At 38.5% G+C, this 144,179-nt stretch overlaps 8 protein-coding genes and 1 non-coding gene across 12 annotated transcripts; 2 read left to right on the top strand and 7 right to left on the bottom strand.

Annotated features, from left to right (window-relative positions):
- Positions 1 to 3,146: 3,146 nt before the first annotated feature.
- LOC118480742 lies at positions 3,147 to 3,252 on the bottom strand. The gene has a single exon (XR_004863719.1). It is a non-coding gene; the product is annotated as a small nucleolar RNA R71 (small nucleolar RNA).
- Positions 3,253 to 43,393: 40,141 nt separating this feature from the next.
- LOC110883850 lies at positions 43,394 to 47,486 on the top strand. The gene is made up of 4 exons (XM_022131502.2): positions 43,394 to 43,548; positions 43,665 to 43,921; positions 45,195 to 45,316; positions 47,135 to 47,486. The coding sequence occupies exons 2-4, from the start codon at positions 43,675 to 43,677 to the stop codon at positions 47,303 to 47,305; spliced, it is 540 nt and encodes a 179-aa protein (XP_021987194.1). The 5' UTR covers positions 43,394 to 43,548; positions 43,665 to 43,674; the 3' UTR covers positions 47,306 to 47,486.
- A 22,614-nt stretch (positions 47,487 to 70,100) lies between these two features.
- LOC110883849 lies at positions 70,101 to 79,385 on the top strand. 4 transcript variants are annotated; one of them, XR_002560734.2, is made up of 22 exons: positions 70,101 to 70,276; positions 70,362 to 70,571; positions 71,813 to 71,875; positions 72,964 to 73,181; positions 73,293 to 73,362; positions 73,476 to 73,550; positions 73,715 to 73,774; positions 73,857 to 73,961; positions 74,074 to 74,184; positions 74,398 to 74,439; positions 74,852 to 74,944; positions 75,034 to 75,200; positions 75,280 to 75,575; positions 75,891 to 76,012; positions 76,460 to 76,502; positions 76,578 to 76,669; positions 76,832 to 76,873; positions 77,071 to 77,141; positions 77,476 to 77,586; positions 77,732 to 77,838; positions 78,711 to 78,756; positions 79,000 to 79,381. XR_002560734.2 is itself a non-coding variant. In XM_022131500.2 (22 exons), the coding sequence occupies exons 2-22, from the start codon at positions 70,386 to 70,388 to the stop codon at positions 79,042 to 79,044; spliced, it is 2,148 nt and encodes a 715-aa protein (XP_021987192.1). In that variant the 5' UTR covers positions 70,102 to 70,276; positions 70,362 to 70,385; the 3' UTR covers positions 79,045 to 79,385. The 4 variants fall into 4 exon arrangements, 3 of the variants coding, with proteins under 3 accessions (XP_021987192.1, XP_021987191.1, XP_021987193.1); XM_022131500.2 differs by having other exon boundaries at positions 70,102 to 70,276; positions 73,500 to 73,550; positions 76,832 to 76,880; positions 79,000 to 79,385; XM_022131499.2 differs by having other exon boundaries at positions 70,103 to 70,276; positions 76,832 to 76,880; positions 79,000 to 79,385.
- A 1,131-nt stretch (positions 79,386 to 80,516) lies between these two features.
- LOC110883848 (hydrophobic protein RCI2B) lies at positions 80,517 to 83,699 on the bottom strand. Its single transcript, XM_022131498.2, has 3 exons — positions 83,464 to 83,699; positions 81,613 to 81,723; positions 80,517 to 80,688 (listed from the first exon to the last, which is right to left on the bottom strand). Exons 1-2 carry the CDS (start codon positions 83,542 to 83,544, stop codon positions 81,640 to 81,642), a joined length of 165 nt encoding a protein of 54 aa, XP_021987190.1. The 5' UTR covers positions 83,545 to 83,699; the 3' UTR covers positions 80,517 to 80,688; positions 81,613 to 81,639.
- Positions 83,700 to 92,616: 8,917 nt separating this feature from the next.
- On the bottom strand, positions 92,617 to 93,768 carry LOC110880448 (linamarin synthase 2). Its single transcript, XM_022128971.2, has one exon. The coding sequence runs from the start codon at positions 93,741 to 93,743 to the stop codon at positions 92,787 to 92,789; it is 957 nt and encodes a 318-aa protein (XP_021984663.1). The 5' UTR covers positions 93,744 to 93,768; the 3' UTR covers positions 92,617 to 92,786.
- Positions 93,769 to 95,393: 1,625 nt separating this feature from the next.
- LOC110880447 (linamarin synthase 2) lies at positions 95,394 to 96,755 on the bottom strand. The gene has a single exon (XM_022128970.2). The coding sequence runs from the start codon at positions 96,518 to 96,520 to the stop codon at positions 95,564 to 95,566; it is 957 nt and encodes a 318-aa protein (XP_021984662.1). The 5' UTR covers positions 96,521 to 96,755; the 3' UTR covers positions 95,394 to 95,563.
- A 1,425-nt stretch (positions 96,756 to 98,180) lies between these two features.
- LOC110880446 (linamarin synthase 2-like) lies at positions 98,181 to 100,365 on the bottom strand. The gene is made up of 2 exons (XM_022128969.2): positions 99,593 to 100,365; positions 98,181 to 99,291 (listed from the first exon to the last, which is right to left on the bottom strand). Exons 1-2 carry the CDS (start codon positions 100,122 to 100,124, stop codon positions 98,351 to 98,353), a joined length of 1,473 nt encoding a protein of 490 aa, XP_021984661.2. The 5' UTR covers positions 100,125 to 100,365; the 3' UTR covers positions 98,181 to 98,350.
- Positions 100,366 to 100,961: 596 nt separating this feature from the next.
- On the bottom strand, positions 100,962 to 103,211 carry LOC118480554 (linamarin synthase 2-like). Its single transcript, XM_035975555.1, has 2 exons — positions 102,374 to 103,211; positions 100,962 to 102,072 (listed from the first exon to the last, which is right to left on the bottom strand). The coding sequence occupies exons 1-2, from the start codon at positions 102,903 to 102,905 to the stop codon at positions 101,132 to 101,134; spliced, it is 1,473 nt and encodes a 490-aa protein (XP_035831448.1). The 5' UTR covers positions 102,906 to 103,211; the 3' UTR covers positions 100,962 to 101,131.
- A 501-nt stretch (positions 103,212 to 103,712) lies between these two features.
- On the bottom strand, positions 103,713 to 107,896 carry LOC110880445 (linamarin synthase 2). Its single transcript, XM_022128968.2, has 2 exons — positions 107,349 to 107,896; positions 103,713 to 104,861 (listed from the first exon to the last, which is right to left on the bottom strand). Exons 1-2 carry the CDS (start codon positions 107,848 to 107,850, stop codon positions 103,921 to 103,923), a joined length of 1,443 nt encoding a protein of 480 aa, XP_021984660.2. The 5' UTR covers positions 107,851 to 107,896; the 3' UTR covers positions 103,713 to 103,920.
- Positions 107,897 to 144,179: the final 36,283 nt, after the last annotated feature.

The following is a 144,179-nucleotide window of genomic DNA, read 5'->3' on the forward strand; positions in this document are numbered from 1 at the left end:
GGAGGTGGTAATGGTCGAGGACCGGGCTGTTTTAATTGTGGAGAAGTTGGGCACTTCAAGAGGGAATGCCCAAAGCTGAATCAAGCCCGTGGAAGAGTGTTTAACATTGGAGCAAGGGAAGCGCGCCACGATCCCAACGTTGTCACTGGTACGTTCCCTATAAATCAACGCTTTGCATTTGTTCTGTTTGATACTGGTGCCGACTATAGCTTTGTATCGTTAGAATTTAAGAATATGCTTGGGTTAACTGCTAGTAAGTTAGATGTACCGTACTCAATTGAGCTGGCCAATGGAAAGCTAGTTGAAGCAAATGAAGTTGTCCGAGGTTGTGTAATTGAGCTGGGAGAACGCGAGTTCACTTTGGATCTACTACCAGTTGAGTTGGGAAGCTTCGACGTGGTAGTAGGGATGGATTGGTTGTCAAGCAACAAGGCCGAGATTGTTTGTCACGAAAAGACCATTCGCATTCCAATAGAAGATGGAGAAACGATCGTGGTTCCCGGAGAGAAGCGCGATACGCCTCTGAGAATCATCAGTTGTCTGAAAACTTGAAAGTATTTTAAGGAAGGGATGTGTTGCCTTCTTGGCACACATCGTGGATAAAGAAGCCGCTGAGCCTGTGACGGGTGGTCCTTTGGACAACCCTTAAGCATGTTAAAAGACGAAATAATCCTCCACTTAATCGTGTAATTATCTTGAATTAGATAACTACGGTGCTTATGTTTCAGGTGCAGTTTAGGAGCTAAAAGATGGAGTAAACGCAGCTTTGGAGGCGTTGGTGAATAACGGGTCAAGCGTAGAACACGAGACACAACAAAGAAGTCAAGGAAGCTCACCACCGTAAATTACGGTCCTACCGTAATTTACGGTGGACCTGGATTTTGTATTCTTCTCCACCGTAACACAGGTTGTTTGAGCCGTAAAAGAACCATGACCACCGTAAATTACGATGGAGCCGTAATTTACGGTGGAGTCTGCGAGCAAAATGTGTAACTGCCACTTTTAAGTTGGTTTTGGGGTGTCTTTTCGATATCTTTCATCATTGGACGGTTCTAGGACATCATTGGGGCGATTTTTGGCTTGTGGCTGGGTTTGTGAACAATTTCTAACATTCGGTTTGTAATTTCGATTCGTATGAACAATAGTTTGATTATGATGATGATTCACCGAGCCATGTCCGGCTAAACTTTTCGGTGATCATCTTAGGTGAATGTTTCTTGAACTTTTGTGTGTTTAATTTCTGAATTTCTAGAATGATATCTTGCGTTGCTTGAATGTCATGGTGTATGTTTGATTGTTTGTAGTTTGTTAATCAATATTGCAATTTCTAGTCTTAATCATACGTTCTTGGTGCCGTTGGCAATCGAGATATCACGGGAAGGGTTAGGGTTGGTTATTGATTAATTGGTCATCGGGAAACAACCTCGCGTTTATATAATCCGAGTACTTTGTTCCCTTTTATCACTTCAATCATCTATACACGAGTTATGTCTATGTAACTCTTTCTAGTGGAATTACACACAACTGTTTAAAGAAACTGAAACCTAAGGTGATCATTGTTCTCTCCTAATTTTTTTTACAACCAACTTTGATTTGAATTAGTTTTTAATTTAGTTTTCTAAAACAACAATCCAAACTCTTGAATTTTAATTTTCTGCAATTTAGTCTAATAATTAGTTTAAGTACAAAGCTATACATTCAACACATCTTCCACATACTCCCTGAGTTCGATACCCTACTACCACTATCTATAGTTGTTTGGGGATTAAATTTGCATGACCCACGACAATCACGTCAAATTTTGGCGCCGTTGCCGGGGAGTAGTGCGCAACGTGTGTTAGTTTAATAGTTTTGTTTGTTATTTTCGGATTTACGTTGGTTGTGTTTAGTGTGCAGGTACTTCAGGTGTATGCATACTAGAGGCTCTCACAGGTCATCACCGCTATCGTTTGATCCGGAAATTGAAAGAACGCTAAGACAAAACCGAGTTTTAGTGCGAGAAAACAAAATCATTGGTTCACCCACTTCACCCATTACACCGAGAAACATCATGGCTGATTCTCAGATTCCACCTACAACCAGTCAATCATCCTCATCTTTTATACCTACTTCCACCCAACCATCACCAAACACTACATTACCTAATACCACCGCTGAATTTACACCATCCAATGTCACCCAACCAATCACCATTCAAACTGAGCCTACCATCACCTACAATCCATCCACCACAATCCCACCATTATCACACTTCTTTCCCCCAACTACGGGTCAATCATCATCCACCTTCACAATTGCACCCAATTCAACTATCGTGCATACTACTTCATCTTTTAGACCACAACAACAACAATCGGGCTTTCAGTATTTGACCATCCCATTTGGGCAGACCTCGGGAATTCAAGGAGATGGTTATGATGAGGGATTTGAAGATTATGAGGGTTATGAAGATGATGGGTACGGTTATGGAGGTTATGGTGATCAAGGGGAGTTTGGGTATTTGCAAAGTCAATCTCAAGGGATGGCAAGTGTTGGTGGAATGCCACAACAACAAATTATACCACAACACATTCGGCCAAGACCACAAGGGCCACCAATACAACAACCTATTCCATTGCAACAAGTTCGGCCACAACATGTACAACCACAATTTCAAAGGCCGATTCAATACCCACCGATGCCCCAACAACCAATTGCACCACAAGGGCCTATACCAAGACCAATGGGTCCTATTCGTCCAAGGGGTCGATTGGGTGTTCCAAGAAGGCATCTTAGGGAACAAGCAAGGGGAATAGAGGCACATTTCAGGCCAATCATTACTCAAAACCCTTCACCGGTGGTTATCCCTCACAACAACCAAGGGAGAACTTTTGAAGTAAGAACAAACTCGTTGCAAAGTTTACCGAAGTACAAAGGGTTAGCAACGGAGGAGCCGTATTTCCATTTAGAGGCCTATGACTCAATTTGCAACACTTTTGGGAGTCAAGGTTTTTCGGCCGATGAAGTCAAGTTGGTCTTATTTCAGTTTTCTTTGGAGGATAAGGCAAAGAAGTGGTTTTACACTTTGCCTTCGGCATCTATTTACACTTGGGGGGAAATGCAACAAACTTTTTTAGACGAGTTCTATATCGCCCAAAAGACCAATGATGCTAGAAAGGGGTTGAGGAGCTTCCAACAACAACATGGTGAGATGTTCCATGAAGCGTTTAAACGATTCAATATGATGATAAAGAATTGCCCTCACCATGGAATCGAATTGTGGGAGTTAATGAATGCTTTTCACGAGGGGTTGAGTGCCGAAAATGCTCGCGATTTGATGTCCATTACTGGTGGGACTTTTGGAACAAACTATGAGAATGAAGATTGGGAGTTCTTGGAAAGCATGGCAACTACATCAAAGAGGAAAGCTCAAGCCTCAAGAAGAGCTCGACCGACCACTAACCGACCGCAAGTGCACGCCATAGATGACGGTAATGTACAAACCACTAACCAAATTTATGATGTTTGTGCTTTGTGTAATGAGATAGGTCATGCGGCTGAAAATTGCCAAGGGATGTTGGAAGGGCAATATGAGGAAGTCCATGCGGTTCAAGGTCAAGGTCAAGGAGGAGGTGGTAGGAACTACAACAACATGAATTCTAATACCTACCACCCCGGATTGAGGAACCAACCGAACTTTAGATATGGGAACCCTTCAAATCAAGCGAACCCAAATTTTCAAGGTAGCCAAGGTAATTTTGGTTTACGGCCATCTTACAATAACCAAGGTGGGTACCGAGGCGGAAATAACCAAGGTTATCAAAAGCAATACCAAACGGGTCAAGAACAAGGGGGGCCTTCGGGTGGAAACGAGGTGATGGAGATGTTGAAGAGCATGCAAATGGAGATGCAAAAACGGAACCAACTTGACGAAGTGCGAATGCAAAAAGATGAGGTTCGTGATAAAAGCATCCAATCACTAACAACCCAAATGGGTCAATTAGCAACCGATGTGGCGGAATTGAAGAAAGGAAAGGGTCAACTTCCAAGCGACACTAAGGTAAACCCTTCACATGGTTCGTCATGAGGTAATGTTAATATTAATCATGTTAGTGTTTTAAGAAGTGGGAAAGAATTTAAAGCCAATTTGTCATCCGAATTGGTTGAGGGGGTGGTTGAGGATATCACGGGAATTGAAAGTGATGATGAACTTTCACCGGTTAAACCAAAAGAAACAAGTGTTAAAAAACCGGGTTTGGGTGAAAGTGAAAAGAATGAAAAAGTTGAGGGTGAACCGAGTCAAGTTCCATTTCCATCGGCCCTACTTGACCCGGGAAAGAAAAATTTTATTGTGTCGAGAGGTCCTCAAAAAGAGGAGATGTGGGATATGTTCAAACAAGTAAAAATAAATCTCCCACTCCTCGATGCAATAAAACAAGTCCCCGCTTATGCAAAATTCTTAAAAGAATTATGTACACAAAAAAGGCAAAACAAAAAGAAAATGCCTAAGCGGGTGGATTTGACCGGGCAAGTAAGTGCGGTGTTGAATGGGGAGCTTCCTCCTAAGCTCCAAGATCCGGGCACGCCATTGATTAATGTACAAGTTGGTAATTTTCAAATGGCTAAGGCGTTGCTAGATCTCGGAGCCGGAGTTAGCATTTTACCGGGGGGCTTATACGACCAATATGACTTTGGTCCATTAGCAAGGGTGGAGACGACGGTTGTTTTGGCCGATTTGTCTCATAAGTTGCCTCGGGGTATGGTTCAAAACGTAATTGTAAAAATTGATGAGTTTTATTACCCGGTGGACTTCTTAGTTTTGGATTACTCATCGGCGGACCCTAAACAACAACAAAATATAATTTTGGGTCGGCCATTTTTAAGCACCGCACATGCTATTATTGATTGTAGATTTGGTACAGTTGATATGGCGTTTGGAAATCGAAAAATGCGTTTGAATGTTTTTACTAACAATTCTAATGCTAACGGTGTTGATGAGTGTTTCATGGCAGACATAGTAGATGGATGCAACCCGCATGAGTATGAGGAGGATGGTTTGGATATTTGCCTGTGTGACTTTTCTGAACAGGTACATGCTTATGCACTACGGGTTGAAGAGGAAGCACAAGATGCTATGGCAATGAAGGAAGGTAGACCACCATGGACCCACCAATTCGAGGGTCTACCGGTGGAGATCGATTCGGGTACTAAACCATCATTGGAGGAACCACCAAAGTTGGAGCTCAAGGACTTGCCTAGCCATTTGAAGTACGTATTTTTAGGGGATAATGACACTTTACCGGTCATTATTGCTTCTAATTTAGAGTTGGCACAAGAGCAAGCATTAATGGAAGTTTTAAAAGCGAACAAGGGTGCTATTGGATGGACGATTGCCGACCTCAAAGGAATTAGTCCATCCATCTTCATGCATAAAATTATCACGACCGAAGATGCCAAACCGACACGAGAAGCTCAAAGGCGGTTGAACCCGAACCTAAGGGAGGTAGTTAAAAAGGAGGTAATTAAATGGTTGGATGCGGGAATCATCTATCCGATTTCGGATAGCGCTTGGGTGAGTCCCACCCAAGTTGTGCCTAAGAAGGCCGGCATTCAAGTAGTCAAGGATGAAAGTGGTGAACAAATTGCCACCCGACCGGTTACCGGGTGGCGGGTGTGTATTGACTACCGAAAACTGAATGCCGCCACTTCTAAGGACCATTTCCCGCTACCTTTCATTGACCAAATTATTGAAAAATTGTCGGGTCAAAAATATTATTGCTTCTTAGATGGGTATTCGGGTTATAATCAAATAGCCATACACCCGGATGACCAACACAAGACCACCTTCACATGTCCATATGGCACCTTTGCCTTTAGGCGAATGCCATTTGGTTTGTGTAATGCTCCGGCAACTTTCCAACGATGTATGATGAGTATTTTCTCGGACATGGTTGGAGAGTCGCTCGAAGTATTCATGGATGATTTCTCCATTTTTGGCACTACTTTTGATAATTGTCTCAATGAATTGCAAAAGGTTTTGAAAAGGTGCGTTGAGAAAAATTTAGTGCTAAGTTGGGAGAAAAGTCATTTCATGGTGCAAGAGGGCATTGTGTTGGGGCATGTGATTTCGGAAAGGGGGATGGAGGTGGATAAAGCAAAGATACGGGTAATATCATCTTTGCCACCTCCTAAAAATGTTAAGGGTGTAAGGTCATTCTTGGGACACGCGGGTTTTATCGACGTTTCATTAAGGGTTTTAGTGTTATCACCAAACCCTTATGCAATTTGTTATTAAAAGATGTCCCGTTTGATTTTACTAACGAGTGTATGCAAGCTTTCACTGTTTTGAAGGAACACTTGGTCAAGGCGCCTATCTTGCAACCACCCGATTGGTCAAAGCCGTTCGAGATAATGTGTGATGCAAGCGACACCACTATTGGTGCAGTTTTGGGTCAACGGGTTGACAAGAAACCGGTGGTTATTTACTATGCAAGCAAAACTTTATCCGAAGCGCAACTTAACTACACCACAACCGAGAAGGAATTACTAGCGGTGGTGTATGCTTTGGATAAGTTTCGCTCGTATATTTGGGGAAGCAAGGTAGTGGTTTATTCGGATCATAGTGCGGTTCGGTACTTGATGGAGAAAAAGGATGCGAAGCCGCGTTTGATTCGGTGGGTCTTATTATTACAAGAGTTCGATTTAGAGATCCGAGACAAGAAGGGAAGTGAGAATGTAGTAGCGGATCATTTGTCTCGGATTCCGGTGGAAGGGACCGACGATGTAAGTGAGATTAATGAAAGTTTCCCCGATGAGCAGTTGCTAGCCATTTCCACTTTCGTTGCACCGTGGTACGCTCATTACGTCAACTATTTAGCCACGGGTGCCATTCCAACTCATTGGACCAAAAAGCGTCGACAACAATTCATGGTCCAAGTGAGGCAATACATTTGGGATGAGCCAGATCTCTTCAAGATCGGACCGAATCAAGTTATACGGAGGTGTGTGCCCGAGACGGAAGTGTTAGAAATCTTAACTCATGCCCATTCGTCCGCTTGCGGGGGTCATTTTAGTGGGCATAAAACAGGCTATCGGGTACTTTCTTGTGGGTTTTATTGGCCCACTATTTTTAAGGATGCAATTGAGTTCGCCCGGAATTGTATAAACTGCCAAAAGATGGGTAGCATATCGAAGAGGGATGAGATGCCACTACAACCAATCTTGGTTGTAGAGATATTTGATGTTTGGGGAATAGATTTTATGGGTCCGTTTCCGAATTCGAATGGCTTTCTTTATATTCTTGTGGCGGTGGATTATGTCTCGAAGTGGATTGAGACTATTGCAACACGAACGAACGACCATTCGGTTGTTTGTAAATTTGTTCAATCCAATATCTTCTCTCGCTTTGGAATCCCGCGGGTTATTATCAGTGATGGTGGTTCACATTTCAAGAACTTCAACTTCGGAAAATTATTGAAGAGGTATAGCGTGAACCACCGAGTCGCCACACCTTACCATCCGCAAACGAGTGGACAAGTCGAAGTGTCCAACCGTCAAATCAAGGAGATCCTCATGAAGACGGTAAGAACGGATAGAAAGGATTGGTCGAGCAAGTTGGATGATGCTTTGTGGGCGTACCGTACGGCCTACAAGACTCCGATTGGCACAACACCTTACCGGATGGTGTATGGTAAGGGTTGTCATTTGCCAATGGAGTTGGCGCATCGGGCGCATTGGGCGATCAAGACAGTCAACGCGGATTACGATGAGGCGGGTAAGTTGAGGAAGTTGCAATTGAGCGAGATAGAAGAGATTCGAGATGAGGCGTACGAATGTGCATCGGCTTATAAGGATAAACTAAAGAAAGTGCATGATGCGAAATTGCGCAAGAAAACGTTCGAAGTGGGGCAGAAAGTGTGGTTGTACAACTCACGATTGAAGATGTTCGCGGGCAAGCTTAAAAGCAAATGGATGGGTCCGTATGTTATTCGAAGAGTTGGGCGATTTGGTGATGTGGACATCCAAGATGAGCAAACGTTGAAACAACAAACGGTGAACGGTCACCGCTTGAAGCCGTACTTGGAAGGAAATGACATCAACAACTTGGAGCTTGACAAAGCGGGCTATATCTTACGCCCGGTCGATGAGGAACAACCATGAGAGGCCCAGGTTTGGTGGTAGTGTACATAGTAGTTTTGTTTTGTTTGTTTTGTATATTTGCACAATTGCCATAGTTCCTCGAAGTCCGTGTTCGAAACAAGTGTGGGGATGTTCGGGTCACGAATTGCTCTTACATTGTGTTGAGGACAACACGGGATTTTTGAGGGGGTAGGGTAATTTTTACAAGTTTTTGAAAAAATTAAAAAGAAAAAAAAATAGAAAAAAATTAAAAATAAAAAAAAAAAAATGTTTCACATAAAACCTCAATTTTTATCAAAGAAGAGATGCCCAGTGAGCACCGTAAATTACGGTACAGCCGTAATTTACGGTGGGTGTTCAAAAGTTTTGGGCTTTACGGTAAAATCCTCCTGAGTTACGATGAAAGATTTGAGGTTCAGTGTTTACCGTAAATTACGGTCATACCGTAATTTACGGTGGAAGTTAAAATTGATGGGGGTTTACGGTGCAAGTCTACTGTGTTACGGCGAAAAATTGATGTTCAGGTCTCACCGTAATTTACGGTGAGACCGTAAATTACGGTACGCAGGTTTTTGCTGTATGTCGTTTGGGGTTCCGCTTTTATATATAAAAATATATATATATATAATAAAACGAAATCTGGTCACGTGAAAGTTAACCCCAGCCACATATTCTTTCCATTCTTCATCCTTCTATCACCGTCATCTTCTTCTTTCTCTCAAGACCCACCACAACCTCCATAGTTCTTCCACCTTCAATCTTTCCTAATTCCTTCAATTTCTGTCCAAATCAAGTGGAATTTTGGTCTAACTTGACTAATTTTTCACAAGCTTTGTGATTGTGAGGAGAGATTTCAGAGAAAACGAAATTTTGGGGTCCGAATTCGAAACCCTAGTTTGAGATAATTTGGGGGTTTTGGGATTTTTGGTTTCACAAGCACTCTTCCATCTTGAAACAAGGTATGAACGCTTATTTTGTTATATTGTGGTGATACATTGTGAAAAGTAAGGTGATTTAGGTTATTTGCTCTTGCCCACTTGCTTGTTGTTAAGAGATGATTATGAAATTGATTATTGAACGTGGTTTGTGGTTGTAGATGTAGGATATGTGGTTAAAGTAGTGAACTTTTGGGATGTTCTACATTGTAGAGATATCATGCCCAATTTTTGAAAAATTCTTGATACACTTTTGGTTCACTAACATCTACAACCATGATAACAAGCAAGTGTGGGGATGATTTTGAAGAGAGGGTTTAATTTGTTGTTTGTTTTGTTGCTTGTTTCATGTGTGTAGGAAATGGCAAGGACAAAGGAACAAGCGGGATCAAGCTCATCTTCATCAAAAGGCAAGGGAAAACAAAAGGAGCAACCATCAAAGAAGAGGCAATATATGGGTAGGGTTAGTGAAAGCGAAAGTGAAGGCGAAGAAGAGATGGTTAGACCCGAGTGAAAAGCCGGTATGGAACTCGGGGTCTTTGGATGATCAACCCGAGATTTGGCAGCCAACACTTTACAATGATTGCATGAACAAGTTGAAAAACAAGGCAGCCGCGTTTATTTGTGAGAAAGAAGTTGATGAGCCCCAATTTGGCCACTTCGGGGTGTTTGCTAAGTTTCGCGCTTTAGGTTGGGAAGGGGCGCTTAAATGCTTCGACAAAGACAAGAGTAACCTGTTTATGACAGAGATTCAAGAGTGGATGGCAACCTTACAATGTCACAATTTCAACAAGCCATCACAGATGAAGTTGATCGGGAAGGTACATGGGGTACCAGTGGAGATGTCATTCGACACGTTGAAGAGGCTGGGGAAGTATGACAGTCTCCCGGCTAAGGAGTACATGATTCCCACACTTGATGACTTATTGCTTAAACCAGAAAAGCATGTGAGATGGAACGACATGTTGGCAGCATTGTTTTTGCCCGGTAGATACAGTGGTATTCTATACCGGAAGAACTTGATGATTGAAGCTAAGTTGGTGCATACAATCTGCCTTCTCAATGTCATTCCAAGAAGGGGAGACAAAGAACAGGTGAGGTACCCAGAGATACCCGTTCTTTATTCGTTGATGCATGGGTCCCCACGCTTCCCGATACGTTACCTTATCATGCACCACTTATGGATCTGCCGGAACAAATATGGAAGAGACATCGTCCCGTATTGCCGCATAATTGCGGGTTTGATGAAACAACAGAAAGCGCTAACATCCGAAGACCGAGGTTTGACAAAAAGGCACCAGCCGTTTACATTGGATAGGTTGGGGAATGTTTGGACGTATACTCAGTCGGAACGTTATCATAAGCTGAAATCTGAAGGTCAAAGGTGGAGGGCATTAAAGTTGAATGCAAGAGAGTTGTTACCGGGAGAGCCGGATGAGCCGAAGAGTGATGTAGAAATGGTTCCGAGTGGGGACGAGGATTATGCGGACGAGCCGCATGGTGGTGCAAATGTTGGTCTAGGGGGTTTTGGTGGAGGTCACGGTGGTATGTTCTACGACTATGCGCAACAACCTTATGAGCCGGGGTGGGCTTATAGTGGTTCAATGCAAGAGGTGATTGAAAGTCAACGTCCGCCGGCATCTATTTTTGATACATGGTCGGGGTCGGAGAAGACGTTGTATGATCAAAACACGAGGAATAGTGCAAGCATAGAGCGGTCGTTAAAACATAGCTTCGATCGCAATGAGGCATGGAACCGTACCCACGCATACTCTCGAGAGGTGGATATTAATAATAGATATCATGATGATCAAATGAGGCGGATGCATGCGGATTGGCATGCCGGAAGGCCGGTCGTTGAGGATCCACAACATGTGGACTATGCCTCATTGCCGCCTTATGATGGTAGCATTTCATATCCGACTCCACCACTCCACCATTCTCAGTGGCTTGACCCAAGGCAACAGGAGGGACCACAACAACAAGAGGGGAGTAGCAGCGGCGCATTCGGATTTGGAGAGTGGAATGATATGATGTCATCCATCTTTGGACCTCCAGGACCGCGCTACTATTAGTCAGGTGGTATTCTCTCTTGTGTATAGTTTGTACATATTTGTTGGTTTATGTTGATTATGGTTGGGAGGATGGGTGGTGTTTGATTATGTGGTTGATTGTTGGGTTGGTGTTTGTTGGTGGTGTCATGTTAAAAAAAAAAAGAGAAAAACATAAAAAAAATATAAAAAGAAAAATACAAAAAGAAATTTGGGGTTTGAGAAAACAAGCTTTTGTTGATGGTGATTGAGTTTAGTGATCAAAGCCTCCCAAAGCCATACATTGGGGTCAATGTATCCCAAGTGTGGGGATGGGGGGAAATTTTGAGGTTTTTGAAAATTTTTTAGCCAAGCGAAATGATGTGAAATTTTAAACGCCCTAACTTAACCCCAAGTTGATGCACCGGCAACCCTTGATACTTTTTTTTCATTCTTGGTGAGAGTTGTAGCCACACTTGTACATAAATAATGATTGTCTTTGATGAGAGTGGCTACGGGTGGGGGTGCGTTAGAACTTGTGCTTGAATGCGATTTGAATCCTTAGTTAAACATGAATGTAGAAAGGATAAGGGCATTAGGTAGCCTCGTCGATGGTGTGAGCGAGTGTGGGACTTGGGGGGTTGGACCTCATAAGTATATATATGAGCATGGTAGTGAGAGGGGCGGGGGTTTGGACATTTAGTTGCCCATTTTGTGCCTGTGAAGCTTATCATTTGTTTCCCCTAGCTACTTCCTTAAAATTTACCCAAATTTGACCCGGTCTTATAGTTTTAGTGATAGTATTAGTAGTTTTGCTAGTTTGAAGTAGATATGGTTAATGCGTTATCGTATGTTTGCTTGAAAAAAAAAATCAGAAAAAAAAAGAGAGAAAAGCAATGAAAAGAAAAAAAAGGGGGGCTTAATTGTCTTGTATATAGTAGTGTGTTTGTTTGTTAGTTTGTTTTTGTTTGTAATAAAAAGACCGGGTCGAATTTTCGCTATTTCATATATATTCCATTTCCTACCTATACACCTAGCCGCGTTACAACCTTGAAGTCCCTTTGATTTGCATTCATGTTTGACCCATTGTAGGAGAATGATTGATTTAGGTACAAGCTTATGATTGTGCAACCACCCGTTTGCCTAGTGTGTGTCTAGCTTATCTTTGCTAGTTTTTACTTGTAGCCGAGAGGAGAGAATTTGAGAGGGGTGCATTGCTTGGGTGTTAAAAAGGGGTTGGTAAAGAGATTGCATGTTTTGCTTGGTTTGATTTGATCACTTGTTTTGAAATCATTTGGATGAGTTGCTTGGGACAAGCAACGGTTAAGTGTGGGGATGTGACGGGTGGTCCTTTGGACAACCCTTAAGCATGTTAAAAGACGAAATAATCCTCCACTTAATCGTGTAATTATCTTGAATTAGATAACTACGGTGCTTATGTTTCAGGTGCAGTTTAGGAGCTAAAAGATGGAGTAAACGCAGCTTTGGAGGCGTTGGTGAATAACGGGTCAAGCGTGGAACACGAGACACAACAAAGAAGTCAAGGAAGCTCACCACCGTAAATTACGGTCCTACCATAATTTACGGTGGACCTGGATTTTGTATCTTCTCCACCGTAACACAGGTTGTTTGAGCCGTAAAAGAACCATGACCACCGTAAATTACGGTGGAGCCGTAATTTACGGTGGAGTCTGCGAGCAAAATGTGTAACTGCCACTTTTAAGTTGGTTTTGGGGTGTCTTTTCGATATCTTTCATCATTGGACGGTTCTAGGACATCATTGGGGCGATTTTTGGCTTGTGGCTGGGTTTGTGAACAATTTCTAACATTCGGTTTGTAATTTCGATTCGTATGAACAATAGTTTGATTATGATGATGATTCACCGAGCCATGTCCGGCTAAACTTTTCGGTGATCATCTTAGGTGAATGTTTCTTGAACTTTTGTGTGTTTAATTTCTGAATTTCTAGAATGATATCTTGCATTGCTTGAATGTCATGGTGTATGTTTGATTGTTTGTAGTTTGTTAATCAATATTGCAATTTCTAGTCTTAATCGTACGTTCTTGGTGCCGTTGGCAATCGAGATATCACGGGAAGGGTTAGGGTTGGTTATTGATTAATTGGTCATCGGGAAACAACCTCGCGTTTATATAATCCGAGTACTTTGTTCCCTTTTATCACTTCAATCATCTATACACGAGTTATGTCTATGTAACTCTTTCTAGTGGAATTACACACAACTGTTTAAAGAAACTGAAACCTAAGGTGATCATTGTTCTCTCCTAATTTGTTTTACAACCAACTTTGATTTGAATTAGTTTTTAATTTAGTTTTCTAAAACAACAATCCAAACTCTTGAATTTTAATTTTCTGCAATTTAGTCTAATAATTAGTTTAAGTACAAAGCTATACATTCAACACATCTTCCACATACTCCCTGAGTTCGATACCCTACTACCACTATCTATAGTTGTTTGGGGATTAAATTTGCGTGACCCACGACAATCACGTCAAGCCGAAGATTGAAGACATCCCAGTGGTAAAGGAATATCTTGAAGTCTTTCCAGAGGACTTGCCAGGATTGCCACCTCAAAGGCAACTTGAGTTCCACATTGACTTAGTTCCAGGCGCCATGCCTGTGGCTAAGGCACCCTACCGACTTGCGCCTTCGGAGATGCAGGAGTTGCCGACGCAGCTCCAGGAGTTGTTAGACAAGGGATTTATCAGACCAAACTTCTCACCTTGGGGAGCTCCAGTTTTGTTTGTTAAGAAGAAGGATGGTAGTTTTCGTATGTGTATCGACTACCGGGAACTGAACAAGTTAACAATCAAGAATAGATATCCTCTGCCGAGAATTGATGACCTATTCGATCAGCTTCAAGGTTCAAGTTTCTACTCAAAGATCGATTTGCGATCAGGTTATCATCAACTGAGAATTCAAGAGGAAAGTATTCCTAAATCTGCTTTTAGAACTCAATATGGACATCACGAGTTCCTGGTGATGCCGTTTGGGTTGACAAACGCGCCAGCTGTTTTTATGGATTTGATGAACAGAGTTTGTAAACCGTACCTCAACAAGTTCGTGATTGTGTTCATCGATGATATCTTGATCTACTCGAAGACGAAGGATGAGCACGAATAGCATTTAAGAGCTATTTTGGAGCTACTTAAAAAGGAAAAGTTGCATGCCAAGTTCTCGAAGTGCGAGTTCTGGTTGCGTGAAGTCCAATTTCTTGGACATGTGGTTAATAGAGATGGAATCCATGTGGATCCAACAAAGATCGAAGCGATAAAGAATTGGGAGACTCCAAAGACGCCAACCGAGATTCGACAGTTCTTAGAGTTGGCTGGTTATTATCGAAGGTTTATTGAGGATTTCTCAAAAATCGCTCAACCTTTGACTTCCCTCACCCAGAAGGACAAGAAGTTTGATTGGGGAATCAAACAAGAAGAAGCGTTTCAGTTATTGAAGAACAAGCTTTGTAATGCACCGATTTTATCGTTACCCGAAGGAACGGATGATTTCGTGGTATATTGTGACGCCTCGTGTCAAGGTTTGGGTTGCGTGTTAATGCAGCGACAGAAAGTTATAGCATACGCGTCACACCAGTTGAAGGTTCATGAGAAGAATTATACCACGCATGACTTAGATTTGGGCGCCGTGGTATTTGCGTTGAAGATCTGGCGACACTATTTGTATGGTACACGATGTACAATCTTCACTGATCATAAGAGTCTGTAGCACATATTTGATCAGAAGGAGCTTAACATGAGACAAAGACGCTGGGTAGAACTACTGAATGACTACGACTGTGAGATCAAGTATCATCCAGGGAAGGCGAATGTGGTCGCCGATGCCCTAAGTCGGAAGGAAAAGATCAAGCCCATAAGGGTTAGGGCTTTGGAAATGATTGTCCAGACAGATCTCTCATTGTGCATTCGTGCCGCGCAGAAAGAAGCACTCAAGGAAAGGAATGTTGAGGATGAATATCTCCATGGGATGGAGAAGCAGTTGGTACCAAACGAGGAGGGAACTTTATGCTTTATGAAACGGATTTGGGTTCCTCTGTTTGGTGGATTGAGGAAGGTTATTTTCGACGAAACTCACAAGTCACGGTACTCAATTCATCCAGGAGCGGATAAAATGAACCAAGACCTTAAGGATTTCTACTGGTGGCCTAGGATGAAAGGTGTGACACCCCAGGAAAACCAGTAAACGATGCAACTTACCTAGCTTCCTCAGTAACCGCATGCTAAATTTCGGGACGAAATTTCTTTCAAGTTGGGGATAATGTGACAACTCGAGTTTCCAAGATTCCAATTCCGCATTTATTGCACGTTTATTGTTGTTTAGTTGTTTATGTGCACAATTGATTTGTTGTGGAACTGTAACGTCTTGATACAATGTAGTGTATTGTGTGATTGTGAATGGTTATGTATTAATTCTAAAAGATTTGGCAAATAATGGAAAGTGGTGATGAAACTGTGAAATATACAACTTGTGCCTGTAATATGTAATAGGTAATAGTTGAGGGTGCATAGAGTGATTAGTGAAACCTAAGTCATACTTAACCCTAATCCCTTTTCACTAATCATTACACAAATCAAAGCACGTACTTTCATTCTCTGATTCTCTGGCAATCATCACTTTCATCACAAGCACAAGTCTCCTGCATCAATCTTAATCTTGCAATCTAGTTAGACTCAATCCAAGGTAAATTGTTAATGATTGATTGTTGTTTTTATTCTTGATTGTGTGTTGCATGAAAACCCTAGTTCTTCATATGCTATTGTTTGTTTAATTGATTCTGATTTATTGTGAAAGAATGTTGATGATTGTGTAATCATTGCTAGATGATTAAGATCCTTGATTTGTAGATGATTGATCTGTCAAAACTATTGATTTACTGATTCGTTACTGCAATGCAAAAGTGATGAGTTTAGGGTTTCTGGTCGTATGAACATAAAACGTAACTGTTCTGATCTTTTGATTCTGTGCAATGATTGGAAATCACGCATAATGGTTACTCAGAGTTTTGGATTTAAATGTGTGTCAGAGTTTTATTAACATATGAAGTCCGATGTTTATGTATATATAACATGCTTGTCCGAGTTTTTATTTACCACACATGAGGTCCGATCTTTATATATATGTTACTTGTCCGAATTATAAGTATGAAAGCATAAGCATGGTCCGACTTTTTCATGTGTTACTTGGTCCGATCTTTGAGATCACAAGGAAAGGGAGTCCGAGCTTTTAATTAACCAAGCATGTCCGACCTTTAATGAAATGCGAGTAGTCCGATCTTTGTGAAATTCATGAGGTCCGATCTTTATAATTAGGTGGCAAGATCCGAGTTTTATAATTAAGTAACAAAGGTCCGAGTTTTGCTTGCCTTAGTGATGTCCGAGTTTTGACACCCCACCATGTGTGGTCCGAGTTTTGGGGGTAGCCTCCCCTAGTCCGACTTTGTGACCCCCTTGCCCCATGGTCCGAGTTTCAAACCCCCACCCCCCCTAGTCCGAGTTTTAGCAAAGAAATCCCCCACCCCTTAGTCTGAATGTGTGGTGGGGAGTCCCTCTAGTCCGACTTTTGAACATGTAGTCAGGGTTTTAAGCCCTTGTCCCCTGTCCGACCTTTTTATGATGCAAAAGGGATCCGAATTTTTTTACATGGGTTGTGTTGATCAAGTTAGTTGATTCTGTACGTATGAATAAGTAAATAAGGGTTCTGGATTATGGAAAACACCAGTAATTAAGCTTTCTGTATGCTTCCGTATATAATTGCATGCAACTGTTCATTTCTGCTTATAACTGTATGATTCGATATATGATTGTATGATATTGAATGCAACTGTATGATCCTACATGTGTGAACATTCTATGTGATATCATCATGTACACAATAAACACACAAAACACAGTTGCTTGAATATCAAGGATTTGTAAACCCTAATTGAATGAATCATGTGCAATGTATCCTAGGTCGTGTGTAACGGACTTAGACATTTAATTAACCCTAGAAGCAATAACATACCGAGCAAATCAAGGTGAGGGCTTGGGAATGGGATTGAAGGAATGAGATTGACTAGATTCGTACATACACTGTTACTAGACTACCATACCATCGTCCTCGGTTGTGCAGGACACATACGTAAAACCTACGTATACTTATGCTACTCACTGTCCTCAGGTTGCGAAGGACACTCACGTAAAACCTACGTGAACTTATACTCACTACTGCCTCAGTTGTGTCAGGCACTTACGTAAAACCTACGTAAACCCCCGCGTACCCCTATCCTCGGTTGTGAAGGATACTTACGTAAAACCTACGTAAACTTGTACGTATTACTGTTCTCGAGATATGTAGAACACTTATGGTTACGAATAGTCTAGTGGTTATACAACATGGGAAGCCCCCACCAATAGAACGTACTATCGGCCCAGTAGAGCCACATGTTACAAGCGAATATACTATTATGCATTTACTTTCTGTGAACTCACTCAACTAGTTGTTGATCCTCTGTTACATGCCTTGCAGGTCGTTAGATACATGGAGCTTGCACAGGGAGGAGCTGGTCGTTGTGGGCTTGGATCGTGATTGTCTTGTTAAACACTTATGACATTTGATACTTTATTATGATGGGTTTTATTTATACGCTTCCGCTAAACAATGATAACTTACTTATGTTTTGGAACACCTTTCATATGGATTTGGTTTGGTTTAATAGCAATTACTTTTACTATATATATTGTTCTATATGATTGGTGGCTTGATCCTGGTCAGTCACGCTCCCAAGCGGTGATACTCCGCAGGTGGATTTTGGGGGTGTGACAGATTGGTATCAGAGCCATTGGTTATAGAGAACTTGGTTTTAATATGGGAAAACGTTTTTTTTTTATTAAAACCAGACTATAACCAGAACAGTGCCCTCAACGATTCACAACGACGCTTCGCTCCACGTGCAAGACTCAACATCCTAGGTAATAAGGTTTACGTTTATTGCCTACATGCTAGAATTGCATAGAACTTTGCTCGTAGTATGCCTAAATTACATTGCTCACTATTTGTTATTGCTTGAGAACACCTATGTGCTTACACTCTTCTGTCATCGCACTACTCGCGAACCATTCTCACTTACACTACTTTTACTATGAAGATCATGTCTGGACGTGTGAACATGACTCAAGACCAATTGACGGCACTTATCAATGAACGAGTAGCTGCGGCACTTGCAGCTGCAAACGCAGGAGGTCAACACGTTCAGCAGCCTGTGTGTACCTTCAAGAACTTCATGGATTGTCGTCCTAGCACGTTCAGTGGCACGGAGGGAGCGGTTGGACTCCTCCACTGGTTTGAAAAGCTCGAGTCTGTGTTCGAGATGTGTGAATGCCCTGAGGCTCGCAGGGTGAAATATGCCACTGGTACTTTAGAGGGGATTGCTCTAACTTGGTGGAACGCACAAGTGCAGATCTTAGGGTTGGCAGCTGCTAACGCCACCCCTTGGAATGATTTCAAGGAACTGATCAAAAGGGAATACTGCACTCGGGAAGACATTCATAAGTTGGAAGATGAACTTTATCATTTGAAAATGACTGGGTCAGAAATTGAAGCTTATACCAAAAGGTCAAATGAGCTGGCCGTGCTATGTCCAACTATGGTGGACCCCCAGTTAAGCGTATTGAGTTGTATCTCAAGGGTTTGGCGCCAGAAATTCAGAGCCATGTGACATCGGCTAATCTTGACAACATCCAGGCTATTCAACGCCTCGCTCATCGCATCACAGATCAGGCAGTGGAACAGAACAGGCTGCCTAAACGTATCAGCGCTACTGCTACCGTTACCACTTCTGCTACAGTTGCTACTCCCAGTGACAACAAGAGAAAATGGGATGGGGATTCTAGCAAGGGATCAGCTTCAGTTCAGTCACAGGTTCAGCAGCGAAAGACTGACAGTTATCAGAGTCCCAGTCAACACTCCTCAGGCAGCCACAGGCAGGGTGGATATCGAGGGAACCTCCCAAAGTGTAACAACTGCAACAGACACCACAGTGGCCAGTGTAACAAGGGTCGCTGTCAAAGATGCCTCAAGATGGGTCATGAGGCCAAGGATTGTAGAAGCCCTCGGCCTGCGAACCAGAATCAGCAGCAGCCACAAGCGCAGCAGAATCAGCAACAGGGCAACAAGGGGTGTTTTCATTGTGGCGCAGAAGGGCACTTCAAAAGGCACTGTCCTCAGCTAAACAGGAACCAGAACAACAACAATAACAACAATCAGGGAAATGGCAACAACAACAACAACGGTGGGAACAACAATGGCAATGAAGCAAGGGGTCGTGCATTTGTGTTGGGGCAGGGTGATACCAGAAATGATCCCAACGTCGTTATGGGTAAGTTTCTTTTTGACGACTTTTATGTTACTGTATTGTTTGATTCGGGTGCGGATACAAGTTACGTGTCATTGAAAGTTAGCCAAATGTTAAAACGTGCACCAACTCCCCTAAATACCAAACATGCCGTAGAGTTAGCTAATGGTAAAATTCTAGAAGCAACGCAAATAGTTCAGGGTTGTAATCTTATCCTCGCTGGTCAAGCTTTCACCGTCGATCTCATTCCTATAGTTCTGGGTAGTTTTGGCATCGTCGTTGGTATGGATTGGTTATCCAAGCAGCAGGCAGAGATTCTATGTAAAGAGAAGATCATTCGCATTCCTCGTTCGGGTAAGGAACCTCTCGAAGTTCAAGGCGACATGAGTGGTGCTGTGGTTGGCATCATCTCTTTCTTGAAGGCTCAGAAATGTTTAAGAAAGGGTCATACGGCTATCTTGGCACTAGTTACTGATGCAGCGACGCAAGAGAAAAGAATAGAGGATATTCCAGTTGTACGTGATTTTCCTCAAGTGTTTCCTGAAGATTTACCTGGTCTACCGCCTCATCGTCAGGTCGAATTCCAAGTCGAGCTAGCTCCAGGAGCAGCACCTATAGCTCGCGCACCGTATCGTTTAGCTCCAACTGAATTGGAAGAACTGTCTAAGCAACTACAAGAGCTCTTGGATAAGGGTTTCATTCGTCCAAGCTCTTCGCCTTGGGGAGCTCCAGTATTATTCGTGAAAAAGAAGGATGGCACTTTCAGGATGTGCATAGACTACCGTGAGCTGAACAAGGTCATAGTGAAGAACCGCTATCCTCTTCCTCGTATTGACGACTTATTTGACCAGTTGCAAGGGTCGAGCTACTACTCCAAGATTGATCTAAGGGCTGGTTATCATCAGCTGAGAGTCCGGGATGAGAACGTCTCCAAGACAGCATTCAGAACTCGCTACGGTCACTACGAGTTTCTAGTCATGCCATTTGGGCTAACGAACGCGCCTGCAGTTTTCATGGATCTTATGAACAGGGTGTGCAAACCTTATCTTGACAAGTTCGTCATTGTCTTCATCGACGACATTCTGATCTACTCCAAGAGTCAGGAGGAACACGAGCAGCACTTACGTCTTATCTTGGAACTTCTTCGAAAGGAACAACTGTACGCCAAGTTTTCAAAATGCGACTTCTGGCTTCGTGAATTCCACTTCTTAGGCCATGTGGTGAACAGGGATGGGATTCATGTCGATCCATCCAAAGTAGATTCGATCAGGAACTGGCCTGCACCGCGTACACCAACGAAAATACGCCAATTCTTGGGTTTGGCGGGGTACTACAGACGATTCATCAAAGACTTTTCCAAGATCGCACAGCCGCTTACTATGTTGACACAGAAAGGTGTTACCTATCGTTGGGGTAATACACAAGAAACTGCTTTTCAGTACCTGAAGGATAGACTATGCAGCGCACCTATTCTCTCATTGCCAGAGGGCACGGATGATTTTGTGGTCTATTGTGACGCATCAATACAGGGGCTTGGTTGTGTATTGATGCAGCGGGATAAAGTTATTGCCTACGCTTCGTGGCAACTCAACGTTCATGAACGGAACTACACGACGCAGGATTTAGAGCTGGGAGCTGTTGTTTTCGCGCTCAAGATATGGCGACACTACCTGTACGGTACCAAGTGCACTATTTACACCGGTCACAGGAGTCTCGAGCATATCTTCAAGCAGAAGGAATTGAACATGCGTCAACGACGATGGGTCGAGCTGCTTAATGATTACGAATGCGCCATCAAGTACCATCCAGGCAAGGCCAATGTTGTGGCTGACGCTCTCAGTCGAAAAGACACTCTACCTAGGCGTGTACGAGCCTTACAGCTCATTATTCAATCTGATCTTCCTGCACAAATACGAGATGCTCAGGTGGAAGCATTGAAACGAGAAAACGTCAGGGCTGAAGCCTTACGCGGCTCCAGGCAACGATTAGAACAAAAGGAAGACGGCGCCTACTATGTAACAGGACGTATTTGGGTTCCACTGTATGGCGGTTTACGAGAACTTGTGATGGATGAAGCTCATAAGTCTCGCTACTTGGTACATCCAGAATCGGATAAAATGTATCACGACATCAGAACTACATATTGGTGGCCTAGCATGAAGGCCCACATAGCAACCTACGTCGGCAAATGTTTGACTTGTGTGCGAGAGTCAAGACAGAGTACCAGAAACCCTCAGGCCTACTGCAACAATCCAGGATACCACAGTGGAAATGGAAAGAAATTTCCATGGATTTTGTTACTGGTCTGCCTAGATCTCAGCGTGGGAATGATACTATATGGGTGATCGTGGATCGACTCACCAAGTCTGCACACTTCCTGGCTATTAAGGAAACGGATAAGTTCTCCACCCTCGCAGACGTTTATCTTAAAGAAGTTGTTTCGAGGCACGGGGTGCCCACCTCCATTATTTCGGATCGAGATGCACGATTCACCTCAGAACTATGGCAAGCGATGCACAAAGCGTTTGGCTCTCGTTTAGACATGAGCACACCTTATCACCCTCAGACGGATGGGCAATCTGAGCGCACGATTCAAAATCTAGAAGACATGCTTCGGGCGTGTGTCATCGATTTCGGCAACAGCTGGGAAAAACACCTCCCTTTAGTGTAGTTTTCGTACAATAACAATTACCACACCAGCATTCAAGCCGCTCCATTCGAGGCATTGTACGGACGTAAATGCTGGTCACCTCTCTGTTGGGTAGAGGTGGGGGATAGTCAAATTACAGGTCCAGAAATGGTAGTTGACGCTACTGAACGAATAGCACAGATACGACAACGCATGGCGGCAGCTCGTGATCGCCAGAAAAGCTACGCTGATCTACGCAGAAAACCGCTCGAGTTCCAAGTTGGGGATCGAGTGCTACTCAAAGTCTCACCCTGGAAGGGTGTGGTTCGTTTTGGTAAACGAGGCAAGCTCAATCCACGGTACGTTGGACCGTTCGAAATCACTGAAAGAATAGGCAAAGTAGCCTACAGACTAAACCTACCAGCTGAACTCGGTGCAGTTCACAATGTATTTCACGTGTCGAATCTGAAGAAGTGCCTGTCAGATGAGACCCTCATAGTTCCTTTTAAGGAACTCACTATCGACGAGCGGTTGCAGTTCGTCGAGGAACCAGTTGAAATCACAGACCGGGATGTCAAGGTCCTCAAGAACACCAGAATACCTCTTGTACGAGTTCGTTGGAACTCCCGTCGTGGCCCAGAGTATACCTGGGAACGTGAAGATCAAATGAAACTCAAGTATCCCCAGTTATTCGGAACCAATGCAACCACTACTGAGGCTGAAGCTACTACTACTGAATTTCGGGACGAAATTCCAAATCAACGGGGGGATAATGTGACACCCCAGGAAAACCAGTAAACGATGCAACTTACCTAGCTTCCTCAGTAACCGCATGCTAAATTTCAGAACGAAATTTCTTTCAAGTTGGGGATAATGTGACAACTCGAGTTTCCAAGATTCCAATTCCGCATTTATTGCACGTTTATTGTTGTTTAGTTGTTTATGTGCACAATTGATTTGTTGTGGAACTGTAACGTCTTGATACAATGTAGTGTATTGTGTGATTGTGAATGGTTATGTGTTAATTCTAAAAGATTTGGCAAATAATGGAAAGTTGTGATGAAACTGTGAAATATACAACTTGTGCCTGTAATATGTAATAGGTAATAGTTGAGGGTGCATAGAGTGATTAGTGAAACGTAAGTCATACTTAACCCTAATCCCTTTTCACTAATCATTACACAAATCAAAGCACGTACTTTCATTCTCTGATTCTCTGGCAATCATCACTTTCATCACAAGCACAAGTCTCCTGCATCAATCTTAATCTTGCAATCTAGTTAGACTCAATCCAAGGTAAATTGTTAATGACTGATTGTTGTTTTTATTCTTGATTGTGTGTTGCATGAAAACCCTAGTTCTTCATATGCTATTCTTTGTTTAATTGATTCTGATTTATTGTGAAAGAATGTTGATGATTGTGTAATCATTGCTAGATGATTAAGATCCTTGATTTGTAGATGATTGATCTGTCAAAACTATTGATTTACTGATTCGTTACTGCAATGCAAAAGTGATGAGTTTAGGGTTTCTGGTCGTATGAACATAAAACGTAACTGTTCTGATCTTTTGATTATGTGCAATGATTGGAAATCACGCATAATGGTTACTCAAAGTTTTGGATTTAAATGTGTGTCAGAGTTTTATTAACATATGAAGTCCGATGTTTATGTATATATAACATGCTTGTCCGAGTTTTTATTTACCACACATGAGGTCCGATCTTTATATATATGTTACTTGTCCGAATTATAAGTATGAAAGCATAAGCATGGTCCGACTTTTTCATGTGTTACTTGGTCCGATCTTTGAGATCACAAGGAAAGGGAGTCCGAGCTTTTAATTAACCAAGCATGTCCGACCTTTAATGAAATGCGAGTAGTCCGATCTTTGTGAAATTCATGAGGTCCGATCTTTATAATTAGGTGGCAAGATCTGAGTTTTATAATTAAGTAACAAAGGTCCGAGTTTTGCTTGCCTTAGTGATGTCCGAGTTTTGACACCCCACCATGTGTGGTCCGAGTTTTGGGGGTAGCCTCCCCTAGTCCGACCTTGTGACCCCCTTGCCCCATGGTCCGAGTTTCAAACCCCCACCCCCTAGTCCGAGTTTTAGCAAAGAAATCCCCCACCCCTTAGTCCGAATGTGTGGTGGGGAGTCCCTCTAGTCCGACTTTTGAACATGTAGTCAGGGTTTTAAGCCCTTGTCCCCTATCCGACCTTTTTATGATGCAAAAGGGATCCGAATTTCTTTACATGCGTTGTGTTGATCAAGTTAGTTGATTCTGTACGTATGAATAAGTAAATAAGGGTTCTGGATTATGGCAAACACCAGTAATTAAGCTTTCTGTATGCTTCTGTATATAATTGCATGCAACTGTTCATTTCTGCTTATAACTGTATGATTCGATATATGATTGTATGATATTGAATGCAACTATATGATCCTGCATGTGTGAACATTCTATGTGATATCATCATGTACACAATAAACACACAAAACACAGTTGCTTGAATATCAAGGATTTGTAAACCCTAATTGAATGAATCATGTGCAATGTATCCTAGGTCGTGTGTAATGGACTTAGACATTTAATTAACCCTAGAAGCAATAACATACCGAGCAAATCAAGGTGAGTTCATACTCTTACTAAGGCATGGGATTCCCAAGGGCTTGGGAATGGGATTGAAGGAATGAGATTGACTAGATTCGTACATACACTGTTACTAGACTACCATACCATCGTCCTCGGTTGTGCAGGACACATACGTAAAACCTATGTATACTTATGCTACTCACTGTCCTCAGGTTGCGAAGGACACTCACGTAAAACCTATGTGAACTTATACTCACTACTGCCTCGGTTGTGTCAGGCACTTACGTAAAACCTACGTAAACCCCCGCGTACCCCTATCCTCGGTTGTGAAGGATACTTACGTAAAACCTACGTAAACTTGTACGTATTACTGTTCTCGGGATATGTAGAACACTTATGGTTACGAATAGTCTAGTGGTTATACAACATGGGAAGCCCCCACCAATAGAACGTACTATCGGCCCAGTAGAGCCACATGTTACAAGCGAATATACTATTACGCATTTACTTTCTGTGAACTCGCTCAACTAGTTGTTGATCCTCTGTTACATGCCTTGCAGGTCGTTAGATACATGGAGCTTGCGTAGGGAGGAGCTGGTCGTTGTGGGCTTGGATCGTGATTGTCTTGTTAAACACTTATGACATTTGATACTTTATTATGATGGGTTTTATTTATACGCTTCCGCTAAACAATGATAACTTACTTATGTTTTGGAACACCTTTCATATGGATTTGGTTTGGTTTAATAGCAATTACTTTTACTATATATATTGTTCTATATGATTGGTGGCTTGATCCTGGTCAGTCACGCTCCCAAGCGGTGATACTCCGCAGGTGAATTTTGGGGGTGTGACAAAAGGCAATGTTGTCGTATATGTTAGCAAATGTCTAACGTGCGCCAAAGTGAAAGTCGAATACCAGAAGCCTTCAGGTCTGCTATAGCAACCTGAAATACCCAAATGGAAATGGGAACAGATTTCAATGGATTTCATAACGAAATTTCCAAGGACACCCAAAGGCCACGATACTATTTGGGTAATAGTATACCGTCTAACAAAATCTGCGCATTTCTTGCCAATCAGAGAAAAAGATAACACGAGCAAATTAGTTGAGATATACATGAGAGAGATCGTTGCACGTCATGGAGTGCCTCTCTCAATCATCTCCGATAGAGACGGAAGGTTTGTGTCAAGGATTTGGCAATCCTTCCAAGAAGCATTTGGTTCTCAGTTGAACTTGAGTATAGCTTTTCACCCGCAAACGGATGGACAGAGTGAACGAACGATCCAGACTCTAAAAGATATGCTGAGAGCTTGCGTAATGGATTTAGGTGGAAGTTGGGATACTCACCTACCATTGGTCGAATTCTCATACAATAACAGTTATCACGCAAGTATTCAAGCCGCACCGTTCGAAGCTCTTTATGGACACAAATGTCGATCACCGATCTGTTGGGCTGATGCAGGTGATAGACAGTTAGTTGGCCCGGAAGTGGTCCAGGAAACCACAGACAAGATTGCACAGATCCGAGAACGCATCAAGGCGGCTCGCAATCGACAAAAGTGTTATGCGGACCGAAGAAGGAAACCTCTGGAATTTGAGGTGGGAGATATGGTATTATTGAAGGTTTCACCCTGGAAGGGTGTGGCACGCTTTGGAAAGCGTGGAAAGTTGAATCCGCGCTACATTGGCCCATTAAGAATCCTGCAAAGGATTGGGCTTGTAGCATACAAGTTGGACTTACCTGCTGAGCTTAATGGTGTTCATGATACGTTCCATGTATCAAATCTGAAGAAGAGTCCAACACAAGAAACTGTTGTCATTCCTACTGACGAAATTCATATTGACGATACGCTCCACTTTGCCGAAGAACCCGTCGAGGTTACTGATTGGAAGATAAACAAAACACGCAGGAGTAGTGTCAAGCTCGTCAAAGTTCGATGGATTGCAAGGCATGGTCCAGAATTCACATGGGAACGAGAGGATCGTATGAAAGAAAAATACCCCCATTTATTTCCTAAGACCCCTGCGACCAGAAGCAGAACCTAAAATTTCGGGACGAAATTTTCTTAACGGGGGGAGAATGTGACAACCCTCACAAATCCAGGTATCCGTACAAATTAATTAATATTTAATTAGTGCTTAATTACTGTGCTTGATTACAATTATGATTAAACTGATTTCTGTTTTCTGATATATACATACTCATGCATCACACCTTATTACTGTCACTCCATTTATTACACACAAACAATAGTGACAAACTTGATGCACAAAGCACAGCTAGCACAGTGAGCGGATAACCATAAAGACATGCTGACAATGACAGCACTAGACAGACATTGTTTTTTAGGCCAGCGTGAGCCAGGAATAGAATACTACACTAGTAGGGAGTGTAGGGAGGTGAGGACCATAAAACTGCGTCACTAGGTGATAGTAATAGTGCCCAGAAGTGCCTAAAACATACTTAAAGTGTAGAATTCTGCACTAAATACAAAAATTCATCATTTAACAATGCTAGTAAAGTGCAAAAACTTGGTAAAATAGTCCTAGACACTTTCCAAAGTGTTGGGAATTTAATGTGTCACTAAAAACAATATAAAAGACACTTTAAAGCTTTATTTAGCACTTTAACGGATCAACATCCAACCGAACAACCGGACTTTATCCGGAACTGAGCTAGTTAGGGTCCCCGAACACCCTAACACACCTTATATTATATAACACACACTAATGTACTAACTAAACATTAGAAATCCTAACTAAATGGTTACCTTAACATTACAACCCCCCTATCCCCCCATTCGACGGTCACCATGGGGTGACCCACTCTTGCTTTCTTTTGATTATTTTAATTGCATATGTTGGGTAATTAGTGACACATTACATGATGGATAAAGAATGGAATTGGTTTATAAATTAACACATTAGTTTAACACTTCATTTTCACCAAACAACAAACTTCAAGCTTTCTCTCTTCCTCCTTCCCCACTCACGGCCGCCACCCATCACCACCATACACCCACCATCAAGTCTTGTTCAAGCCATTTTCCATACACTCAAAGGTGTTAGAGGTCCAACAAGCAAGCTTGGTGCACTCGGAAGCTCAAGGACCACTCTAGTTTTTTTTTATCCACCACTTTTACGCTTTGTTTCTCCCCTAGCCTTGTCCTAGTAGTAAGTGCTTCAAATCTTCATCTTGTTCTTGTTTTTGGTGGTTAATAGTTGATTGAATGATAAAATATTAAGAAACTCTAAAAACTTAAACAAGTCTTGAACATAAAGGATAAAAAGTGGATAAAGAGAAGATGTATGGTTAAATGATGTTGAAATCATGTTGATCTTGTGTTGTTATGCTTAATACATGTTGTTTGTTAGTAGAAGTAAGATGGTTCATCATCTAGACTTGCTAGATCATGTTTAAGAACATGAACTAGTAAGATATAAAGGTTAAAGATATGAAGGATGATGAAACCATCCACACATGAACTTGAACTTGAATAAAAATAAGTTTTCTTGAAAAATAAAGTTATAAACTTGTAGATCTAAAGATCTATGAGTGGGTTTTCGGAAGAACCAAGTGAAAAATACTAGTTTTGTTAAAAACCGGATCTTGTATGAACTAAAAACATTTTTAGTAAGTAAACAAGTGTATGAACACTTGTGTAACAAGAAAATTCCACAAAGAAATATTTTTGGAAATCATGACTACAAGTTGTGAAAATACACATTCTTTAAAAATAAAGTTTTCAAGAAACTAATCATATTTTTAAAGATAACAAGACATACTAAGTATGTTAGTGATTTGCTACATATTTTTACAAACTTTCAAGTTCATGAGTTTATGATTTAGGCTTATTTTTGTCAAGATTAGTGATTAAAGATTGTATATTGTTGATTGTTGATTGTTTGAATGATTTTACAAAAGAAAATGATATGCTAAAAGCATGGACACCTCCATTTACAGAGGACACTCTGGCGAAATTTTTCTAGAATTACAACACTTAGAAATATTTTTATAACAACCGTTTACAAATATATTTTTAACTTGATTGTTGGACCGGTTACATGACCCTAAATAGTCAATTTGAGTAGTTCATCATCATTTACAAGGGCGGAATCAATGTAAACAACGTCAAACAGCTTGTTTCCTTTCAATCTTTTACTTTACTGATTAATCCTAAGCTTTTACACAGTCAAATAACACACGGACAACACCTCAGCTCAGAAACAACTCTCTAATTCCGCTCCAAATGAACACACCACTCACATATATATAGGAGTCTGATTCCGCTTGAAACTGGTTCAAGCGGAACCTCCTGATTTCACTCCAAATGATCTCAAGCGGAATCACTATGTTTGGTGGTTCAGGCGGAATATCAAACTTTCTGATTTCGCTTGAAGTGGACATGCCCACTTTCAAGCGGAATCACATACTAAATACATAATATCTTGTTTTCCATGCACAGTTCAATCCTATCTAGACCTAAGACTCGATTAAGACGTAGTTAACAGACACTTGATGCACCAACAGACTCCCCCTTGGATGTTGACGAAGTTTTCGGCGTCGAGTCTTCAGTCTTTTTCTCTTTCCAAATTGTCTTTCTTGTAAAAGCTCTCTTCAAATCTTCAATCTTCAATCTTCAATCTTCAGACTCCCCTTTGTGTGTTGTTCCAGAATCTAGACTCCCCCTTTCACAGATTCCCCCTCTCGATAAGCTGGGATCTAGGGTCATAATCTGGCTCAAACTTTAACATTTTGTTGCCATGGGGATGTTGAATCTTGTTTCCCAAACATGTAACATCACAATCTATACCAATTTTAAAATTTTACAACTGTTCATTAGTTTTAGAAATCCACTTAAGTATTCAGGTCCAAGTTAATGACCTTGATTACTCAATTAATCTACCAAGTTCAACTTAATGACCTTGGTTGATTTTTGACAAAACAAACTGATTTTTTGTTCAAGAATTTTCAAACATTTTCTGAAAATTACAAGTATCAAGTTAATGAACTTGTTTTTGACTTTTCAACAATCAAATTTTTAAGATAAGCTCTCCTCATCCTCCAGTCCAGAAACTTCCTGCATCTGCTTCAGCTTTTGAGAATCTAACAATCAACTCTCCACTTTGGTTTGTCAGAAAAATAAAGCAGAAATAAAATCTTTTTGGATTTTCAATAAGGTTTCTAAACTAGAAATGAAATACAGAAACTTAAATGCAGAATGTAATGAAAGTAAAATATTTAAAAACATATTTTTGGTGAGCGTGTTAGGGAATCATATCAGCTATCAGACAAGTCACTAGTACCGTTAAGCTTTAATTTCATACTCAGAATTAAACAACTCACGTAGATTGTCGATATGATGATCCACTTTAAATTCTCACACAATTTTCAATCTATTCAGGATACAAATTAGATGTTTTAGGAACTTAAACTCATTCATGTGTCCCACCTCTTGAATATACTCCCGTATCCAGAATCCCAATCTTCAGTCTTACAGGTGAGTATACCACAGATGATATCTGTAAAGGGTTAGATGCGAAACCGTGAGAGCTTAGGTCAGAACTTCCGTTTAGCAGAGAGATGACGGTTCGACTTTCGGTGTGTCCCCTTTAGAGGATCTTTTGTTTCAACAGCACACGATTATCATTTTGCAATGTTTCATCGTTTTTTATGCTGAGGGTGATGCTATGTTTCAAGCAATGCAAAAAGTATTATTCAGGAACTAGGTCAGAACTTCCATTCAGCAGAAGTCACGGAATAATACCCCAGATATCACTAAGTATAAAGACCTAGTATTTCAGAAAGAGGGACCTTTCAAACAAGATTTCAGGGGTTACCTATATATCCAAGTAGTGTTCCCCACAAAATAAGCAAGTTTGAATTTTTATGTTTATATCCCAAACAAACCTACTAAATGTGTAAAACCTATCGACACATCATCAGCGAGACTGTTTAACACTTTTAAACTTTACAAATCTTTAGCGTAATGTAACTATCAAACTGATGTACTATCATTTTCCCTGTTTACACAAACTCATTTTCAATTTTCTATTGTTTTTGGATTTTGAAATTTTCTCATGTTCTTGTATTTTTGAATTTTTTACTGTTTTTGTATTTTCTAAAAATATTTACTTACTCCCCCTAAATACCAAAACAAGTAAAAAATCGACAAACTATTGCAGATTGTTTCTCATCTTCATCTACAGCAGTACCTTCATCAACGCCAATGATCCCATCCGACACCAAGAAAAGCATCATACCGTTCAGTTTTAAAAGATATTTAAATCGAGTTTTATCAAAAGCTTTAGTATGTAAATCAGCTTTCTGTTCGTCAGTGGGGATTTTCTCAATTCGTATCAACTTCTTCTCGAAGCAATCTCGGATGAAGTGATGTCGAATTTCTATATGTTTAGTTTTAGCGTGATGTACTGGATTTTTAGTTATATTAATAGCGGCCTCATTATCAATAAAGATAGGTGTGTTAAGAAATTGCAAACCATAGTCGCGCATCTGTTGATGTATCCACAAGATCTGAGAGCAGCAACTGCTAGCAGATACGTACTCCGCTTCACATGTGGATAGCGCCACAGACGTTTGCTTCTTACACTGCCAGGTAACCAAACGAGGTCTAAAGAACTGGCATCCTGCTGTTGTTGATTTTGCATTGACTTTGCAGCATCCGAAATCTGAATCGGAATACCCTTCGAGCGTAAAGTCGCCTTTTCTAGGATACCACAACCCCAATGATGGAGTTCCTTTCAGGTAGCGAAATATCCTCTTCACAATGACCATGTGTGAAGCTCTCAGGGTAGACTGAAATCTTGCTGCGAGGCACGTTGGATACATTATATCGGGTCTTGAAGCAGTTAAGTACATCAATGAACCGATCATGGAACGATAAAATGTTTCATCTGCCCTGTCTCCGGTGAGATCTGGGTGTATCCCATGATTTGTTGCTAATGGGGTTGACGCTGGAGTAGAACCTGACATTCCAAATTTCTCTAGAATATCATGAACCTACTTAGTCTGGTGAATGAAAATTCCCTCATGTAGTTGAACAACTTGAAAGACCCAAGAAGAATTTCATCTCTCCCATTGATGACATTTCGAATTTTTGCTTCATCACTTGTTCAAAATCTTTGCACAAATTCTCATTTGTTAACCCAAATATTATGTCGTCCACATATATTTGAACTATCAGAAGATGTCCGTCGACCTCTTTAGTGAAGAGAGTGGCATCCACTTTTCCACGAATGAAGTTGTTGGCTAGTAGGTGTTGAGACAAAGTCTTGTACCAAGCTCTCGGGGCCTGGTGTAAACCATACAGCGCTTTGTCCAGCAAGTAGACCTTGTTTTTGTGGATTGGATCGATAAAGCCCGGTGGTTGTCCGACATATACCTCCTCTTTAACCTTCCCATAAAGAAATGCCGATTTCACATCTAGCTGATATACTTTGAAGTTCTTCCAAGATGCAAATGCCAGGAAGATTCTGATTGCTTCTAGTCGAGCCATAGGAGCGTACACTTCAGTAAAATCAATCCCCTCCTGTTGACTAAAGCCCTGGACAACGAGTCGAGCTTTGTTTCGTACAACAACTCCTCTATCGTCTCTCTTAAATTTAAATACCCATTTTGTGTTGATCTTCCTGTGACCATCAGGCAAATCCACTAACTTCCACACTCCTAACTTTTCAAACTGACTTAACTCTTCTTGCATCGCATTGACCCAAGAATCTTCAGTTAGTGCCTCTTTGTAAGTTCGCGGTTCGATCTGTGAAATAAAACAACTCAATGAAAATTCAGTTTGTAAAGGTGCTACTGTAGAATAAAAACATGTAAGGCCTTGGTCAATTTGACGCCTAGTGCGAACGCCTGATTGTAAATCTCCAATGATTAGCTCCTTTGGATGGTATGAAAGAGTTCTTGGCATTACCTCGCTTGGAACATCTACATCACCTTCCAGATTAGTAACATTCTGATTTGCACCTTGTTCACTGATAGGATCTGTTTGACTTGAACTCTGAATTTGCTCCCCTCAAAATCTGAATCACCACGATCAAATATCGGCATATTCTCAGATTCTTGATTATCATTCTGTTCCGTCTGATTATCATGAGCAACTTCATTTTGTTGGACATCATCATGTTCACCAGTATTACTTGGACCTGCTTCGTTGTCATTCGAAGTTTGTCGTGGTCGCTTTGAATACTCGGTTGGGAACCTTTCCTACGATGACTCGTACTCCCTCAGAATATCCAACTCATCAAAGAAATCTTCTTCTTCTTCTGGTTCTTCTATCACGTCAAACGAATCCCACAAAGTGTCATAATGATAACGCCATGAATCTCCAGTATTCTGCGGCGGCATTGTATTACCTTGACATTCAACATTTGGAGCTTCAATAATCCGCTTTTCACTTGGAACAAAAGACACGTCGTAGAGGACTTGCATAACCAATGAATATTCCCTCAACACTCTTTGGACCAAACTTTCCAAAAGGCTCTAGAACAGTACAGGGTGACCCGAACGATTCAAGATACTTCAGATTAGGTTTGCGGTTATTGATCAATTCAAAGCACGTTTTGTTGAATTTCTTGACAGTGAGAACTCTGTTGAGCGTATAGCATGCGGCAGAAACAACTTCTGCCCAAAGATTTATTGGTAACTTTGAATATGCGAGCATTGTTCTAGCCGTCTCGATTAGTGTCCTGTTTTTGCATTCTGCGACTCCATTCTGCTGCGGAGTATACAGAGCACTAAACTCATGCAATATACCTCTTTCATCACAAAATTCTTCCATCTTGCTGTTCTTGAATTCAGTACCATTATCACTTCTGATTCTTTTGATACGCCTTTGGTACAGATTTTCAATCTTTTTTAACAACGCCATCAAACTGTCATACGTTTCATCTTTCGACTTTAAGAATGATACCCACGAAAATCTAGAATAATCGTCAGTAACCACAACACAATAATAATCTCCTGTAATACTTTTGACATTCACAGGACCAAACAAATCCATGTGAAGTCTCTCCAGAGGTCTTGTAACTGAATTGCCTTGCTTTTTAGGGTGTGACTTCTTCTGCTTGCCTTTGATGCAGCTAATGCACTCCCCTTCCAGATGAAAACCTTTCACATGAATACCCAAAACTAAATCATTATGCACCAGGTGATTCATTTTTCGTAGGTGTATATGGCCCATTTTCCGGTGCCACAATCTCGATTCTTTCTCCGTTGCTCTGGACACAAAACAATGAGCCTGACCTGTGGTTGTAGTAGCTACGCTCATGTCCAACATGTACAGATCATTGACTCTTGGTGCCCTCATGATAATCCATTCCTCAGGGATAACAAATCCTGGCTTCAAGATCAAACATTCTTTATCAGTGAAGTGAGTGGTATACATCCTGTCACAAATCTGCGAGATACTCAGCAGATTATTCTCCAGCTCAGCAATGTAATTAACTCTTTCAAACGTCACAATCCCATTGGATAACGTTCCTTCACCAATAATCCTACCACCTTGATTTCCTGCGAAACCTACATAACCTCCATTGAAATTTCTAACATCGTACAGCAACGCTGTCTTCCCTGTCATGTGCCGAGAAGCTCCACTATCCATAATCCATCGTGAAACGGATCTCGAAAGCTCCTGCACAAACCACAAACACTTTAGTTAGATTTGGAAGCTACCCAAGCCTGTTTTGACTCAGGTAACTTAGCTTTGATGTGAGATTTTGTAGTGTAAAGTGGCGGAAAATTTTTGTCATTCATTTTTAAGCTTTCTTCAGACCCAACCTCAACATTTTTATATAGGAAAAACTCATCTTTTTGAGGTTGACCAGATGGTTGGTCTTTCTTCTGAACATTTTTCTTCTCAGATTTTTGCTTTTCTTTCTCAAGTTTCACATAATAATCCAAAGGAACATTCATCTTTACCGGTGTGGTAGAAGATGATTGTTTTTCAGTCTCAGAAACCTTTGGTTTTGGAACACTTTCTGTCTTTTCAACTACTGTTGGCTTCCATGTGTGTTGAGCTGATGCAACCCGCTTATAAAATTTATCATTTTTAGTTACCACCTTTTTAGCAGGTTCAGTTTTGACTTTGATGTTTTCATTTTTCAAAACCTTTTTCTCAACAACCAATGGAGCTTTTCCTTTCCCATCAACTTTCTTTCTTTGATTCATCACAACTTCAGTCTTAGGCTTTAAGTTGGTACACTTTCGTGCAATATGTCCAACTTGATTGCATTTGAAGCATGTTTGAGTGTCAACAACTCAACTTGTGCCTTCGGACTGAGGCTGTAAGGCCTTCTTCTCAAAGAACTCTTTGTTTGATTTCGAAAAGATTTTGGATTCTTCATCAAAAAGTGAACTTGAACTGTTCACAAACACTTTCTTCTCAACAAACCTTTTGTTTTGAACATTCTTTTTCTGATAAGTCTTACCACCCTGATATCCACCCGACCATTTGTTTCGATTGTTGTTATAAAACCGTGGTGGAACAACTGGCTTCTTGTAGTAAGCTTTATCTTTTTCAAAATTCATTTGTCTTTTTGTTTGATTTAAACTGTTCACTTCTGACAGATCAACTTCAATTAATTTGAACACATTTGTCAATTTAGCAACATTTACATTCTCTAGTGGAAACTCAGAATCCGAAAACAACTTATTCGAACCCAACATCTTGTACATGACAAGATTTGGTCCTTCATTTAAGTTGTTCTTGGACTTTGGTTACGGAATGTACTTGTCCAAGAAACATTCATCTTCCTCAGTAGTGTCACTTTCAGATTTTAGAACATTCTCAACCACACTTTTTACAACATCAGTTTGGACACTATCCTCATCGGAAGAGGAAGTAAACGTGACATCAATTGTGTCAGGAAGTGTCACCTTATTTTCATCATCATCATAAACCAACCCTGATTTTTTCTTTGAATAATTGTTCAAAACTGGTGGTGGAACTTGATGATACCCTACCCCGGTTCCATAAGAGAATACATCTTCGCCTGCTTTGTTTTTCCCGATAGGTTTGGGAATAATGCGTTGCAAAACAAAGCTTGCGGAGTTGTAACTGGTTAATTTCATATTGATGCGCTCATTCTCAATCTTAGCTTCTTCAAACTGAAGCTTCAACTTAGCAATCTCATCCAATTGCTTGTTAATTGTTCTTCTTTGTGTCTAAGAATCACAATTAAATGCTCATTTTCTTTTCTTGTTTTACCGTTTCGATCATCAGAATCTTGAATTGTTTGTTTTAGCTTGTTAAAGTTTTCTGAGAGTTGACGATTTTCATGAATTAGTTTTTCATTTTCTTTCCTAATTCTTTCTACTTCAATTTTATCATTTTCAATTTTCTCAGTCAACTTTTTAACTTGATCATTTGAAAATTTGAGCATCTTATCACGATCAAGAATCTGATCTTCAACCTTTCTGACTCTCTTTGTCAGATCATTAACCTTCGTATCTTTGAGGTAAGCTTGTGTACTACAAAATTTGCAGTTTTTCATGCAATGTTTGCAGTCACTGTCACCGTTGACTTTCTTACCTGACTCACTTGACGACGCGTTTGAACTGACCTGGCTTTTAGACTCAGATACAGACTTAGAGTCTACCTCAAGTTCCTTAGCAGCCAGCACCTTATCAGCCATCTTTCCAAAGTTTTCAACTGTCATCTTCAGTGTCGCATCAATGATCCCTTCATCAATCTTCTTTGGTTTCTGCTCCGGCTCTTTTTCTTTCTCTTTCTCTTTTTCTTCACCACCTCCCCACCATTCTCTCTATTGAGCCTCTTCTTGTTCAGCAAATTCTTCAACTAAAGCATCAAGACTAAGAGTCTTTGCATCTATAGCAATGTTTCCTTCTGGATCAAGGTAACACTCTCTATCTGCATCCCATCTTTTCGCTTTTCTAGCTTCACTGAATACACGAGATAATCTCAACGTTTTCCATTCAGCTTTTTGTCGTCTTTCATGTGCTTTTTCTGCTGTTGCTCTTGTGTCTTTGTAAGGTTTCATTTCTGTTTTTGCTACAAACGCATAACCTACTGCGTCTTCCTCAGGTAGCAGCTCGCTCCAGTCAAAACCTTCATCGTCATGAATGACGGCAAGAGCTCTGGATTTTTCTTTGTCTTCAATCTGCTTCATCCTGGGGGGTTCAGCCTTGTTCTGATGATAAATTGCCTTCTTGTAGTAATCTTCTCTGAACGGATTTTCAGAATCATCAGCATAAGCATTTTTGCACTCGCGCTTAAAATAACCTTTCTGTTTACACTTGAAACAGGTCACTTTTGATTTGTCAAAGCCTAACTTGGTAGAAGGTCTACCAATAGACTTTCTTCCTGTAATCTCCATGAAACGCTGTGCCCTTCGAACTGCACTGGCCATACACCACCTTATGTCGATCAATTCCATCTCCTCAGGATCTATTTGATCGTAGTCTTACTTTGTTAGGTTGGTGTTGCCTATCTTGCCTGCCACAAGACTCTCATACGATTCAAGCACAGATGCTAAGAAAACCATCTACTGCTTTGCAGATTCTTCGCTGAAATTTTGACCATTCTTCAAATCTACAGCGATGTTGCATTGAAATAAGTTCTTTGATGCAGATTGGCTTGAAGGTGTTCTTGAAGATCCACTGTGAAAATCACTGTGAGGAATTTCATGGTTCACAGTATTTGAACTTTCTACAGAAAACACTGTTCTTGGAGACCCAGCCTTTGGTAGATTTCCTCTGTAGTACAACTCCACATTCTGCTGATGAGCTGTGTTGTTGACTTTCGATTTCTTTATCTCCAACTCATGGCTTTCTAGTCTTTCGATCAGCAAATCCACAGTCAACACTTCTGGCGGCTTGATAGTATTCTTCAACATCAAGGCAAAGTATTGCCAATCTTGATCATTCGGCAACGAATCAAACAACATGTCGACCAGCTCTTCTTGAGTATAAGTGATACTATGTCTAGCCAACTCCATCTTCAGATGCCCAAATCTCTCGATCATTTTACAAACAGATTCATTCTTCATACAACCAAATAAATCAAACTCTTTACACAACAATTTCTTTTTGTTCTTTACAATCTCAGCACTACCTATGCACTTAACATTCAACTTTTCCCAAAGATCTTTTGAATTCTCATATTCAATCAATGAAATTATATCATCTCTGACTGACTGATGAATCAACGCTATGCATTTTTGTTCAGCAACGTATCTTTCAACATCATCTGTATCAGTCAAATTTTCACCAACACAATCTTTCAAATTGAAACCATTCTTTAAACTTTTCCAACTCTGATATGCGAATGCTTTAAGCCACTCCTCAAATCTCGTAGCCCACCGATTATAATCTTCGATCGCTATCAACTTTGGAGGCTTGTTATATGTACCATAAGCACTCTCTACGCTCATCGCATCAGAAAGAATCTTCTTCGCATTCGGGGTTAGTGTAGTTTCATTCGTGTTGTTCGTTGTGCTGTCTCCTGAACCACTGGTATAAGCAAACACATCACAAAATGGATTCATGAATAGATCATCCATCTTACGTACCTGAAACAATTAACAAACACTTAGAAAATTTTCGGAATTTTGAAAAACATCTAATTCAAGCGGAATCAGCTTTTAAAGTGGAATAAGCTTCTCAAGCGAAATCTCTTATTTCGCTTGGAATTTCAAGCGAAATCTCACAAGTTTCTGATTCAAGCGGAATCAGATGATATCTTTCAAATGGAATCTGATTTCAAGCGAAATCAGATCAAGACTTTCAAGCGGTATATGATTCTCAAGCGAAATCTGCTATTTTGCTTGAAATGCCCTCAGTTTTTCAAGCGGAATACTCGAACACCCGTTCAAGCGGAATCAAGTTTTTAGGCCATTTTTACCAGTTTTAATTCGAATTTCGATCTGATTCTTTGTAGGATTTGTTAAAACTATGTTTTACATGACATATGTGAAATTCAGGCCATTTCAACTGTTAAAATTTGTTCAAATCAGAAAAGTATGAGTAGAAGTGAGTAGAAATGAGAAAATCCAGTAGAATCAAGCTGAATTGGTATGAACTCCTCGTCCTGAGCTCTGATACCACTTGTTGGACCGGTTACATGACCCTAAATAGTTAAGTTGAGTAGTTCATCATCATTTACAAGGGCGGAATCAATGTAAACAACGTCAAACAGCTTGTTTCCTTTCAATCTTTTACTTTACTTATTAATCCTGAGCTTTTACACAGTCAAATAACACACGGACAGCACCTCGGCTCAGAAACAGCTCTCTAATTCCGCTCCAAATGAACACACCACTCACATATATATAGGAGTCTTATTCCGCTTGAAACTGGTTCAAGTGGAACCTCCTGATTTCGCTCCAAATGATCTCAAGCGGAATCACTATGTTTGGTGGTTCAAGCGGAATATCGAACTTTCTGATTTCGCTTGAAGTGGACATGCCCACTTTCAACCGGAATCACATACTAAATACATAATATCTTGTTTTCCGTGCACAGTTCAATCCTATCTAGACCTAAGACTCGATTAAGACGTAGTTAATAGACACTTGATGCACCAACATTGATTTTCAAAATAAACTTCGCCATGATTTTTATTACAAAATACCAAGTACCGGAGGTGGATTTTCGTAAATAAAATTTATTAAATATATATTTAGAATATGTATTTTATAATAAAACGCTCGTGTGATTGTTTGTTATTTTGTGTACTAGATATATTATTTTTAGGGTAAAAATAATATAACTTGAAAATACTGTGAAATTACGACTCAAAAATAATATCAACGCTCCCACAAAATAAATATTTAAGTTACACAAGTATTGCTATTACAACGCGAACTTTAAAAACGTAACTTATGTATATTCTAAAAAATACTCTTATATGTATATTTTGATAAGTATTATTTTGGAAAAATGTATGAAGTAAAATATGATATTTTTGGGAAAAATATATATATTTTGGAATTCAAAACATTTTATACAAGTAATTAAAATATATTTTTCAAGTGAGACTTAAAAATATATTTCGGAATTGTAAGTATACATGTATTATTACCCCCATCCTTGGGAAGGAAATATACTTATAAAATAAATAAGAAGTGTGAATACGAAATAGTTACCTAACTATTTTTCCAAGAACGTTAAGCCCTAAGCCAAGGCACGGCCCATCCATCTAATAGACATTAGTACGTGTAGGTCGTCACGCAGCAGATAGAGTTGGAGATTGACGTTTCTGGATACGCACTTCTGTGAGTTCATGTCCCCCTTTTCTCTTTACTGTTTTCAGTTTTATACTCCGGGGGTGAAATACATGCGACAATTATTACAAACATTTATTTACATGATATGGTTAGCGTAGGGAGGGTTTATACTACTAGATCATGTGAGGGGTGGGTACAACACTTGAGGCCATTCATCCTCGTTGTAGGACCGAGGGACACAAGAGTGATAGATCTATTTGGGTGTAGCGAGCCCACACCCGTGAGGCCGGGGTGGCCCATAGAGGTGATTGTGTCTTACAGCCGAAGCCCCGTAACAAATTTGCTAGGTTTGAGTTTCCTTGCACTTTCTCACACATACCAGTGGCTTTGCAACCCATTGGTGATCTCTTTTTCCTTATTGCTACATACCAGGGACTTTCATACATACTTTAAAGGTTTATTCATACTCACCTTTACATGAACTCGCTCAACTTTTGTTGATTTTTCAAACTACATGTATTTCAGGAAATTAGTGGATCTGGCACGGTATGCACCACGTCAAGCTGCGTAGGAATAATGATGTCATCCAAGTTTAGGAAGTGTGACCTTTACCTGGACGGGTTACAAGTCTTAAACTGTGTTTTTATTCCATGTCTTTCGTTATGTCGTTGAACATGTTTTCATTATGTCATGGTTGTATTTGGTTTGTTGTGTCGACTTTTTAAAACAATGTTGTCGTGTTTACTTTAAAACTTGATGAATGGATGAACATCATGTGTTTTATTTTCATATAGCATTGTTGTGATTATGCTATGGTATTAAGAAGTCACACCAATTAAACCCACGCTTCCGCAAAAGCCAGGGTGTGACAGAGTGTGTGTAGTAGTCTCGGGATCCAAGATTGATAGTAAGAGTTCTTGACAATCAAAGGCCATGTTTGCTTAAGTCTCTTACATCACTTGGTGAAGACAAGCATTTAGTGTAATACTTTTGATTTTTAATCTTTTCACACTTTTTATTTGGTTTTGTATTAATGACTTTAATAACTAGTTTCTTATGTTGAAGGTGAAACTTCCTTATCATTTGTCCGTGGTGTCTTGGCGTTATTTTAGTGTCTATATAAAATAAAAGGTTGACATCATTCATATCTCTACGGTCTATATAGAGATATGTTGGCTACCTGGTCGGGGGTTAAGAGAATGGTTTGGTAAGGTTCTTGCCTTGTTCAGTGTATAGATCCTGCAAGGACCTGGGTCAAGCTTACTAGGACCTCCTTCAATACCCACCGGTATTGGATGGCGGGGGTGGGAATGGCTTGATCCCCTCATATGTAAACTACTATTAATACATTAACCCGGCTACTTGGGATTGTATCCCTGCTGACTCAAACCACTTAGCCGAGGGTAACGTCAACCTTCAAAAGAGGGGCCTACCACATTACGCATTAATAACTTAATTAATTATCTTTCAATATTCCGACCTTTTAGGATTGTATCCTTGCTGACTCAAACTACTGGGTTGAGGGTAAAGTCACCTTCAAAAGAGGGGCCTACTACTATAACTAAGATAGTCTCTTAAAAAGTGTAAAAGTGCGGAAATCATCAAAGGTTACACTAAAGGCGAGTCGGATCCAAGTGATTCATCTTGTCTATCTGTTTTTATTTTATTTTTATTTTCAGCATTTTTAGTTTTTATTTTCATGTTAAAACCCTTTTTTTCTAAAATTTTGATTTGATTAGACGTTGAGGATAAACCGGTACTAAAAGCTCTTGTGTCCTTGGACGACCTCGGTATCTTACCAACGCTATACTACGCTCACGATTGGTGCACTTGCCCATATGTGTGTTTAGTGTTAGTAGAATATCGTGTTTTATAAATTTAAAACTTGACTAAAGTGTTAAAAAGGGCTAAAAATATAATTAAAAATATATTCACACCGACACACATCAGGTGCGATAGCAAGGCTGGAGAATTTCACAATCGCTTTAAACACTGATTTGGGGAAAGCCATAAAAGGTAAGGCGGGCAGTGGCGAAAAAGTGCGTTTTTTGATCGACCCCTGGTTGCAAATGAACCGTTAAGGCAAGTTTTTCCATCCATGTATGCGATTGAATCAGAGAAAGGATGTAAAAGTTGCTGAAAGGTGCAATCGTTCAGGTCAAGTGCTGAGTTTTGACTGGAATTGGAAGAGGCTGCCAGCTCGGGGGAACAATATGCTGAGCTTTCTCACTTGCTAGGTCTTTTGAACGGGTATAAATTTTAAAATCTAGAGATGACGAGTGGGTATGGAACATCAAAGGCGATTCCGAGTTGTCGATGGCTTATGTGAAAAAAGAGATGTTGAAGGATGATAGCAACAAGCCTGCAATTGGTATAGTGTGGAATCATTGGGCTCCAAGAAAAATTAATTATCATCATATTGATAATTACAACTTTGTGGCGATAGAACGGACTTGGCAACTCATTTATTTCCATCTTGTTATGATTTGGCATCGTGTCAGAGTGTGGTGCAAACTTCCTACGATCACTCAGTTGTCGACAAAAGACGTAATGAACATTCATAACTGAGTTAATGGATCGACCCAAAAGAAAAAGGTGATAAATGTTGTTATGATGGTAGCTCTATGGTGCATTTGGAAGGCTAGGAATAAAGCGATCTTCAAAGATGAGCAAGTGAAAATGGAGAGGATCTTTGGCGAAATTATGTCCTTAAGCTATTTATGGATTAAAAATCGTTCTAATATTTGTAACTTAGGTAGTGTTTGGTATGCAGGAATGAGAGGTGGAATGGAATGGATGATTACGAGTGAATGAAGAAAAGGGTGTTTGGTTGGTCACTGGAATGGAATCACCCATTCCAAAAGGCATTCCATTCCCTCAAAATCATTCCTTTCACCCCCATGTTTTTTTTTTCATTCCATCCCCTCTTGCACCATTCATCAACAACACCACAACCCATCATCATCGCCACAACACACCACCACCCGCCACCGACGCCATCACCGCCACCCGCCACCACCTCACCGTGACAGCCACCGCCGCCGCCGCCACCCACTCGCCACCGTTATCACTCACAGCTGCGACCAACCACCAACGCCACTCGCCGCCGCTGCCCACCACCATCGTCGACGCCACCACCACCTTGCCGCTACCACCAACGACCACCTTGCCACCACCACCACCACCCATCGCCGCCGCCGACACCCACCACCGCCACCTATAACCACCCACAATCACTACCACCATCACCATTCACCGCTTATTTTATTACTCCGCTTTTCTTGCTTGCAGAACAATACATAATAATAATTCATTCCATTCACACAGGGTAACCAAACAAGACATGGAATAGTAATGATCCATTACATTCCCCTGTTCATTCCATTCCATTACCCCATACCAAACAGGCACTTCGATTGGAAGAGTTGGTTGGATTTCGATTTGTAATGTGCCGTCTTGACCTGTTCCTAGCGGTTTGCTAGGGGGTGTTTTTATTGAAAGTTTTCATTCGAAAAAAAAAAAAAAATTGGTGACTAATACATTATATTATATCTTTATTCAAAAGACAGTTTTAGCCCTAGGGTATTTTTCTATCGACGCATCAACACGCCATCTTCCTCCTCCTCCTCCTCGCCGTGGATCTATCTATCTACCAGTCGTTGTAAGTTGTTCTCCCTCTGCTTTCATGAAACACTTGTTTATGGCTTACTTCTTTGTTATAATATCTTCATGTTCAATTTTACTGATACTCTTGTTTTGTGTGGATTGACGACACAGTTAATCAATCATGGTTTTCGGGTCGATAAGATCCATAATCCGACCTGTGTCAAGAGCCCTAATTAACGCTCGAACCACCTCATCAACCCCGTTGTACAACAATGAGCTGCATTCGCATTTTGGCTCAATTCACCAGAGCCACCTGTTTTGGAGACCTGCATCAGCAAGGTTAATACAGACCCTGACTGATACCCGCTTCCCTAAGAGAAGGCCCCTTGATAAGCCGCGAAGGAAAAGGGCTACCTTGAAGCCTTCAGGTCATTTCTCCACTTTTTACACTCTTAGAATAATAATAGTCTTTGCCAGATACAATTGGATCATAAACTTAATTTGTTCTAGTTTTTGCCTACGGAGTTAGTATCCCGATATATCGTGCAAAATATTGATCAGGATATCGGTACCGATAAAATCGGCGTTGTTGACTGATATTTGACCGATATATCACCGATGTTCCGGATATTAGTACGTTTCTTCTTAGTTCTACCCTTCTTCTTTTTTTCTTATTGCTGCTATTAGTGTTTTAGGTCTTAATAGTTAGTTGTTACTGATAAAGGTTAGTGTTTTAAGTCTTAGTTAGTTCCTAGTTGCTACAACTGGTTGTGTTTTGCAAGTTGGAAAAGGTTAATTTGTTAATGATAGGAGAGTAGGGGAAGGTTCATTAGGGAACACTAAAAAAGTGGGGAACAACGGGGAACTGACTCAAACGAACTCCGATTGGACTCATTCCAACGGCGTTGGAACCGGCTCGTCAAACCCTAACTAAGATCTCTTAACCCTAAATTCTAACTCCTAAATTCTAAACTCTAAAGCTAAAAAAATAAGGCTAAAACCTAAGCTAAACCGTAAAATCTAAACTATAAACCCTAAAAGCTATACGGCTAAACCCTAAAAGCTAAACCCTAAAGCCAAACCCTAATATATTTAGGGTTTAGGGGTTATGATTTAGGGTTTAGGGTTAAGAGATCCTAGTTAGGGTTCGACGAGCCGGTTCTAACGCCGCTGGAATGAGTCCAAATGGAGTTCGTTTGAGTCAGTTCCCCATTGTTCCCCACTTTTTTAGTGTTCCCCAATGAACCTCACACTAGGAGAGTATATTGAATTGTTTGTGTTAAATTGCTATATATATTTAAATTTAGCATGATATTAAAGTTACCGATATCCCACCGCGATAACCGATATCTCAAATATCGGTCCTTGACCTATATCCGATATCTTACCGCTTTAACTACTTAGATGATAGAATTGGATCATAAACTTAATTTGTTCTAGTTTTTGCTTAAATGTAATTGGGGACCTCACATACCCTTCATAATTTTAGGGGTAAATGTAACCATCCATGACTTCAATCCCTTGTTGTAAATATTTTGATTCTTGAAAGTCACTATAATTATCTCGAAAATGCACACCGAATATCCTGTTGCTCAAATCAGAAAACACAGCAGGTCATTTTATTTTGTTATTTTCATTATGTAAATTTGGTTTGCAAGATCGTAAAGTATATGAAAAAGCATTGTTTGTTGGAAAATGCAGGGCCTTATGCGTGGGTTAAGCATGTTCCTGGTGAACCAATACCTTCAAATCAACCAAATGTTGGAAGTTTCAAACGTAGAAACGAAAAAAAGCGGATAAGACTGCGCAAGGCCTTCATATTGGTATGAGTCTCTCGCTTGGTTTTACTTTATTCCATAACTAACCATAGTCATTTTAACTTGATAAAAGTTACTGAAAAGGTTCATAAAAGGACCTTTGGTCACCTTTTAACAAGTTATAACACTTAATTATGCAAAAAATAGCTATCCCATTAAAAAACATTTTAAGAAAGGTCATTTTATTAAAATTTTAACAAGTTAAGGGATTTTTTTATGTTAACAGTAAGAGTTCATTAGGTTTTTCGGAAATTATCCTACCCTCAACTAACGCGCAATTTCATGGGATAAATGTAAATTGGAGTGATTACTCACACTTTTGATGAGCAAAGCTTACGTCTTAGTCTTATCTCCTTTAATTAACTTCGTTTTTAGCGCACAAGAAATCAAGTGGATGCCGTTTTCATACAATATTATTTAGGGAAGTGTATATAACAGAAAACATTTGGCCTTTATTTGTACAATTCGGCCACAAATGAAGTCAGTCAGGAACTGTACAACATGTCTGATTGTTGTCAATGGTTTTTTTTTTTTTTGAGTTAATTACTGTTTTCGTCCCTGTGGTTTGTCAAAAATCATTATTTCAGTCCATTAGTTTAGAAATTGTGATTTCAGTCCCTGTGGTTTCACTTTCGTAACTACTTCAGTCCCTGTGGTTTCACTTTCGTAACCATTTCAATCCATTATTCTGTTAAGTACAAGGACTGAAATGGTTACGAGGTGGACTGAAATGGTTACAAAAGTGAAACCACAGGGACTGAATTCACAATTTTTAAACTAATGGACTGAAATAGTGATTTTTGACAAACCATATGGACGAAAACAGTAATTAACTCTTTTTTTTTTAATTAATGCATTAGATAGCTACATAGCCTCATTAGTTACTTGACAAAGATTCTGCATTTATCTTTTATGCTTGCTGAAGTACAGTAAAATAGTGTACAGAAGGTTGTATTATTTTTGTAATAGTTTCATCCTTATGAGTAAAGTTATTTTGGAGCCTATGACGTTTACGTATCAAGATTTAAGAATACATTCAGGTGACTTTCAACGTATTTGACCTTTTTAGATTTAAAATACGCAACTTAATCAATTAGCGATTTGAGTTTATCTTGTTTCCTAGTTCATTATAGTTTCTTAGTTTATATAGTTTCTTTTTCTTAGCCATCTTTCCTTTTATAAATAGAATATCCCATTGTGACATTATGTATAAACACATTAGTTATTTAAAATTTCACGACCCGCTTACTTTTTTAAGGAAGTTCTCTGTTTATCTGACATAAGCTTATTCCAGCATTCTTATCAGTTGTCACACACTTAATCCCTTTAGATAATGTATCCGCACCTTGACGGTGCAGTTGGTAGGTAATTCAAGTTCATTTGTAGGGTATCTCCTTTCATTTCCTTTAATTGTCTTGGCACATATTCTATGAATTTACCCTTTGCATTCCAACACATATTAGTTGCTTTCAGTCACCACTAATAGCAAATTCATGTGTATGCCTCCAAATCAAACTCGTTTCTCACCGTGAACATATCTAGCCAGTTAAATAAAGACGGAGGATAGAAACAAAAACAGGCCGAAAGCCCCCCAATTATGTTTCTAATTCATAAAACTTTCTAAAACAATTTATTTATAATACTATACTTTTTTATTGAAAATAATGTAATTATGGTAGTCATATTTGACACACTAATATGTGATAAGGTCTAAAATTTTGAACAAAATGTGTTTCATATTCAAAAAGGTGCTTATATTTGACCCATCTATTTTGCTAAATCTGAATTTAGTATTCATGTGAATCGGATTTTGATGTTGCGCAGGCTGAAAAGAAGAAACGAAAGGCTGAGTTGCAGGAAGCGAACAGGAAGAAGAAAAATGCGAAGATAGAAAGACAGATGGCTGCTGTAGCCAGGGATAGAGCTTGGGCTGAAAGACTGGCAGAGCTCCAGCAGATTGAAGAAGATAAAAAGAATGCAGCAGCTATGACTTAATTTCTTCTTCCTTTTTTCAATAAAATGAGTATTAGAATTTTGATGAACTTGTTCTTCTTAAGGACCTCCTGTAGAGTCGACGGTTTGTTTGTTGTTGAAATTGGTGCCAAAGTTCATTTAGTAACTTTGATATGAAACCTTTGCTGATAACACTGCCTTGAAATTTGCTGCATTTCTAAAAGGTCGAGTTGCGTTGGTAGATACTAATTACCAAATGCATCATATGCAATTCGTACATCTTTACTGAGATGGAACTTGCTCAAATATCAGTGAATGCGATAGAGGGAAGTAACTTTTACGGTTTTACCAAACTCTTAAGATTACAGGCGACTATGCGAAACAAGATTTTCATTGCAGATCTTGATGGATTGACCACAGTTTCAAGAAGTCCTATGTTAGTAAAGACTGCTAATGGAAAACAGGAGATATGTGACAATGATAGTTAATTTCACATGGAAGATGGAAGGGTTGGTGTTTGTTAGGCTGGAGGGTGTGGGTGGGGGCTTTATCACGCCACCTCAGCGTCACGTCAACGCCACGTCACCCAGGAGGCTTTAAGGCCCCTCCCCTTAACTTACAGGGTATGGGATAAAGCCCTCTTTACACTATAGCGCCCCCTTTAACCAATCTCAGCCTCCTTTCTTCCCTTTACACTGCCCCCTTTCTTCCGTTACCATGTTGGCGAAACCACCATGGCGCCCCCCAGTTAATTCTATCGGACTCTCGGTGTGGTTGATGGCGCCGTAGCGGCGCTATGGAGGCTGAGGTGGCAAGGGTGGCGTCTCCACACCCTCCGGCCTTACTGATGTGTATGTTATGCCCTTGGGAGGGTGTGATCTAGTTTTAGGAATGCAATGGTTTTCTAAGTTGGGTACCATTCAAATGAACTTTCAAGATAAGACAATTGAGTTCAAGTAGAAAGTAGTTCTGAGGGGTAGTAGTGGTAAGAACTTAACAAATATGTCCAAAGGTTGTTTGTAGAGGACAGAGGTCCAAAGGGCAGAACTCTCTATGATCCAAGTTTGTGCTGAACAGGGGAGTGAAATTCCTACTTCAGTCATTCTGCCTAGGGGTGTACATGGTTCGGATTTTGGGTAAAACCGAAACCGTAACTGAAAGTTTGGTTTTTAAAACTGTTCGGTTTCGGTTATTTTGGTTTTAGAAACGGTTAGTTCTGGGTTTTTCGGTTTTTGAAACAAATTACGTAAGATTCAAAAATAAAAAGTATAATTCAAAGTTTAAGAATAAGAATCTTTCTTAAATGTTTACATTTAAGTTAATCTATTGTTGGGATTGAACCCTATCAGAGGAACAGATAATTAAAGCCAAAACTGGATCAGAGCAGTGGATCCTAAATAAGCAGATGTTTACATACAAATCTCTCCCCTTGAAAGTGATTTCAACAACTGATGACCTCCTATCTGCTGATCTTGCTAACTGCTGATCTACAACTGCTGCTCAAGTAAAGTGATGGAGTGTGTGAAACCCGAGTGTTAGCATGAGTATTTTGTATGAATTATTGTCGTTTAACTGATAATGTGCTTTGAATATAGTAACTACGAGTGTTGTGGCTTTTGTAGGTAAAATGCGTAATTCGGTGATGTTAAGTACGTGGAAGCGAGAGGAATGATCGAGGATTATTATTGAGAGAGATCGTAATATTCGGGATGTGCTCAGGTTCAAAATATAACTCGGAGATCCAATAGATGTGATGCTACAAAGTTTAGGGGGCTTTGTTCACGGCTGAATCAAAAAGTGAACAGAAGATCCAAACCGTAGCCTACGGTTGTCATGCGTAAGCTACGTTGGTTAGTGGGCCATACATCACGTGATTGAAGGAGTCTACATCATCAATTTTTAATATCATCACACTCCAACATCATATATACATATTAATTTTGACGGCTATATCTGGGATTTTGAGAATTGGACTTTTCAACTTCATTATTATTGGAGGCCATCATTACATGCAGAAGATATTAAAAAGTGGGAGGAACACAATTTAGATGATATGGATTGGACTATTTTGGCGGCACATCTAGGAACATTATCATACATCACGTGAATAATGAGAAGGGTCTTAGACTTGGCGACTGGTTAGTGGGCCGACATACAAGGTTTTACATAGTCAACAATTGACGACATGGGGGCCCACCATCAATTGATTAAATGAGTAACACAAGAAGTCCATAACAATAATCAATCATCATCTCATCGCAGACTTGAGGGTGCATGTGAGGGTCTTGACCTTTGTGGATTGGGCCGCCAACACATGGGCTTTGACAGTAAGGGATCAAAAGGGCAGTCGCCATATTCAGGGGTTTTTCTCGAGGGCACCAATTATAATAATACAAAGAGATCATCATTCGTTCACATCGACTAAGGTGGAGGTGGAGATCATTCAATCCACGTGAGCGGCTAGTCTTTAGTGGTTTCCTTCGGATGAAGGGTTTTTGTAAGTTAACTAATTTTATGTGTTTGGTGACAATCGTTTGACTCAGTGATCTAAGCATTCGATGCTTTTCACTTGTGATTTAGTTGATTAATTGTAATCGATTGCATTTGCTTAACCTTAGTCTTTGATCATTCAGTTCCCGAGAGTTCTAGTAATTAGGATATATTTGTTATGGGATTAGGGTTGGTAATTGTGATTGGTAACCACTAGATAACCTCCCGTTATGTATTGACCGGAGTACTTAGTCTTTGGTTATCACAATTAGTTAATCAGGTTTAACACCTATGTCTATGTAGGTAACGATTAAACACATAGTTGAAGTTAACTGGAAAACCTGAAATCTGGAGGAACCATTTTCTCACCTATTGATTTAAACCTTAGTTTTTATTCGTTAACTTAGACAATTCTCTCAAACAGTCAAACTCTCAATTGATTTTTATTTCTTAGCATTAGTTAATTAAATACTTAGCATAATAACACTTTCCACAATCCTCCTCTGGTTCGATATCCGACTTACTCTATCTACATAGTTTAGTTGGTTTTTGCATGTCACTAACGACAGACATCAAAATGGCGCCGTTGCCGGGGAGGTGTGCGCAAAGTGTTTAGTGTTAAGTTTTAGTAAAAAAATAAAAAAAATTAAAATCCAAAAATAGTGTCAGTTTTGTTTTGTTTTGTTCAGATTTATGCGTGGTGCTTGTGTTTTTTGTGTTTGTGCAGGATGAAAGATCTTACAATATTATGCGGCTCTTCTAGATGCATTTTGTGTAGGGAACCACTTCACCCGTGTATCGGTTGCCACGAGGCCCGATTTAGACGGGAAAGAGCGAAATTGGCAGAACCACCGATGCCTTGCTATGATAATCCTTCCCCTCCACCATATTTCTATGACTCTGATACAACGGTGGAGGATGATTATTACTCGGATGGATATGATCGGGACGAGGATGCTTATTATGAGCCAAGGACGGATGGACGATGTTTCTGTTGCGGTCGTTGTCATACTTCTTATGATGAGGATGTGTGCGCGGTGTATTTGGAAAATCCAGAGTATTGGAATAAAAAAATGATGGATGCATACATCTCAACACCGTATCAGGGATACCGACAGTATCATCCCGAGGAATATCCTGAGCCCGAGGGTGTGTATGCTTATCAGACCGAGGAGGAGAAAGAGCTTGCTATGTTGGAAGCGAGTTTGTCCAAACTCGAGCAATATTTAGCAGCACCCAACCTTTCCGATGAAGATCGAATCAGCTGTTTAGTTTCTAAGTGTCAAAAGTTGAAAATGAAGATAGAAATTGAAGAGCGTCTCTCACCATTACCTGTTGATATTAGAGATTATTCTCACATGGAGGATGAGGTTGTGGAGGATAATACCACACCAATGAATCCTTTGTCTGATGAAGAGTCACTGGTGGATCGGATGGTGTGTGAGGATGATGAGGCAGAGCAGTCTGATGAGATGAATGTGTGTACCGAACCTCTTCCCATATCAATCATTCCAATTAACAAGTGTGGGGAAGAGGGTTCGAGGAAGAAGAAGAGAAGGGTGAAGCTACATGACATCGGTGTATATCGCGTGAAGTGGATTAGCGAAACCCGCAGGTGCAGTCTGAACATGCCAATTATACTGACGAATTTATGGAGATGGCATGTAAATTTCCGAGCATTTGTTGGAAATGTTTTGGGTAAGTGTGCACTAAGACCACCATAGCGGAAATCAGGTACGGTCTGGCTGAAGACCTTTAAACTTAGCGCTCTCGGGAGGCAGCCCGAGGATGTAGAGTATTGTATTGTATTTGTTCTTTTGTTTTGTTTTGTTTTGTTTTGGTGTTTGTGCTTTGGCAGGTTTCTACGTTCCATCTTCACGGATGCAAGGATTCAAGTGTGGGGATGTTTGGCAACATCTCCGATGAGATATTAGAGAATCCAAAAGATGTTTACGTTCCTGTCCGATCACAGCAGCTGCACCACTACAGACACTTGCTGATTTACTGATCAGGTCAATGTGTTTATCTATCCTGTGTTTTATTTGTTTTTGTGTACTTGGTGGTGTGATTTTTTTTTTGTTGGGAGTGGTTTCTTTGTGTTGAGTCGTCTAGTTGTTAGCCGTTCATGGTTTGTGGGTGGTATCTCTCGAGTCTAGATTATAAATTGCACCATACATTGGGGACAATGTATCCCAAGTGTGGGGATGCGGTAACTCGAGAGAGGGTTGGTAAGATATTGATCTTAAATGCTTGAAGGGTTGAGAATTTGCTAAAAATTGAAAAATTTTGAAATTTTCTTGTCTCACGTATGCTTGAACTACATGAAAACCAATATTTTCAATCGCTAAAGGGTTCCTACTGATTTTAAACTAACTTAGATCCCTAGTCATGGTTGTCTCTTTAAGTTTCATGAGAGTATTTCTGACAGTTGTTTTAGAGAAGAATTAAAAAGAGATGCCTAACTAGGGGTAACATGCTTTAGGAATTACACATGCTATGCGTCGGCAACCCATATTCCTTTTATTCGGTGAGATATTTGAGCCTACTAGAATGTTACTTGAATTGGTATAAATGTTCATTTGTTGAGAGTAGGCCATATGTTGCTTTGTGTTAGAACTTGTGTGGTTTGATACGTGCCGAGACTGTGCTTTAGCGTATACACATAGATGATAAAGGCATTAGGATCCCTTCCACTGTGTTATTTGTTGATTGTTTATCCACCCACCTTAGTTAACCATATTGAGCCTTTTACCCTTCGTTTGTTATACCTTGTTGACCTGTTTGATTACCAACCATGAATGACAATTGTGTGTTAGATATTTATTGAAAAAAAAGAAAAAAAAAGAAATGAAAAAAAAAATAAAAAAGAAAGAAAAAAAATCATTGTTATGGTCATGTTAAATAAATGGGTTGAAAATAACCCAAAGTGTTAGTATTATTCTGAATAAGTTTTCATGGTTTGGTATATTCATTTGTGTTTGCCATATAAATATAAAAAAAAAACCAAAAAATATATTCCTACCTTTACCATTAACCCAAAACCCAAAAGTCCTTTTTGATATGTGTTATGTTATTTGATACAGTGGAGGTATGATTACTATACAAGCTTATGATTACAAGGTAGCATAGTTGGTTTTGAGCGAATTACATACTAGCACATTACACGCTAGTCTTGATAAAACCGAGAGGAGTGATCATTGTGAGGGGCATGTGGCATGTGTATAGTATTATAAGCATGTTAGTTTTAGTTAGGCAAGTCTTAAAGTTGTTTCAAAGATATATTATCTAACTGTCAGATTGTCAATCTCGATTGTGTCAGTCTATGGGACGGGTATGACTTGGGACCTTGAATTGTTAATTCGGTAAGGGTTTTGATAGTGATTTGTTAATAAGGTGAGTAATGTTTGTAATGGTTGCTTGAGGACAATCAATGATAAGTGTGGGGATGTGATGGAGTGTGTGAAACCCGAGTGTTAGCATGAGTATTTTGTATGAATTATTGTCGTTTAACTGATAATGTGCTTTGAATATAGTAACTACGAGTGTTGTGGCTTTTGTAGGTAAAATGCGTAATTCGGTGATGTTAAGTACGTGGAAGCGAGAGGAATGATCGAGGATTATTATTGAGAGAGATCGTAATATTCGGGATGTGCTCAGGTTCAAAATATAACTCGGAGATCCAATAGATGTGATGCTACAAAGTTTAGGGGGCTTTGTTCACGGCTGAATCAAAAAGTGAACAGAAGATCCAAACCGTAGCCTACGGTTGTCATGCGTAAGCTACGTTGGTTAGTGGGCCATACATCACGTGATTGAAGGAGTCTACATCATCAATTTTTAATATCATCACACTCCAACATCATATATACATATTAATTTTGACGGCTATATCTGGGATTTTGAGAATTGGACTTTTCAACTTCATTATTATTGGAGGCCATCATTACATGCAGAAGATATTAAAAAGTGGGAGGAACACAATTTAGATGATATGGATTGGACTATTTTGGCGGCACATCTAGGAACATTATCATACATCACGTGAATAATGAGAAGGGTCTTAGACTTGGCGACTGGTTAGTGGGCCGACATACAAGGTTTTACATAGTCAACAATTGACGACATGGGGGCCCACCATCAATTGATTAAATGAGTAACACAAGAAGTCCATAACAATAATCAATCATCATCTCATCGCAGACTTGAGGGTGCATGTGAGGGTCTTGACCTTTGTGGATTGGGCCGCCAACACATGGGCTTTGACAGTAAGGGATCAAAAGGGCAGTCGCCATATTCAGGGGTTTTTCTCGAGGGCACCAATTATAATAATACAAAGAGATCATCATTCGTTCACATCGACTAAGGTGGAGGTGGAGATCATTCAATCCACATGAGCGGCTAGTCTTTAGTGGTTTCCTTCGGATGAAGGGTTTTTGTAAGTTAACTAATTTTATGTGTTTGGTGACAATCGTTTGACTCAGTGATCTAAGCATTCGATGCTTTTCACTTGTGATTTAGTTGATTAATTGTAATCGATTGCATTTGCTTAACCTTAGTCTTTGATCATTCAGTTCCCGAGAGTTCTAGTAATTGGGATATATTTGTTATGGGATTAGGGTTGGTAATTGTGATTGGTAACCACTAGATAACCTCCCGTTATGTATTGACCGGAGTACTTAGTCTTTGGTTATCACAATTAGTTAATCAGGTTTAACACCTATGTCTATGTAGGTAACGATTAAACACATAGTTGAAGTTAACTGGAAAACCTGAAATCTGGAGGAACCATTTTCTCACCTATTGATTTAAACCTTAGTTTTTATTCGTTAACTTAGACAATTCTCTCAAACAGTCAAACTCTCAATTGATTTTTATTTCTTAGCATTAGTTAATTAAATACTTAGCATAATAACACTTTCCACAATCCTCCTCTGGTTCGATATCCGACTTACTCTATCTACATAGTTTAGTTGGTTTTTGCATGTCCATAACGACAGACATCATAAAGACCTGATGAAAGACTAAAGCTCTGCTGATTCAATCTACTGTTTTGAGTCAAGCACTGCTGATCCAGACAAGTGCTGCTGGGTTCACAGCAGTAGAAGGTTGCAGCAGCTGATCAATAGTTTGCTTTGTAATGTAATAGCAGTAGTTAACATAAACAGTATTTGTATAGATCAGAGGTTAGAGTTTGTTAGGAGGTTAGATGTCACTTTCATGGTGACGTCAGCTAAGATGCTCAGTTGTTTGCAAGTGCTTATAAATAGCTCAGTACTTTGTACTGTTCTATTAGCTCTTTTGCACAATCGTCTTCTTTGCACGAACAAACAACTGAGCTCTGGCTGAGGGGGAGTTTGCATTCATTCATCAATCATTGTAATCGTTATTGAAATAAATTCAATCTTTCGGTTCACTGTGTAAAGATGTTTGATCAAAGTATTACTCTCGTTTGATTGTATGCAAAGTTTGTTTTCATCTTAATTCCGCTGCACACTCATCCATTTTCACCTTAATTACAAACACAAAATACAATCAAAATCAAACTCAGATCCAACAATGGTATCAGAGCCTGGACAGTCAAATTTGATTTAACAATCATTTTGACGTAGATAGTTCAGCTCATAGCAGTTGATACTGATCGTTTGTTCGTTTGTTGAAAAACAGAGCAAGGATTAATCACCATTAAAGTTGATTTCTCAGTGTCTGTAAAACAACAAGAATGATGTCACAATCTCAGGATGATAAAAACAACATCGGCTCTCTTTTTAAACCACCTATGCTAAAAAGAAATGAGTACAACATCTGGCAGAGGAGGATGGGTCACATCCTCGCTCAACAAGGCACATGTTGTTGGAGATCTGTCGTCTTCGGTCCCCATGTTCCTACAGTGCCAAGCGCTGAAGATACTAAAAAGTTCGTTCCAAAAACAGTTGAAAACTATACCGAAACCGACTTTCAAAGGATCGAACTAGATGCTAAAGCGTTTAGCATCATAGCTTCAGCGCTGCCCAATGAAATATATGCTGGACTGTTACACTGTAACAGTGCCAAAGAGTTATGGGACGCGCTTAAGGAACAGTTTGGGGGAACTGAAGAAGTCATAGAAAACAATAGGGAAATCCTGAACCAACAGTATGAAACATTTTGTCATGTTAAAGGTGAATCACTGACGCAACAATTTGAGCGTTTCAGTTGTCTCATCAGTGAACTGAGGCTTGTTAAAACCACTTTTACAAACTCAACTCAAAATAGCAGGTTCCTCAGGTCACTGCCAGAAAAATGGGACACCATAGCTTTTGTCACCCGAAACTCACCTGAGTTCAAGGATCTGACCTTGACCCAACTCCACGGTCGACTCCTGACCTACGAAAGGGAGTTGAACCATAAAAGGAAGTTACAAGAGTCAGGAAAAACCGTTGATGATTATACATTCGGTAACACTGCTCTTTTGGGTCAAGAAGAATCTGGGAGTAGTGGTAAGGATCAGGGTTATGATCACTTCATTGACATAACTGCTGGTGCAAATTTTAACAACCCTGATCCTCACTCTACAAGTTATGCATTCACTGCAAACGAAAACCAGATGTCAGACAACCTAAGCTTTGAACTCAATGATCTACAGCATTTTGACCCCACTGACTTAGAGGAAATGGACATCTTGCATCAACTGGCCTTGCTAAGTGTTAGAACTAGCAAATTTTATAAAAGAACAGGGCGAAAATTCCCAGGTTTGCATGGGAATCTAAGGGTTGGGCTGGATAAATCGAAAATCAAGTGCTACAAGTGTAGTAGTTGGGACACTTTGCTAGGGAATGTAGGAGTCAAACTACTGGTCCCATAATCACTCATCCTAGCTCAAATCCTAGACCTCAAAATCAAGGCACTGTGCACTATGCCCATTATGCCCCAGCAGCTCAAGTGAACACTGCTCACTATGTTGCTGCCCCTGTGCCAGTGCACTATGTCCAAGCCACTGTTCCACAGATCCAATATGTTCAAACCCCTGTCCCTCAGGCACAAGTGCAGCCTGCACCTCAAACCACTGCTCCAGCAGCAGTACAACCAGATCAACAAAGTTTTTTCACTCAAGGGTTTGTTGACTGGAGCAGTATGCCTGAAGACCTCAGTGATGAAAATTTTGCACTCTATGCTTCCAATGTTTCTTCTAATAATGAATTTTGTTTGATGGCATTAGAGTCAATATAGGAGGGGGTTGAAACTGAGGAGGAACAGCTGAGTATTGAAACAGTGGATGAGGTGACTGAAGCAGTGGTTGCTGCTGTGGCTGATGAAGTACTGTTGGAAGAAAGTTCAGGTACCCTGATTGAACCACTGACAGACCCATGGTCCGAAGAGAACAAGGAAGAAAAGAAAGAAGAAAAAGCAGGTGAGAGAGAAGAAGGAGCTGAAGATGAAGAAAATCCTAAATGTGACTGTGCAATGATGGCTGCTGCCAAGGTAACACCTCAAGTTCTTGAAAAACTATGTTCTGACAATTGCATTATTGCTTTTGCTAACATCAAAGAGGTGAACGAAAACCTTCGGGATAAAATCTTAACTGATGAAGTCAAATTTGAAAGATCTCTAAAAGAACTTAAAAACAAATTGACTGAAAAAGACAAAGAGATTAGCAGCTTGAAAGAAGAGCAGAGCATAACCAAAACCCAACTCCAAACTTTGGTAGAAAAATACCAAGTTTGCAAAAAGGAGTCAGAGTCCACCCAGATCACATGTGAGAGATGGGTGGAATCATGCAAAGGGTATGAGGTTATGCTTGAAAAACAGATAAAAAGCAATGTGAAATTTGGGGTTGGTTATAGAAAACATGATGATGAAAACACTGCTTTTGAAAAATCTGTTTCGACCACTGAAACCACTGATGTAACCACTGAGTTCATCCCCACAAACAAGAATGGCCAAGAAGTGAAAATCACTGACAAACTTGGTAACAAAATCACACTTGACAGACCAATGGGATCCTCTACTTTTGAGGAGCTTGAAAATCATCAGTTTAAACCAAAATGGTCTGATAAGTGTGATATTCTTGAAAATTTCAAGCCAATGGACTTTACATCAACTGATGGTGTTAAAGCTCCAAAAGCTAAAGTCATACCTCTCAAAGACATTCCAGCAGTGGTTAAAACCTCTGTTACAAAGGAGTCTGAAAAGAGAAAGAAGAAAGAAAAAATTGATAACTTGTTTTGTGAATTCTGTGAGAAAAGGAATCATCTAACAAAAGATTGTTTCCACTTAAAAGCTTATGATATAAACAGAACAGGTATCATAGTTCCAGCTGAAAGTTGCATTGTTTGTGGTAAAACAAACCACAAAACTCAAGCATGTGTGTATCTCAAAAACTTTGATGTGAAAAAGAATGAGTACCTTGCTAAAACATCCTTGAGTCCATCATCATCATCATCTGTCAAATTCACCAAGAAACAACCACTGTTTGTACCAGTTCAAACAGCTGTCACAAAACAGCTGAACCAAACATCTGTCAAAAGAGATGTTCAGGTTACTGATGCACCTCCTGCCAATAAGTTCAGAAAAGGCAAGGAAAAACAGTCTTACCAAAGGATTCCACACGTTTATGAGGTCTACAAAAAGCCCTCTAAACCTAGAGTGAATAGGCATCCTTTTGGTTATCAGCAGGTGATTGGTCAAGACCCTCAACAGTGGTTAGCAAGAAACAGTACTAAGACTGTCCAAACCCCTGACCTAACCACTGTCCATCACTCTGCATCCATACCAGACACTGCTGAATCCCCATCCAAAGCCCTGTTGGCTTTGGAGCCCTTAATGAACTAATCCTTTTACTTCATGTGCAGGGAGCTTCTGCATGCTTTGATAGTCTTTGGTATGTAGATAGTGGAGGCTCCAGGCACATGACAGGATGTAAAGCCCTCCTCAAAGACTTTAAAATCCATGGAGGGGGTGATATATCCTTTGGGAATAATAGTAAATGGAAAGTTCTAGGGTCTGGTACAGTGCAATCTGGAAATGTAAAATTTGAAAATGTCAATCTAATAGACAATCTAAAATTCAACCTTCTGAATGTATCACAAATGAGTGACAAAGGGTTTGGGTCATTCTTCACAAAAGATTGTTGTAGGATTGTTGGACCAGAAATGGTCAAAAAGATTGAAGCAATAATCAAAGCTGGTCAAACTAAACTTGTTGCTCAAAGAAGTGGCAATGTTTATGTTGTTGATATGTCAAAAGAGTGTCCCAGAGCTGATGCCTGTCTGTTCTCAGCTGCCTCTAACAAAGAGACAGAACTTTGGCACAGAAGGCTGGGGCACACAAATCTTAAGACAATCAGTGAAAATTCAAAAAATGGTTTGGTGAGAGGCCTACCACAAAAATTGTTTTCATGTTCTGAACATTGCATTTCCTGTTTAAAAGGAAAACAGCATAAAAGTTCTTTCAAGTCCATTGAAGAGTCCAAAACAACCCAGTGTTTGCAAATGCTACACATGGATTTGTTTGGCCCAGTTCAAGTCATGAGCCTCAAAAAGAAAAGATATTGTTTGGTTATAGTTGATGACTTTTCTAGGTTTACATGGACTTTCTTTTTACACTCAAAAGATGAGACTGCAGGAATTTTGCAAGACTTTGTGACACAGGTTGAAAAGCAATTTGACCTTCCAGTGAAAAGCTTCAGGAGTGACAATGACACAGAATTTAAAAATAAGGAGTTGGATGCCTTCTGTGTGAAGAAAGGGATTGTAAGGCAGTACATCATCCCTAGAACACCAGAGCAAAATGGGGTTGTTGAAAGAAAGAACAGAACTCTGATTGAGGCTGCCAGAACTATGCTTGCAGATTCAGGTTTGCCATTAACTTTCTGGGCAGAGGCAGTAAACACTGATTGCTATGTCCAGAACAGATTTTTAATAAACCCCAGGCACAAAAAGACTGCTTATGAAATTCTGTATAAAATTAAACCACTGATCTCATACTTCAAGGTGTTTGGCTGCCCATGCTTTATTTTGAACTTAAAAGACTCCATTTCAAAATTTGCAGCCAAAATTGATTGTGGTTATCATCTGGGATACTCAGCCACTGCCAAGGCCTACAAAGTGTTCAATACACGGACCAAGGCAGTGGAGGAGACTTTGAATGTAAAGTTCAATGAACTTTCCTCAATGAAAATTCCAGCAAATCCTGTTGATCTGTTTGATCTTGAAAAGTTTACTTTTGAAAATACTGCTGTCAAGACTAACAGTGCAGGTCCATCAGAGGATGCAACACCAGACTATGGGTATGAAATCATCATCCCTCAAAGGTCTGCCACAAAGGTAAAAGCACCAGCTGTTCAAAACAGTTGTCAAAGCTCAACCACTGCTACCTCAACAGTTGTTGACCAAAGTAGCCCATCCACCACTGCTTCCACATCCTCAAACACTGCTGACAAAAGTCCTCAAACAGTGGATAAAAGTCAGCAGTTGTCCACTTCATTACCTCCTATTCCACCACCTTTTGAAGCCACTGCTGGGTCATCAAAGTCACCAGCAGTGGTTAGCTCAGATGATACACATTTGCAGCCTTCACCAACAAATGCCATCATACCATACCAAGGAGATTTAATCTTCTTGAGATCTCATCCATATGATCAAATCATTGGTAACATCAATGAAGGGGTGCTCACAAGAAGCCAAACCCAAAACATTTGTCTTTTTGCTGGTTTTCTATCACTCCATCAGCCAGTCAAGTACCAAGAGGCACTGAAAGAGAACAGCTGGGTAGAAGCCATGCAAGAGGAGCTCCAACAGTTTAAAAGACAACAAGTATGGGAGCTTGTACCACTGCCAGCAGAGGTTAGTCCCATTGGCACAAAGTAGGTCTTCAAGAACAAAACTGATGAAAGGGGCATTGTTGTCAAGAATAAAGCCAGGCTTGTGGTTCAAGGTTACAGACAGGAAGATGGGATTGATTATGATGAAACATTCGCCCCTGTTGCAAGATTGGAAGCTATTAGACTGTTCCTGGCCTTTGCTGTCAACCACAACATGAAGGTGTTTCAAATGGATATCAAAAGTGCTTTCCTATATGGTACAATTCAAGAAGAGGTGTATGTATGTCAACCTCCAGGTTTTGAGGATCCATTTTATCCTGATCATGTCTACAGGCTAAACAAAGCCTTGTATGGCCTGAAACAAGCACCAAGGGCCTGGTATGAAACTCTTTCCAACTTCCTACTCTCAAATGGTTTCAAAAGAGGTACCATTGATAAAACATTGTTTCTTAAATGGAGAGGGAAGGATTTAATGATTGTCCAAATTTATGTGGATGACATTATTTTTGGAAGCACATGTAACAAAATGTGTGAAGAGTTTAGAGAACTCATGACAGCTGAGTTTGAAATGAGTGCAATGGGCGAGCTGCAATGCTTTCTTGGTCTCCAAGTACAGCAAATGCAAAATGGAACTTTCATTCATCAAAGCAAATATGCTACAGAACTTTTGACCAAATTTGATATGAATGATTGTAAACCATGCAGCACACCCATGGAAACAAATAAGCTGGTCATGTCTGATGAAAAGGATGAGCTGATTGACCAAACACTCTATAGAAGCATGATTGGGTCTTTATTGTACCTAACTCCTGTGGCTTCAAAATCAGTTACTGGATTTTGGTATCACTGCCTTAAAAACACCACTCATGTTGGACAGCCAGGCAGCAGAAAATATCATCAAAAATCCAGTTTCCCATTCTACCACCAAACACATCGACATCAGACATCACTTTGTGAGGGATTGCTATGAAAAAGGTTTGATTTCTCTGCATCATGTCCCAACTAAAGACCAACTGGCAGATGTGCTCACAAAAGCACTTGATACAACCACTTTTGAAAGCTTGGTCTCTAGGATTGGGATGCTGAACATGGAATAACAAGCAACATCTTGTTTTTCTGTGAATAAAAGCAACAAAATGTTTTCAGAAAATCAAAACTTCATCCTTAAAAATAGCTAAAAATGAAATTTTCATTAAAATCCTTAAAAGTCTGCCATAACCACTGATTGTTCAAAAGTCTGCTTTACTTCAAAAGTCTATCCACTGCTGAAAGGCAACCCCTGTTCTCATTTCTTGATAACCTCTGTTGTTCAAAAACAGTGTCTTATCCACTAATATGCTATCCACTGATAGTGAAAATCATCCACTGCCTTCATCAGTCACTTTCATCAAAGTACTGTCCTTCACTTTCACCAGGGGTTGTCACGTGGGCAGTACATAGCAGTCAGACCTTTTGTAACGGCTGCCACGTCAGCATTCACTTTCTTCCCTATAAAATCCCCCACTCACCACCAAAACAGGGTTTTACTGTCGAATTGGATTCTTAAAAATTCTCTTCTCAAAGCAGTTTTTCTTCTCATCTCTCACAAATTTCTTCGATCATTCGTTTCAAAAATGACAAAATCGAAGCCATCTGCAAAACCCTCATCCAAATCATCATCGAAAACAGCCTCTCAAAAGGCAACTTCCACTGAAATTCCATACAAATCATCTCACAATCTCCTGGGTCTTCTAACAAAACCAGGAACCACCGATGTTTTCGATTCCATCATTAATATCATGGCAAAATCAAAGTACAAAACTTTGTTCACCGCCGATGCACCAATCTATTTGGCGACCCAAAGGGAGTTTTGGAAGAATGCAACCCTTGCAAAACAAGGAGACACTGCAACCACCATTCACTCTTCTATAAAGGGTAAAGCTGTCCAAATCACGCCACAATCCATTTCGGAAGTCTTTCAACTCGATGATCAGGCAGGTAAAACTTCTTTCACTAAAAACGAGTTACAAACTGACTTCATTGAAAGAGGGTATGAAGCCACAATGATGAAGAAACTTACCTTACAAAAAGGTTATTTTCCTTCGTCAACCAGATTTTTATTTCATACCCTCCTACTATGTGTTTCCAACAAAACCACTTCTTTCAATGAAATCCCTTTAAATATTCAAAATCTGGGATATGCAATTCTTCAAGAATAAAATTTTAACTATTCTCGGGAAATCTTTAAAGATTTGGTTAATAATGTTGAAACAAAATCATTCTTACTGTTTCCAAGGTTTTTAAGTTATTATTTTGCAAAGAAATTCAGTAAGGATGATTTAGCTATAATAAATCAAGGTGAGACTACTCAAATAAACAGCCTAACAACTGAAACTTTTTCAAGAATGTTAGCACCTTGCAAAACACAAGCAGAGGTGCCTGAGCAGAATTTAGCAGCTACCACTACTCCTTAGGTATCTGCTGCTGAGCCTACTGCTCTAGGTGATCAAAGCAGCAGACCAACTGTTTTGAAACCCACACCTACAATTCCCAAAAAGCCAAACAAAAAGAAAAATCAAAAACCCCCCAAACCAATCAAAACGGCAACTCTGGAGGATGAGATACCAGGGCTACTGTCTGTGACAACACAAATGTCACAAGAAACCACTGCTGCTACTTCCTCACAGCAGTTGGTACAAATATCTCAACCCATAACCAAAACTCCTCCTGCTTCTTCACAAAAAGAACAGGTTGTACACAAAGGGCCACCACATTATGATGCTCTGGAAGCACTCGTTTCCATCATCCACAGCCTAATGCCCGGGGCAAATCCCCTTTCTACACCTCACCTCACATCCACAATTCCACCAAAAACACAACTTCTGTTGGATGCAATCGATTTGAACCAGGTATTACTCAGTCCTTCTCAATCACCTGTTAATGAGAATATACCTCAACCACTGACTGAGCCTGATGTATCATTCCTTGCTAACCCACCAACACAACCTGAGGAGGTTACACCCCTTGAGTTACAAGTAACTCTTGGTGGTAATCCAAGTGAAGCAGCCACTACATCTGTTGAACCCACTGGTTTACAGTTGGACAGTGGTTACATCAATAAGACTTCCTTGGCGGCAATTCCTTTTATAGCACCTCTGCCAACCACCAGTGGATTTATTTATCCTACTGGCAACATCAAAAGGTTGTCAAGTGTTGAAGGGAGAAGACCCCAGTACCAAGAAAAAGGGGCATCAGTGGTTAAAGTTTGGAGTAAACTCCCTACCTCTACCACTGATAAAACCACTGTTAGTCGGAAATCAGATGATCCCATTAAATTGGGTGATGGTTTAAAGTACCAGAAATTGACGGCCCGTGTTGAGAAGCTTGATAACTCTGTTGCAGAACTCAAAGATATGCTACAACAGTTGTTACAAGTACAAAAGGTACAATCCACTGCTGTTCCACCTCAAGCACCTGCTCCACAACAGGCATCTGCTACAAATGAGCTCTGGAATCTATTTCAACCTTTTCTCCATCATCAAGCACAACTAGCAGATCAGCAACATGAAAAACATGTTCAACAGCTGAGAAATGCAATGGAGTCAAGGTTCAAGAACACTCAGGCTGATCTAAAGGCTCTCAAAACTCAGATCCTGCACACCACTGGCACTGCTCCTCCAACAGTTCTCTTCATTGATCAACTTCCCGAAGATAATGCCAAAAAGGGGGAGAAAATTCAGGAGTGGAAAAAGAAGGGAATAGAGGATAGTCTCTACCTTGCACCAGAAAATTCAAACATGACCAAAAAGATCCCTTTGCCAGATGGAAGCAAGAAAATTGATGTGACCACAAATGCACTGACAGAAGCAGTTGCAAGTGTAAAAAGGGATAGAGAGGCCAAAAGGAAAGCCAGGGTGGATTATCCGGATCAGGGAACTTCAGGGTCAAGAGATGATGAAAATCTTATTGATGAAAAGAAGAAGCCTACAAGAAGAATAAGGCTACCCAAATCCATTCCAACCAGACGTTCAAAGTCTGCTCCAAAACCACCACCTAAAACAGCTGTTGTAACTCCTGTTGTATCCACTACTGTTGGTACCTCAGTGGTTTCAACATCTGCTCCCACTTCAACACACACCACTTCAACACACACTACATCCACTGCCTTATCACCATCACCACCAAAAACAAAATCACCTCCTGCCAAAAGGCAGAAGACAGCAGCTGTTATAACATCTGTTGTAAAGACAACAGTGGTTGGAACACCAGTTGTTTCAACAACTATTAGTCTATCACAAACCACTGCCACTACATCCACTGTTCCATCCAAAACATCATCAGCCCCTCCTCAAACAAAGAGGAGAAGGCTAATTCTCAAAGATGATGACACTTCACCATCCCAAACATCTTCAAAATCTTTAGCTCTTGTCACAATACCAAAACCAGTCCCTCTTTCTTCAGTTCCAATGCACAAGCCCTTACCTCCTGCAGGTGTTCAATTTCCTCTTGAACTAGAAGCTGTTAGAGAAGAAATAAAATCTTTCTATTATGAGGATGACCCTGCCAAAAGGAGTTTGCCATCAATAAAAGGATATCCCTGGCCTAAAAATGTTGATGAATATTTGAAGATCAAGGCCAAGCAAGCAGAGGATATCTCAAAGAGAAACACACAAGGGAAATCTGACAAAGAAATTTCTAGATACTATCAATATCTGCTCACACAAGTCAGTTCTCTTGAACGATTTGCAAAAAGTGTCAGTCAACAAATTTCAGAAAGAGCAGTTGAAACTTTGAAGAAAGACTACATTGAAAGCATCATGGCACACAAAAAGTACAAGGGAGAGAGATACATGTACAAAGGGTGGACTGTTCCTGAGCTTGAAGATGAAGCAGCAAGAATTCAAGACATGATAAAAAGGAAAGTCACTCACACTCCTCCTGACTGGGCAAAGTATAGAAAAAATGTACCTGACAAACAGGTAGAACTGAAAAGAATGAGAGAAGAACTGGTTGCTGCAGAATATGGTAACAAAAGACAAGTTGCAAGATGGAAAGAAGATGTGGTCAGGATCACCTACAAAAGGTTGGAGGAATTAAGAAAGAAAGATCCAAAAGTTCCTCAAAAGCCTGACTATCCTGAAGCAGAGGTTTCAAAAAGACCATCAAAGCTGCAAATCAGGAGAGCCACTGCTCTAACTGGTGCTGCCATCTATAAAAGAAGGTCACATAAACAGTTGGGAGCTGAAACCATCCAAGAGTTGATAAAGGGAGATGACCTTGTAAAAGAAGGCATAAAGAAAATGATCATAGAAACTCTTGGTTTGGGTCAATCTGCACAAACTGCTCAGCCAGTTATGAACAGGCCAGCCTCATCAAATACCTCTGCAAATAAGCATCTCCCAAGAAACCCACCAGGCTCAAAAATACAAAAGTGGGAAACTGACAAACAGACCTGCGTATTGACTTTGCTCAGGTCTGGTGGAGAAGTGGAGAAAATATCAAGGGAACAAGCTCTTAGCCTGAGTCTTGAAGATTTGCAGGATCTCCTTGATCTTCCACTTAGCAGGGATGATGAAGACACAGATGCCCTTAACTTTGAACTACAGTTTAAAGGTCAAATAAGGGAACTGTTGATGAGGCAATAAATGTCCACAATAATGAAGAGTTTTGGCATTATCTGTTCCAGGGGGAGATTGTTGGGATTGAACCCTATCAGAGGAACAGATAATTAAAGCCAAAACTGGATCAGAGCAGTGGATCTTAAATAAGCAGATGTTTACATACAAATCTCTCCCCTTGAAAGTGATTTCAACAACCGATGACCTCCTATCTGCTGATCTTGCTAACTGCTGATCTACAACTGCTGCTCAAGTAAAGACCTGATGAAAGACTAAAGCTCTGCTGATTCAATCTACTGTTTTGAGTCAAGCACTGCTGATCCGGACAAGTGCTGCTGGGTTCACAGCAGTAGAAGGTTGCAGCAGCTGATCAATAGTTTGCTTTGTAATGTAATAGCAGTAGTTAACATAAGCAGTATTTGTATAGATCAGAGGTTAGAGTTTGTTAGGAGGTTAGATGTCACTTTCATGGTGACGTCAGCTAAGATGCTCAGTTGTTTGCAAGTGCTTATAAATAGCTCAGTACTTTGTACTGTTCTATTAGCTCTTTTGCACAATCGTCTTCTTTGCACGAACAAACAACTGAGCTCTGGCTGAGGGGGAGTTTGCATTCATTCATCAATCATTGTAATCGTTATTGAAATAAATTCAATCTTTCGGTTCACTGTGTAAAGATGTTTGATCAAAGTATTACTCTCGTTTGATTGTATGCAAAGTTTGTTTTCATCTTAATTCCGCTGCACACTCATCCATTTTCACCTTAATTACAAACACAAAATACAATCAAAATCAAACTCAGATCCAACATCTATTTAGTCTTTTTAATTGATATTGTTCACGTAAACCTAACCTTCTAATCTATTTTAATGTTTCTCCAAAGTTTTTATTAAGACGTTTTTTTTATAATAATTTTTATGTTGAATTTTGTTATTTCTTGTAAACAATGGATAAATCATTTCAATGATAAATAAACATGCTAATGTTCTTATTATTAATATTTAACAATCAAGAATAAAACTAATAATTCTTAGTAGCATGGGTTAAACACTTAACAACTCAAACTTAAACTTAAACATAAAAACATATGGATTTGACCAACTATTATAACTTATCGGTTCAGTTATTTTCGGTTATTGAAAGTGGTTATCCGAAAACCGAACCATCGGCTTTTGTTTTCGGTTATTGAAAGTGGTTATCCGAAAACCGAACCATCGGCTTTTGTTTCGGTTCGATTATTTCGATTTTTTGCTCACCCCTATGCCTGCACCAAAAGTTACTGAAAAGGTACCTGCTGATCTCCAAGAGTTACTACAAGAGTACAATGATGTGTTTAGTGACTTTTAGTCCTTACATCCCTTAAGAGATAAGTTTGACTATAAAATACCGCTAAGGGAAGGTACAAATGGAATCAATTTAAGACCCTATAGATATCCTTTGTTACAAAAATATGTCATTGAACAAATGACCAATGAACTATAAGAACAAGGGATGATAAGGCATATTAATAGTTTTTTCGCTTCTCCCATAGTTCCGACCTCTTACTTGTTCAGCATTTGCCTATTCAGAAGTTGCCAAATAGCCCCTTTGTGTGTGAGTTTAATGTTTGTGGAATCCATTCATTTCCTTGGTTAGTCCGAATTGTGGTGTTGCTTAAAGAAATTTAATTGTTAATTATGTTTTTCGTCCTTGTGGTTTGGCAAAAATCACTATTTCAGTCTATTAGTTTAAAAATTGCTATTTCAGTCCCCATGGTTTCATTTTCGTAACTATTTCAGTCCACCTTCGTCAACCCCATCTAATTATTCTGTTAGTTTTATATCAGATGACCATAATGCCCCTGTTATTAAAGTTAGGAACTAAATTGTTAAAATATTGTTTAATCACCATACTTTATCTCTCTCTCTCTCTCTCTCTGCAGAACCACACAAAAACTACCATTACACCACCACACCACACCACTGCCACCACCAGAACATACAACCCCCACCACTAAACCACACCCGTTACCACACACCTCTGCCACACACCACCACCATCCCCGTCACACAACTGTAAACACGATGAGAAAGGGGTTTAGTCGATAGAATCGAAACGGAGAAGGACCAGACTTGCATTTGGCCTCTGAGGAGATTCTGGCAGCTGCATTATGATGGAGGTTGACCGGAAAAACGATCGGGCAGCGGGGCCATCTTGATGGTGATTTTTGTTATGCGGGGGAGAGTGACTGTGCTTAAACCCTAGAGTTCAACCGAGTGGCTGTAGAGGAAAAAACGGATCAAAGGACTCTGAAACTAGAATCTTTGAACCAATAACATCTAATCAATCCAAAGATAAGCAAGATTCTGATTTCTTCAACTGCCAATGTTGAATTTTTGCAAGTTCAAAAACACATTTAAATACATCAAGAATGAACAACAGAAGAAACTCACTTGCAAATGTCAAACTTCTGGAATACCCAATGTCAGGGTTTTTTTTTCGGATGGGGTATTTTTTGTGCACCATTCATTCATTTTAACTTTGGGGTCTCATATGGTCCAATGGGCTAATATCTAAATAACATGGGGTCACCGGAGAAGATGACCGGAAAACATGGGATGCCGGAGAAGATGATCGGACAAAATGGTGGGGGAGGGGGGACAATTTTGCAACTTTGTGAAGTGGGACCCATCTTTAATTTTTTTTAAGTTTTTATAATTTTGTATATTAGTTTTTTACAGGGGCAATTTCATCATTTCATCAAAACTTAACAGAATAAATAGACGGTGTTAAGTGAGTTGACTGAAATAGTTACGAAAGCGAATCCACAGGAAATGACAATTTTTAAACTAATGGACTGAAATAGTGATTTTTGACAAACCGCACGGACCAAAAATGTAATTAACTCTTATTTTCGTTTGTACGTATGCAAACACTTGTACCCCTTAAACACGACTTTTGCTTATGCTATTCATCCAAATTCGCAATGGAACCGCTAACCAACCTTTTCTTATCGTTACAATCAAGATGGAAGATGATAATTATATTGATCGTCACTCGTATTATGATTGTTACTCTAGCTCGTGAGAAAAAATAACGAAAAAAAACTTAGTAAAAGACGTAAGTAGCAAAAAAAGACAAAAACTACTATAATATGGGTAAATACGCAATTTTCTGAAGTTTATTAAAATTAAGGGCAAAATAGTCATTATATAATTTAATTTTAATAAATTAAATCAAAATGAGTAAATTTGCAATTTTATTAGTTAATAGAGAGGAAATATGCAATTTTATTTTATGCTTGGGTAATTATAGGGCTGCAAACGAACCGAACAAACACGAACAAGTCCTTGTTCGTGTTCGTTTGTTAAGAAATATATGTGTTAACGAACTGTTCACGAACGCTTACCGAACAAGATTTTATGTTTGTGTTTGTTTGTTAAGGAAATGAACTTGTTCGTGTTCGTTTGTGTTTGTTTGTTAATTTTAGGCAACGAATGAAAACGAACGATGATGAACACAACTGAGCACAAACTAATGTTCATGAACACAAATGGTAACAAACGAACACAAACAAACATTCATGAACAAAATATATAATACATTGACACTTATTAAATATTTTATTTGTCGGCATTTTGAAGTATTTAAATAAAATATAAAAGCTAAAAACACTAATGAACTATCGAACACAAACGAACACGTTACCGAATGTTCCCGAACATAAATGAACGAACGCGCCCTCTGTTCATGTTTGTTCCTTTAACTAAACGAACATAATTTCTTGTTTGTGTTCGTTTGTTTAATAAACAAATGAACACAAACGAACTTTACGTCGAACAGTTCACAAACTGTTTGCCGAACGTTTGTTTCGTTTCTAGCCCTTGGTAAATATGCAATTTAATAGATTTTTAAGGGGAAATATGATTAAAAAAAAAACCTATTTTTTTGGTTTGTACGTATGCAAACACTTGTACCCCATAAACACGGCTTTTGCTTATGCTATTCATCCAAATTCGCAATGGAATCGCTAACCAGCCCTTTTCTTTTTCTTTAGGGATTGACAATCAAAGTTACAAGTCAAACGAGTCCACTGCTCCAGTTTCCCCCAAATTCTTCCAAAATTCTCTGTATATATCCGCAAATTCAACGGTAAGCGGTTCAATTTCTCATTTTTTTCACAAAATCTTTTGTTAACACGACTGCTAGTTGAAATTCGAGTGCTATTACACTGCAGATCAGTTGAAATTAGCGAATTAAGATGGAAAATGGCGTTAGGTTTGATGACGGAAGCAATTTGACGGAACAGTTAGCGAATTTGAGTGTTGGTGATGGTGTTAATGGCTGTAGAAGTGACGTGGATAATATCAATGGCGTGAATAAGAGCGATGGATTGTTTCAGGTTATGAAAGCGGTTGAAGCTGCTGAAGCGACTATTAAACAACAGGTGTTTTTATTTTTATTTGCTTTGCTGTGGTAGATCATTGATATATGATTATATAGAAGTTTAGTGATTGGCTATTGTGATATATAATCATGCTGATAATTATAAATTAGGTCATGGTTGGTTGATATTAGTCTCATTTTGTGGTTTTGGTTTATGTGTTGATTTCATATGAAGTCAGGGTTTATGAGTGATTCTAGGATATTGCATGCAATTTTTATTGTGGAGAATGAGTTTTAAATTAGCCGAATGAGAGGAATATGTAATGAGCTATGATTGCTTTGCTGTTTGATGATCTTTACTTGAAAAATGTTGTTTTAAGTGTGACATGATTATTGGGGTGTTACATGACTCTTCTTGTGTATAGAAGCCCAACCAACATGGTATTGTCTTTCTTGTGTGGATCATATTATACAAAACGAAGAATCAGTGATTAAATTATAAGCCTAATTGTTTCTTGATTGGCTTAGTCTTTGATAAACCTTTGTTGGGAAAGAAGACTACATAAGGTTTAGAGCCCTAAGTCCATCCTCATGAATCCAATTTTTGAATGAATTAAGAAACAAGGAAAGAGAATTTAATTGATGGTTCTACTATTCAGTGCATAGTGGCACACATTCGCGTTTCAGTTCATGATGCTCTTTTTTACAAATGGTTGGTGATTTTAGTATTTTGGGTAATCAGGATTTACTTAAAGACCAAATGAGAAAATAAACATTGATACGAGGTAGGAGACGTGAAGTGCACACTAGATCAAGACTAGTATGATTTTGAGCTCTAAGGAACCTTTAACGCTGTGAGGAGCAAAGCCCGTAAACCGAAGGGGGTTCCAATGGGGCAGCACCCTGCATGGAAATTGATCTTTAAATTGACTGATAATCATTGGCAACTAAGATCAGTGGCAAGATGCTAATGATCATCACTGGCAAGATGACATTGTTAATATTTTGAAAATGAATAAATGATACAAACTTAGTCATTTTGCTAGTCACCAAAATTGCTTGCCATACATTTGGAAATGATATAAAGGTAAAAAGTATTTGTGAGAGTACAAATTTCCCAACAGTTAAGTAATGTAAATGATATGAGAGGAAAACTTAGTCATTTTGCTAGTCAACAAAATTCCTTGTAACACTATCACTATGCACTTTGGTAATATTTTTTATCTTATTGATTTGTTAATTGTTCTCACCCTTACCTTCTGGCTCCGACTCATATTTTCATCATGTTTTATTTCTCATCAGATGGAAGAGAATCAAAGGTTGAGGTCTGAGCTTCAAAAGAGGGATCAGGAACTCGAAGACTATGTACGTGTTCTCTCTTTTCTTTTAGCATGCAGCCTCATTATTTTTTGCCAGTTGTATTTTTTTAATATTAAGGTCGACTTCTTTATATTGTAACACAACACTATCAAAGCTATCAAACTTATGATATACATTTTTCATCACGCATTAGTGTGGTAATTAAGTCCTGTTTGAATCAGAATCCAGATTTGTGAACTTGTAATTTCGACTTATTAGTAATTAAATGCCATTATTCTATTTTCTAGGAACTTTAAGGACATAATTTCCTGTTACCGTTGCTATGCATATTGACGTCATTCCTTGTCATTAGATTGAACTTATGATTGTCATGGGCGTGACCTTGAGCTTTAATAATTTCAATAGGAAAATGAGCCTACAGTTACCTTTCTTTATTTTTTCTTACTGGTATTATTACCATTCTGAAAGTTGTATTCTTCATCAACATCACTTTTACAAAGAATACCAGAATTAGTTGTATGCTAAGATCGGTAAGAGGATTGGTATTTTATACAAATGTAAAACATCAGTAAGTCTACTCTCAACACTTGAGGCATAGAAAATGAAGAAAAATTTACGTTGATGGGTCATTTTCCATTCGTAAATTTATCTTCAATCATACTTTCATACTGACTTATTTGAATATATATAAAATCTGTATAACAACATTTAAGAAACAAAATATAAACACGTGCTTAAGTTTTTTTTTTTTTTACTTAAGGCATGCAGATGGTAAGCAGGTATAAATGGACAACTAGTCACAAGTTTTTTGTTAAACTGCTCTTTTCCACATCAGTAATAATCATTACAAAGTATTAATAGCACCAATCATAGAGTTCTGAAAAAAATTTGCCTTTTTGCGCGTTAATAATCATTACATAATATTAGCAGCACCGGTTGCAGTCTGCTAGGGTTTCCTTCATTGTAAACCGTATTTTATGCTAAGTAACTTCATTCAAGTATGAACCCTGTTTATAATGATACGATTTTCTACATGTACTGTTGAATCCGGATATATGGGGTGCCATACTGCATACTTTTGAGCTCTGCAAATTCTTTTTCTTGTAGACGAATGAGTGTTAATTTTATGGCAGAAATCCAGAGAATTAAAGGCTGAAAATAGTCACCCCGCTGGTCATTGGAATGATAATAGCTATTTACCTCCAACAAAGAGTCCAATAGTCCTCAATAAAGATTTCAGAGAGACCCAAAAGGTTAATGAAGCAGTTACGATGGTTCCTAGCGGTCACACAATGACAAATAATGGGGGCATGTTCTCTTCGGCATCCACATCATCATTTTCTCCTTCAAGGTATTTTAGGTTTCCGGCCAAATCAATGGATCGAGTATAAGATGTTATATAATTTACCTATATCCAAAATAATGAATTCTTCACTCACATACACACACACACACACTGTAGGTATCAACCAGCACGAGAATATGATCCGCAGTTCAATGTGTCTGGACGTGGGCTTGTGTCAACTTCTGAGGTACCAAATGCTGACATCCCCTTAAACAATCTACTTAGTACTGTTTTTTTTAAAAGAAAAAAAAAAAAAACTCTTTTAGTTATAAAGTATGTCTGCAATATATATTTGCAAAGGTTGTAATTGACACTCGAGATCAGGAGCAAGAGATTTTACTGTTGAGAAAGCGTGTTGCTGACTATTCAATCAAGGTAGGGACACTTTCGCATGCTCTTCTAGGTTTGTACTAGATATAGCAACTTTTGACTTGTTCCCTTGTGAATGAGTCGATACTTGTGTTTTATCTCAAACGGGTCAAATCAACATATTTAGTTTACTTTCATGGTAGTAATACTACAAATGCTATGGTTTACAGGAAGCACAAATACACAGTGAGAAGATTGCTTTGGAGAAGCGAATTGCTTATATGCGTTTGGTCAGCAAGATATTTTTTTTACACTTCTCATGTCCTCTTTCCTTACTATACCGTGTACTAAAAGTTATAATGCTTGCTGTAGGCCTTCGATCAGCAGCAAAAGGACCTTGTTGATGCAGAATCTAAAGCTCTGTCCTACAGACAAGACATTATTGAAGAAAATATACGCCTAACATATGCATTACAGGTACGTACTCTTTGTTGAATATAAGTCTTAGTTTTGTACAAAATATATTCTCCGTATGTTTAATTTGTTTGTTGTATATGAAGGTCTGACTGTCTGATTATCATGTTTTCAGGATGCAGAAGAAGAAAGATCTACATTCGTACAATCTTTGATGCCTCTTCTTGCTGAATATTCTCTTCAGCCACCAGTTGCTGATGCCCAGTCCATTGTTAGTAATGTCAAGGTTTGTATGAAAAGAAAGAACTGCTTTTTTCTTCCATATTGTAAACAAATAGTCTTTTTTTTTTTTTTTTTTTTTTTTTTTTTTTTTTTTTGCCATTGTTGATTATTTTATGCAGTTATCCTTTCAAGGAGTGTGGTCAGTGTTCTTTATTGCCCAATATTCTTCTAAGTTCTACCTGATATATAATTTTTGAAAATTTTCTGAATTGGATAGGTTCTTTTTAGACATCTACAAGAGAAGCTCATAGGTGTAGAGGTATGTTCTGTTTGCGTGTCTGGTGACTTGAGTCTAGAGGTTGCAGTTTCATCCCGTTCACTTATGAATGCAGCGATTTATGCCAAATGGGTAAAGCCAGAAAGTTTTGCGGTGTATTTTAATGCATTCGCTTGTTCAAAAAGTTGGATTATTGTTGTAATCATACATATTTTAAAATCATATTAACACACATTGTTTATAAAAATTAAACACCAACTGTTTTGAATCGACCCAACATGACCAAATCTGTTTCAACCAATACCAAAAGTTAGCCGTTTTGACTTTTGACCCATCACTTGACCAATTCATTCTGCTACCTCTAGACTTGACCGACAAATATAATCCGACTTTTTATTTCTCATGCTGTTCATATCTGTGTGAATGAATGACTAGTCTCTTGTGGGTCTTCCAGACAAAACTAAAAGAGTCTCAATATCAGCTAGCAGCCTGGCGTTCTGATGTGAACCCCTCAAGTTACGCACAATCACCATTGCATTTATATGGGGTAGGTTAACAATATCAAATCGTTCAGAATTTTACTTTACTAAACCAACATCTTGTAAAATTCTTAGAAATTTTCTTTTTATGGTATAGAACAAAGACGGGCTTGAATTGGTCTCACAACACGCATACCCGGATGGACAAGTACAAAATTCACCTGACCATCTGACCGCAAGAGGCTGGGATGTAGCAGGTCACTCAGGTGGTGCTGCAGAAAATTTGGGACCCGCTTCAGGGAGTTATTCACCTCTCATGAACAGGTCAGAACATTATCGAATATCATAACAACTGGATTCTGTTTGGTATATAATCTTTAATAATAGTAGTTACGTTTTGCAGAAGTGATCATTCTCTAGGGACAAATGCACATGTTACTAGAAATCAGGATAATTCATATCTAACAAGTAAAAATGAGGAAACTACCAATAAACAAGTTACATTTAGCGATCCAGTTAGCAGTAATGATGTTGAAAATTTAGACATGGCGGGAAACCGTGATGAAGGAAACGATGGAGAGCCATTTGCAAATTGGAATTCCAAGAACACGCCATATGCAACCACACTTGAAGATCCTAACTCGTATTCGCCATATTTAACTCCAGTACTTGAAGAACCTGGTTCTTCTTACTCTGAAGGTGATAATTCAACGTGTTATTTATGAATGGGTTGATGCGGATTATCGTTTATTTCTATTGTGTCAAATGGGTAGGATAAAATGAATTAGTTTAATAGGATATAGATTGTATAACACACGAATTATTAATATAATAAGTTCAATATTTTGGACAAGTATTTCATATCAACCAATCCGACCCGACCCATCTCGTTACTTGTCTGAACAGGCCATTTTGACAACTCTAGTAATAATGCTAGTGTCTACTACTCTACTCTGGCTTATTGGCGTTTAGCATAAGTTGGTCAGAGTTTGACTGTTCTGTTGCATTGTTCAGCTGCAGATGATGATCCATTACCTACAGTGGAGTCTCTCCAAATTTCAGGGGAAGCTTTCCCAGGCCGAGAACTTCTAGCGAGTGGATACTCCCGTAATGGAACTACAAGTTGTAATTTTGAGGTGCTGCTCATGTTATATATATAACCCTACCCTATATAGATATATAGGGGAAGGTTAACGTACAATAATCCTTAACGTGCGATGCGTATGATATTAAATCACGCATGTTATAAAATTCAAACCCTAATCGCGCATGAACAAAACCACATAATCACACATGAACAAATCATATAATCACGCATGAAGAAATCATATAATCATGCATGGGGTAAACCCCTAATCACGCATGTTATATTTTGTTCATGCGTGATTAGGGTTTGAATTTTATAACATGCGTGATTTAATATCGTACGCATCGCACATTAAGGACTATTGTATTTAAAACTTTATACACACACACACACATGTATATGTTTGTGTTTAAGTTCAGTTACATTTCTTTGTTCTTCGTTTATTGATCCTTTCTAGTATTCTTATTTATGTTATTTATATGTGTATATTTTGCAGTGGGTACGGCATATGGAAGATGGGTCTGTCAACTATATAGAGGGTATTCCTCGTGGTCTTACGTGTTTGTTCTTTTATTATATTCTTATTCATTCTGATTAGAGCAATTGTGAAACAGGTGCGAAGCAACCAACGTATCTCATTACTGCTGATGATGTCGACACATACCTTGCAATTGAAGTCCAGCCCATTGATAATCGAAAGAGAAAGGTGTTTTAACTTACCCGACAGTCAATGGATTTCATGTTTGATATAGATGGTGTGATATACATAGTCACGCCTGCTTGTATTATATCTGGATTATTGATACAAAATTTCAAATACATGATGCTCTATATAAAGATTGTGTTTGAACTTTGAACTGCATTTCAGGGTGAACTTGTAAAGGTTTTTGCCAATGAGAATAGAAAAATTGTATGTGGTAAGCTCTTCTTATTGGTTCTTTCTTGCCTCTAGATGTTAGTTTACATGGTTTTTAGTTTGTTTACTTACAACCGTTATCGTATATCACCCCTGAAATTACTGTATTTAATATTGGATTTATATCATGTGCTGTCTTTTCCTCCTAGAAGCTGTAACGAACTACTACCCATTTGTCCTTGTTTTTACAGATCCTGATATGCATGACCATATTAGAAAAGCTCTTCAGACTGGTTATGCTGAACACAGATTGTCCTTATGGGTAATACTTTCTTTATGTATCATTAACTGTTACTGAAAAGTAGATTTATTGATATCTTTAGGAACATTTAATGCGTAAAAAAGATTACAAAGTTATACTATTTCAGTAACAGTTAACTTTTGAAGAAACAATGTAGGTGGTTTTATGCATTAAAATACACTTTGCACGACTTTCAAAATTATCTGGTTCGTTTGAGAATAAGATACGAACGGAATGAACCTATTACTAAGGAAATCGGTTGAAATTTCTACCTCTAGTAGTGGCATTTCCGTTTGTTAAATCATGAGGAGTTGCCTTAAACAATTTGATTTGTTTTCTCTCTGTTAATGTACAGACGGGATATCTTGACATATGGGAGCCAGTTACGTTAGTTATAAAAAAGAATGGAATTAACATAAAGGGTGGTAGCACTCCTGTAAACGAAAAGTTCTCTCCAACCACAACAGTATGCTGCTTTCCTCCCCTTTTAATTTAAGATGCTCTTACTTTCATTTTTCCTAAAATGGTACACGTTTGTAGTTTTGAATTTGTGTATTACAGTTCCCTGTGACCTTTTATAAAGGGAAGATTTTTCATTGACATTTTTTCAGGTATTTGTTCAATATGGAAATCCCATGGAGTTTTTTATATATGGTTTGGGAAGTGACGGTGATGAGATAAAGCTTCGAGTGGAGCCAGAATCAGTTGCCGTTAAGGGGTAATCTTTTATATATTACAAGTTTTTTTTTTTTATTTCTGAGGACTTTTTTCCTTGTCCAAGAAAGAGTAGGCATGCCAATCATGTAAGGTTGAAGGATTTCGTGTTGGTTTAATAGGTGAAACCCGAACCAACCGTTATCAATAATAAAAGGAATATTGGATTTTAATAATCCCAACTATTCGTCGTTGGCCGCCAACAGTCCAAACTTCAAAAATAACCACTGACAGTCCCAACTATTAACATATTGGCCTCCAATGGACCCTGACTAACAGAACCCTAACGCCGTTAATCTTCGGTCGTCGCAAAAACGTTTTTGGCCGGAAAACTCATTTTTGGTTGGAAAACTCAACATTTTGGTCCCAAACCTCTTTGTAACCTTATTACGAACCTTCAGGAACCTTTTTCTAGTAAAAGCCCCAATTATTGAAGTTGCTGGAAAACTTACTTTTGGCTGAAAAACTTATCATCCTCGTCCCAAACCTCTTTTTAACCTTAGATTGGACCTTTAGAAACCTTTTACCAGCCAAAAACGGTTTTCCGTCGACCGGAGACTAACGGCGTTAAGGTTCTGTTAGTCAGGGTCCATTGGTGGCCAATATATCAATAGTTGGGACTGCCAGTGTTTATTTTTGAAGTTGGGACTGTTGACGGTCAACGGCGAATAGTTGAGATTATTAAAATCCAATATTCCGTAATAAAATAAAGTTGAAATTGTCTGCCTCTAATAATGCACATCACAGTCTATGATTTTGAGGGATATTATTGTAATTCTACTTCTACATGCTAATGGTTATTGTGGGAATTTATGTGGATTCCTTTCTGTTGGTTAATCAATTGTTTGTGTAAGCAAATTTTTATAACTTTTGCAGTTCAAGGGATATAATCGTTCTTACGATGAGATACTTTATCAAACGGGTAAGTCCCACTTCAAATTTTTTAGTTATATACATGATCTTGCAATCATAAACTAGAACAAGAGTAAGATTTATACACGTAATTGTGTAATGCACATAGCACATTTGTATATTTTGTTGTAAATTCAAAATTTTAGAATTCTAATATGCAAAAATCGGGTTAGACGCGTAGTCTCCAGGTTTACGAACCTGTGGTAAACGACCCGTTTAGCACCCCTACATAGCTAACATGGAAGTGTTGCAGGCTCTCGAGAAAAAGAAGGTGAAAAAGAAGGGGTTATTCTTTTGAAGAACAAATGGTTGAATTCAGTCACAGCAACTTCCATCTATGAAAACAACTCTTGTTTGTTGTTTTTCAACGGTGTATCTATTTGGGTATTTATGTTTCAATTCATGTGCCATGCATTGTATATAATAGGGTGGGGTTTTAATTTTAGAATCCGTGAATGTCAATGTGCACATCGAGTCAACTCAACATATCAATGAATAGTCGATACCAGTCGGCCAAACCGCTAGAATTCACCACATATTGCTTGATTTTTGAAGCCAGTGTGGTCTTTTGGAAGTGTACTTTGATTAGAATTTTAAGACAAGTTAAGAGACGCAATAATATGTGTGATTAAATACCGATATCTGCATGAAACAAAAAACCATAAATATTATATATGCAATGTGTGTGAAATATACAGGATGCACAGAATGCCCAAAACCTTTTTGACATTCGCTGGCATATAGCCATATAAGTAACGGTTGAGTTTCTAATGTCGCTGCAAGATGAACGAACACAACTGATGACTTCTTTTAAACGGAAAATTGACCTACTAATACCTTATTCTGCCCACAATGGCGCCACTAAACGGACAAAGATGGTCACTATTGAAAATCAAGGTTCAATCACCGCCAGTAGAAGTAAGAAAACTGCTAACGAGTGTTCTGCCAATGTGGGTTTGACATAGCAATAATGATAAAGCTTGTTCATTGGTGATTTGGATAGAAGTAGAAAATATTTGTGTGGGCTTAGGCTTACCTGAATAGGTATCCACAATCAGGGGTTTTCGATCTGTCCGTGGGTGAGCTGATGCTGAGGCGGAAAAGAGAAGCGACGGACGACAAGGTTTCTGGGGGTGGATCTGCAGACCAACACGGACGGGAGAAGGTGAAGTATACAGAGGGGGGCTTGTGGGGGTTCTTGTTGCTATCCGACATGGAGAGGGAAATGGTCCATGAACCATCTCCATCGCAATTATGGTTGTCAATCGTGTGGGGTTGGTGGATTGATAGGGTGGTCAGTGGTGGGTTGAATTGTTCAACTCCAACACGACTCATACCTAAAACCATGTAACCCCAAAACTACTTGTTTAGCTCATTTATTTGAGCGCATCAACCGGGTTAGTGGACAATAAACAAGTTGTAAACATGTTAATCGGGTTGTTGGACTGTGAAAAATGGGTTAAACATGTTAGTGGGTTGACCTGTTTTTAACTAAACATCTATTAAATATGGCAAACCAAAACTTCTATTTTCGTGTTCGGTTGGAAATTACCGCACCTATCCGTATGCACTTAAAACTCGTGTAACGTGGAAACAACTTGTTTACCCTCAGGCCTAGATGGTAGAATTCTAAACCAATGTTTTCTGAAAACACAATTTTAAAGTGATTAATGTGTAATAGTTTTATCTTTGAACAAATCTGTTCATATTAAAGTATTAAACTATACCATTTCAAGAAGAGATTATGACATATTTCTCATTCATTAGATATATTTCACGTCCAATAGACTTGATTTATTTCATAAATAAACTTCTGCAATAAATTGAGTCGATTACAATAAAGTTAATCTCAACAAGTCTTACTTAAATAGTTCAAATAAATAAGAAACCAAAAGTAATCAATAAAACCATATTCTCTTATCCAACCCTTGGTGTCCACCACCTGTTGGAAACAACATACCAAGAGAGTGAGTGGGAGTAAAAGGTCATACAATATATGATATATCATAATTATGTCAAGGGTAAACTTTCATTTTGCTCCCTGTAGTTTGGTCACTTTAACGGTTTTGCCTCAAACCTTTAAATATAGCAATTTCCTCCAATAATTTGCTATGGTTTTTCCATTTTGCTCCCTGCGTGGAGCAAAATGGAAAAACAGACAATTTGGATGGAGTTAGAGGCAAGGAGCAAAATGGAAAAACCATAGCAAACTATTGGAGGAAAATGGCTATTTTTAAAGGTTTGGGGCAAAACCGTTAAAGTGATCAAACCACAGAGAGCAAAACGGAAGTTTACTCTTATGTCAAATGAATGCAACTAATCGATCCACAACTGTGCAACTGTATATAACAATAAAATGTTTATTTTAATTATATCTATTATGAAGAATTTCGTCAATATTCTGAAAGTATAAAAAAATTGACGGTGTTTTTTTTTACATAATTTAGTGTATCATATTTAAGTCTTTTAGCAACGGTAAGGTTGTTGTCATGTGACCTATAGATCACGTGTTTGAGTCGTGAAAACAAGTTGCTTTGTTATTCACATTTTTTTTTAAACAAGTTGCTTTGTTATTCACATTTTAGCTTTTTAAACAAGTTGCTTTGTGGTAATATTTTTACAGTTAAATACTGATTTTAACCTAAAAAAGAGTTGGAAATTGTACACTATTAGGTGCAGTTAAAAGTATATTTTGAATACTGTCGGTACTCTATGTTGCGTTATGTATCTATGAAAATGGACAATCTAGTTCCTTTTACGGGTATAAACTATTAGTTTCGTGTCGTGAACCTATAAATTATTTTTAGTTTTTTATACAGTTAAATAATCGCAAATAGGCCTGCCTGATAATGTTTAAAGATTTTACCTTTTCTTATTTCATTGTCACTTCACTTCACTTGGTGATTACATAGACCGCATATAAGATACCCGGGATCCACCCGAACAAGGTTAGAAGCACACAAATCCAGAACTCCACCTACAATTCATTCAAAGCCAACGTTATATTATTTATTATACGGATACTCAGTTCAGTATCCTCACCTTTTTTTAAGTTTGTATATTAAAAATTTCTTAGATATTTTAGTATAACTGGAATTGATATGGTGACCAAAATGAATTATAATACACATCGAACAAGTTAGGAGGTGCGGGAGTGCACGCTTGTTCGAGTTGTTATAATTCTGGGTGTTCGGGCGATGCCCCGAACAGTGGCGAAGCTTGAAAATTTCCAACGGGGGTCGGAAGTCACCGGAACTAAAAATTCTATATAAGTAAATTTTTTTTATAAAACCGAGGGGGGGGGGGTCGAAAACGTATATACCTAAAAAATTATATGCGAAACGTATGTACATAACACTACTGAGCGAAAAGCTCGGGGGGTCGGGCGCCCCCCAGCCCCTTGAAAGCTACGCCAATGGCCCCAAATGGGGGTTCCAAGGGGCGGGGGTCCGGGGACAACACCCCTGGGAGCAAGGTCCAAAGGGTTAGCAGCCCCTGGCGGGGTTCAAGAGACAGAGCCCTTGGCTGGGTCAAATTAGAAAATTAACATTAATTTCTAGATTAAAAAAAAATGGCTCTAAAAGAAGCAATTTGAATTAAAATAGAGATAACTGCCTCATGGCCGTTACCAAACCCTAATCTCGTAATTCAAAATCGCTGTTTTTGGTTACGTTCTCTCTGGTTCATACGAATTTTTAATACACATACTAGTTTTTGTTCTCGAATTCTGAGTTGTATCCGATTGAATTATTCGGGAGAAATATCAAAATAATTTGATCTGAAAATGATCACACGCCTCTCTGATTATCGCTATTTACAAAATATCCCCAACGAAGACGAATGTAAATAAGACTCCGGTTTCCATCGATAGTTATTAGAAGTGCATAGACATGTTAAAAGATATACAAAATTGTTTGATTTCTTTTAGGGTTTCCCTAACTTTTATATATATATATAGGGTACGGTTCTAGAGTGAACACTAGTGTATTTGTGAACTGAGTGAACAAATCTTGACCATTGATCTACACACGTGTATGGCCAGGATCTCATCATCAAATCGTAAAATACACTAGTGTATTTCAACATCAAATCCTGGCCATTGATCTACACACGTGTATGACCAGGATTTGTTCACTCAGTTCGCAAGCTACACTAGTTACTCAAAATTAGTTTTGTATCAAATGCATTTGTAAGCCGGTTAGTAGGGTTGTGCAAAAACATTAGAATAGCCCGAAATTCCAAACTCAAAAAAAAAAAAAAAAAAAAAAATCCAAAACTTTGGATATATGAAATTTTGGATTCAGATAGTAACTAAAAGAAATCATATATCCAAATGTCTGATATCTTTTAATTAATTAATTAATTAATTTTAAATTATATTTATTACTTATTATTTATAAACTTCATCTATTCTTTTGGCGTTTTGAAATTTCTGAGACTTTTTTAGTGTTTAAATGATATTGTATTTTTAGCTATTTATGATTTGTAATGTAATAAATTTGTATTTGACTACTTTTTGGTTGGTTTTAGGAATTCGGATATCCATTTCACTATCCGAATGAAATTTCGGATATTGGATAGTGAAACAACCGTTGAAAAATTCGGATACATGAGTTTTAACGGCTTATAATGTTGCCGATACATAGTATATTCTTTCAAATAGTGTAGTTTTGCTTAAAGTGTATATAACTTAAGAAATAGGATGAGGTAGATATACCTTGCAGCCAAACCTGAGGAAAACACCAAGAGGAGGTAGGATAATGGCTAAGATAATATCTACAAAAGTTGCAGTCGACATTTTTAATCAATTATGCTTGAATTCAATTGTGTTTGATGAAAAATGGTCGCCAATTAATATGCTGAAAATCCAGGAGTTGTAGGCCAAGGCCGACGGATGAGGTTGGGGCTACGCCAACTGTCCTTGATATTATCGCCTATTGGATTGGATCCCGATTCAGCCATTTCCTTATCCTTGAATATTTTATCACCTTTTATTATATTATTATTATAAACTGTAATATTTGCTAAATTGTTTGATAACTTTTATATTGAAACTAGCGAGTAGTGTATAGTATGGCCAAGGCATGTAAATGCAGGGAACGAATACGAACATCACATGCATGTGTTAGTAACTTAACAAATTATCAAATGAATATAAACGATCGAATAAAAGTGAACAAGATGAATAAATGCAAATGGACATAACTGAGATAACGCAAATTAGTTTAAACATGAACAAGAATATGTTAGGGAAAAACTAGACTAACTTGCAATCCGCCTAAAAGAAAAACATATTGTTTGAGAAAATTTGAGAAACATTTTAACCACAAATTTTCTCTATTTTTTCTAATTTTAATCGCACGTTTTTAAGAGGTTTTTTTGAATATACACATATATGTATATTGACATGGAGTGTCTGTTTCTATCATATGGGATCGAGACGGTTGGTTTGTGTCAAGAATTTGGCAGTCATTCCAGAAGGCCTTTAGATCACGATTGGATCTTAGCACGACCTTTCACCCTCAAACGGACGGCCAAAGTGAGCGGGCGATACAAACTTTGGAGGATATGCTACGTGCTTGTGTGATGGATTTGGGTGGAAATTGGGATACTCACTTGCCTTTAGTGGAGTTCTCATATAATAACAATTATCACACTAGCATCCACGCCGCCCCATTTGAAACTTTGTGTGGACGAAAATGTCGGTCTCCGCTATGTTGGAACTCATTGGTCCGGAGTTAGTCTAGGAGACTACGGACAAAATTTTTCAGATACGAGAGCGTATCAAGGCGGCTCGTGATAGAAAAAAGAGCTACGCCAACAAATGACGAAAAACATTATCCTTCGAGGTCGAAGACAAGGTTTTAATGAAAGTCTCGCCTTAGAAGGGCGAAGTCAGATTCGGTAAGCGTGGGAAGTTGAACCCACGATATATTATAGACCCTTTAAGATATTGGAAAAGATTGGAACCGTAGCCTACAAGGTAAAGCTACCGGAAGAGCTTAATAGTGTACACGACACATTCCATGTGTCGAATTTAAAGAAAAGCCCTACTCAAGAGACAGTGGTCATCCCAACGGGCGAGATACACATTAATGACAAACTCCAATTTACTGAAGAACCTGTTGAGGTTACGGACTGGAAGGTCCACAAGACGCGGATAAGTCGTATTGAACTGGTTAAAGTTCAGTGGAACTCACGTCAAGGTCCCGAGTATACATGGGAATACGAAGATCAAATCAAGTCCAAGTACCCGCATTTGTTCCAAGGCTCCCCTGCAACCGGTAATGCAGCTTGAATTTCGGGACGAAATTCTTTTAATGGGGGGAGAATGTGACAACCGGCAAAAATAATGGTAATTCCGTACAACTTAACAACTTAATTTATACGTTTAGTTGCGTTCGTTACGACTTAATTAATGCATGATTAGGTCCCGTAAAGTCTAACAATCATAGGACATGGTTAAATATGTCAAATAATATCATTACATTTCTCGCGTCGCGAGAAAACTACAAACTATGTCCAAATATGTTGGCGAAATACTGAAAACACTATTCACCGGAACACACTATTCACCGGAACACACTATTCATGCCGGCTAGTTCTGAAAACTGTCCGAACAAGCAACGAATGGCATGAAGGCTTACGATCATTAAAATACAATTAAAAACCCCTAATTAGGGGGCACCAAATGATAAAACATATAAACTTTCCGGAAAAATGTATATCTATAAAGTGTCCGTTCTGCGCCAATATATATATATATATATATATATATATATATATATATATATATATATATATATATATATATATATATATATATATATATATATATATATATATATATAGGGTAGGGTTCATGCAAGAACCACCCTTATTGCGAGAACCGCGAGAACCAATGTGAACAGGGGGCAATTTTGTAAATACATACAACTTGTAAATTAGTCGCTCCTCTCCCTGCATCCTATAGTACTGGACTTCAAACAAAAAATAAATCACAATCTATCAAGTATTCATGTTCGACAATCCCCCAAGCATCATCAATCTGCGATTCATCATAGTGATTCATAAAAAATCAAGTTCGTCACTCCACAATATCAGCAATTCGTCATCAAAATTCGTCGTATGTTCGATATTAGTGCAATATGAACATAATCATCGATCGCACATTCGTCTTCGATTCGAAATTAGGGCAAAACGATCATAATCATCAAGGTTTGTTGTACAAATAAGGATAATTTGAAGAACATATGTCGTCTAACGGAATCACGATTCTCTGTTGCACCGTTCTGTGAATTTGTAAGTTCATACATTTTGTTTTGTAGTTGTATATGACAATACAACTCTTAATCATCGATTCAGATATGTTATTATGTGATTATGACACTTAAGCAGTCGTTTCATATCTGTTTCATATCTGCATTATTGAAAATTGTGTTATATATATGATTTTTCGAGTGAACAGGGGCGAATGTTGTGATAGAACTATATGTAATGAGGTAGTTATGTGTTTGTTCATATAGTTTTTCTTGCTGAATAATGTTATGTGAATAATGCTAGATATGATGGGCAACACGAAATTTGATTTGGTAAGTTTTAGGGTTTTTTTACTGAGTTATAACTGTTGATAAGTTATGTCATGTTAATGCACATGTGCATAGCTATAGTTATGCACATGTGCATATTTTAATAGAATATGCTTACACGGAACAAGATAATAAGGTAATGTTGTGATCTATATAGATATGCACATGTGCATATTTTCTGACAGAACAGGCTTACACAGAACATGTTGATTATGTATAATTGTGTGATACACAGTTATGCACATGTGCATATCTTGACAAAATATGATTACACATAACAGGATAATAAACTAAATTTGTGATCTATGTAGTTATCCACATGTGTATAAATTGTTATAATAGGTTAATATGCACGTGTGCATAGTTTGCAATAATAGTTTAACAAGGTAGATAATGTTGATGCATATGACTTGACTTTGAATAAGAGTCTCACCTATGCACCAATGATCTGTAATCGGTATTTAGTTTTATTTAGGTGTTTTTTGGTGTGTTATACAGTTATGAGAATGTGTATTTAATCTTGGAATATGTTAATAAGGTATAATTGTGTAATATATAGTTATGCATATGTGCATAGATTGAGAGAATATGTTAATATGCACATGTGCATAATTTGTCAACATAGGTTATTAAGGTATTTAATGTTTATTCACATGTATATAATGATGCATGTGTGCATATTTTATATATTGATCATAAATTAATGTTGATACACATGCTCATTGTAGATCATCGATGGAAAAAATACATGGATTAACAGATGAAAGAGTTAAGCAGATGTTAGACGAAGAGGCATTGAAGCAATAGGAATGATGGGGTGTGCTTAACAACTGGAAAAAGGAACAAATAATAAGATGTTATGGATGTTATATGTGGATGATTCAAGGGCATGAAACACGTAGTGTTTGTTTTTTTCTTTTTTTTGTTTGGGCAGTAGTAAGTGGCTAACTAATGTGGTGTGGGTATATTTGGTTGACAGTAGTTGTATAGGATAAATTATGTATGGATGCACATGTGCGTTATTCAAAATTAGTAATCATATGTCGATGTATTATGTATATCAAAGGATGTATTATGTATATTAAAGCAATGTATATACGTATCAAAGCGTGCTGTTATGTTGTTAAAAAATATGTATGGGTACACATGAGCATTATTAGAACACGTATATTGCGCGTGTGCATATTTTTATTCCGTATCAAATAACCATGTTAAGTTAAACAGAAAAAACATGTATGCACATGTGCATCTTTCTGTCAATACATTAAGTTTGGCAATGCACATGAAAACAACTAAAAAACACAATCAAAATGTAAAATTGATAATCCACATCATGACAACTAAAAAATACATAATCAAAGTGAATACTGATTGGAATTTGTTTATCGTCATAAATAGTTAATTCAAGAATCATAAATTTGGGTTTGGTCAATTTACGACGTCTTGTTGAACATCTAAGAACGATTGTTGATGCGTGTGTAGTGTAATATATTTTAGATGTATATTTTAAGCCCTTTTTACACTTTTAACCAAGTTTTAAATTTATAAAACACGATATTTACTAACACTAAACACACATATGGGCAAGTGCACCCATCGTGGACGTAGTATAGTGTTAGTAAGATACCGAGGTCGTCCAAGGACACAAGAGCTTTTAGTACCGGTTTATCCTCAACGTCTAACCAAATCAAAATGTTAGAAAAGATTTTTAAACTAAGAAAATAAAAACTAACTAAAAGCTGAAAAATAAAATAAAAATAAAAACAGATAGACAAGATGAATCACTTGGATCCGACTCGTGTATTAGTATAACCTTTGATTATTTTCGCACTTTTGCACTTGTTTAAGAGATTATCTTAGTTATTGTAGTAGGTCCCTCTTTTGAAGGCGACGTTACCCTCAACCCAGTAGTTTGAGTCAGCAAGGATACAATCCTAAAGGGTCGGATTATTGAAAGATAATGAATTAAGTTATTAATGCAACTTATGGTAGGCCCCTCTTTTGGAGGTGACGTTACCCTCGACTAAGTAGTCTGAGTCAGCAGGGATACAGTCCTAAATAGCCAGGTTATAGTATTAATAGTAGTTAACTTATGAGGGGGTCAAAGAGTTTGGATCCCCGCCATCCAATACCTATGGGCATTGAAGGAGATCCTACTAAATTTGACCCAGGTCCCTTGCAGGACCTCTAAACGCTGAACAAGGGCAAGACCCTTACCAAACCGTTCCCTTAACCCCCGACCAGGTAGCCAACATACCTCCATATAGACTGTGGAGATATGAATGGTGAAAATCTTTTATTTTATATAGACAGTAAAATAATGCCAAGACACCACGGACAAACGATAAGGAAAAGTCACCTTCAACATAAGCAACTAATTATTAAAGTCATTAATACAAAACCAAATAAAAAGTGCAAAAGATTAAAAATAAAAAGTATTATACTAAACACTTGTCTTCACCAAGTGATGTAAGAGACTTAGGCAAACATGGCCTTGATTGTCAAGAACTCTTACGATCAATCTTGGATCCCGAGACGACTCACACACTCTATGATGGACAATGGATGATGGTGGTGGATGAAGTGTGAGAGAGGTGGTGTGCCAAGGGATGAGTTGCAATGAAACCAAGCACTCCTATTTATAGGCTGAACAGAAGCCTGGGCACGGCCCCGTGTCCGCTGCACACGGCACCGTGCCCGTCTGACAATCTCTCTCTTCATTAATTGTAATTTGCAATTACAATTAATGCGCCTGCAGTACTTTCGCCACGCCCCCGTGTTCGCTGGGCACGGCCCCGTGGTGGGCAATAGAAGCTTCTATAGGTTTGTCTTTTCTGCTGCTTCTTGGGCACGGCCCCGTGCTGGCTGAGCACGGGGCGTGTTCAGTCTTCTGCCTTCTCTGTTTTGCTTGGGAAGATGCTGTTGAGGGGTCGGGCAATCCACTTGTGTCCCTTTTCTTGTATTTGTGTTAGATTTAGCTGTCTTTTTGCTTCTTTTGTTAATTTGAGCTCATTTAATCCTGAAAATACAAAAGGAAGACAAAAACACTCTTTTTCCAACATTAGTACTTAAAAATGGTTAGTTTTATGCCTTATTTGATGTAACTTATATGTTGCATTTTACACACATCAATTGTAGCTCGTTATCAACTATAACGTAATCAAAATAAAAGTCTTTAAGGTTGGCAAATTGGGGTTTCATTGTATGTAGTATAATGTATGAATCAAGTTAACCGATAAATAGACGTACGTCTCTTGTATGTCTCTGTCTCTGGAACCGTTTTTGAATTCTTCTCTCGTCTGCATCACCCTTATCATCCTATATTTTTTCAAATGTATACATAATGTAATTGTCAATATAATGCACGTGTGCATAATGTAATTATCAACATAATGCACACGAGCATTATCAATTTATATACAACGACATTTTTTTTGAACATAACAAGATGCCATATATTCAAAGCATAACTTTAGACATGAACTAGAGAAGTACACTTACAGTAAACATATAAACTCCTATTTTTCTATTACATTCACACCACTGGTGTAGCACTATTCAATCACTAAATTCTCCATTTTGGCTATGACTTTCATCCACAACAGAGTACACTCATTGACTTATTCCAGTCTTCTAGCATTTGAACACTGCACGACTTTGAATACCTTCTCATTTCTGCTCGACCATATGATCCATAATGTAACCATCACTATGCAGTTGACTGCCTTTTTCTTCTTCTTAGAAATATCCAGCTTACAGGAAAAAAAAGATAATATATGCCACTGTTGAGTAAGAATGTAAATGTTTTACTCCCAGCCATGCTCTGACCATCCACCATAGAGTTTTCGACATCAAACACGGAATGAGGATGTGTTCAACAGTTTATTGCTCGTATCAGCAAACCGGGCACAATGTGTTGCTGATATGAATCCCCCTTTTTACAGCTCCATCTTTGTCGGTAACCTGCCTTCGACGCCTTTCCATGCTAACATATTGGCTTTAGGTGTAGCCCAACCGTTCTAGGTCATTACAAAGCCACTCGACGGGTCCCCGCTTGTGACACACAAATCCTATCTAACGGGTTTAACATTGAAAGTCGACTTATTTTTCTGAGTGCCAACCCAACCCTTATTGACCGTCTTCATTCTGGTGTATCTCAGCAACGCCAAAAGCTACATAAACTCCACCAATGCCTCCCCGGTTGTCGGATTGTTCTTCCGTTGCCAATCCCACATAGTCACCTCCCCTATTTTTTTGTAGTTGTCCGCCACCCAAGCCCCTTTGTTTGCTGCCATCCTGTACATAATTGGATAGTCATCCATAAGGCACTTGTTCAGAACCCATACATCAACGACATAGTCTAATTTTCAACACAATGCACATTTTCATATAATTTAATATAATATCATTTACAATCAACATAATGCACATGTGCATATAATTTAATACACCATCATTTACAGTAAATATAATGCACATGTGCATATCATTTAATATAATATCATTTACAAAGTATATACATCAATTACAGTCAACATAATACCTTTAGTCACAAATCGAATGGACTGCAACTTCAGGTATGTATTCAACATCAACTTCAGGTATCCAATATGGGGTGCCATTGGGTGTAGAATGTATAACAGCCATAACCGTTCCTGTGAATTTAATAAGAAAATTTAACAAATTACATGTGCAATGTAATTTAATATACAATATAACAAATTAATTGTCGTCATCATGCACATGTGCATATATTTATAATATATCATAATTTATAATATGGTTCAGTTATCACAGTGCACATGTGCATATATTGTTGATTATTAATTAGTGACAACATAATATGAATGGGAACATATTTTAAACATGTATAACATTGAATAATATACAAATTACACAAAATGGACATGGGATACCTTTATTCTCAAACCGAATGAACTGCAATTGAGGTGGTTCTGTATTTTTGGGTGCTGTACCAGTCGAAGTAGTGTCAATCGACAACGATTGGTCAGGTATATTGACATTCCCAGATGCATTACCAGATGATACCGTAACATTAACTGGTATTGACATGGAATCAAGAGTAGGTATTTCAAATCCATGAAGGGAATGTCGACTATCAACTGTTGTGTACACAATTTTGCAACTTTCAATTGGATTGACAGCATATACGGGTTTGGCAGCAGATGGACCACCAAGATAGGTAGTATCAGATGTATGAGGATGATATTCAGAGATTGGTGGGTTAGTATCATCGGATGCGGTAGGTTCAACACGAGATATTTCAATTGGATTGACAGCATATACGGGTTTGGCAGCAGATGGACCACCAAGATAGGTAGTATCAGATGTATGAGGATGATATTCAGAGATTGGTGAGTTAGTATCATCGGATGCGGTAGGTTCAACACGAGATATTTCAACACGGGATGAATCAGAGGACGCCATATGTAGCAATAATCCCGAATGCCCCAGCAATGAAATTTGTGGGATACACTGTTGTCTAATGTCGCGAGAACCACCGTAAACTCATGTGTGCCGCCGGTAAGCCGCCATGAACCTCAATCAAAGTGTAGATGATGATGATGCAGATTGTGGATTGGGAACAAATGTAATGAAGAAACCCTAAAACAGGGGACACGCGTGTTTATGTTACAGATCCATATATTTACAATTATGACACCGTGTGTTTTATGTTAATTCAATATATTTACAATTTTTCCATGTGTTCACACTGGTTCTCGCGGTTCTCGCAATAAAGGGTGGTTCCTAACGGATCTTTATCCTATATATATATAAAATGTATATATATAGTGATAAAGTCAAGATATAACAAAAATATAACAATATGTGAGAAGGATCAGGAGGAGATATGTCTGTATTTTATAACAGTATTCGGTTTGTCGAAACCTTTTCATTTTTTCTAAAACCCAAATATAAAATCCTAATCCAATTAAGACAAGTCCAAAAATAAGCCTAGTGGTCAACTAGTTATCAAAGAATTGAGTATATTTAACCAATAACTGAAAACCAAAATTAACCAAACCGATTAGTTAAACATTTCCATTAACCGAAATATTTAGTGATGAGGTGAGAACTGACTAAAGTGTTAACACCCTTAATATATTACAAGTCGTCATCATCATCATACTCAGTAAATCCCACCAATAGTAAAGCTAAGGTAGGGTCTCAGGAAGGTAAGATGTAGACAACCTTACCTCTACCTCGTAAGAATAGAAAGGCTGCTTTGAGTCCCTTAATATATTACTGAGACACTAAAATGAATGACAACTTTGAAACATGCATCATTCGGCTCATCCTCTAAACCTCTGTACATAAAGCCACTAATTGTTTCCTTGAAGTATGTGTGGATTGAATAATAATTCAAATATAGAAAAACCATACATAAATGAAATACATAAGTTTTAATCAAATCTTTATTCTTCAAGAATCAAGTATGGTAATGAAGGGCCTCTTTGATAAATCTCTGGAAATTATTATATGATAAACCACCAATTTCAGTAGCTTCTTTTGCTTTTCTTTTCCATTCTCTAGCATTTCTTCTCATTTCCTTCCCTTTCTCCCCTTGCATCATCTCCCTAACAACAACTTCCACTTCATTTCTTTTCACATCATGATTAATTTCCATCCCAATCCCCCATTCGGTGCAAGCGAATCGACAATTTGTTAGTTGATCCGAAAAGAACGGCCAACAGATCAACGGGACACCTTCGAGTATGCTTTCAGTTGTCGAGTTCCATCCGCAGTGCGATAAAAACGCACCAACCGAACGGTGGGCCAAAACCTTTTCTTGAGCACACCAACTCACCAACATTCCTCTATCCTTGATCTCTTCCAAGAGTTCTCCGGGTAACACTGCTGAATTCCCCATGGTCACATCGGGGCGAACCACCCATAAAAACGGTTGCATACTGCGTGCCAAGCCCCACGCGAATTCGACAAAGTGTTGATCAGTCATGGTAGTTATGCTACCATAATTAACATAGATTACACTCCCTTCTTCCTTCTGGTCTAGCCATTTTAAGCAACTCGAGTCTGACATCCATAGACTCGAGTTGAGTGATTGTACCGGACTGTCGTCCGGTACATATCTGGCTAGTAAAGGAAGAGGGCCTATTGTATATATGTTTGGATAATCGAATTTTGAAGCGATCGCTTCTATTACTTTGTGTTCCAATGCATCAAACGTGTTCATGATGATTGCAGGTGAACTCAAGTTATTTTCAGCTTCATCCATTGCAATATTAAACATGATATCGTTTGGATCTGTTGTTCTAATGAAGCTTGGAATATCTTTATAACGAAGATTGCTCATTGCTGGAATCCAGTCTATTGATTTTTCTAATGTGCCATCCGTTAGATAGTTATCATCTACAAGCAATTTCATATATTTAATTAGTGCTCATAATTACATGTACGAATCATAGAAACTTTAGAAATTGACCTATTTGACATCTACAATATAACAATATAACAAATTAATTGTCGTCATCATGCACATGTGCATATATTTATAATATATCATAATTTATAATATGGTTCAGTTATCACAGTGCACATGTGCATATATTGTTGATTATTAATTAGTGACAACATAATATGAATGTGAACATATTTTAAACATGTATAACATTGAATAATATACAAATTACACAAAATGGACATGGGATACCTTTATTCTCAAACCAAATGAACTGCAATTGAGATGGTTCTGTATTTTTGGGTGCTGTACCAGTCGAAGTAGTGTCAATCGACAACGATTGGTCAGGTATATTGACATTCCCAGATGCATTACCAGATGATACCGTAACATTAACTGGTATTGACATGGAATCAAGAGTAGGTATTTCAAATCCATGAAGGGAATGTCGACTATCAACTGTTGTGTACACAATTTTGCAACTTTCAATTGGATTGACAACATATACGGGTTTGGCAGCAGATGGACCACCAAGATAGGTAGTATCAGATGTATGAGGATGATATTCAGAGATTGGTGGGTTAGTATCATCGGATGCGGTAGGTTCAACACGAGATATTTCAATTGGATTGACAGCATATACGGGTTTGGCAGCAGATGGACCACCAAGATAGGTAGTATCAGATGTATGAGGATGATATTCAGAGATTGGTGAGTTAGTATCATCAGATGCGGTAGGTTCAACACGAGATATTTCAACACGGGAAGAATCAGAGGACGCCATATGTAGCAATAATCCCGAATGCCCCAGCAATGAAATTTGTGGGATACACTGTTGTCTAATGTCGCGAGAACCACCGTAAACTCATGTGTGCCGCCGGTAAGCCGCCATGAACCTCAATCAAAGTGTAGATGATGATGATGCAGATTGTGGATTGGGAACAAATGTAATGAAGAAACCCTAAAACAGGGGACACGCGTGTTTATGTTACAGATCCATATATTTACAATTATGACACCGTGTGTTTTATGTTAATTCAATATATTTACAATTTTTCCATGTGTTCACACTGGTTCTCGCGGTTCTCGCAATAAAGGGTGGTTCCTAACGGATCTTTATCCTATATATATATAAAATGTATATATATAGTGATAAAGTCAAGATATAACAAAAATATAACAATATGTGAGAAGGATCAGGAGGAGATATGTCTGTATTTTATAACAGTATTCGGTTTGTCGAAACCTTTTCATTTTTTCTAAAACCCAAATATAAAATCCTAATCCAATTAAGACAAGTCCAAAAATAAGCCTAGTGGTCAACTAGTTATCAAAGAATTGAGTATATTTAACCAATAACTGAAAACCAAAATTAACCAAACCGATTAGTTAAACATTTCCATTAACCGAAATATTTAGTGATGAGGTGAGAACTGACTAAAGTGTTAACACCCTTAATATATTACAAGTCGTCATCATCATCATACTCAGTAAATCCCACCAATAGTAAAGCTAAGGTAGGGTCTCAGGAAGGTAAGATGTAGACAACCTTACCTCTACCTCGTAAGAATAGAAAGGCTGCTTTGAGTCCCTTAATATATTACTGAGACACTAAAATGAATGACAACTTTGAAACATGCATCATTCGGCTCATCCTCTAAACCTCTGTACATAAAGCCACTAATTGTTTCCTTGAAGTATGTGTGGATTGAATAATAATTCAAATATAGAAAAACCATACATAAATGAAATACATAAGTTTTAATCAAATCTTTATTCTTCAAGAATCAAGTATGGTAATGAAGGGCCTCTTTGATAAATCTCTGGAAATTATTATATGATAAACCACCAATTTCAGTAGCTTCTTTTGCTTTTCTTTTCCAATCTCTAGCATTTCTTCTCATTTCCTTCCCTTTCTCCCCTTGCATCATCTCCCTAACAACAACTTCCACTTCATTTCTTTTCACATCATGATTAATTTCCATCCCAATCCCCCATTCGGTGCAAGCGAATCGACAATTTGTTAGTTGATCCGAAAAGAACGGCCAACAGATCAACGGGACACCTTCGAGTATGCTTTCAGTTGTCGAGTTCCATCCGCAGTGCGATAAAAAAGCACCAACCGAACGGTGGGCCAAAACCTTTTCTTGAGCACACCAACTCACCAACATTCCTCTATCCTTGATCTCTTCCAAGAGTTCTCCGGGTAACACTGCTGAATTCCCCATGGTCACATCGGGGCGAACCACCCATAAAAACGGTTGCATACTGCGTGCCAAGCCCCACGCGAATTCGACAAAGTGTTGATCAGTCATGGTAGTTATGCTACCATAATTAACATAGATTACACTCCCTTCTTCCTTCTGGTCTAGCCATTTTAAGCAACTCGAGTCTGACATCCATAGACTCGAGTTGAGTGATTGTACCGGACTGTCGTCCGGTACATATCTGGCTAGTAAAGGAAGAGGGCCTATTGTATATATGTTCGGATAATCGAATTTTGAAGCGATCGCTTCTATTACTTTGTGTTCCAATGCATCAAACGTGTTCATGATGATTGCAGGTGAACTCAAGTTATTTTCAGCTTCATCCATTGCAATATTAAACATGATATCGTTTGGATCTGTTATTCTAATGAAGCTTGGAATATCTTTATAACGAAGATTGCTCATTGCTGGAATCCAGTCTATTGATTTTTCTAATGTGCCATCCGTTAGATAGTTATCATCTACAAGCAATTTCATATATTTAATTAGTGCTCATAATTACATGTACGAATCATAGAAACTTTAGAAATTGACCTATTTGACATCTACAATATAACAATATAACAAATTAATTGTCGTCATCATGCACATGTGCATATATTTATAATATATCATAATTTATAATATGGTTCAGTTATCACAGTGCACATGTGCATATATTGTTGATTATTAATTAGTGACAACATAATATGAATGTGAACATATTTTAAACATGTATAACATTGAATAATATACAAATTACACAAAATGGACATGGGGTACCTTTATTCTCAAACCAAATGAACTGCAATTGAGGTGGTTCTGTATTTTTGGGTGCTGTACCAGTCGAAGTAGTGTCAATCGACAACGATTGGTCAGGTATATTGACATTCCCAGATGCATTACCAGATGATACCGTAACATTAACTGGTATTGACATGGAATCAAGAGTAGGTATTTCAAATCCATGAAGGGAATGTCGACTATCAACTGTTGTGTACACAATTTTGCAACTTTCAATTAGATTGACAGCATATACGGGTTTGGCAGCAGATGGACCACCAAGATAGGTAGTATCAGATGTATGAGGATGATATTCAGAGATTGGTGGGTTAGTATCATCGGATGCGGTAGGTTCAACACGAGATATTTCAATTGGATTGACAGCATATACGGGTTTGGCAGCAGATGGACCACCAAGATAGGTAGTATCAGATGTATGAGGATGATATTCAGAGATTGGTGAGTTAGTATCATCGGATGCGGTAGGTTGAACACGAGATATTTCAACACGGGATGAATCAGAGGACGCCATATGTAGCAATAATCCCGAATGCCCCAGCAATGAAATTTGTGGGATACACTGTTGTCTAATGTCGCGAGAACCACCGTAAACTCATGTGTGCCGCCGGTAAGCCGCCATGAACCTCAATCAAAGTGTAGATGATGATTATGCAGATTGTGGATTGGGAACAAATGTAATGAAGAAACCCTAAAACAGGGGACACGCGTGTTTATGTTACAGATCCATATATTTACAATTATGACACCGTGTGTTTTATGTTAATTCAATATATTTACAATTTTTCCATGTGTTCACACTGGTTCTCGCGGTTCTCGCAATAAAGGGTGGTTCCTAACGGATCTTTATCCTATATATATATATATATATATAAAATGTATATATATAGTGATAAAGTCAAGATATAACAAAAATATAACAATATGTGAGAAGGATTAGGAGGAGATATGTCTGTATTTTATAACAGTATTCGGTTTGTCGAAACCTTTTCATTTTTTCTAAAACCCAAATATAAAATCCTAATCCAATAAAGACAAGTCCAAAAATAAGCCTAGTGGTCAACTAGTTATCAAAGAATTGAGTATATTTAACCGATAACTGAAAACCAAAATTAACCAAACCGATTAGTTAAACATTTCCATTAACCGAAATATTTAGTGATGAGGTGAGAACTGACTAAAGTGTTAACACCCTTAATATATTACAAGTCGTCATCATCATCATACTCAGTAAATCCCACCAATAGTAAAGCTAAGGTAGGGTCTCAGGAAGGTAAGATGTAGACAACCTTACCTCTACCTCGTAAGAATAGAAAGGCTGCTTTGAGTCCCTTAATATATTACTGAGACACTAAAATGAATGACAACTTTGAAACATGCATCATTCGGCTCATCCTCTAAACCTCTGTACATAAAGCCACTAATTGTTTCCTTGAAGTATGTGTGGATTGAATAATAATTCAAATATAGAAAAACCATACATAAATGAAATACATAAGTTTTAATCAAATCTTTATTCTTCAAGAATCAAGTATGGTAATGAAGGGCCTCTTTGATAAATCTCTGGAAATTATTATATGATAAACCACCAATTTCAGTAGCTTCTTTTGCTTTTCTTTTCCATTCTCTAGCATTTCTTCTCATTTCCTTCCCTTTCTCCCCTTGCATCATCTCCCTAACAACAACTTCCACTTCATTTCTTTTCACATCATGATTAATTTCCATCCCAATCCCCCATTCGGTGCAAGCGAATCGACAATTTGTTAGTTGATCCGAAAAGAACGGCCAACAGATCAACGGGACACCTTCGAGTATGCTTTCAGTTGTCGAGTTCCATCCGCAGTGCGATAAAAACGCACCAACCGAACGGTGGGCCAAAACCTTTTCTTGAGCACACCAACTCACCAACATTCCTCTATCCTTGATCTCTTCCAAGAGTTCTCCGGGTAACACTGCTGAATTCCCCATGGTCACATCGGGGCGAACCACCCATAAAAACGGTTGCATACTGCGTGCCAAGCCCCACGCGAATTCGACAAAGTGTTGATCAGTCATGGTAGTTATGCTACCATAATTAACATAGATTACACTCCCTTCTTCCTTCTGGTCTAGCCATTTTAAGCAACTCGAGTCTGACATCCATAGACTCGAGTTGAGTGATTGTACCGGACTGTCGTCCGGTACATATCTGGCTAGTAAAGGAAGAGGGCCTATTGTATATATGTTCGGATAATTGAATTTTGAAGCGATCGCTTCTATTACTTTGTGTTCCAATGCATCAAACGTGTTCATGATGATTGCAGGTAAACTCAAGTTATTTTCAGCTTCATCCATTGCAATATTAAACATGATATCGTTTGGATCTGTTGTTCTAATGAAGCTTGGAATATCTTTATAACGAAGATTGCTCATTGCTGGAATCCAGTCTATTGATTTTTCTAATGTGCCATCCGTTAGATAGTTATCATCTACAAGCAATTTCATATATTTAATTAGTGCTCATAATTACATGTACGAATCATAGAAACTTTAGAAATTGACCTATTTGACATCTACAATATAACAATATAACAAATTAATTGTCGTCATCATGCACATGTGCATATATTTATAATATATCATAATTTATAATATGGTTCAGTTATCACAGTGCACATGTGCATATATTGTTGATTATTAATTAGTGACAACATAATATGAATGTGAACATATTTTAAACATGTATAACATTGAATAATATACAAATTATACAAAATGGACATGGGATACCTTTATTCTCAAACCGAATGAACTGCAATTGAGGTGGTTCTGTATTTTTGGGTGCTGTACCAGTCGAAGTAGTGTCAATCGAGAACGATTGGTCAGGTATATTGACATTCCCAGATGCATTACCAGATGATACCGTAACATTAACTGGTATTGACATGGAATCAAGAGTAGGTATTTCAAATCCATGAAGGGAATGTCGACTATCAACTGTTGTGTACACAATTTTGCAACTTTCAATTGGATTGACAGCATATACGGGTTTGGCAGCAGATGGACCACCAAGATAGGTAGTATCAGATGTATGAGGATGATATTCAGAGATTGGTGGGTTAGTATCATCGGATGCGGTAGGTTCAACACGAGATATTTCAATTGGATTGACAGCATATACGGGTTTGGCAGCAGATGGACCACCAAGATAGGTAGTATCAGATGTATGAAGATGATATTCAGAGATTGGTGAGTTAGTATCATCGGATGCGGTAGGTTCAACACGAGATATTTCAACACGGGATGAATCAGAGGACGCCATATGTAGCAATAATCCCGAATGCCCCAGCAATGAAATTTGTGGGATACACTGTTGTCTAATGTCGCGAGAACCACCGTAAACTCATGTGTGCCGCCGGTAAGCCGCCATGAACCTCAATCAAAGTGTAGATGATGATGATGCAGATTGTGGATTGGGAACAAATGTAATGAAGAAACCCTAAAACAGGGGACACGCGTGTTTATGTTACAGATCCATATATTTACAATTATGACATCGTGTGTTTTATGTTAATTCAATATATTTACAATTTTTCCATGTGTTCACACTGGTTCTCGCGGTTCTCGCAATAAAGGGTGGTTCCTAACGGATCTTTATCCTATATATATATATATAAAATGTATATATATAGTGATAAAGTCAAGATATAACAAAAATATAACAATATGTGAGAAGGATCAGGAGGAGATATGTCTGTATTTTATAACAGTATTCGGTTTGTCGAAACCTTTTCATTTTTTCTAAAACCCAAATATAAAATCCTAATCCAATTAAGACAAGTCCAAAAATAAGCCTAGTGGTCAACTAGTTATCAAAGAATTGAGTATATTTAACCAATAACTGAAAACCAAAATTAACCAAACCGATTAGTTAAACATTTCCATTAACCGAAATATTTAGTGATGAGGTGAGAACTGACTAAAGTGTTAACACCCTTAATATATTACAAGTCGTCATCATCATCATACTCAGTAAATCCCACCAATAGTAAAGCTAAGGTAGGGTCTCAGGAAGGTAAGATGTAGACAACCTTACCTCTACCTCGTAAGAATAGAAAGGCTGCTTTGAGTCCCTTAATATATTACTGAGACACTAAAATGAATGACAACTTTGAAACATGCATCATTCGGCTCATCCTCTAAACCTCTGTACATAAAGCCACTAATTGTTTCCTTGAAGTATGTGTGGATTGAATAATAATTCAAATATAGAAAAACCATACATAAATGAAATACATAAGTTTTAATCAAATCTTTATTCTTCAAGAATCAAGTATGGTAATGAAGGGCCTCTTTGATAAATCTCTGGAAATTATTATATGATAAACCACCAATTTCAGTAGCTTCTTTTGCTTTTCTTTTCCATTCTCTAGCATTTATTCTCATTTCCTTCCCTTTCTCCCCTTGCATCATCTCCCTAACAACAACTTCCACTTCATTTCTTTTCACATCATGATTAATTTCCATCCCAATCCCCCATTCGGTGCAAGCGAATCGACAATTTGTTAGTTGATCCGAAAAGAACGGCCAACAGATCAACGGGACACCTTCGAGTATGCTTTCAGTTGTCGAGTTCCATCCGCAGTGCGATAAAAACGCACCAACCGAACGGTGGGCCAAAACCTTTTCTTGAGCACACCAACTCACCAACATTCCTCTATCCTTGATCTCTTCCAAGAGTTCTCCGGGTAACACTGCTGAATTCCCCATGGTCACATCGGGGCGAACCACCCATAAAAACGGTTGCATACTGCGTGCCAAGCCCCACGCGAATTCGACAAAGTGTTGATCAGTCATGGTAGTTATGCTACCATAATTAACATAGATTACACTCCCTTCTTCCTTCTGGTCTAGCCATTTTAAGCAACTCGAGTCTGACATCCATAGACTCGAGTTGAGTGATTGTACCGGACTGTCGTCCGGTACATATCTGGCTAGTAAAGGAAGAGGGCCTATTGTATATATGTTCGGATAATCGAATTTTGAAGCGATCGCTTCTATTACTTTGTGTTCCAATGCATCAAACGTGTTCATGATGATTGCAGGTGAACTCAAGTTATTTTCAGCTTCATCCATTGCAATATTAAACATGATATCGTTTGGATCTGTTGTTCTAATGAAGCTTGGAATATCTTTATAACGAAGATTGCTCATTGCTGGAATCCAGTCTATTGATTTTTCTAATGTGCCATCCGTTAGATAGTTATCATCTACAAGCAATTTCATATATTTAATTAGTGCTCATAATTACATGTACGAATCATAGAAACTTTAGAAATTGACCTATTTGACATCTACAATATAACAATATAACAAATTAATTGTCGTCATCATGCACATGTGCATATATTTATAATATATCATAATTTATAATATGGTTCAGTTATCACAGTGCACATGTGCATATATTGTTGATTATTAATTAGTGACAACATAATATGAATGTGAACATATTTTAAACATGTATAACATTGAATAATATACAAATTACACAAAATGGACATGGGATACCTTTATTCTCAAACCGAATGAACTGCAATTGAGGTGGTTCTGTATTTTTGGGTGCTGTACCAGTCGAAGTAGTGTCAATCGACAACGATTGGTCAGGTATATTGACATTCCCAGATGCATTACCAGATGATACCGTAACATTAACTGGTATTGACATGGAATCAAGAGTAGGTATTTCAAATCCATGAAGGGAATGTCGACTATCAACTGTTGTGTACACAATTTTGCAACTTTCAATTGGATTGACAGCATATACGGGTTTGGCAGCAGATGGACCACCAAGATAGGTAGTATCAGATGTATGAGGATGATATTCAGAGATTGGTGGGTTAGTATCATCGGATGCGGTAGGTTCAACACGAGATATTTCAATTGGATTGACAGCATATACGGGTTTGGCAGCAGATGGACCACCAAGATAGGTAGTATCAGATGTATGAGGATGATATTCAGAGATTGGTGAGTTAGTATCATCGGATGCGGTAGGTTCAACACGAGATATTTCAACACGGGATGAATCAGAGGACGCCATATGTAGCAATAATCCCGAATGCCCCAGCAATGAAATTTGTGGGATACACTGTTGTCTAATGTCGCGAGAACCACTGTAAACTCATGTGTGCCGCCGGTAAGCCGCCATGAACCTCAATCAAAGTGTAGATGATGATGATGCAGATTGTGGATTGGGAACAAATGTAATGAAGAAACCCTAAAACAGGGGACACGCGTGTTTATGTTACAGATCCATATATTTACAATTATGACACCGTGTGTTTTATGTTAATTCAATATATTTACAATTTTTCCATGTGTTCACACTGGTTCTCGCGGTTCTCGCAATAAAGGGTGGTTCCTAACGGATCTTTATCCTATATATATATATATATATATATAAAATGTATATATATAGTGATAAAGTCAAGATATAACAAAAATATAACAATATGTGAGAAGGATCAGGAGGAGATATGTCTGTATTTTATAACAGTATTCGGTTTGTCGAAACCTTTTCATTTTTTCTAAAACCCAAATATAAAATCCTAATCCAATTAAGACAAGTCCAAAAATAAGCCTAGTGGTCAACTAGTTATCAAAGAATTGAGTATATTTAACCAATAACTGAAAACCAAAATTAACCAAACCGATTAGTTAAACATTTCCATTAACCGAAATATTTAGTGATGAGGTGAGAACTGACTAAAGTGTTAACACCCTTAATATATTACAAGTCGTCATCATCATCATACTCAGTAAATCCCACCAATAGTAAAGCTAAGGTAGGGTCTCAGGAAGGTAAGATGTAGACAACCTTACCTCTACCTCGTAAGAATAAAAAGGCTGCTTTGAGTCCCTTAATATATTACTGAGACACTAAAATGAATGACCACTTTGAAACATGCATCATTCGGCTCATCCTCTAAACCTCTGTACATAAAGCCACTAATTGTTTCCTTGAAGTATGTGTGGATTGAATAATAATTCAAATATAGAAAAACCATACATAAATGAAATACATAAGTTTTAATCAAATCTTTATTCTTCAAGAATCAAGTATGGTAATGAAGGGCCTCTTTGATAAATCTCTGGAAATTATTATATGATAAACCACCAATTTCAGTTGCTTCTTTTGCTTTTCTTTTCCATTCTCTAGCATTTCTTCTCATTTCCTTCCCTTTCTCCCCTTGCATCATCTCCTTAACAACAACTTCCACTTCATTTCTTTTCACATCATGATTAATTTCCATCCCAATCCCCCATTCGGTGCAAGCGAATCGACAATTTGTTAGTTGATCCGAAAAGAACGGCCAACAGATCAACGGGACACCTTCGAGTATGCTTTCAGTTGTCGAGTTCCATCCGCAGTGCGATAAAAACGCACCAACCGAACGGTGGGCCAAAACCTTTTCTTGAGCACACCAACTCACCAACATTCCTCTATCCTTGATCTCTTCCAAGAGTTCTCCGGGTAACACTGCTGAATTCCCCATGGTCACATTGGGGCGAACCACCCATAAAAACGGTTGCATACTGCGTGCCAAGCCCCACGCGAATTCGATAAAGTGTTGATCAGTCATGGTAGTTATGCTACCATAATTAACATAGATTACACTCCCTTCTTCCTTCTGGTCTAGCCATTTTAAGCAACTCGAGTCTGACATCCATAGACTCGAGTTGAGTGATTGTATCGGACTGTCGTCCGGTACATATCTGGCTAGTAAAGGAAGAGGGCCTATTGTATATATGTTCGGATAATCGAATTTTGAAGCGATCGCTTCTATTACTTTGTGTTCCAATGCATCAAACGTGTTCATGATGATTGCAGGTGAACTCAAGTTATTTTCAGCTTCATCCATTGCAATATTAAACATGATATCGTTTGGATCTGTTGTTCTAATGAAGCTTGGAATATCTTTATAACGAAGATTGCTCATTGCTGGAATCCAGTCTATTGATTTTTCTAATGTGCCATCCGTTAGATAGTTATCATCTACAAGCAATTTCATATGTTTAATTAGTGCTCATAATTACATGTACGAATCATAGAAACTTTAGAAATAAATTCTTATATGGAGTAAATTGCCATTTTAGTCAGAGAGTTTTTTTCAAATTAGCATTTTAGTTCAAATAGTTTTTTTTTTCTTCTCTAGGGCTCTGACTTTTCTTTTTTCTTGCCATTTTGATAACATTACCTAACTTACTCTAAAACCAGATCTTGCCATTTTGATAACATTACCTAACTTACTCTAAAACCAGATTATAATCAGAGGTATTTTTGGCATTAAATTATTATGAGGTTTATAAATTATGTTGTAAACTACCCCTGGTTATCATTACACAACAGTTATGCCAAAAATACCCCTAGTTATGACCAGATTTTTAGACTGAGTTAGGTAATGTGATCAAAATGACAAGAAAATGGAAAAGTCAGAGACCAAAAAAAGAAAAAAAATTATTTGGACTACAATGATAATTTGAACCAAAGCTCAGGGACTAAAATGACAATTTACTCTTCTTATATGTATACCGAACAACATCAAACCCAAAGGCAATCCAAACCGGAGGTTGGACACCTTTTCATGTGCAATCTAGGGATGAACAGAAAGAATAACAGAAAATTTAAACCATAATCAAAACTTAATTGAAACAACCAAAGAAAATGAAAACTCAGTAGATTTGTTTTAATATTTTTGATAAACAACTAAGATAGTTTGTATTAGGGATGAGTATTTGGGATTTGGTATCGGTACCAAACGGGTACTGAATTTCCCATACCGATTTTTTGGTACCCACTTCTTGTAGTTTCAGTACAGGTATTTTACCGAAATTTACATACCGGTATCATACCGAACAATTTCGATACTGGTATCGAGCTGATCTCTAGTTCGGATCCAGTGACATTTAGGTTGTGTTTGTTTTTGCTTAAAGTGTCTTCAAAGGGCTTATGTCTGCGGGCGGGCAGACATAAGTGGTTAAAGACTGTTTGTTTTTTAAAAAAAAGAAGACCTGAAAGGGGTCTTTATTTGCTTAAAAAAAGCTATAGAATATTGCTTCAAGATCTTCACACACCACCAACCCTTCTTCTTCTTCTTCTTCCTGCCACCACCACCTCCGCCACCACCACCGCAGAGAGAGAGAGAGAGAGAGAGATCTGTGAGAGAGAGAGAGAGAGAGCTATGAGGGAGAGAGACCGTAGAGAGAGAGAGATCTGTGAGAGAGAGAGCTGTGAGAGAGAGAGAGCTGTGAGAGAGAGAGAGGTGGTTCCATGACGGTGGTTCCGATCTATTGCTCGTTTGTAGTCTGCGAACGATGACGGTCTAGGGTTTGTTACAGGGGGCTAGGGTTTGAAAGATGACGGCAGGAGACATAGAGAGAGAGAACGATGACGGCGGTGGTTCGATCTGACGGCGGTGGTGGTGGTTTCGCGGCAGGAGACAGGGGGCTAGGGTTTGCGGTGGGTTCTTGGAGTGGGGGCTAGGGTTTGCGGTGGGTTCTTGGAGTGGGGGCTAGGGTTTGCGGTGGTTGTTGGTTGTGGTGGTGGCAGGTGGACGGTGGAGGAGTGGTAGCGGACGATTGTGATGGTGGTGGTGAAGGTGGTGGTGGTTGTAGAGAGAGAGAGAGTGTTTGTAGAGAGAGAGAGTAGAGAAAACTCTTGTGTGTGTGTTGTGTGTGTGTGAAGTTGTTTTTGAAGAAAAAAAACAAACCCTCTTCTCCTTGCAGACTGCAGACATTTGGGCCACATCTTCTCTTGCAGATGCCTGCAGATGTGGTCCGCAGACTACAGACATTTTACATCTGAAAAAACAAACAGCACCTTAGAAAACATAATTAAGCCAACTGAATCCACAAATAAGAAACCCATGATAACTGAAACAAACAACTTATTATATTTTTTTAAAAGTCATACCCAATAATAAAGGTAAGGCTGGAGGGTGTGGGGGTGCCATCCCCGTCAACTCAGTCACTATAGCGCCCCTAAGGCCTCTATCACCACACCCTCCATTTTAAGGGGGGGGGGCGCCATAGGGGAGGCGCTAGCATGGTAACAAGAAGGTTAAAGTGTTCAGGTGGGGCCCACAACTTGTAAACCAATGAATTTATGTTATGTAAATATGAGAATTATATATATACACATCCTACAACCATTCGCTTAACTTTTTTACTCTATCCACCAATCACACACACCTTGTTAAACACCCCAACCCTCAAGCCTTTACACTTTCTAACGCAACAAGATCTACCCGTTGGGGAGGCGGCGGTTTTACCGTGTGGTACCTTACCCGCATGTGCAAACCCATGAGGTGCCCCATGTGGCCTTAGGGGTCACAAGAGTATTCGAACTCGAAAAGTGAAGGTTGGGCTCAAACTCGCTTAATTAAGGTAAAACCTATTCGAGCTTTTAACAAGCCACTCTAAAATCTACTATAACTTAAAATCTTTTAACAGTATATGTACCCTAAATTATGCATATGTATACCTTTAAAGGGAACAATGCCCCTTTTGATGAACTCTCTATAATGCAAAAAACACATCAAAGCACATGCCGGAAATGTCCAAAACTGAACCTCTGGAATCCCTAAATCCATGGCAGCTTTTATTGCAAAGGTCATGACACCATCTCCGATGACACAGCTGACCGGCGGAACTCCATCCGACGAGTTCAGTCGACACAACAACTCTTTGAACGGACCCAAACAAGTCTTTTTAATCATGTCACAAAGCATGGGCACGTCCTGAGTGGCGTCTTGGTCCGAGTGTGGCATACCGTCAGGGATGGTCTTGAACCAGAAATCAGGCAAGCCTTTGACTGATTCGGGGCCTTTGGCACGAACGAGACGCCGGTGGTTGAATTCGGTGTTGACAAAGGTGATGTGGAAGCCATGGGAGTGTAGAAGCTTTGCAAGGTTCATGAAAGGGATTACATGGCCTTGTGCTGGGAATGGGATAAGAACTGCATGAGGTTTGGTGTTGCAATCCATTTTGGTTTAAGCTGCCACTAAACAACTTGATTTTATATATTTTCTAAAAATTAATGCTATCTATGATTCGAATATTGCTACCTTTTTAATTATATATATATATATATATATATATATATATATATATATATATATATATATAGAATTGCGCTAAAATAAGAACCAACTCGAGTTGTAAGAACCGCGAGAACCACACCATCCGGGTCGCCGTTTACCATGATTTTTTTTTTACAACTAGATGTGTGTATTATAAACACATCCGTAAAAAAAAATTTTTAAACGCCGCGGCCGAGGGGGTAGTTTCTTACACCACAAGTTTGGTGTAAAAAAAAAGAAAAAAGAAAAAAGAAAAAAAAAATAAAAACACCAAACTTGTGGTGTAAAAAACTACCCCCTCGGCCGCGGCGTTTAAATTTTTTTTTTACGGATGTGTTTATAATACACACATCTAGATGTAAAAAAGAAATCATGGTAAACGGCGACCCGGATGGTGTGGTTCTCGCGATTCTTACAACTCGAGGTGGTTCTCATTCTAGCACCATATATATACAACTGAGGTACATGCTTATCTACAGTACTAAAATAAAGCCTCTTTTAAAATTTATTTACAAATAGGCCATTTGTTTACTTCTGATTTTGCGTAGGGAGGAAAATGGTTTGTGTAGCATTGATTTTTTTTTCTTTTTTTTTTGTCTTTTGTTATATTTGTTATGTAGTGAAAATATATTATATTTTGTATCTTCAACTAGTGTTTGCTCCGCCCGCGTTGCGGGGCACTAAGCCAATTTTTTCTCTCTCATAACGTATATGTCTGTGTTTTTATTACTTGCACATACTACTCATAACACGATCTTAAAAAAATTACATCAAGTCAACCATTATCATATTTTTGCTAAAAAAAAGATGGAAAAACTAAATTTGAAACTGGGGGAAAATTATAATTTTTCCGGACAAATGAGCGTGTGTCAGACAGCCGCGTGACATGAATAAAAATTACACCGAGTCAACCAATTAAAACAAAACACTACCACAGTTAAAAAAAAAAACTAAAACAATGAGATGACATGACTATAATTTTATACTGGGGGCAAAATTGTAATTTAACCAGGAAAACAAACAAAAACGATGGAGAAAATGTAAATTTAAGTTGATGGCAAAATCGTAACTTCGCTGCGAGAAAAAAAATAATGGTAAAACTGTAAATTTAAACGGCGCAAAATCGTAATTTTCAACCAAGGGCGAAAATGGAGTTTTTAGCTTGGAGCAAAAGCACAAATTTATTTTTAAGTAGGGGTAAAAATATAAATTTGAACTGATGGCAAAATCTTAATTTTAAAACGAGATAAAATTGTAAGCCACCCATGCAATCCAGTAATTTAAAAAAACAAAAAAGAAAAAAAAACTTAAAAAAAAAAGGGAAAAAGGCCAACCGCCTTTTTTCACCATTCTCATCCAACAACTATTGCGCTAATAGTTTTTGTAGATTTAGGTAATTTAAATTTCTCGGTATGAATCCGAGTTTTTCTATGTTTTATATCAGCCCGCGGTATAAGTTTGAGTTTGTTTTTGTCTACGTGTTACGTAACGTGGCGATATAAATTCGGGTTTATATTTTACGATTTTGATTGTCATTTACCTACTACTTAGCACGATTTTGCGACCCCCGCACCCGCAACGCGGGGGTTAAACACTAGTATATATATATAGTAGGAAAAAAAATAAAAATTCTTTTTAGTGGGTGTCACTATCATATTTGTTGTTTGCATAACGTTCAATTTTTTCTCTGTATGAAACATACAACTTGATGAATCAGGACGTCTACAAACGTTCTTTAGTTCAAAGGTTTTGTTTTAGTCCCTCTGATTTAGGCTATTTTGTCAGTTTAATTTAAAGGTTTTATTTTACGCCTGTTGATCCAAAAAGGTTTCACCGTTGTTATTTTAGTCAACTGGTTCAACTTCATCCATTTTTTCTGTTAACGAGAAGGGCAATTCGGTCATTTTATATGTAATTCTGTTAACTAGAAGGGCAATTCGGCCATATAAAATGACCGATTGCTCTTCTCGTTAACAAAAAAATGGATGAAGTTAAGCTAGTGGACTAAAATGGCAACAGTGAAACCTTTTTGGACCCACAGACGGAAAATAAAACCTTTGGACTAAATTGTTAAAATGACCCAAACCACATAGACTAAAATAAAATTGTTAAAATGACCCAAACCACATAGACTAAAATCACATATAACTTTAATTAAAACGTATACTATATAGTCAATCAATTTTAGTTAGGTAAAGACTACTTATTTTAATTAATCGTATATTGGACCAAATAATAAATAATTCTAAAATATGATAATTTCTTCAAATGAGTTGACGTTTTTATATAGTTTTTATCATCTGTAGTTTTCATAGAAGAAAATGAGTTCAATGAGATAATTATAGAATTCTAAAATATGAAAACTTCTCCACCGTTCCATGAGATAATATAGAATTCTAAAATATGGGCAAATGACCAATTGATTTGTTAGGTCCGGTTTTTTTTTTTTTTTTTTTTTTTTTTTTTTTCTTCTGTCACTTTAATGAGTTGGTGTCAATTTGATGGTTTTTTTTTGGTTGAGATTCGTGGGTATGCCATATATGTATTGTCTCCAACCCAATAGATTACACTTGTTTTTTAATTTGTTTTGAATTTGAATGTATTAAATTAATTCCTGAATAATATAAACTTTGTTTTTTCATGTTTACTTGGTTTAATCTTTATCTTTTTTTCATTTTTTGTGACATTATTAGTCTTTAAACCACATAAAGACAAGTATTAGGTTCAACTACACTCAAACTCATATCATGAATTAGTAACTAAACATGTACAAGCAACTCTTTGTATATAGGAGAGTGTAACCAACTGAAATTAACCATAAGAAACTCAGAGGCTGTTTGGCAACATTTGAATGGTTAAGTGCTCAACTAGTAAGAGGTCTGAACCATTAAGTGCTGAATCAGTAAGAGGTCTGAACCATTAAGAGCTTGTATAATGCTTAACCGTTCAGAGACAAATGTCTGACCAATTCATATTAGAGGTCTTAACCATTCAGACTTTGCATAAATCTTAACCATTCAGACTTTGCATAAATCTTAACCATTCAGAGGCAACTGTCTGAACCATTCAGACATCTGCTCGTGAAACAAACAGTCTGAACCATTTAGTGCTGAACCAGTAAGAAGTCTGAACCATTAAGAGCCTCATTAAGAGGTAAACAAACAGCCCTTCACTCACCTAACCAATTGTTTAGATACAAGCTGCACAACTATATACATACATACTACACTCTAATATGCCTTTTCAAGCTGAATGGGGAACATTTAAATGAAGCTTGGACTGCAAACTGTCAGGACGAATACCAGACAATCCTTTGGTCAAAAGATCTACAATCCGAAGTGTAGTGGAAAAATATCCGAACATGTAAATTACCCGTCAAAACCATGTCACGAATAAAATGGAAGTCAATCTCCAAGTGTTTGGTGTGATGATGAATCATCGGGTTGACTACAAGATATGTAGCTCCATTATTGTCACACCAAAGAGATGGTGGACAAGTCATCGTGATATATAACTCGTGTAATATATATGTAATCCATCATAACTCAGCAGTTGTATGATTAAGCGCTCGGTACTCAGCCTCAGTACTCGACCTAGCAATTGTACGTTGTTTCTTAGAACTCCAATTGATAAGGTTGGGCCCAAGAAAGACACAATAACCTATGGTGGATCGTGGATCATTGGGACATCTAGCTCAGTCAGCATCACTTTAAGCATGCAAATTAACACAAGTAGATCGACATATACATAACTTATGAGATATGGTACCCTTAAGATACTGCAAAATCCGCTTAACAGCAACCCAGTGTCGATCAATAGGTGTAGGTGTCTGAAGAAACTGTGACACCATACTGACCGCATAAGCAATCTCTGTTCGTGTCAAGACAAGATACTATAATGTAACAACAATACTCTGATACATAGTAGGGTCAAACAAAGGATCACAAGTGTGCCGAGAAAGCTATCTACCAGAAGAGACATGAGTAAATAATGGTCGACAATAAGCAAAACTAGTGCGCTGTAGTAAATCAAGTAAGTAGCGTTGCTGAGATAAGTGTAAAACATCCTCAGAAAATGTGGCCTGAATACCCAAAAAAAATGATAAATGTCCCAAATCCTTGAGCGCAAACTGAAAATGTAAGCGCCTAATCAAGCCAGAACCAAATCAGAAAAGCTCCCAGTAATAATGGTGTAATCAACATAGATCAAGACATAATAGAGTATCAAATCCCGACTGTAAACAAAGAGAGATAAATCTGAAAGACACCAGGTAAAACCATTAGCAAGCAAAGCGGTGGATAGCTTGGAAAACCAAGCTCTAGGAGCCTGCTTTAGGCCATAAAGAGCCTTCTACAGGCGAGAAACATAATGTGGTCTAAATGAGTCAACAAAGTCTAGGGGTTGGGTCATATACACAATCTCAGAAAGATCCCATGTAAGAAAGCATTGATGACATCAACTTCACGAATAGACCATCCTCGAGAGAAAGCGACCGAAAGAACTAGACGCATAGTAGTAGGTTTGACCACATGACTAAAAGGATCAATGTAGTTAATACCCTCAGTCTGTTGAAAGCCCTTAGCAACAAGCCAGGCTTTATAATGACTCACAAATCCATCAAGATTATGTTTTATCCTGTAAACTCACTTAAAACTAATAATGTTGGCGTCGATGGGAACCTAAACTAAACGCCAAGTCTGTTTGGCATAAAGAACATCAATCTCAGCACGCATCACATCCTACCAAACAAAGTACTGTTGAGCATGTCGAAATGAGGAAGGCTTAGTGGTGGGAGTAGTAGAGACATGAAAAAGAGCACGAGGAGAGGAAATGAAAAAGAACAGGAGGAGGAGGAGAAGGATAATGAGGAGGAAATGGCGGTGAAGGAACACTAGGAGAGGAAATGAAAGGAGAAGATTAGGGAGAAATAATAGGAGGAGATGAAGATGAAGGAAAAGAAACGGAAGTCAGAAGCGAATGAGGAGGACTGAAGAAAGGAATAGAACATGAAGAAGTTGTGGGAATAGAAGAACATCCTGGAATATCAAAATTCGACTCATAGAATCGAACATATAGAGAAGTATACACACGAGACGTATGAGGATCATAATAGAGATAATTGAGATGAGATGAAACATAGCCAATAAAGATACAAGGAGTGGACTTGGTTGAAAGTTTATCCGCTCGAGTATCGCCAAGAAACAAAAATCACGAACACCCAAAGGTACGGAGAAAAGAGTAATCGGGATGAGATACAAATGGAACCTCGTAAGGAAACGAGTGATGAAGAACTGGTGACGGTAACGGGTTAATAAGGAAGGAAATAGTGGCATATGCATCATACCCGATTTTCTTTGGTGATTGAGCATGTAACAACCCTATTCTGTTGGGGAGTATAAAGACATGAAATGCAATAAGCACTGCCAGAATCTGAAAGAAAACGAGCCATAGAACCATGAATGAGCTTAGGAGCACTAGCACACTGAAGATGTTTGATGGTACATGAGAAGAGGTTCTCAACTAGCAGTTTGAAATGCGGAAAGCAATCAACTGCTTGAGAACGACAAGTAAACGGATACATCCATGTAAATCGACTAAAATCATTAATGAACTAATGAAATAACGGTATCCATCTCCATACATAATAGGTAAGGCACCTCAAATGTCACAATGTATAATATGTAAAGGTGAGGTATAATGGGATACAACTGGTGTACAAGGCAATTTAGTCTATTTCGAAACACTACAGGCAATACAATGTGTGTGTCGGGTTTTGTTTGTCAGATGTAAAAATGAATATCTAGACAAAACATCATCAGACAAATGACCCAACCAAGAATGCCAATTCCCCCGAGAAACAGTAGTGAAAGCAGCAATAGAATATAGCTGATGTGGCTACCACGTGTGTGGTAGAGGAGCTGTCCATCAATAGTCTGAATGGACAAACCTAGATATAAGAAAAAAATAGCTATTGGATGATCAATTACTAACTACGTGATTAATAATAGGTTATTGGCTAAGCCAGGAACCACATGAACATGTCTAAGAGTAAGAGAACGATCACATAATTGAAGTAAGGCAATGGCAATGTAAGAAATAGTAAGAGCCATACCATTTCCTATAACGACTCACTCAGAATCAGTGTAGGGTGCAACATCATATACAATAGAAGAGTCGGTGGTCATATGTGCAGTGGTGCTAGAGTTAGCTATCCATGAATCTACTTTCTCAAAAATGCTTGATAAATTTATACTCAATCCATAGTGATTAAAAGATGTCTGCTAAGCCCAATCATCAAAACATTGAGAACCAAATCTTTACCCAAGCCCAAAATATGAAGATACAGGTTGTGAAGGGTTTGAAACTTGAGTTGGGCCTGGGCCTAATAATGAGGGCATTGTTCCATCGCTAAAACCTAAGTCATAACCACAAACATACGGTGCCCTAATTCCATCCCCATTATTCCTTTCTCTTCCTGAATACAATCGTTGACCACTACTAGGGGTGTGCATGGGTCGGTTTGGGTCGGTTTCGACCAAAAACCATAACCATAACCGCGATGTCGGTTATTGGATAACCATAACCATAACCGATCGGTTATGGTGGTTATGGTTATTCGATTTTGATGGTTATAGCGGGTCGGTTATGGGTGGTTAACCGTGTATTTAGCTTAGCTAAAAATAACTTAATTATTTTAACATGGAATAAATTGTTATTGCATATTTGTATATATTAGTATATTACATAGTATTAAAAAATACATATAATCTATAATATTAATACCAATTATTATCGAATATTCAAATAAACATTCCACCAAAACCACAAAATGATATAAAAAACCAATAAGAACTAAAATTCTTCAGTCAAAAACATCAAATATTAAAAATATGGTGAAAAGTCCTAAATCCTACAAAAATTTATTACATGTTGGTTCGGTTCGGTTATGGTGGGTATGGAAAAAATGATAACCATAACCGACCCGCTACTTTCGGTTTTCAAAAAAACCATTAACCGACCCACCGGTTTTTTATTTGGTTCGGTTTTTTCGGTTCGGTTTTGTCGGTTAATTCGGTTATGGTTCGGTTAATTCGGTTTTTTGCACACCCCTAACCACTACAATCGTTGACCACTAGATGCTTGCTTTGATTCTGTTTCTAGTTGTTTAAATTCTGTTGTTTTGCCAAATAAATCTGATGCATCTAAAAATTTGTTGGTAAAACAAGTCGGAAAAGGTGGTCAAACAAAGTATGTTCCACCTAAGTCAAAATCGAGAAATGTGTATGTAGATAATATAGATAATGAAATTTCGAAAACACAAGAAATAAATAAGCAGGGTAAGGATCAAAGTAAGTCTGCTTAATCAAGGCTTCAGGATCCACGCAGGTCTTCAAGTTCTGAAAAGTTTGATAGATCTCCAGCGAAGCCTCATGTGAAACATCAAATATGTTACACATGCGGCATCGCTGGTCACACAGCAAGAAATTGTCAGCATCGTCCGGAAAAGCTCAAGGAAGGGGAGCATCAACAGGCACCAAAAGGGAATAACAAACAACCTAAATAGGTGAAGGTTGAAAAACCTAAACCTGTGAAGAATTCGGATTCCAAGGTGAAGCCTTCTGATGGAGATTGGAATAAGGCAAAACTCTTAAACAAGAAGAATCAATTAAAATCTCCAAAACCAATTTTGCAAAGTACAAAGGGCCTAACTAATAATAAGCAAATTTGGAGACCTAAAATCCCTGTTCAATCTACTCCTTCAAAATCCTCGTGTTCTAGTAATAGAACTGCCTATTCAGAAAATAACATGGTTTAGATGAAAGTAACATATGTGAATGAGAAGGGTTTACCCACCCCCACTATGGCGTGGGTACCTAAAACTAATTGATCCCGGAACATGTGTAGGAACGACTATGGAGGACTATCATTAGACTTTGGTATATTGAGAGTGGTTGTTCTAGACATATGACTGGAGACTTATCCCAGCTGAGTGATATTGAAGAATTCAATGGTGGATTTGTTCTTTTGCGGGAGGTAAGAAGGGTCAGATAACCCGTCGAGGCATAGTAAGGAATAGTGATCTCTGTTTCAAGAATGTGAACTATGTTCCTGAGTTGAAGCATAGCCTACTGAGTGTTTCTCAAATTTGTGACAATGGCTACTCAACTCATTTCACCAACAAAAGCTGTCTAATTCTAAAACCAGGAATTGTCATTCGTGACGATTAGATTTTGCTAAAATCTTACAGAAAAGGGAACACTTATGTAATTGACATGAATAAACCACCTTTAGAAAGCGTTACATGCTTGTTTTCTAAAATCTCCGAACACAATGCCATGTTATGGCATCGTCATCTTGGACATGCAAATGTCAAGAACTTGAACCGTCTTGCTAAACTAGGGTTGGTAGGTGTTAGGAAACTTTTATGTAAGTATTGAAGAAAAAGATGATCCACCTGATCATATGCTGAAGATACACTCAAGAAGATTAATAAAAAGGTGTCTACAAGATAACAAGATAAGAGAAGAAAGAAAGAAACATCTTCAACAAATATCAGAAAGTGATCAAGACAAAGAGAAGACGATCAGAAAAGGCCATTCTAATGAGTCTGATGATAAATCTGGTATTTATTATCAGAATCTAGTAAACTCTGATCATCAGAATTTTTGTTGATGAAACTCAATAGAATTCTGGTAAGCTAGCCATCAGAATTTCTTATGAGCCCGCTTATCTTAAAGATAAGGCCCTAACACATTTGGAAAGTAGCAAGTTGACATCCACAGATTCAATGAACTTGCCATAAAGCTAATTTGTGTAGAGCAAGTGCATGAATAAACAAATGTTTATTCATGACCCAGACTCTCTATAAATAGAGATGTCAACACCGAAGGTTAAATTAGTTGAGCCAAGCATTCAATACATAATCCATAAACTCCATTACCCTTCACTACAAAATTCTTTGGGCATTCATTTGTAACAGTCAATAACTTTGTTTTCCAAAGTGATTAATATACATGAAAATTCTGTAAGTTGTTGTTTCTTGAAAGTTTGATTTCTAGTTCCGCACAATATTTTCATACTTGTTCAAATCTATTTGCCATACTTTGTCAAAGAGCATCTTATTTGGGATCAACAATTGGTATCAGATCAGATTGAATAAATTATTTTCAAAAAGATCATTTGCTCATTTTTTTGATAACAATCTCTTTTACTAAAGATGGAAAACTTTCAAACATGGAACAATGCTTTCAACATTGGATCTATATCAAAGCCTCTGACTTTGGTCAGAGAGGAGTACCCCCAATGGAGAATCAGGATGATCAATTTCCTTAATGGATGATCGAGCACTGTTTCAATCCATTGAGAGAGGCCCACATAGACCCATTGTTGAAATTCCTGTTGTTCCAGCAACTGAGCACACACCAGAAATCCCTATATCTTTTGCTCCTAAACAAGAAAATCATTGGAGTAAAGAAGATAAGGATATGGTGGAGGCTGATGAAAGGGTTAAATCACTCTTGATTATGGCACTTCCAAATGACATATTCTCCCAATTAGATGCATGTGCATCTGCTAAAGAGATATGGGATCATTTGGAAACTGTTTGTGAAGGAGGAGAAATAATGAAGAGAAACAAAAGAACAAATTGTGTTTCCTCTTATGAAAGATTCAAAAGTCTTTAAAGTGAGAGTTTTTCAAAAACATACAATAGGTTTACAAAACTTTTGAAGGATCTATAAAAAAATTTTGGTATTGAGAAGTCAAATGATGAAAGAAATGTAAAATTTCTGGATGCCTTGCCAAGAGAGTGGAGAAGTCTCACAATAACCTTGGCATCCACCCTAGAATTAAGGAACATGAATTTACATGATCTTTATAGCATCCTTGTCCCAAGAGAGGAAGAAATATATGATAACTCAAACCATAAGGCAGGACCTATTGCTCTTGTTTCTAACACACAAAGAGTAACAATCACTGATCCAAAAACCTCTAATTGCCAAAGCTCAGAAATTTCTGATACCTCCTCAAATTTTTCAGCTTTTGCTGAGGCAATTGCTCTGCTGTAACGCCCCAAAACTTGAATTTTAGTTCACTAGTACGTTTCCTTGTGTAATGGTATGAAATAAAATAACCAAGCTATTTAACTAAGTTAAATAGTTTGGTCAAAACAAATAAAGAATGAATTTGGGACAACTATGAGCAAGTAACAAACATGAGGGGCTAAACTTGAAGATTTAAGATGAAATTTGGATTAAATGTAAAAGGCAAAATTTTAGTGTGTGGGGTGTGTGTGTATGTTGTATATGGAGATGGAGGAAGAGGAGAAATCCTCTCAAAACAAGAAGACAAAATCAGCCCCAAATCAAGAGTAAATTGAGTGATAAACCTTGCATGAATGAAGATTACTCACCATCTAGCTCTAATAAACATGTGGTAAGTTGCAATTTTGATTTGATGACTATGTATGAAATGGGTTTATGATAGATTCTTGAAATTAAGTATGAAGGTGGTTAAAATCATCAAATAGGACTTGAATTATGAACGATTTTAAGTAATTTGGTGATTTAAGTTGAAACCCACAATTGATTGTGAAGGTGATAACATGAGTGAATCACCCATGTCTAAATCATGTGCAAATTCGATTGATTATGTTGTATGTGATGAATTCCTGTTAGTTAGGTTGAAGTATAGTATGAAATTTATTTGATGCTTAGTTGTGTTGATGAATGAATGCAAGGAGAAGAATGAAAGCATGAATGGTTTGTACATTATGCTTAGATAGTAGTACGCACACCAAGTGTTTGATGAAATGTCTATGTGACAATAATATAGGAAATTGTATGCAAGTTGTGGGTCAATATGTATAAAGAGTGATAATGATGTGTTTGTTAGTAAACTAACATGAGAAGTGTGTTTTAGATCGAGTTCATGTGGAATTTTAATTGTAAACATGATTTGTTAAAAAGTGTACATTAGAAGGTTGTACTCTATGTTTTAATGGTATGATGTTCACTGTATGCTTGACTAATTTCTTAATTGAAATTATGAATTAAATGAACACTAAATGTGAAGCGTATGAGGTTTGTGTAAGGGAATAATAATGGAATGATATTGGTTAACTAATATGTGTTATGGTGTTAATTAGGAAGTAATAAAAATGCTAGTGTGGATGGAACATAATATGTATGTGAATGGGTATAAAATTAGGTGATTATGTGATTGTGAGCACATTTGCATCGTGAGTAAGAGATGTATAGTGTGTCATTGATATAACATAAATGATGTTACGGATATAGGTAGTTAAGTCGGAAGTTCATATGATAAACCGTTGACTTCTGAAAGTCAACTACGCATAGGAAGCATAATTTGACTTGTTGTTGTAGAGGTAGGATATTAGAAAGTCGTATGCTACATGTTACATCAATACGCGTTATACGAAATGACATGGTAAATTGTATGAGTTTGAAAGGATGTGAAATTGGGTATATGTCTTATGCTTGTTATAATTGACTAACGAAAGTCAAATGTGAAATATGCAATTGATATGATCTTTAACATGTACAATTGTGTATGCTAACGAGAATGTGAATTGGTGGCATGAAAGTAGAGGAATCATATCAAGAAGGACTCAAGCATGAAAGGCTAACGGGTCAAGATGTAACAACCCTCAAAATCCCATGTATTCCGTACAATTTATTAATGATAATTAAAGTGCTTGACGACTGTGTGAAATTACTTAACTGTTCTCTGATTACTGTGTTATACTTACATGTACTTGTTAACATACTAATAGTGTACAGAAAAGTCATTAAATAGTCTGTTATGCTTTCCTGAGTGTTGAAAATTAAAAATGTTACAAATATATATATATATATATATATATATATCTATATATATATATATATATATATATATATATATATATATATATATATATATATATATAGAGGACGCTTTACGGATTAATTAAGCACTTTAACGGAACAACACCGGAACGAACAATCGGACTTTACCCGGAACACAAAAATATTGTCAAACACGTTATTTCTACTTTTCTGAGCTAGTTAGGGTCCCCGAACACCCTAACACACCTTATATTGCATGACACACACTAATGCACTAACTAAGCACTTTAAAACTAACTAGAGTGTAACTAGTTCCATTGCATCCCAACCCTATACCCCCCCCCAAACCGGTTAGGAGACAAGAAGGACTCCCCATGATTTTATTCATTTATTTAATTGATATTGCTTAGTATCTTGAAGACATATGGGCTAGAGGGTAATAGTGGGTTGGAAAATATTATATATAACCACTAGATCATCCTCCATACTCATCTTCACTAAACTCAAACTCACAAAGCTCTATCCTCCTCTCTTCTTCATCTCGGCAGCCAACAACTATCACCATACCACCACCTTCAAATCATTTCTCATACATTCCACAAGCATCCATAGGTGTTAGAAGGTATACAACGAAGCTTGGCGCTCTCAGAAGTGGAAGGACCTTCTCTATTCGCTATTAACCACCACTTTTCTACTCTCGAACTTCCCTAGCCTTGAGCTAGTGGTAAGAACTTAGATCCGTTCATTCTTCATGTTATTTAAGTGTTTAATAGGTGATCTAATGATTAAAATTATGAAACACTAAAGAACTTGCACTAAAGTTTTGAACATATGGAATAAAAGATGGATAAAGAGAAGATATGTGTGTAAATCATGTAGATCTTGTGTTGTTATGATTCTTGTTGATTTTCTGATGATTTTGCTGGTTAATATTGATGTTTGATGTTGTTGTGATCACTAAACATGTTAACGGAATCAATCGAACACAAGTTATAAAGCTAAAAGCTGAAACAGAAAGCTGGTTGGCTTTTACAGCCAACTTCAGTTGGCTGTAACTAGACCATAACCTAACGAAAAATGTATTTTCTGAAGCCTAGACTTATGTATTATGAAATACGGTTCCAATGGCACCGGAATCGTAATTTTTGGACTTCGTTTACTATTTTTAAAGACCCAATTTGTAACAGCAACTAGAGCTGCATTTTTCTGCAGAAAATGGGCGATATGTTTTTAGTCATAACTTGAGTTCTGTGTTGAATCAGCCCATGAAATCTGTACAGTAGATGGACACTGATGTCGTAGTAATTGTCCCACTGGAATTTCGTCAATCCTACTTACAATGAATTTTTAATGAATTATTCCGTGGACTGCAGTCAGAAAAAGATAAATCTGATTGCAGTCCGGAAAATGATTTTTATTAAAATATTGGTAATGAATCGGACACCGAGATTTTTATACAATAATATATGGATCCTTTAGCACCTTTTGTAAAAAGTTGGGAATTTTTGAAATAAGATAACTATTTTATTAAAATGCTCGAAAACAGCCCAGTTTTGGATATTTAAGTTGAAATGACATAAGTAGTAATTTGCGTGTCTAAATATCGAGTATGCTATCTGTGAATGATCTAACATGTTATGTGTCAATAAAAGTGTTATGTGCAATGTCGTATGTTTATTTGTGAATGGGAATAGATGGGGAGGTTACATGGGAATAAACCGTTAAAGTAATGCATGTTATGTGATAGATACGTGTAGGAACTTTGTGCTCTATTTGAAAACCACTAAATGACTAACTGGTAATCATATTAGGACGTGATTGACCGACCTTGACTGTTAGCTATATTTGAGAATCTAACCGAGGTGAGTTCACACACTTTCTAAGGCATGGGATTCCCGGTGGTTTGGGAATGGGTTAAAGAATTAAAACGGAATCTACATATCTTACTTAGGCAGGATATGTACGGCCATCCTCCTCGGGTAGGATGCCAGTATTAATCCTGCGTATTCTCTTTGGGAGAACTACGTACGTTCGTCCTCCTTGGGTAGGACAACAACCTTAAAACTTACTAGACAAAACTCTATCATAAGTCCCTCATTTTATATCGACTTAATCGCCGAGGCTAATGGCGAGCGGGTCATTAGTTAATAGCGCTATTAGGTTTAACAAACCTCACACCGTGCTAGTCGGACGGGCGTGTACTAATGGGACTATGGCAAACCATCAGTGATGATAGACACTGATGTAGGGCACAACTTACTTGCGTAGTAGTCGATATCATACAGTTTAGTGGTTCACATGGGGAAGCCCCCACTAATCATGGATATGGTTTGGGTAATAAAGAATGAATTGGTTAATCATGCTTTCAACTATGGGGTAACCCCCACGGCAATTACGCCAATGAAAGACAAACCACATTTTCAGAAACAACTTAAAGCTAAACAACCAAACGTGAACTCACTCAACTTTATTGTTGACTCGTTGTTACATGCCTTACAGGTCGCTAAATGCTTGGAGCTTGCACGAGGAAGGAGTCGTTGTGGTGTACAGACTGTTATGTTCCATGCTTAATACTTAAATCCTTATGAACTTATTAAACTTGCGTTTTGAACTTTAACTCATAAACTATGGACTTATGTTTTGGACTTTACGTTTATGCTTCCGCTGTTTAAATTAAAACTTGGTTAACTAGCTTTTGGTCACCAATCGTATTGTGGTTGGCTTTATTTACTTAAATACGTTGTCAGTATGATTGGTGGCTCGATCCTGGTCACGTCACGCCTCCAAGCGGTGGTACTCCGCATGGTGGATTTTGGGGGTGTGACAGATTGGTATCAGAGCCATTGGTTATAGTGAACTTGGTTTTAAAAAGGGAAAAAGCTTTTTGATAAAACCAGACTATAACCGGTACAGTGCTCAACGATCCACAACGACGCTTCGCTCCACGTGCAAGACTCGACACAATAGGTGGTATGATTTATGTTATATGGTCGGTTAGATAGTTTCCACTGTGCATTAGATAACATGATAATTGCTATTTGAACCTTGTGTGCTTACTCTCTACTGTCGTCCCACACTTACGCACTTTCGCGACACTCTTCTCACTTACGTTGCTTCGTGGTGAAGATCATGAGCGGACGCGGAGGACGTATCAACCTAACTCAAGCCCAGCTGACAGCTTTGATCAACGAACGCTAAGGCACTCACAGCTATTCCTGCAGGAGGTATAACCTGCCATATCAACCCATCTTAGGACGTTTAGATCCTACCTTCGCAAACCAACCCCCGTGCTTAACCTTGTCTTTTATTCTCGCACCACAGGTCAACCTGCACAGCCTCCTGTGTACACATTCAAAACCTTCATGGATTGCCGACCTAGTACTTTCAGCGGCACAGAAGGAGCTGTAGGTCTTCTTCACTGGTTCGAGTAGCTCGAGTCTGTTTTCGAGATGTGTGAATGCCCTGAAGATCGTAGGGTAAAGTATGCTACTGGAACGCTCGAAGGAGCTGCGTTAACCTGGTGGAAAGCACAGGTTCAACTGCTTGGGTTGGCGGTTGCTAATGCCACCCCGTGGAACGGTTTCAAGGAACTGATCAAAGAAGAATACTGTAGTCGTGACGACATCCACAAGCTGGAGGTGGAATTTTTCAATCTGAAGATGACGGGATCTGAGATCGAGGCATACACGAAGAGGTCAAATGAGCTGGCCATCCTGTGTCCCACTATGGTGGACCCTCCCATCAAGCGCATTGAGTTATACCTTAAGGGCTTGGTGCCAGAAATCCAAAGCCACGTAACCTCATCTAACCTCGGCACCATACAGCAAATCGTCAAGTTGGCTCATCGTCTCACTGATCAGGCAGTTGAGCAGAACAGACTGCCCAAGCGTATTAGCGCTACTACTTCTGATGCTCCCAATGATAATAAGCGCAAGTGGGATGGAAATTTGGGCAAGGGTTCTGTTTCAGCTCAATCCCAGCAGCGAAAGACAGACGAGTACAAGAGCCCCAGTCAGCAGACTTCTGGGAACCAAGGCCAGGGTGGGTACAAGGGAAATCACCCTAAGTGCAATCGATGTAATCTGCACCACAGCGGCCAGTGCAACAAGGGTCGTTGTCAGAGATGTCACAAACTGGGTCATGAAGCTAAGGATTGTAGGAGCCCACGTCCTGTGAATCAGAATCGCCAACAACAGCAAGCTCCACAGAACCACCAGCAGCAGCATCAGCAGGGCAATAAAGGATGCTTTTAGTGTGGCGCTGAAGGCCACTTTAAGAGGAACTGCCCCTAGCTGAACCAAAACCAGAACAACAACCAAAGAAACGGGAACCACAATGGAAACAACAACGGAGGCAACAACAGAGGTAACAATAATGGCAATGGCGCCCAAGGTCGTGTGTTTGTAATTGGTCAGGGTGAAGCAAGGAACGATCCCAACGTTGTGATGGGTAAGTTTCTTCTGGATGATTTCTTTGTTACTGTTTTATTTGATTCGGGTGCCGATACTAGCTACGTGTCCTTAAAAGTTAGTCAGATGCTTAAGCGTACTCCAACACTTTTGAACACCAAGCACATCGTAGAGTTAGCAAATGGTAAAAGTTTAGAGGCTACACATGTAGTTAAGGGTTGTAAGCTTGTCCTTGCCGATCAGACCTTTTCCATCGACCTCATTCCTATCGTTCTGGGTAGTTTTGACGTTGTCATTGGCATGGATTGGTTATCTCAACACCAAGCGGAGATTATTTGCAAGGAGAAAATCGTCCGTATTCCTCGTTCTGGTGAAGAACCCCTCATAATTCGTGGCGACAAGAGTGGTGCTGTTGTAGGCATCATCTCTTTCCTTAAGGCCCAGAAGTGTTTGCGAAAGGGCCACACAGCTATTCTAGTCCTCGTTTCTAATACATCCTTGGAAGAAAGGAAGATAGAAGACATTCCTATTGTGCGCGACTTTCCTGAGGTATTTCCTGAGGAATTACCTGGTCTTCCGCCTCATAGACAAGTCGAGTTTCAGATAGAGCTAGCCCCTGGGGCAACGCCCATAGCTCGAGCACCTTATCGTCTAGCTCCATCAGAACTCGAAGAACTGTCTACGCAACTACAAGAACTATTGGAAAAGGGTTTCATATGTCCTAGCTCTTCGCCTTGGGGAGCTCTAGTATTATTTGTGAAGAAGAAAGACGGTACCTTCAGAATGTGTATTGACTACCGCGAGCTCAACAAGGTGACCGTGAAGAATCGTTATCCTCTTCCACGCATTGATGACTTGTTCGACCAGTTGCAAGGGTCGAGCTTCTATTCTAAGATTGACCTAAGGTCAGGCTACCATCAGCTGAGAGTCCGAGAGGAGGACGTCTCCAAAACAGCATTCAGCACTCGTTACGGCCATTACGAGTTTCTAGTTATGCCTTTTGGATTAACGAATGCACCTACAGTTTTCATGGATCTCATGAACCGAGTGTGCAAACCTTACCTGGATAAGTTCGTTATTGTTTTCATCGACGACATCCTGATCTATTCTAAGAGTCAGGAGGAACACGAGCAACATCTGAGGCTTATCCTGGAACTTCTTCGAAAAGAGCTGTTGTATGCCAAGTTTTCGAAATGTGACTTTTGGCTTCACGGAGTCCACTTTCTAGGCCACGTGGTAAACAAGGATGGGATTCATGTAGATCCATCCAAGGTTGACTCGATCAAGAACTGGCCTGCACCCCGTGCACCAACAGAAATCCGCCAATTCTTGGGTTTGACAGGATATTACAGAAGGTTTATCAAGGACTTCTCAAAGATTGCGCAACCCCTCACTACACTGACTCAGAAGGGTGTCACCTATCGCTGGGGTGATGCACAGGAGTCCGCATTTCAGCACATAAAAGATAGACTTTGTAGCGCACCTATCCTCTCATTGCCCGAAGGCACAGATGATTTTGTGGTTTATTGCGACGCTTCCATCCAAGGACTTGGTTGCGTGTTGATGCAACGTGACAAGGTCATTGCCTACACATCGCATCAACTTAAAGTTCACGAAAGGAACTACACTACCCACGATCTGGAACTGGGAGCAGTTGTTTTCGCGCTTAAGATATGGAGACACTACCTATACGGTAACAAGTGCACCATTTACACCGATCACAGGAGTCTCGAGCATATCTTCAAGCAAAAGGAATTGAATATGCAACAATGCCGATGGGTAGAACTCTTGAACGATTATGAATGCGCTATCAAGTACCATCCGGGCAAGGCCAATGTTGTGGCCGACGCCCTCAGCCGAAAGGACACTATACCTAAGCGTGTACGTGCGTTACAGCTTACCATCCAATCTAACCTTCCCGCTCAGATTCGCGATGCTCAGGTTAAAGCATTGAAGGCAGAGAACATCAGGGCTGAGTCCCTACGAGGATCGAGACAACGGCTAGAACAAAAGGAAAATGGCGCCTACTATGTTAACGGACGCATCTGGGTTCCACTGTATGGAGACTTACGCGAGCTTGTGATGGATGAAGCACATAAGTCTCGGTATTCAGTACATCCTGGTTCGGATAAGATGTACCACGATCTAAAGACTACATACTGGTGGCCTGGTATGAAAGCCAACATAGCAACCTACGTCAGTAAGTGCTTGACCTGTGCTAGGGTCAAGGTCAAATACCAGAAACCATCAGGCCCACTCCAACAACCAGAGGTTCCGAAATGGAAATGGGAGCAAATTTACATGGATTTCGTTACTGGTCTACCTAGATCCCAACGCGGAAATGATACCATTTGGGTGATCGTGGATCGACTGACCAAGTCTGCACACTTTCTGCCTATCAAGGAAACGGATAAATTTTCTACCCTAGCAGACATCTACCTAAAGGAAGTGGTATTAAGGCACGGAGTGCCAACCTCCATCATTTCTGATCGTGACGCGCGTTTTACCTCTGAACTGTGGCAAGCTATGCACAAGTCTTTTGGCTCACGTTTAGATATAAGCACCGCTTATCACCCACAGACGGATGGGCAATCTGAACGCGACCTCCAAACCCTTGAAGACATGCTTAGGGCATGTGTAATCGATTTTGGTAATGGCTGGGAAAAACACCTCTCGTTAGTGGAGTTTTCGTATAACAACAACTACCACACTAGCATCCAGGCCGCTCCGTTTGAGGCATTGTATGGACGGAAGTGCCGATCACCTCTTTGTTGGGCAGAAGTTGGTGACAGTCAAATCACTGGTCCAGAACTTGTAGTAGATACAACCGAGAAGATTGCTCAGATACGACAACGAATGGCGGCAGCTCGTGACCGTCAGAAAAGCTACGCTGATAAGCACAGGAAACCGCTCGAGTTCCAGGTTGGGGATCGAGTGCTACTCAAAGTCTCACCTTGGAAAGGTGTAGTTCGTTTTGGCAAGCGAGGCAAGCTCAATCCGCGTTATGTCGGACCATTCGACATCATTGAGAATATTGGCAAAGTCGCCTACAGGTTGAATCTACCTGAAGAACTCAGCGGAGTTCACAACGTTTTCCATGTGTTGAATCTGAAGAAGTGTCTGTCAGATGAGACCCTCATAGTTCCTCTCAAAGAGCTCACTATCGACGACCAGTTGTGATTCGTCGAGGAACCAGTAGAGATTACAGATCGAGATGTTAAAATTCTCAAGCGCACCAGGATACCTCTTGTCCGAGTTCGTTGGGATTCCGGTCGTGGCCCAGAGTATACCTGGGAACGAGAGGACCAAATGAAACTCAAGTATCCCCAGCTGTTTAAGAAAAGTGCAACCACTACTGAGGCTGAAGCTACTGCAGAATTTCGGGACGAAATTCCAAATCAACGGGGGGATGATGTGACACCCCAAGAAAACCAGGAAACCAACGCAACTTAACTAGCTTCCTCAGTAAACATGTGCTAAATTTCGGGGCGAAATTTTCTTAAAAGGGGAGAATGTGACAACCCAAAATCCCATGTATTCCGTACAATTTATTAATGATAATTAAAGTGCTTGACGACTGTGTGAAATTACTTAACTGTTCTCTGATTACTGTGTTATACTTACACGTACTTGTTAACATACTAATAGTGTACAGAAAAGTCACTAAATAGTCTGTTATGCTTTCCTGAGTGATGAAAATTAAAAACATTACAAATATATATATATATATATATATATATATATATATATATATATATATATAGGACGCTTTACGAATTAATTAAGCACTTTAACGGAACAACACCGGACCGAACAACCGGACTTTACCCGGAACACAAAAATATTGTCAAACACATTATTTCTACTTTTCTGAGCTGGTTAGGGTCCCCGAACACCCTAACACACCTTATATTGCATGACACACACTAATGCACTAACTAAGCACTTTAAAACTAACTAGAGTGTAACTAGTTCCATTGCATCCCAACCCTATACCCCCCCCCCCAAACCGGTTAAGAGACAAGAAGCACTCCCCATGATTTTATTCATTTATTTAATTAATATTGCTTAGTATCTTGAAGACACATGGACTAGAGGGTAATAGTGTGTTGGAAAATATTATATATAACCACTGGATCATCCTCCATACTCATCTTCACTAAACTCAAACTCACAAAGCTCTCTCCTCCTCTCTTCTTCATCTCGGCAGCCAACAACTATCACCATACCACCACCTTCAAATCATTTCTCATACATTCCACAAGCATCCATAGGTGTTAGAAGTTATACAACGAAGCTTGGCGCTCTCAGAAGTGGAAAGACCTTCTCTATTCGCTATTAACCACCACTTTTTTACTCTCGAACTTCCCTAGCCTTGATCTAGTGGTAAGAACTTAGATCCGTTCATTCTTCATGTTATTTAAGTGGTTAATAGGTGATCTAATGATTAAAATTATGAAACACTAAAGAACTTGCACTAAAGTTTTGAACATATGGAATAAAAGATGGATAAAGAGAAGATATGTGTGTAAATCATGTAGATCTTGTGTTGTTATGATTCGTGTTGATTTTCTGATGATTTTGCTTGTTAATATTGATGTTTGATGTTGTTGTGATCACTAAACATGTTAACGGAATCAATCGAACACAAGTTATAAAGCTAAAAGCTGAAACGGAAAGCTGGTTGGTTTTTACAGCCAACTTCAGTTGGCTGTAACCAGACCATAACCTAACGAAAAATGTATTTCCTGAAGCCTAGACTTATGTATTATGAAATATGGTTCCAATGGCACTTGAATCCTAATTTTTGGACTTCGTTTACTATTTTTAAAGACCCGATTTGTAACAGCAGCTAGAGCTGCATTTTTCTACAGAAAATGGGCGATATGTTTTTAGTCATAACTTGAGTTCTGTGTCGAATCAGCCCATGAAAACTGTACAGTAGATGGACACTGATGTCATAGTAATTGTCCCACTAGAATTTCGTCAATCCTACTTACAATGAATTTTTAATGAATTATTCCGTGGACTGCAGTCAGAAAAAGATAAATCTGATTGCAGCCCGGAAAATGATTTTTAGTAAAATATTGGTAATGAATCGGATACCGAGATTTTTATACAATAATATATGGATCCTTTAGCACCTTTTGTAAAAAGTTGGGAATTTTTGAAATAAGATAACTATTTTATTAAAATGCTCGAAAACAGCCCAGTTTTGGATATTTAAGTTGAAATGACATAAGTAGTAATTTGCGTGTCTAAATATCGAGTATGCTATCTGTGAATGATCTAATATGTTATGTGTCGATAAAAGTGTTATGTGCAATGTTGTATGTTTATTTGTGAATGGGAATAGATGGGGAAGTTACATGGGCATAAGCCGTTAAAGTAATGCATGTTATGTGATAGATACGTGTAGGAACTTTGTGCTCTATTTGAAAACCACTAAATGACTAACTGGTAATCATATTAAACTTGCGTTTTGAACTTTAACTTATAAACTATGGACTTATGTTTTGGACTTTACGTTTATGCTTCCGCTGTTTAAATTAAAACGTGGTTAACTAGCTTTTGGTCACCAATCGTATTGTGGTTGGCTTTATTTACTCAAATACATTGTCAGTATGATTGGTGGCTCGATCCTGGTCACGTCACGCCTCCAAGCGGTGGTACTCCGCATGGTGGATTTTGGGGGTGTGACACAAGAGGAGGCAAGGTAGTGGATACGGACACGGATGCATAAGGTAAGTGATTTCCGAATCACTTGTAGTTGTTAAGTAAGGTTATGTTCTAGTTAATTAGGCATGATAATTGAAGTAAAATAAGGAAGGGTTGTATGAAATTGATGATTTACGTTAAGTAGGCCGAATGGGTCAAAATGTGGTTTTATTACTATACCGGAAGGGTTGTATAAGTAATTGATTACGGTACTATAACCGGGTATGGGTAGAATTGTACATAAGTACGCTAACCAAGAATCGGAGACGCGGATTAATAGTCTAAAGACTCGGTTGTGAGTCATGGTTAATGGACAAACAATTTCGCATTTGAAATTGTATTAACCAAGTTTGCTTTCGTATAAATGTTGGTGCATACGTTTGCTAACTTCGTCTTGTATCGAGTCTTGCATTGCTCATGGCACGAAGATCGAGGAATCATGACAGAAAGTTAATTCCGCATGAACTGGTCTAATTCCGCTTGAGATGATTAATTTCGCATGAAGTGTCATTATGGAATTCCGCACGGAAGTACAAGGTAATTCCGTGTGAAGCTCTAATTTCGTGTGTAATGATTCCGTATGAAGTGAGTTTTGTGCGGAATTAGGAGGTCTATATATAGATGTAATACCGTGTCACTTGGTACGGAATTAGGTTGATTGTTTCTGACGGCAAAGCTCTGTCGAAGTGTCTTCAGATTTGTAATTGCTTCAGAATTAATACAAAGACAGTTATTAGTGTAAATCTAGCTGAATTCAACTCATTATGCCTGTTTCCGCCTTTCATTTTGAGTAGAACGCCTTTGATCGACTAGTTTCGGGTCCAACAATGATCCTACATGTGGTATCAGAGCTCAGGAGGAGGAGTTCTGCAGTTTTCAGCCTGATTTCATCTCATTTTCTTACTTCTACACCTTCTTTTCCGATTTGAACATCTTTTCACGGTCAAAATGATCTGAATTTCACATATCACAAGTAAAACAGTGTCTTAAAGAATCCTTGAAAAAATTGGACCATAATTCAATCTTAAACTGAAAATATTTGTAATTTCTCTTGAAATATGGTTCGAAAATGATGACATCATCTAATTCCGTTTGAAATTGTTTACTAATTTCGCACGGAATGACATCTCATTCTTAATTTCGCTTGACAATAATCCTAATTCCGCACGGAATTAGAATTTCGCTTGAGTAATCTCGTTCCAATTCTAATCTCATGTGAAACTGAGTAATTCCGCACGGAATTACTTAATTTGGTTTGAAAGCCACTAATTTCGTTTGAAAGTTGTGTGCAGGTTAATCCCGTTTGAAGCTGTTAATGACGTTTGAAGTAATCTCGTTTGAAGAATCTAATTTCGTTTGAAAATGTCTGACGAAGAATTTTACAACGCGTTTGCTACATCTCCGACTACTCCGGCTGCCATTGCTCAAAACATGAAATTGGAAAACGAAACCGGAACTTTGAAAAAATCCCCGAAACTTATGGGAGTGGAAGAGTACCATGGATGGAAAAATCGTTTTGAGAATTGGGTTCAGGCAAACCATTTAAGAGCTTGGGAAAGCATTGAAACAAAGTATGTTAGATCACAGACTGCTTTGAAAGTTGATAAAATCATCTCGGAATTTACAGACAAAGAGAGAAATAGTTATAAAGGAGAGAAAATGATGATTAGTCTTTTACAACAAGCTGTCAAAGAAGATATATTTGTGTTGCTTCAGCATGATGGTAGTGCTTATTCGATATGGGAGGCACTTGAGAAGAAATTCGAAGGAAGTACAGAAATGCTCAAGAGTAAAGCATCTTTGATGAAAAAGGAGTTTGAGTTGTTTACAAGTATGCCAGGTGAATCTACAAAGACTCTCATTGAGAGATATTGTTATCTCATGCGTACCATGTCTCAGTTGAAAATCACTAAAACTCCAGCATAATGGGTTGAAAAGTTAGCTGACGCATTACCGCAGAAAGAATGAGGGTACTTATCTTATGATCTTAAAGAATCATGGGGAGTTTAGTAGATTCTCAATTGGACAATTTATTGAAAAGCTTGAGGCACAGGATCTTGAACAACAAAAAATTGCCAGAATGAACAGCTCAAGCAATCAACAAGACATCAAATTGTACTATAAAGGAAATATTTAGACTGTTGAAGCAAGTCCTAAGATACAAACTCCTTTTAGTGTAGGAAATTCATCTGAATCAGTCAGTCAAAGTTCAATCAACACTAGTGGATTTTCAAATGTCAATCCTTCAAGTGTTCAAAGTTCAAATGTTGGTAATGAACATATGATTCAGTGCAATGTTGCTTTACATCTTCAAAATGGTCATAATTTTTCTGATGAAGTTGTTAAAAATATATGGCATTACTGGTTAGTGCTTTGGAATCTTATGAAGGATTGATTGCTGGAAGAATTGGGAATCTGATGCTAACAAAGGAAGATTATGACCAGATAGATGCAGAGGAATTAGAGCTTATGGACATTAAATGGTGCCTAGCTAGTGTCTTGAGAAGAGCTGAAAAGTTCAAAATGATTACAGGAAGAAATGACTTTTTGGATGCTCATGTTTCAGCTTTAGGTTTTGATAAATCTAAAGTTACTTGTTTTCGATGCAGGGAGAAAGGTCATTTCAAGTGAGAGTGCAAAATTCAGGAAACTAGTGGAGCAAAGAATCCTTTTGGAAAAGATGATTACTATCGAAAAGCCATATATCAACAGGTTGCTCATCAACCGCATCAACAAAAGGAATCACAAACTGCACATGGGAAAATGATTGAAGATGCAAATAAGAAAGCTTACTTTGGTATCATTGATCAAGATGATGAGAAAATGGCTCCAGGCTTTAGCTGGGATAAATATGTGGATGAGAATAGGGAGTTTAAAGCTTTCATTGCTCAAATTGTTCAAAAGCCGAAGTTGATGAAAGAATGGATAGCTGTGTTATCTGATGAAGAGAAAAGTGAAGATGAAGAATCTGTTTCCTCTGAAAACAGTTCAACAGATACTAGTGATGATGATGAAGAAATTGAGCAGATAAACATTGGAAAAACTCGTTTATTTTCTGATAGTTTTGAATATTATTTTGCAGAAAAATTGAAGAAATTTAAGGAGAGAAAAGCTGCAAAAGATATGAAAGAAGTCAATGTTGTTGAGAAAATAGTTGAAGTGGAGAAGATAGTTGAAGTTGAGAAGATTGTGGAGATTGAAAAGATTGTTGAAGTCACAAAACCTTGTCTTACATGTTTGGAACCTTGCAAACAATGTGATGAAAAAGATAAGAGGTTTAGTGATCTAGAAAAGTTGAAAGAAAAGTTGTTGTTTGATGTCAAGAATGTGAAAGAGTCGTACGATTTATTGAACAAAACTGTGAATAGTTTGCAGAAGACAAACTCGGAAAGAGAAGATGCATTGACTATGATGAATGCAACAATGATGTCAAAGCAAAAGAGATAAATTTTTACATCGAAGAATGTGCGAAATGGAAGAAAGAGTTGGAAACTGAGAAAACTGAAAATGAAAGAATCAGACGATTACTGAGAAGTTATTCGAGTTCTGATTATTTAATTGACAGAATTTATCAAACTGTTGCAGGTTTTGAAGTGTTTGAATATAAGAAGCCAAAGAAAAAGGATACTGGTAAGAAACAGAGTGTTAATTATAACAAGTGTCCGCCTCCGATTTGGGAAGGGTATTCACCTAGAAAACCGAATGAGGAACAAGTAAAAAAGGCAGTCAATATAAAGTTAGAGTCCGTGATAACCGATGCATTACCAGACAATATTGACATCACGTTCACAGTGTCCGACACAGATCATGAGTCTGATTTAATAAAAAGGGTGGTCGATCAGGTGTTGGATAAGGATGAGGAGTCAGAGTCAAAGTCCGAGTCCGAAAGTTCGTGTTTGTCAGTCGGGAGTTCGAGTTCGTCTGTCAAGAGTTATAAGTCGTCGGGAAAACGGGTGTATAGTAAAGAATTTTTGTTGTCAAAATCTAATTTGAATGACGAAACATTTGAAGTTGCATATACTTTGAATGATTCTGACAAATTATATTTTGATAAAGAGTTTCCAATAAGAGGTGTTAAAACTGAAATGATCAAAAAGGTTTTCAAATTAACAGAAATTAATATTTCTGAAATAAAAGATGTAAATCTTTCTACAAAACCTAGACCTTACACCTCAAAATTAAACAAAGATTAAATAAGAAAATGGGTTACAATTCTGGTTTTGGTTTTCAAAAGAAAGCAAACCGTAATGGTAATTTCAAAAATAAAGGACTTGGTTTTATTTTTCCAGAAAATTACAAAAATGAGAAAATTTCTAAAAATACAAAATTTGTGTCAGGTACATCTGTTGAGGATGAAAAGAAGAGCTCATTCTGGAGACAGTCAAATTAGGAATTTCTTGCTGAGAAGAAGAAAAATGAAGCTCATCAGAGAAAAGAGACGAGAACCTGTTACAGGTGTCAAGAAGTTGGTCACATTGCTTGGCACTATCCTAAAGCAACTAACACAAAACAGGGAGTCTTAGAAAAACTCAAAGAAGTAGTTGTTGATAAAACCGAACCACCAATTGAAAGATTTAAAGTATTTAAAAATTCTACATATGAAGTTGGTGAGTGTTCGAAAAGGTTTTACAAGAAAAGGGGAAATCTTGACAATCAAGCTTGGGTTGTTAAGAAATCAGATGTAAAACCTGGCGATGAATCTGATTCCACAAAATCAGATGAGCCACATGTTGTTGAAAAGAGTGAAAACTCAGTTCCTCCAATGGATGATAAGAACTTTCCACCATTGAGGACTGAAAATTTTAAACAAAAAATTGGCAAAGTTGATATCTCGAATCAATTTTATTCTGAAAAGAATAAATTTGATGTTGAGAAAGCTTTTAATGGAAATGTGAAGAAGATTTTTGGAAAGATGATCGAGGGAAAGGTTAAAGGGGTTAAAGACTTTTATGCTACAAAGAAAGCAACTTACAACCTAACTGCAGATGAGTTAGTATCACCCAAGGCTGGTCAGGCTTGGGTGGACATTTTCTTTCATTGAAAAACCTAACTTGCCGGAACTCCCAGGTTGGTAATTGGGGAGTAGGAATCGACATCTTTCTTAAGAAATTCATGAGAAGTGTTTTCGTTCTACAAGTGGTTCAGAGGTTTGTCCTTACAAGTGATTCGTCAAGGTGATTAGGTTGAACATGATGTAATCTTCATACATGTGGTATTTCTGAAAAACAAGATGATGAACCCCAAACCTACAAGTGGTTTTAACAAAACTAATTTCCAGAAAAACCATTTTGATTAAAACAAACTTAAGTGTTTTGAAATCTTAATGGGAAAATAGTTTGTTGAAAGGGGGAGTTCTGATTGTTTATGTCGAGTGAATGGCAAGTTGAAGCGATTCACAACAGTTGTCAATTTTCTTGTACAGTTTGTTTTCAGATTTCTTTCATATTAGAAATATTGAAAAAGCCAAAAACATGATAAAATCAAAAATGAGTTTTGTTGTGAAAAGAGGAAATGATAGTACTGTAGGATCAGTTTTGACCTCTCGAGTGAGTCAATCAGAGCTAGTGCTTACTGAAAATGTGGCGGAAACACATTTTCAGCATGATACAAAGAAAAACCGTAAAAGAATGGAGTAGAAACAGAGAATTCACACTTAAAATACTTTTTCTTCACTTGATAACGCTTTCCGTACGGACAGCAGTTCGACGTGGAGTTCCAGACAACGTTACAAATGAAGAACACAACGGGGGTATTTATAGGCTACTTGGTCCGCTCATGTGACATGTCCACAAGAGCGGTCCAGACAACAAAGCTGGTTCGCTTTTGTGGACACATGCCACAAAAGCGGACCTACAACATTAACATCATAAATTTACAATCTAACCCCCTGAACTTATACAAAATGACCTATCTGGACCCTATACATTAAACTAGCATTACAAAGACGCAGGCTTTAGACATTGTGCATCAACAAACTCCCCCTTGGATGAAGCCGCAGTCTTTGTCTTGAATGTAGGTATTCAGATTGCTTTGAATTTCTCTTCCTTTGGTTTTGGCTTTCTTCCCAGCGCAACCCTGATCTTCTCATTCTTTATCTTCCTCGCTTTCTCTTCCTTTTCTTGTTGCTTCATAAACTTTCCTCTATTTTCTTCCATCTTTTGATTCTCACGTTCACGTTCACGCTCACGCTTCGTTTTCTTTTTCATCTTCTCTTCTAAAGACCACCACGAAGATTTCCACTTGTTTTCAGAGTTGATTCCTTTCTGAACACACAGTGATACAACACGTTGAAACTGAAGAGCTTGCTCTTTATCTGCTGGCGAGTAGCGAATCTTGTGAATGAATAGACATTCGATGTCTTTCGCTGAACAATTAACTAACCACATAGGGTCGTAAACATGAATATCCCTCAGCTCTCCACCAGCTCTGTATGTGATTATTGCTTCGGTCGTCCTGCAACTGTAAACCCAATTAATAAAGCCTTTATAAAATTCCTGCTCCATTTCTGGCATCGGAATTGTCTTCATTGTACGCGGAGGCTTCACATTCAGAATAATTTCTACAACCCCAGTTTCCGGATCAACTCTCTGAACACGTCTTGGACGATGAGGCTTCCACTTTCGAAATGGCTTCAATTGTTCATACTTGATGTAGCCCCACATCGCGGTATCATTCTTTCTCACCTTGTACTCCAAGACTCTCACCTTTGCTAATTCATCAACGTCCCACCATGGTAATGACATTATGTCATATAAACGTGCAAAATAGTGGACGCCATATTCTCTTCGAATAGCATAAGCGTTAACTTGCGGAAGAAAACCCCAACTAATAATATCGCCAAGCGAAACATTTCGATCTCGTTGGAAGAACTTCAGCGGCCTCTTGAATTTTCTTTCATGAGAATCTTTAAACCATTTAGAACGATTAATTTCTTCAGCATTCGATTGACCTTCTTTATCAACATTAGATTGGCCTTTCTGCTCAGCTTCTTTCCTCAAACATTCAAATACATTATCATTCACCGCTTCAGTCACTTTCTGACGTAATTCATCTCTATTCTCAGCAACAAAGAACTCCATTAACGTTGGAAGTTTCGAAGTATCTTCAGGAACCTCTTCATTATCTGAACATTCTTCAACCTCAACTCTATCATAGATATCAGCATCTTCAACATAATCATACTTATAATCTTGCTGTTTATTGATATCAAACGATTCTAAGTCCTCTTCAAAGTCGAAGGGAATTTCAGGGTTTACATTTTTAAGCATTTCTTTATACTCCTCTAGACGCATGAACAACGGCTCATGATGCTCAACAATCTGAGTCTTACTCGACTCCCCCTTACCTTCAGCTTCACCACTTTCTTCATTAATTGTGTCATTCAACAGATCTTCAACGACTTTTTCATTTGAGGCTTCAGTCACTCTAACACCTGAACCTCCTGCAGCGTCATCATCATCATCACCTTTAGAACTGTGTCTGCTAGCAGAATATACAAACTCATCTTCATCATCATCTTCATCATCCTCTTCATCTTCTCCACCAATTAACTTAGGCGTTGGAATTTCTTCTTCGACTAAGCCAGGAACTGCAGATATAGGCTCAGGATTATCAATTACCATCGAAGGTACAATAGACATTTCAGAACTTCCTTCCACCCCTTTACCCTTATCTTTCATCTGCCTTTCTAATTCTGCTTGACGTTCTGCACGAAGGTCTTCTAGCTTCAACTCTTCATATTTCTGTTCCACTGATGTCTCTAACATGCTTTCCACAACTCTATTCAGCATGTAGAACTTATGTTCATGTAGTGCTTTAGCAGCAGTAAGTTCTTTATTTTTTAACTTGTAGTATTCATTTTCACTCTCTCGACGATTCTTCTCTTCTTCTAATTCAGACACTCGAACTTTCAAAATGTCGATTTCCGTCTGATCAACTTCAATTTTCAGTGTCAACACTTTGTTTTCACCTTCCAACCTCTGCACCCTACCAGCAAGAGTCTTTTCTCTATCAGCAAACTTTTTGCTTTCAGCCGCCAACTTTTTATTCTCTGCTATCACATCCTCAATTCTCTTTTCCAATTTCAACACTTGCGAATTGTTTGCAAAGTCGAAATCAACGTCTAGTAGATTATCTTGTGGTATCGGAAGACCTTTACCCGAAGAACCAGGTTGTACTTGGGTGAGTGGAGGTGTGCCAAAGAGATCTTGCGAAGTATAATATGGTTACTGTGGTAGTGGTGTTGATTGAAAAATAGGAGATGGTTGTTGTTGCGGTGTAGGTTGTCTGGGTGGTGTTGAGTGTGATGGAGGAGTAAGTTGTCTTGGTGATTGTTGTGGTGTTGGTTGTCTGGGAGGAGATTGATGTATTGGAGATTGTGGAGGTGTTGGTTAACGTGGAGGTGTTGGTTGACGTGGAGGTGTAGGATGCGTTTGCATGATCTTCTGAGGGCGCTTCGACACTTTAATCTTTGGTGTAGTTCTCTTTCGACCAGCAACTTTCATTTTACCCCTCGAAGTAGATTGTGACGCTGAAACATGCTCCGGAGAAAGTACATAAGGTGCATCTTCTTTCTCTTCCCTCTTCCTCTTTCTAATCAACTTCTCCTGTTCTACCTCTTCTCTCATTCGTCTTTCACGTTCTTTTGCATCAATCACTTCATATTCAGACGAACTAGAAGAACTAGTAGTGTCTTTATCAACGTCGTCACCTTCAACATCATCTAACACCTTCTCTTTTTCTTTTTGAACATCAGAAGTAACCGTTTCCACAACATTATCAACAAAATATGCTTCTGTTGTAAACAAATCCGTCTCAATTACAATGTTTTCAGCACCAGTCATCTCTTGTTCATTTTCAACATTCATCTCAGAGATATCTTCATCAGATTCATCAATTAACATTGTTTTCTTTTTCTTCTTTTGTTTCTTCTTCGGTTTTGAAGAAGAACCTTCACCTTCAGCTACAGGAGTTGCAAATCTACGTCTGCGTCCTGATTCCTTCACATACCACTCGTTCTTGGTTGATTTGAAACTCTGAAGTATTTTCAACTCTACAGCATACAACGCCTCTTTCATTTCCTCTTGATTTCTCCAATTTTGATGATTTTCCAGATTAGGATCCACATAGTTTGCATCTCTAAGCAATCCGAAGTTTTCAATCACTAGATCAGGCTCTGGATGATTAGGATGATATTTGACCAGGTTCTTCAAAGTGTTATTAGACATGTGAGCTTGGACAAGAAGATCATCTTTAATATTTCTATCAATCCCAGGGTATGCACGATCAATCAACATTTGTACAAAACGCGGATACTTCCAAGTTCTAATGTTCATCGTGATGTTCTCCGCCATATAGTGAAATACTATATGTGAAAAATTATATTTCTTATTCAACACCAATGCCGTTAGCATGTTCATCTGGTAATCCCTCATCTGGTCATAACTGCCCTTTGTGTGGCTCAGTGTAATCAAAATACAATGAATTAAAAACTTGAATGATTTCTGAAATTTCGACTTCAAGTAGTTCCCGGTGTTCAAAGTATTTCTGTATCCCAATCGTAGCATGCAACCCTTCACCATACGTTCCGGAAATCTTGTGGGGTAGTTGGCCTCATCAGGAAAGTTCATAACTTCTCGAACTAATGCTTCAGTCACCAGAATAGTCTCCAACTTTCCATCCACTTCCACCACTGACGATATCACCTTGCTTGCCTCATCATACGTTGCATTCATCCAAAATCGACTAATATGTGATCTGTACAACGGCCTCTGGTCAGTCATCGCTTTCTTCACTGGAATACGATTCATGTAGTCCAAAATACTGCTAAATTCTGACAGTAAAGGACACTTCTCCACCTCTAAATCAATGCAGCTGTTGTGTACCGGATCGAATAACACGTTTGGTGACGCCTGCAAAACAACAAGACAATCAAAGACTTAGAAAAATTTTTATATTTTGAATACTGACCAAAAAGCGAACCATATAAGCGGTCCAAATAATGATCAAAAAGCGAACCATCTTATGTAAGTAAACGCGAACCATGAAGTGTATAACCATACAAGCGAACCCTATATATGACTAAATAGCAGACCTACTTAAAAATAACACAAAAAGCGAACCGTCCCTTATACCAATAAGCGAATCAACCCTTTTACTGCCTTAAAAGCGAACCTGCTTGACATCTTATGAGCGGACCTGAAAGTGTTCCTAAAGGCGGACCTAATTTGTTCTTATAAGCGGACCTACAAGATGTACCTGAAAGCTGTCCTAATGGTGAATGTCTGCAAAAGCGGCCCTAATACAAATACTTGTAACAACTGCTTAAACTCTAAAATTGATTCCTAAATCACAATCTACACAACATTCCGAGACTAGAGGTGTCTTTTGATTCCTACAAATATGCCTAAAACTCCCTAGATCTGAAACTGAAACCACTCATTGCCGACAACACTCATCAAACACTCAAATTTCAGCAATTAACACACAATACTACCATATATAACATCAGACGACATGATTACACTATTCTATTCAACCAAATATGACAGTTAAAAGCTCAAAACGCGATCCGTTCATGCAAACATACCGACAAACATATTTTTAACACGAAAGAACTAAGATTGAGAGAGGACTTACCTTGCCCATGATGTAATGAACTAGAATCTATCAAGAATCGAAGAAAAACAGGCTCAAACAGCAAGAAATCACGATGAACACGAAGGATCGCTCGTAATCGCCTCAGAGAGAATGACGTATAAGCGAACTGGGTTATGTCAAGAAAAGCTGTTGGTGCATGTTTTGTGACAACAGCTTAGATTTGGTCTTTGGATATCTTGTAATTAGTAAAACGATAAACAGTTAGCGGGTTTAGCTTTGTAATAGTTTGTAATAGTGAAGTAAGAGTGATTGGGCCAAACCAAACCCACATATGGGGGAGGGTTTGCGAAATGGGCCTTGCCCATGACCTAGCCCATATGCAAAGCTTTGTCCTATATAAACAAAGCTTAGCATTAGGGTTTAGGTTAATCATCTAATCACCTTAATCACTTGGAGAGAATTCGTGAAAGATAAAGGCTTGGACGAATTAGGATCTTAATTGGTTGTAATCGTTAAGAAGATAATCAATAAAGATCGGGTTTAAAGTGATTCGTGTTCTACTCGTTTTCTGTGAAATCTAATCTAGGTGATTCCGCACTCTAGGTTGGATCGACGATTCTGTTACGATCCGCACGCGTTAGGGGACTTACAATTGGTATCAGAGCTTTCGGCTCTTGATTCTCTTGGTTCAGAATCGTTTTTGCAGAAAAATCGGCGTTTTTGAAGTTTTTGGAGGCTGTTTCGGAGATCTGCTGCTGATTTCGGATAAAACACAAGCATTTCGGATCATTTCTGATCAAAAGGCTTGCATTTCGGACTGTTACTGATAGAAATCTTGCATTTCTGATCAATTTCGGACCAAAAATCATCCATTTCGGATTAACAGCTTCAATTTCGGACACAACAACATCAATTTCGGATCCATTCCTGATTAAAAAGTTGCATTTCGGACCAGGGTGACTTGATTTCGGATCCATTACTGATCAAACAGCGGCATTTCGGACTGAAGGGTTGCATTTCGGACCAGAATTCAACCATTTCGGACAAAACTGGTGTGATTTCGGATCAGACTGTTCATTACGGATTAGTGTGCATCATTTCGGACCAGAAGAACTCATTTCGGAACAGGAGGTGGCATTACGGATTTAGGACCATTTCGGACAATTTCGGACCATTTCGGAAGGGGTGGAATTTTTCTTGGCTTGCGTAAGAAAAATTTCACTGTTTCACGTTTAGAAAACTATCCGTAACTCATTTGGACAAACCGTTTGCACCGTTGGTTTCGTTGGATTTTTAGGACAAAAAAAAAGACTCTGGAAAATCCCGAAAAAGGTTTTCGACATTATATATCATTGGAATCGTAATCTCGAGACGAGTCTAACGGTATAATTTAGTAAAAACAGATTTCGGACAAAATTTGTACGGTTTTCCCAGTCTGATTACGTTAAAATGTCAAGCATGACTAAATTAAACGAACTCTTAAGGATGGAGCATGAGGTTGGCACAACCAACAAACCACCTAAGATGATGAGGGTGGAAAACTACTTGACATGGAAGGATAGGTTTCAATCCTTCATTGAATATCAGGACACTCGCATGTGGATCTGTATTGCTGATGGGTACACAAACCCTACACATGACTTTGAAGGCAGACCTCGTGTCACAGCCTATGTGAACATGCAGGAGAATGACAAAAAGATGTATGAGGCTGAAAAGAGGGCCTTGGCTGCCATCAAGATGTCCTTACCTGATAGTATCAAACATACCTTTAAGAAGTACACTACTTCAAAGGAAATGTGGGATGCTCTAGAGAAGAGATATGAAGGAAATCCTGATGTCAAAAAGAACAAAGTTGATCTTCTGAAGAAACAGTTTGCTGTGTTTAAGCACATGAAGAATGAGTCACTTGAGGACATCATCACTAGATACTACCATCTGATGTCAGAGCTGGATAATTATGATATAGACTGCTATTCTGACATAGAGAAAAATGACAAGCTGCTAGATGCCCTGCCTGCTAAGTGGGATATTTACACTCTCATGATAAAGGGAGAAGCTGACTATGAAACAAAGGAGCTGGAAGAAGTTGTTGGAAAACTAAGAGCTTATGAACTCAGCATGAAGAAGAAGGACACTGGATATGATCAGGTTCAAGATCCAGGGATCTACAATGGGCTTACATCTTCTTCATCTCATGATGCGTCCAGCGACTCTGCCACTGCTTTTCTTTCATGTGATAATGAGCAGGTTACAGTTAATGATGATGGTGATGTGTGTTTTGTAGCTGCTGCAGGAGGATCAACAAGAGTCAAGAGAACATCAACCTCAAAGCAAACAAGCAGTGCAAAGTCAATGCCTATGAGTGTAAAGTCTGCTGAAGAACATCTTGCACTACTTGCTTCCTTTGTTGCCTCTTATGAGAACTACATTCAGGGGAAGATATCTGATCCTGCTACCTTAGATGAAGACTATGATCAGATTGACCCTGATGATCTAGAAGAGATGGATTTACAATGGCAGATGGCCATGATTTCGAGGCGTGTGAAGAGATTCATGAATAGAACTGGAAGGAAGTTTGTGGGGAAGAATGTTGGTTTTGACAAGGCAAAAGTCAGGTGCTTTAACTGTCAGAGTTATGGTCACTTCGCCAGGGAATGTCAGAAACAAAAGCATGAGACTTCGAGCCAGAGTTCAAACAATAGAAATTCATCAAACAACTCTAACTCAAGGGCGTTGATCTCTACTGCAAGAGAGGGTTCGTATGACTGGAGCATTCACTTGGAAAAAGATGAGAATGTTACACAAGCATTTATGGCAGAGATCGTGCCAGTTGAAGAAGGTGAAACTAAAGCAGATGCTGAGAAAGAAAGTGATGCTGAGGTAAAGAAGGTTGATCAGACAACTGAAGCTGAAGAGGAAAAGCCAGAGTCTGAGCATGAAATGGAAGCTGATGAGAAAGATGAAATTATCAAAAGAATGGGAGCTCAACTTGCTGCTCTCATGGCCAACTCAGACAAAGCGACAGGAGAGGTAAGTAACTCTACTACTTCTGTTTGTTTAAAGTGTCGTGAACTGCAGGGTGAAGTTGACAAATTGTCAACTCAAAACAAAAGTCTTGTGAGCGAAATGTCTAACGTAAAAGAATCAAATTTCTTTGCTAAAAGAAATGAGTCATCATATTTGAAAAAGATAAAAGGCTATGAAGCTGAAATTGAGGCTTTAACCTGCAAACTGAATGAAAAACTTCAGGTCATTGACTTAGCTCATGACATGATGGCTGAGAAAACAAAAGAGATTTCTGATAAAAACAAAGAGTTGTCAGATGCACAACTTAAAATTGTTGAACTTGAAAAGAAGTTAGGTTAATTAAGAGATTCTACTTTTGTTATGAAACATATGATGGGTGGGTTAAAGAAAAGTAATGACAAGACAAGTGTGGGATTCCAGGGCTTTAATGAAGTCCCACCTCCTCTTAGTCATGACTATTCTTTCTTACCTGATGAAGATGAGTTCACAGACTTTTTGTCAACATCACCAAGTAGTTTCACTTCCAGTCAAGGTGATGTGTTTGTGGATAATGATGCTAAGAAGGAAAATAACAGCAAACTTGTTTTGAAAAAGAAAAATACACCTTCTAAAAACAATAATCAAACTTTTGTTA

The sequence above is a fragment of the Helianthus annuus genome, chromosome 7 (genome assembly GCF_002127325.2).
Source record: "Helianthus annuus cultivar XRQ/B chromosome 7, HanXRQr2.0-SUNRISE, whole genome shotgun sequence".
NCBI lineage: Eukaryota > Viridiplantae > Streptophyta > Magnoliopsida > Asterales > Asteraceae > Helianthus > Helianthus annuus.

Coding starts and splice junctions, on each gene's coding strand:
- LOC110883850 (XM_022131502.2), top strand. CDS start 43,675: ATGGTTTTCGGGTCGATAAGATCCATAATCCGACCTGTGTCAAGAGCC. Junction 43,922..45,194: donor GGCTACCTTGAAGCCTTCAG/GTCATTTCTCCA, acceptor TGGAAAATGCAG/GGCCTTATGCGTGGGTTAAG. Junction 45,317..47,134: donor TGCGCAAGGCCTTCATATTG/GTATGAGTCTCT, acceptor GATGTTGCGCAG/GCTGAAAAGAAGAAACGAAA.
- LOC110883849 (XM_022131499.2), top strand. CDS start 70,386: ATGGAAAATGGCGTTAGGTTTGATGACGGAAGCAATTTGACGGAACAG. Junction 73,962..74,073: donor GCCTAACATATGCATTACAG/GTACGTACTCTT, acceptor TCATGTTTTCAG/GATGCAGAAGAAGAAAGATC. Junction 76,881..77,070: donor GAATAGAAAAATTGTATGTG/GTAAGCTCTTCT, acceptor TTGTTTTTACAG/ATCCTGATATGCATGACCAT.
- LOC110883848 (XM_022131498.2), bottom strand. CDS start 83,544: ATGTCGACTGCAACTTTTGTAGATATTATCTTAGCCATTATCCTACCT. Junction 81,724..83,463: donor TCCTCAGGTTTGGCTGCAAG/GTATATCTACCT, acceptor AATGAATTGTAG/GTGGAGTTCTGGATTTGTGT.
- LOC110880448 (XM_022128971.2), bottom strand. CDS start 93,743: ATGAAATTGCTTGTAGATGATAACTATCTAACGGATGGCACATTAGAA.
- LOC110880447 (XM_022128970.2), bottom strand. CDS start 96,520: ATGAAATTGCTTGTAGATGATAACTATCTAACGGATGGCACATTAGAA.
- LOC110880446 (XM_022128969.2), bottom strand. CDS start 100,124: ATGGCGTCCTCTGATTCATCCCGTGTTGAAATATCTCGTGTTGAACCT. Junction 99,292..99,592: donor CATTCGGTTTGAGAATAAAG/GTATCCCATGTC, acceptor AATTGCTTGTAG/ATGATAACTATCTAACGGAT.
- LOC118480554 (XM_035975555.1), bottom strand. CDS start 102,905: ATGGCGTCCTCTGATTCATCCCGTGTTGAAATATCTCGTGTTGAACCT. Junction 102,073..102,373: donor CATTCGGTTTGAGAATAAAG/GTATCCCATGTC, acceptor AATTGCTTGTAG/ATGATAACTATCTAACGGAT.
- LOC110880445 (XM_022128968.2), bottom strand. CDS start 107,850: ATGGATTGCAACACCAAACCTCATGCAGTTCTTATCCCATTCCCAGCA. Junction 104,862..107,348: donor GGGCATTGTTCCCTTTAAAG/GTATACATATGC, acceptor AATTGCTTGTAG/ATGATAACTATCTAACGGAT.